At 31.9% G+C, this 142800-nt stretch overlaps 13 protein-coding genes and 1 long non-coding RNA gene across 19 annotated transcripts in view; 7 read left to right on the top strand and 7 right to left on the bottom strand.

Moving 5' to 3' along the window:
- Positions 1–1487, top strand: part of LOC118054172 (vacuolar protein sorting-associated protein 32 homolog 2) — a 2943-nt gene extending 1456 nt beyond the window's left edge. For both annotated transcript variants that reach the window (XM_035065647.2, XM_035065645.2), the window contains exons 4-8: positions 1–10; positions 120–211; positions 536–650; positions 774–960; positions 1161–1487. The exon at positions 1–10 is cut by the window's left edge and continues 76 nt beyond it. In XM_035065647.2, coding sequence (XP_034921538.1) covers positions 1–10; positions 120–211; positions 536–650; positions 774–956 — 400 coding nt within the window. In that variant the 3' untranslated portion in view covers positions 957–960; positions 1161–1487. The remainder of the gene's footprint in view (positions 11–119; positions 212–535; positions 651–773; positions 961–1160) is intronic.
- Positions 1488–3188: 1701 nt separating this feature from the next.
- On the bottom strand, positions 3189–5674 carry LOC118054171 (meiotic nuclear division protein 1 homolog). Its single transcript, XM_035065644.2, has 10 exons — positions 5472–5674; positions 5136–5216; positions 4907–5023; positions 4787–4825; positions 4586–4693; positions 4437–4499; positions 4310–4361; positions 4118–4162; positions 3910–3989; positions 3189–3440 (listed from the first exon to the last, which is right to left on the bottom strand). The coding sequence occupies exons 1-10, from the start codon at positions 5472–5474 to the stop codon at positions 3348–3350; spliced, it is 681 nt and encodes a 226-aa protein (XP_034921535.1). The 5' UTR covers positions 5475–5674; the 3' UTR covers positions 3189–3347.
- Positions 5675–11457: 5783 nt separating this feature from the next.
- On the bottom strand, positions 11458–13782 carry LOC118054170 (inositol oxygenase 2). The gene is made up of 11 exons (XM_035065643.2): positions 13600–13782; positions 13357–13474; positions 13171–13252; positions 12871–13075; positions 12721–12780; positions 12575–12627; positions 12342–12464; positions 12142–12211; positions 11951–12029; positions 11767–11848; positions 11458–11676 (listed from the first exon to the last, which is right to left on the bottom strand). Exons 1-11 carry the CDS (start codon positions 13631–13633, stop codon positions 11650–11652), a joined length of 933 nt encoding a protein of 310 aa, XP_034921534.1. The 5' UTR covers positions 13634–13782; the 3' UTR covers positions 11458–11649.
- Positions 13783–24291: 10509 nt separating this feature from the next.
- Positions 24292–27837, top strand: LOC118054169 (glutathione hydrolase 3). 3 transcript variants are annotated; one of them, XM_035065642.2, is made up of 7 exons: positions 24292–24578; positions 25081–25421; positions 25655–26173; positions 26422–26663; positions 26756–27020; positions 27180–27317; positions 27421–27837. In XM_035065642.2, exons 1-7 carry the CDS (start codon positions 24446–24448, stop codon positions 27694–27696), a joined length of 1914 nt encoding a protein of 637 aa, XP_034921533.1. In that variant the 5' UTR covers positions 24292–24445; the 3' UTR covers positions 27697–27837. The 3 variants fall into 3 exon arrangements, with proteins under 3 accessions (XP_034921533.1, XP_034921532.1, XP_073262449.1); XM_035065641.2 differs by having other exon boundaries at positions 26753–27020; XM_073406348.1 differs by lacking the exon at positions 24292–24578 and having other exon boundaries at positions 25283–25421; positions 25692–26173; positions 26753–27020.
- A 5828-nt stretch (positions 27838–33665) lies between these two features.
- LOC118054168 (ATP-dependent 6-phosphofructokinase 3) lies at positions 33666–40157 on the bottom strand. 2 transcript variants are annotated; one of them, XM_035065638.2, is made up of 14 exons: positions 39914–40157; positions 39546–39754; positions 39389–39435; positions 39211–39250; positions 38934–38996; positions 38706–38843; positions 38079–38237; positions 37925–37978; positions 37529–37597; positions 37285–37414; positions 35547–35800; positions 35336–35381; positions 35069–35223; positions 33666–34227 (listed from the first exon to the last, which is right to left on the bottom strand). In XM_035065638.2, the coding sequence occupies exons 2-14, from the start codon at positions 39645–39647 to the stop codon at positions 34015–34017; spliced, it is 1470 nt and encodes a 489-aa protein (XP_034921529.1). In that variant the 5' UTR covers positions 39648–39754; positions 39914–40157; the 3' UTR covers positions 33666–34014. The 2 variants fall into 2 exon arrangements, with proteins under 2 accessions (XP_034921529.1, XP_034921531.1); XM_035065640.2 differs by lacking the exon at positions 39914–40157 and adding an exon at positions 39878–39896.
- A 5972-nt stretch (positions 40158–46129) lies between these two features.
- LOC118054166 (nudix hydrolase 8) lies at positions 46130–48643 on the bottom strand. 2 transcript variants are annotated; one of them, XM_035065635.2, is made up of 9 exons: positions 48489–48643; positions 48097–48389; positions 47895–47960; positions 47647–47784; positions 47486–47560; positions 47327–47377; positions 47194–47228; positions 46816–46924; positions 46130–46668 (listed from the first exon to the last, which is right to left on the bottom strand). In XM_035065635.2, the coding sequence occupies exons 1-9, from the start codon at positions 48583–48585 to the stop codon at positions 46486–46488; spliced, it is 1047 nt and encodes a 348-aa protein (XP_034921526.1). In that variant the 5' UTR covers positions 48586–48643; the 3' UTR covers positions 46130–46485. The 2 variants fall into 2 exon arrangements, with proteins under 2 accessions (XP_034921526.1, XP_034921527.1); XM_035065636.2 differs by lacking the exon at positions 47327–47377.
- Positions 47022–47893, top strand: LOC118054167 (uncharacterized). The gene is made up of 2 exons (XR_004688476.1): positions 47022–47312; positions 47444–47893. It is a non-coding gene; the product is annotated as an uncharacterized lncRNA (long non-coding RNA).
- Positions 48644–71328: 22685 nt separating the features above from the next.
- On the top strand, positions 71329–75888 carry LOC118054165 (NAC domain-containing protein 75). The gene is made up of 6 exons (XM_035065634.2): positions 71329–71669; positions 71935–72112; positions 72350–72918; positions 73537–73845; positions 74496–74585; positions 75370–75888. The coding sequence occupies exons 1-6, from the start codon at positions 71544–71546 to the stop codon at positions 75457–75459; spliced, it is 1362 nt and encodes a 453-aa protein (XP_034921525.1). The 5' UTR covers positions 71329–71543; the 3' UTR covers positions 75460–75888.
- Positions 75889–90854: 14966 nt separating this feature from the next.
- Positions 90855–95406, top strand: LOC118054163 (glucan endo-1,3-beta-glucosidase 13). The gene is made up of 4 exons (XM_035065633.2): positions 90855–91147; positions 93118–94392; positions 94866–94896; positions 94980–95406. Exons 1-4 carry the CDS (start codon positions 91090–91092, stop codon positions 95113–95115), a joined length of 1500 nt encoding a protein of 499 aa, XP_034921524.1. The 5' UTR covers positions 90855–91089; the 3' UTR covers positions 95116–95406.
- Positions 95407–96429: 1023 nt separating this feature from the next.
- Positions 96430–98900, bottom strand: LOC118054162 (mitogen-activated protein kinase kinase 6). Its single transcript, XM_035065631.2, has 8 exons — positions 98698–98900; positions 98511–98604; positions 98283–98417; positions 97887–98111; positions 97594–97776; positions 97159–97382; positions 96772–96817; positions 96430–96660 (listed from the first exon to the last, which is right to left on the bottom strand). Exons 1-8 carry the CDS (start codon positions 98769–98771, stop codon positions 96568–96570), a joined length of 1074 nt encoding a protein of 357 aa, XP_034921522.1. The 5' UTR covers positions 98772–98900; the 3' UTR covers positions 96430–96567.
- A 6740-nt stretch (positions 98901–105640) lies between these two features.
- Positions 105641–111127, top strand: LOC118054161 (probable pectinesterase 53). Its single transcript, XM_035065630.2, has 5 exons — positions 105641–106244; positions 107680–107869; positions 107955–108161; positions 110447–110682; positions 110888–111127. The coding sequence occupies exons 1-5, from the start codon at positions 105880–105882 to the stop codon at positions 111033–111035; spliced, it is 1146 nt and encodes a 381-aa protein (XP_034921521.1). The 5' UTR covers positions 105641–105879; the 3' UTR covers positions 111036–111127.
- Positions 111128–114107: 2980 nt separating this feature from the next.
- LOC118054160 (protein BUNDLE SHEATH DEFECTIVE 2, chloroplastic) lies at positions 114108–116632 on the top strand. The gene is made up of 5 exons (XM_035065629.2): positions 114108–114288; positions 114387–114472; positions 115139–115205; positions 115830–115926; positions 116399–116632. The coding sequence occupies exons 1-5, from the start codon at positions 114231–114233 to the stop codon at positions 116475–116477; spliced, it is 387 nt and encodes a 128-aa protein (XP_034921520.1). The 5' UTR covers positions 114108–114230; the 3' UTR covers positions 116478–116632.
- A 4349-nt stretch (positions 116633–120981) lies between these two features.
- LOC118054159 (WD-40 repeat-containing protein MSI4) lies at positions 120982–128375 on the bottom strand. The gene is made up of 15 exons (XM_035065628.2): positions 127996–128375; positions 127689–127752; positions 126918–127004; positions 126314–126376; positions 125925–125990; positions 125726–125800; positions 125271–125346; positions 124613–124826; positions 124259–124340; positions 123709–123782; positions 123448–123559; positions 123242–123316; positions 122508–122584; positions 121469–121568; positions 120982–121249 (listed from the first exon to the last, which is right to left on the bottom strand). Exons 1-15 carry the CDS (start codon positions 128235–128237, stop codon positions 121148–121150), a joined length of 1509 nt encoding a protein of 502 aa, XP_034921519.1. The 5' UTR covers positions 128238–128375; the 3' UTR covers positions 120982–121147.
- Positions 128376–131753: 3378 nt separating this feature from the next.
- LOC118054158 (uncharacterized) lies at positions 131754–140525 on the bottom strand. The gene is given in 17 exon segments (XM_073406257.1): positions 131754–133139; positions 134046–134286; positions 134506–134895; positions 135281–135577; positions 135664–135730; positions 135732–136036; positions 136139–136246; positions 136373–136474; positions 136565–136639; positions 136745–136972; positions 137061–137189; positions 138014–138106; positions 138219–138293; positions 138490–138624; positions 138718–139032; positions 139112–139231; positions 140056–140525. Coding segments are annotated over 17 exon segments (3447 nt in total). The 5' UTR covers positions 140144–140525; the 3' UTR covers positions 131754–132460.
- Positions 140526–142800: the final 2275 nt, after the last annotated feature.

Raw genomic sequence — 142800 nt, 5'->3', positions numbered from 1 at the left:
TCATGATCAGGTCAGCTGGTGTTCTTACTATTGCTTTTGTTTTCAACTGTATCTTAATAAATCTGTTTAGGTTGAATGGTAGAGCCTTAAATTTTGTGCTCTGGATGTCAATTTTACAGATGATAATGCTAGAAGGTGCAAAAGCTACTACTGAAACTGTAGATGCATTAAGAACTGGTGCATCTGCTATGAAGGCAATGCAGAAAGCAACGTATGTACCAATTATATCAGTTAAACTTATTAGTGGAATCTTCACTCATGGTTTGCTTATTGTCTTTGGTTGCAATATTTTCACTTTCCTGGTTGCTGTGCCCAAATTGTAAATTTATAATGCTTGTTTCACCCTGAAAATATTTACGATTCTCGGTCTATTGTCCAATTTAAGTGTTTCTTTTTTAATGACTGTTAACAGGAAACACCATCTTTATTTGGCTTCAACTTGGTGTGCCATTCCATTTTATTTGCAGTTGTGATATCTGATTAATGAAGATGTACGGTACATGTGATTAATATATGTGAAAATGATGGATTATAGGAATATTGATGATGTGGACAAGACAATGGATGAGATCAATGAGCAGACAGAGAACATGAAACAGATTCAAGAAGCATTATCAACCCCCATTGGTTCTGCAGCTGATTTTGATGAGGTCAGTGTCTTACAAGGAAAATTTTAATTCTCTCAATTTTAAACCCTGTTATGAGAGCATATCTCTCCAAATTGCACACAAGTTTTCATCTGGCAGAGCATCTAAATAGTTGGACCTTTTCAGGATGAATTGGAGGCAGAACTTGAAGAACTGGAGGGAGCGGAATTGGAAGAACAGCTTCTTCAGCCAGCAACAACAGCTCCAGCAGCTCCAGTGCACGTCCCAGCTGGCAAGAAACCAGCTCCTCAAAAACGCACCGCAGAGGAAGAAGAACTTGCTGACTTGCAAGCTGAGATGGCACTCTGAGCAGGTTTACTTTTTGTTTGCTCGTAAAATGTGATTTGATCCTTCTTTTTAGACATTATACACTACCTGGTAGTTGATGGCTAAACCATAAAGAAAAAGTAGACTGCAATTGGATGCACTGAACAACACATGAATGCAGTTGAATATTGCTGCAGTGTGAGCAAGTACTTTTGTAGAGTTGATTTTCGTAGTTGGCTGTTGCAGGTACCATGTTCCAGAACAAAGAGATTATTTATAGAGTGTCCATGCTGTATTATGGAGTTTCTGCTGCTGCTACTCCCACACATCCAGTGTGCATCGAGGAGTGAATAGACAATGTATATAAAAGATTGCGTAAACTGAATCTAGTTCCCCTTAAAATTTGTATCCTGCCGTTTGAAGCTTTTTTATTGTGTTTGGGATCACTTTTACTCTTTAACATTTCTTTCTCAGCAAGGGGATTCTTTGACTAATTTTCTCTTATTATGTGTCACCAACTTGGTTACCTTTAATTATCGTTTAAAATATAGTGAATAAATGCATATTGTGTCCTTTTGGGTAGTGTTTGGTATGTTGGATAATACTGGTTGGACCGGATAGAACTGGACAAATAATTGTCTAGACCTGTGTTTGGTGTGTCTTGACATGTGTTTGGTGTGCTTTGGATTGAACTAAATAATTTATCTTATTTTTTTGTTTAGCACTAGACAAGACTTAGTTGACTTGAGGTTTGGACCGGTTCGATTTAAGAAATAATAGAGAAATAATAGAGGATGGATTGATCCGATTTAACCCAGTCAAAAACTAAAGTCAATCCGTGACTCGATCAATCTAAAGATAATACAGAGGTATAAATTTTGACAAGGCTTCTTTGATGTTTTTTTTTTTTTTTAAATTGGATCGACCTGAGTTGATTATCTTGATGCAAGACTTGGGTCTTGTTTCAAGTCGATTTCTTAGTTAAATTTTAAAATTATAATAATAATTATTTATATTTTTACGTTAATTTGGGTTAATGGTCAAACTCAATCCATTACTAGAGTCGTGCCTTGAGTTAAGTAAAGTTTTAAAAGTATAGTAACTATATTTTTATGTTGACTCAAGTCAATGGTCAACTTGGCTTTCGACCCGGGTCAACTCAAATCGAGTTTTAAAATTATAATAATAACTATTTTTATTCTTATATTAACCAGTATCAATGGTCTACTTTAATTGTGATCCAAGCCTAGCCTCGAGTTAATTTCTAAGCCGAGTTTTAAAATTATAATAATTATTATTTTTATTGTTATGTTAACCTGAGTCAATAATCAACCTGACTTGTAACGCGATTCTAATTTTAGGCTAACTTTTTAATTGAATTTAAAAATTATAATGATTATTATTTTTATTTTTATATCAATAATCAACTCAATTATTTTTACTTGTATTATTGACAACTCAACCTATAACTTGATCTTGTCTCGAGTCATGTTTTAAAATTATAAAAATGTTTTCTATCCTTAATCTTTGTGCAGCAAATTAAACAAGTTTATTCTATTATTTTTCAGTGGAACAAAAATTTATCTACTACAACAGCTTTAGATATAACAAAAATTAACTTTTATACAATCTAAAAATACATCAACAACTCCATAAAATGGAATCCATTTGGCATTGTTGAAACTCAGAAAGTAATGGTACATGCTTGAACCTGTTCAGTGTGACCACGTTCGGTGAATATCAAATAAAATAAAAAAAATTTGAATACTATTTTAATGTTTTAATATGAAAAGTAAATTTTAAAAATAAAAAAATATTATTTTAATGTATTTCAAATAAAAAATATTTTAAAAAGATATAAACTACTGTAACCAACTACAGCAAAAGTTAATTTTTTCACCAGGAGCAACGAAAGCTTAATTATTGTTAAAGGATGTGACTGGATATTTCCAGTGGATGTGGCTGGAAATTATTTGTGAAGATCTTTGAATCCCTAGATTTTTAGAGACGTAAAAAATGGAGATGCAATCCCTGGAAGAAATTAGAAAAGAAAAACTCATCGCCAAATGTTGAACTCATGATCATGCGACTGGCAGTGCTGCATTTTTATTTTTTTTTTTTTTTTTCGTGTACCTGTTAAGGTTCATTAATAAACTCTATGCCAAAGGAAAAAGAAATTAACCACAGACAAACCACTTCAAGGGAAAATAACAAGTAGCTCGAGCTTGCCTGCCTCAGACACCAGCGATCCGCAGGCCGGGGTGGCAACTGATGTGGCTTGATCAATGAGAGACTGATATGATAGCTATAAAAGCATTTTACCGTTTCATAAACTCCAGTACATAAAGAAGGAGATGGCCTATTCTCCAATTCCTTGTCCAAAAAACATCTGCAACTGAAAATCTAGGAAGAATGCATTCCGAGTAATTTCACTCAAGGGTCGCCTTCCAGCATCTGATCAGTAACGGCGCCGATTGAAATAACTGGTAGAGGCTCCAAATAGTCAAATTCATCTGTTATTCCTGCCTGTACGTAGATTTGAAAGGAAAGATCTCAGTGACACAAAACCTATAAAAGTAGAGCCTGTGGACACATGCTTCTTCAAAGTACTAAAAGAAACACAAGCTCAAAAACATGGAGACCAAGCATGTTAAAAGGGATGACCAAATCTAAGAAAACATCAGATTTTAACAGGAAATTAACACATTGATTTTAGACAAACAAATCAAAGAGCTCTCTTTATGTACAATCTGGGACAACCAGAAATTAGACAAACAAATATACAAATGAAGGGAATTGCACCGTTTAAGTTCAAAACTATGAGTGCATGACTGTCATATGATAGTGTCACGCCTAGGAGGTGTTTGGACCTAGATAAAGGAGGAGCAAATACAGTTCTTCTCATTTGTGGTATTGGAGGCAGCATCAGTTTGTGGCTCAAATGTTACAACGGGGAACAATTGTTTAAACACCAATAAAAAATTATGAAACTTACCTCCTGATACATATTTTCAAGCTGCTCTTTGGCCTGAGGGAAATTGTTTGAACACCATTGTCGCAATGTGAAAACGTTATCTGTAAGGGTTTTTTTTTTTTTTTTTTTACCATGATAGATAAGATTCATTGGAGTTAAAATTTTCATGGAAACAGATCAAAGATAAATAATATGAAAAGGAAAATAAACAATGTGTATATGGCCAAACCTGTCCATCTATTTGCTGCCGCATGGGCAACTTCAATAGCTTCCTCTGCAATATTGAAATTAGGACCATCAATATGTCTTCAGGGATGATAAACTGATCAAGGAGTTAATTACTGTTGACTGAGCTATAAAAAGATGTTTTGGGACAGAATACAAGAGTTTGGGGATCAAACAAAGATAGAGATTTCTTTACTCATTGCTTGAACGGCAGCAGGATCATTGTCTGCATACTTCTCCATCTCCTCCTGATGAAATAGAAGTGTTGGAGAATTGGTGATCTGCTCATTTTCCTAAATGTATAATAAAGGGATAGGATAAACCTTCAGTTCGTTATACTTCATTTCAATGGTTTTCAGCTCAGCCAAAGCCTCTTCTCGTTCATCCTGGTAAAAAGGTTGAGAGACAGGCTAATTCAGCCCAACAGGAGTATCATCCAATCACAATGAGGAATGGAACTTAGTAAACTCACAGATTCCTCGCGCCCTTTCCTTAATGCTTCACACTGATCAACAAGTTCTGCATGCCGCTTCTTACTGCTTTGTAAATCAGAATTAAGTTTGCGGTGCACAGTCCTCAGCTATAAAAACAAAAATTTTCATGTTAATGAACCGATTATAAAACCAAGTTTGTGAAATTCAAGCAAAGAAGTAAAACACGTAAAAAACTTCACCTGATTTCCAGCACAGCTAGGAAGACTCCAAAAATATACCTGAAATTTCAAAATTACGAAAACCATTAAGTACCTAGACACTTCACGTTTTGAAGTGGGAATCAGGAGAAGCATACTCACAGAAGTCCCGATCTTGTCTTTGGAAGCAAGGTCATCATCCACTAAACTCTGGACAACATCTTTCACGGACTGGCTAATCACACCTTTCTTGGGGCCCGATTTCTCAAGTTCCTTTAGCTGGAGTTATGAGAATGCGTAAGCAAGTTTCCAAGTCAAAGAGGGCAAGGAGGAAATTAGCACCTTGAGCATGAGATTTCAAAGTGCATGCAATTAACATCATAACACTCACGAGGAAAAAGTCTTGTGAATCATAAAAGATCTGAAGAATCTTCTCGCGCTTCTCTTCCAAAGAAAGACCTCGCTTCTTGGACTACAGCATCACAGAGCGCATTACACCGAAGAAGAAGAAATCGATTAAGTTATGAATAAATTACATTCAGCTAGACATTTCATCGAGCAACTGAAGTTTGTCACCAAACCGCAGAAGTTGATGCGAAGCAAGAAAGAAAAACAATTAAACGAAGAACAAGAAAGGATTGGTGATTCAATCATTTTATTGACAAGATCTACCACAACTACATCAAACAAAACAAATCACAGTGAGATAAAATAATTATTTAATTACCATCGGAATTAGCCTTTTGCTTTGCTGCTGATAATCGATTATTCAGCTCTACTGATTGCTAAACCTTTCTCTCTCTCGAAACACTAAACACACCACACAGCGGATTGTGGAGGACCCACGATGCCAGATACCTACTAAGGAAGGCGTCTGTTTTGGCGGGAAATCCTGCTGCCTCAAATTACTGTATTGTCCAGCTCCACTTTTTGTTATTCCTATTTCACCAGTTGCTTTTTAAATATATTTTCATACTAAAATAAATATTAATAATATTTTTTTAATTTTAAACTACTCCTTTATCTTTTTTCTTTTAGTTTTTTCAACAACTTTCACTCTATGTCGCAACATTTAAGGCTAAAATATGATAAAAATAAAGTTTATAATCAAAATGTAAATTAAAAAATTACATGGACTAAATAAATTTAAATTGAAACTTCAAAGATCAATCAAACTAAAGTTTTCTATGCACTTTTAACGGTGGGCTTTGTGGGTTTATTTTGATTCTTTTTCCTTGAAAGTTTTTTATTTGTCAATTTTAATTGTTTCTCATATAATTATTCTTTTGATTTGAGTTCTTAATTTTCAAAGACATTGTATGTACAAATGAAAATTTTCAAAGACACTTTTAAATTTTTTTACTTCAACATATTTTATTTCGTAATCTATATTGAATCAAATGAAAATATTTCCTCAAAATTAGATCAATTAGTTAAATTATATAAAAAAAAAATTACTATGACATCACTAGTAAATGTAAAATAGTTTGTAACAACTTATAATGGTTAGAATATCATTTTTTTTTTTTAATCTAAAACAATATAAAGAAGTAGTTTCCTACAAATAGACAATTTAAACCATATTAAATAAAATATTAAATCACGTGGGTTTTTCATTGAGCTCATTTATGGTGAAAAGCGTTTAGAACTATAGTGAAATTATCCTTTTATCTTTCATCCTTTAATTTTTAAAGCCTTACTTGACAAGTAGGATAGTTTTTGTATAGAATCAATTTGTCATTTTTTATTTGTTTTGGGGTAGCATTTTTTTTTAATAACAGTACAATTATTGTATTTCCCTTAGAGAATAAATAATCAGAACCTTTGGTCCAAAGACTGTATAATAATTTTAATTTTATCATGAACAGTTGAATTATGCAGGTACCCTTACTATGTAAATTTGTTAGCCTGGTTTTCAGTGGTTTGATTGTCATTTCCTAAAGTTTTTTTTGTTATTGTTATTTAGCCCTAAGAGGGTTTTTTGTTTTTTTATATAATTTTATGAATAGTTAAATTACTTCATTGCCCTTGCCATTCAATTTTCTTTAGCCTTGACTTCAAGGGCTTGATTGTAATTTTATAAAGATTTTTTTTTTATTGTTGTTTAATCATAGAGATATTTTCAGTTCTGTGCACATAAAAAAAAGTTGTCAACATGTGGTAGCCGCTTCGTTGTCTTCTAGCGGCGCGTGCATCTAACAACAATGATTAACATCAAGCTTTCACCACATCATTCTATGGTCTTGACGGCATTTTCCTCCTTGGATGATATGTGTATAATAATGAGGTGTGGTGTGACATCAATTGCCTTTTTTTTTTTCCTTTTCAGATTATGTACTGGCCATGCAAAAAATTATACAAGCCCTTTAATTTTTTTTATCTTTTGATTCAATTTTTCTTCTTTTAATTACAGTTATTTTATTTACATTAATTATTTATAATTACATTTTATTTTTAATTTCATTTTTAGTAGGTGACACGTCAACCTAACTGCTAAAACCTAATCTCTGTAAAAAACCATAGCATGATAAAAACTTGTCGACATTTTTTTTTTTTTAAATAAACATTTATGCACACATATGCATGTAAAAAAAAACATAGTTTTATAAAAATAAAACTAATATTAATGCGAATCCAATAAAAACAAAATGCAGGATGAATAGTAACTTACTAATTTTTATTGGCTGATAAGATACCAGCCTTTCCATTTTCTTTTTGAGGAATCTTTACGATTGAAACCACTTTTCCTTCTTCCCTTTTATTGACAAGGTGAAAGAGTGTTCTTCGCTGGGATTTAATCATAGAGAGCTCATTCGCCTTCGTATTATCCCATAATAAATTGAGAGCCATTGTGTATCTTAAGAGGATAAACATTGAGATATTTGGATAGTACCAGGAGAGCTTCAAGCTCCGTTACATTGTAGGAGGAGAATAATTAAAACCAAAACCCATACGACTAAAAATTCAGTGGAGAATAATTAATATTAAAATGTAGTTTAACTAATTATAATTTAGATTTATTTTTTTAAAAAATTATAAATTTATATTTTTTTAAATTTCAGCATCACTAAAATTTATATAATCATTAACTTACTGTAAAATTAATCAAAATATATATATAAAAAATTTATTTGCCTCACCATAATAATTTCAGCCCCACGTCTCTATATGCGGGAAGACCCATCAATATACAGCTTCCACGTAGATTGGTCCATTGAGGTTTTGGGTGGAAATAAAAAAAGCCCTTAAAGATGGAATACAAGAAATAAGAGAAAAGAAAACAGTTAAAAAGGAGAAAAAGAAAAAGAAGAGTAAACAAAAAAACTATAAAGAGAGAAAGTAATGATGTCAAAAAATGTGAATTGAGAAAAAAATTATAAAAGGATGGTTGATTTGATTCAGACATATGAAGAGAAAATAGAAAGAGAAACATGATATGAAGAAAATAAGAGTTGGGTGTTATAGTGAACTAGCTTTGATACCCGCGCGATGCCGCAAGTCATTTTTTTTGTATATAAAAAATATTAAAAAAAATAAAAAATTTAAAATCTTGGGTTTTTTGTGCAAAGTTATACCTAAGAATCTTGGCTTTGGCTGTCACGTCTGACCTAAGAGTAATATTTATAATATTAATAATAAAATTAAACTCGCATGATCCAAGTTTAAGTGAGACTGACTATAACACCGGACCCAAGAATATTGGATGTGGGTCTGGCTATAAGGTCGTGTTATAAAAGTGTAATAATTTAATAGATCAATTAAAAAAAACAAAGAAAAAAAATCAACAAAAAAGAAAAAACTAATGAAGAAAAAGAAAAAAGAAATTGAATTAATTGGGTTAACTCTTTAAACTAGGTTATCCCGTAAAACCTAGGATTTGTGTCATGAAAGTTTGATAACTAAATAGAAAAAAAAAATAACGGGTTTTACCCAGAATTAACCGGGTTAACCCATCAAACCAAGTTAACATGTCAAGCCTAGGATACATGTCATGAAAGTCTGATAATCAAATAGAAAGAAAATTAACTTTAACAAACTAAACTAAATGAAAAAAATAACTCGTCAAATCAGGTTAACCCATCAAACCCGAGATTTATATCATGAAAATATGATAACTAAATAAAAAAAAAAATTTAACATTAACAAACTAAATCAAACAAAAACAATTCATTAAAAAAAATTAAAAAGAAAAAACAGTCATATAATATAATACAATATAATAATAATTATAATGAAAAAAACGTGGGAAAGCTAAAGCTAAAGCTAAATTTTCAACTAACTCAATATTAAAAAAAATAAATTTAACAAAGATAATTTAAAAAAATAAACATGTGGGGGAAACACTGCAGCCAAACAAAAATCATGTAAGGGAAACACTGTAGTAATCCATAGTATTTTTTTTTTTTTAAAAGCTACAAAGCTAAGTTCTCAACCAGCTTAATATATATAAAAAACCAAGATCCGTGTAATGAAAGTATGATAACTAAATTAATTTTTTTTTTCACATTAACAAACTAAATTAAAACAAAAAAAATCATTAAAGAAAAAAAACACAGAAAAAAGCAAATAAAAAAACCCATGGGCAAAACAAAAAAAAAAGTCAAGTGTTTCACTGTGTGCATAGTGATATATTATATGTAAAAAACAGAAGAAACAAAAGCGAGGAAAAAAAAAAACAAAGCTGCTACAATGAAAAACCCATGCTTTAAAAAAAACACATGTGAAAAAAAAAAGAAAAAAAAAGGAAAAACTACTACAAAAAAAAACCAAAACAAAAAAAAATGCCACAAAAGAAAAAACAAAAAAAAAAAGCTTTAGTACAGTGAAAAGTTACGCGTTTTTAGTATATTACTTAATTATATGAAAAAAAAAAAGAAACAAAAGCGAGGAAAAAAAAAAAACTTGCTACACTGAAAAACCCACGCATTAAAAAAAAAGTAAAAAAACAAAAAGAAAAAAAAGTTGTTGTAGTGAAAAAACATTTTAAAAAACAAAAGCAAAGCAAAAAAGAAAAAAGAAAAAGAAAAAATTGCCAAAAAAAAAAAAGCTTTAGCTACAGTAAAAAAGCTACGCGTTTTTAGTATATTACTTAATTATAATATAATAATATAATTATATAATAATTATTAGAATAATAAAATTGTATATAATAATAATAAATAATTATTATTATATATAAGTATAATTAAAAGGCGTGGGAAAACTACAGTGTCCAAAAACAAAAAAAAATGCAACAGAAGAAAAAAATGCAAAAAAAAAACAATTCAGCTACAGTAAAAAAGCTACGTGTTTTAGTATATTACTTAATTATAATATAATAATATAATTATAATAATATAATAATTATTATATATAATTATAATTAAAAAAAGCGTGGGGAAGCTACAATGCCCAAAAAAAAAAAATACCATAGAAGAAAAAACTGTAAAAAAAGAAGCTTTAGCTACAGTAAAAAAGCTACGCGTTTTAGTATATTACTTAATTATAATATATAATATATAATTATAATTATTATATATAATAATAGTTATTATTATATATAAGATAATAATTAAAAGAGGTGGGGAAGCTACAGTGCTTTCCCACGTCTTTTTAGAATTCTTTAATGAAAAGAGAGTGTGAGGAAGTAATGGGGGAAAAGGGAGTGAGAGTGAAGATATATATATATAGATGAAAATTTGAGGGAAAGAAAATTTTTTTGGAAGGGAGGAAAAGTAATTTTCTGGCAAAATTTGAATTAGCCACCAAATTGACGATGAAATAATTTTTTACAGTAATTTGAAAATTTTGATTGGTCACAAAAATTGACAATGAAATAATTTTTTGAGAGGGGAATTTTGTCTAGCTTCAAATTAAAAAAAAAATGGAGGGAATTTTATTTATTGATGGAATCACTAATAAAAATAATTATTTTATCTTTTTATAAAAAAAGGATTTTTTTATTGATTTTTAAAATTAGAAATAAAATTTTAAAATATATTAGATGAAATTACAGATAAAGATTAGTTTTTAATCCTCACCTACAAGTCCACGAGTAATTACTAATTAGTGATAGAGCCATTCTTGTTGATATTAGGGAGCTTCTTTCAAGGAATTGGGAGGCATACATTTCTCATGAGCTCAGTAGTGATAGTATCCTTTCCATAGCCCATCTATCTGTAATTAGCGACAGACAATTGTCACTGCGACAAAAATTGTTTCGTCACTAATCCTTGTCAGTAAAAACTCCTTTTCTTCTAGCGCGTGGTTTCTTATAACTTTTAATATCATGGATTTGAGGATGGTAAAAAAACAATCAGAATTAATATTATTTTAAAGTATTTTTGTAGAAGCGAAAAGCGTTTGAGTGTGTAATTTATATTCAGAGAAATAAATAAGTAAAATAAAAAGATATAATTAAAAAAAAATATGATCTCATTAAAATTTGAAAAGAAAAAAAACTCAATAACAAAATTTTTATTGTAAATATCTTGAGCCGTGTTTGTTTTCAGGCGAAGCGTCTGCTTTCTAGCCGAGATATGTATTTATGATATGTTTAAAGCACGGCTGATTCACTGTCAAGTTATTCTTTGGCCTCTTGCTAAGCTAAAAAATTATATTCCACACTCGTTCAAATATAGAGGCTTAGATCTCAAAACATTAAATACATCTGTCCCCTTCACAGGCCCCACCACCATATATATATATATATATATATATAAACACTTTAAGAATAATATTTATAAATATTTCTTTATTTATTTCCATTCTCAGACAAACTTTTTTATAACAATAAATATATAAAACAAGTGTTTGCTTCAATAGTGATATTCAAATGTAAAGTGAAGAGCAAACAATCCCGATGCATTATGCCCATCAATGTCAGCCTGCCTTTTCCATGATGTACACTTAATCCACGTCATCGTTCACCATCTGAGCTTTTCCGTGAAATACTGCAACGAAATTATTTAAATATATAAGATTAACGCTACCAGCAAAGTTAAGAAATTTAGAAAACTAGCCCGAGAAGGAAAAAAACTCACCTTCTTGATCAGAGATTGATAGTATGGCTTGACTTCATCAACATCGACAAGAACTTTGCTCTTGCTGTAAAGGTCATATTTGCTGCAAATCATTCGCAACGTCCGAGAATTAAGTTAAGATTATGGTGAATCAATGAGAAATGAGAATCAATGCAAAGCGGTGAATCAAATGAAGCACATATACTTGAATATGTTGAGCCACTTCAAATCCTCCTCATCTTCCTTGTTCATCAGATGCTTATATGCTCCTGCCTTGTGTAAAGCTACATCGCGCAAGAAATCCTTACGTTAATTAATGGATTCATGGTCAGATCAGTATTAATTCACGACTGGTTGCATGAAACATAAACAGGGAAGGGAGATCATAGCACTTACGATAGAGGGAGTGATATCGGATAATGAACAATGCAGCGTGTGGTAAAGTGGTTCCATTTTCCTTGGCCACCTAATGTTTAAAGATTAGTAATTAGAAGAGAGATCAGGATTTAACGAAGGCAGCCGCCATTGTTATGGTGCTTGAAAACGTCTCATGATACTTAAGGTTTTGTAGGGGTTTGAGAGGGAAAAACAAATACCAAGTACATGTAGTCGTCATGCCCCCATGAGATCACCACATTGTCCAGCCCGCAGCCTTCCTCGTATATTCCATTCTTTGTGCTGTACGCAGGATTCTTGAAATCAGGGTTGTCCGTGAAATACTGCACCGAGAAATAAAAAAGGTGAGCAGTGTCTAACTGGATTAATGTTTACAGCTACAATTACTATATGCGCTAAGATTATTTCCGGAAATGTTGAGGAGCAGAAATACCTTGTGATGAACGTTGGATTCGTCGAATGCACAGCCAAGAGGGAATGTATCTCCTGAAACATAAAACTTGAATTGAGCATTCAAGGAAGTGTAAATTAAAAAACAAAACCGGTTGTTCATGTATATGGCCAAAACACGTTGCTCACCAACAACAGCCCATTGAGGAAGCTGTCCAAACTGTGGAAGAAGAAGAACCTTTCCAAGATCTGAGACCACACCAAGAAAGAATGATTAAAGATCTAAAACCACTTCGATTAGCACAGAGCAGGGATTTTGGGAAGGGTATATATATATACCGTGGATAAGAGCAGTCAAGTGCAACCAATCCTCATTGGGATAGTCTTTCCTGATGGCTTCAGCTGATTGCAGCAAGTGTTGAATTTGAGGTTCATCCAGGTCCGGATCGCTATCATCTACTACATCATTCAGGAGCTCACAGCATTCCCAGATGCTCATAACAGCCTTGTCAAGCTTCCCATACTCTTCTCGCATCTTCATCACCTGGATCAATTAATTCATTTGCATGACGTCAAATCCAAACCTCGTATGCTATACCTTTTACCACTAGTACGCCATGTTTTTTAAAATCTCCTTACATAATCGTATGATTGGTTAATGTGCTGTTGTCGGTAGAATTCCTCCACGGTCTTTTGCCTTTCATTCTCTGCATTATAATCCCTGCAGCATATTTGTCGTCACCATTAATTGCATACCTAATTAAGAGAGAGAGAGAGAGAGAGAACTTCATTTCTTTTAACAAGATTGAGAAAAATAGGAGAAACCTGAAGGAGTTGCCAAATGAATTGATCTCTGGCGCATCGAATGCTTCAGCTTTATTTGGAACCACAAACCCACCATCTAATACCAACTCCTTGGCATCATAATCGTCTATATGGCCCTCTGCTTGTAATCACACCACAATAATATAAATAAAAATACTTCTGAAACACTTTTATATTCATGCAACCCAACAATAAATTCAAGGAAAAGAAGAAGAAGAAGAAGAAGCAAGAATTGTTTGGTACCGCTTAGCTGAGGTTGGGGAATGAGGATAGTCATGTTGCCGGCGAATGATTAGCAAAGAACCAGAAAGAAGAAGGGAAGAGCAGAGAATAGAAGGAAGAAGGATGCCTGAACTCAAGGGATTGGAATTGAATGTGACACAGGTGATTGCTGCTGGAGGGGCTTTTATAGCAGCACCAAGTGTCCTTGCCTGAGAATTGGAAGATTTGGAGTCCTCAATTGAAAATCTACCTAACTCAGTCTTCTTAAAATCCGAGAGAAGCGGTCCAAGATAGTTCAAGCCTATCACAAAATGAATTCCACATCCCCTTCGTGCGCGTGTATTTTAACAATAACAACATCACCATGGCTTTATCAAATATATTTGTTATTAATGAGGTATTTGTAGTGATTTCTTTCTATTGTTTTGTCATTGTCTATTGTTTTGCTATAGTCTTTTATCACAACTAGAATGTTGCATAGCACTCTTAAAAAATATTTTATCGGTATTAATTAAATACTAATTTTATTAGAAAATTTATTAATATAATAATTTAATATGAGTTTTTTTTTTCTGTAATAGTAATATAAAATTACCTTATATGGTAACATAGCAAGCATAAGTTAGTTGAATTCAATTTGATGTATCAAAATGGTTATGTATTCTTGTTTGATATGAGTAAGGTATATTGGTTTATATTAGTGACTTTTTTAATTATTTTTGTTTTTATTAATGTGGGTATTTGGATTCACTTGCAAGTATCTCGACTAATTCTACGAGCTCTAAAGTTAATGACCATGTAAGTTTTCAGTACTCCTGATATTTGTAAGACTCGAACTGATGATTTTAAAGAGCAAAGCTTAAAATCTAATCAGTTGAGATACACTTCATCAGGGTTCTTTTCTATTTGTTCATGTAACTGATCAATGACCTATATTTTTTTCATCCCTCTAATTATCAAGTTTATATCTAATAATAAATCGCATGAATCTTCTTGACTTTTTTATTTTTCCTCTAATCTTCGTATATTGTTTTTAATTTTGTAAACAAAGAAACATACATGACTAGCTAACAACATAACATGATTCTTCAACAATCCATCAGTTTTTTAATGGAAAACGCAGCATTTTTACTACCACAAAAGAAAATAGCTAATTAAGACTTGTGTTCTGAGCTGTAAATATCTCTTTTGATAAATCTTCTGAATTTGGCCGTGCATGCCTCCATGTTTCCTCTCAAACTTTGCTTATTTGCATGCAAGGATAAGAGTTTGTAGTAAATACAGCGAGGGCTCGAAACCTAAAACTATATAATAATAGGGGCAATTTGGTGGCTACTCCCTGAGTCAGCTTTGCGTGGATATCATATCTTATTTCGCTATACACAGCTCGGTTTCAGGGTCCACTGACGCAGCATCTAGTCATGCCACAACGAGAGCTCTTTGACTTTAAAAAATACCCCGGTTTTTTTTATAATGATGTTGCTTGAGATCAACGGCTGACCTGCGAGCAACCCGGATCGAACCACCCCTCGACGCGCAGTAGAGGAGTGGGAGGAAGGAGCAGACGGTCCAGATTGGGCCACGTCATCAAGCCATTTGCTTGTTATGTAACGCAGCAGTAACTTTTTATTGGAATTGTCTCGTTGGCTGGAATACGCAAGTTGCTAACCGAGGGAAGCCAGCCCGGCAGATATATGTTAAAATATAGCAGTTGGATTTATTCTTGTGTTTTAAAAATATTAAAAAATATATTTTTTTGTATTTTTATAATATTTTAATATATTGATGTCAAAATTAATTTTTTAAAATTAAATAAATTTTATTTTAATATATTTTTAAATAAAAAATACTTTAAAATATAATTATTATCGCATTCTAAAAAAAAACACATAGGAAGTGATATCCACATTTTGCTTCCACTATTTATCATTTATAGCATATGAAGCACCGAATTTATTAGGAAGGACAGAAGGACATGTGCATTTGCGTCAACACGTTTTTTTTTTTTTTTTTTTTTTTCCAGTGTTCAAATCATAATAATAAATTCGAAATCGGTACAGCTTGCATGCCACCATACTGACTTTAATTCTTGAAAGTAGCCAATTAAAGGGCAAAAGGCCTTAAAAGTCAAAATCACAATTCACAAGCATGGATGATGATTGCATGCAATTGATGAGCATTATTCCCATAGGTCTGCGCACACTGCACAAAGTACCAGCACCCGCAAGCATCCAGTTGTGAAGAAGATGTAACAAATAAAAAATTAAAGCAAGAATGTAGTAGATAATTTTCTTTTTGTTGGTGGACCGTGGCCAATCAATCTCGCGGTAAGCAGAGCTAGCATTAAAATTGGTTTGTTTATTTTTGTGTTTTTAAATATTTTTTTATTTTAAATTAATATTTTTTAATTATTTTGATGTACTGATTTCAAAAATAATTTTTTAAAAAATAAATAAAAAATAATTTTAATATATTAAAAAAATATATTTTAAAAAAATAATCATTACCATAATTCTAAACATTATTTTAATAAAACAGTTTGATAAATGTTATAAGCAAAGCACCTATTAGTGCTGGTCACTATGCATGGCGTATGGTTCACTTTCCAATAGAGAATCTCGTCGAGCATTCTGCATTAACATCGTAAAAAGGTAAAAGTAACTTAATTAATTTGAATTTTAATTTATTTTTTAATTATTATACGTTAGCCATTTTAGAATTAGAAAAGATTTTTATAGTTATTAATTTTAAATTTTTCTCAAATCATTAAAGGTTTTTATAGTTATTAATTTTAAAATTCGTGAAATTAATTAAGATACATATAATAGTCCGAGTCCGAATATTCACATTATTAATAAAAAAATAAAAAAAAAAAGATATACAATTAAATTCGATTTTCGATTACATAGATGAAGGGACGGTCCATGCACAATATATACCCCTACCACATGATGTGAAGCGCATGTAGAGATATGAAGCCTCGTAGCCATGTAGATCCAGCTCGTAGAATATCTGCCGCCTATCCATTACTGAATGTTTGATACGCACACAAACGTCATGTCTTGAGTTCCATGCGTATTTGTGTTCGAGAATATACAATAATTCATTAGATTTTAATTAACCAGTGGTTTAATTTTTGAGATTGGAATGGGTTTTTAAGATAATATTGAATATTTAAAGACCAAATGAGGAATTCATATCTTATCACCCTATTTAAGTTAAACACAAGCTAATGAAATTTGTAAAAAAATAATATTGTAATTATTCAATCAACTTCACTTAATAATTTAAATTCTTAGGTTGATATTATTATTTTATAATATTTAGCAATTCCTATTGGAGTATTCAATCCAACCCAAATTAACTAAAGATCCATGTGGTTCAATGTAATAAAATTTTAATAGCTCATTTTTCTTTTATATTACCAAGTTACTTTAAAGCCTAACTATATAGACTTGCTTATATAAATAGAAACAATCCAAGAAAAATAAAATGAACAACCAATTTATAATTATATCAAATATGACATCACTTAAAAACTTTAATTAAAAATTTTATTATTGAATTTTTTTTCTTCAAGTAGTCTATATCTTTAAGAAGCTTAAAACTTCTTAAATAAATCTAAAAACCGACAAAAAAACTAAGAAATTTAAAAATACAGGAAAAACCGATAAAATTCCTAATCAAACTAGGAAATTGAAAAATAAAGATGAAAAATAACAAAACTAGCTCAAATAACACCATACAGGCCTAATTTGGAGGTCTCTCGAACTTCAGCTGGTTACAACAAGCTGACCCCCTATTAAACTAGTCTTGTAAAGTCTCCTGGCTAAATTTAAGCACCATCTAAGTTTAATTGAAAGTTATGGAAGCTTTTATTAAGCCAATCAATCTACATAACTCAGACTTTTTCTTGGGCTTAGCCCTATCCCATCAGTCCATAAATTTTCCTTCAAAGCTATCCACATAGTCCAGTTATGACATATCCATAACTAACTTAACATAACCATCTGCATCATCCTTTTGTGTTGAAAAGAACTCATTCTCGAGTTTTGGCCATCTAATTGATAATGCTATCATTATTGTTGACCATTAAAAACAGTGTTATTGCCCATTGTCCTTCATTATCTCAAACACATTAACATTAAACTGTTACAAAAATCAAATAAAATAGGTCAAGAATCAATTTTCAAAACCCTCTCAATCCTTACAGAACCATTTATAGTCACAAATGGCTTGTTCCACACCATACCCTTTTTGACATTATTTTGATCCTCCAGATGCTCCTTCTTTTCCTTCTTATAAATTAGGTTAAAAACAATAAATTATTATCCTTTCTTGGTTCAACCTTGACAACTTTCCTTTTTTTTTTTTAATGTGCTAACACCATGCGATTTCCTTTTATATTGAGGATGTACATGTTATGTTGCCTATCATGAATGATATTTATGTCATATTTCTATGCCTATTTGAGGATAAATGAGATGCATTCATATAAATCACATTACACCAAACACTATCAAAATATCTCTTGCCTATAGTAATCATAACAAGACAACTTTTATCCATGATTACTTTACTGTCTCAATCCAACCAATTTAGCTTATAGAGCCCGAGATGTTTTTCTATCTAGAGCAACAACTTCTCTGTTACCTAGTCTGACATCATGTTTTCATAGTTTTCGTTGTCAATCATCATCTTATATATCTTGTTCTTGACGTTATAAGCTGAATGAAAAAGGCTAATGTATAATCAATCCTTACCCGAATCACCCTAGAAGTAAGTAAGCTATTTTAAATGACTAAATTAGCATCATCATCACCTTGTTAAACCTTCTCATGACCGCTTGAATCATTATAAATAGGATCATCTATCTCCTTGTCAAGTTCTTTTAACAATAAACTTTTACTTTGATAACTCTTTAGCTTACAACACTTAGAAAATCGATGCCCTTACTCACCTTATCTGAACACACTAAAATTTAAAGCCAAATGTAGATATTTGACCTAAAGTCTTTTTAGCTGCTAATTTATAAATTTACAATTTTTATTTTCTAGTGCGCACCTCATAGTATTCTAGCTAGATCAAAAGCCATCTTTGTTAGTTGCCTAAGTGACCTATTATTTATTGGTAACTTGTTGCTTTATAATCAAAGCTCACTAATAGTTTTCTAAAACTATCCACAAAGACTTCAAACACATCATATCCTAAAACAATTCTTATAATTCGCTTAGATACATAAAAAACAACTTCTTTTTCATTTTTAACAAATCATTCCTAGTAACCAATTGTATAAATCATAAGCGTATTTATCAACAATCCTCCTATCTTCTCTCTATGTATGAAGTTGTTGATACAAAGTTTAAGTGTAGTCGAAAAAAAAAAAAGATTCTTCATCATCTTTCAATTACCAAGTTTCAGTATACTCCATCTTTCTCGATACCTCTGCAATTGCCCTAACCATACAAAAACTTACCCCTTTAATTTAATGGCGTTATCTTCATTCTTATTAGCTTTGGGACTTTTTTATACTAAAATAACCTATTTAATTCATTCAACCAATCAATAAACTCATTTGCATGCAAGGTTCTTGCAAACTCAAAAAGATTTATTTTAACTTAAATCTCGATGATACATATTCTAATTAAGAGATTGTCTCCTCCACTAGTGTTTCTAATATAAGTTTTAAAGATGGTTATAGATTTGTAATCACTCTCTCCATCATGTTCATCCATGTTCCTTACCCTTACTAACTAATGGGTCAATTTAGTCATTTATCTCTATATATCTTTTATCACTAGTTTATAAATGTCTATTTTTCAAGGAGAAAATTTCTCATCCCTTTTTATATAAGCATGTCTTATTTTATTATCTTTTCTAGGCATGGTTATTTAACAACAACTAAGCAATAGTAATCATTGGGCTCTGATATCAACTAATATAGATAACAACAACATAAGAAAGACAACAAAAACACTTGGATGCAATAATGTTTAAATTGGAACATTATTGATAAAGAAATAATAATTACACTAAAAAACTAGTCACTAAAATATTAAGTTAAACCATTAATGAGTTTCTTAATATTTAAGGGAATCTTGAAAAGTTGAAAGACATTGTACTTGATATTCAAATATAAATCAATCAATTATTGAATTGATAATAAATTAATTTGTTTAATTTATTTAATCTTATTTTATTTAGGATTGTGATTTATATTAAGGTCAATTTATTAAGGAACCTAATGAGTCACACATATAAGAATCATTGGTCAACAAATAAAATGAGATGATTAATTAAGTGTGACTTGATTGTAAATAAGTTTTAAAAATTAAGGACTAGAATATCATTTATATTGGGAATTATAATTATAGACCTAGAAAAAATCAAGGAGGGAATTGATTGAATAAATTTATAAAATTATCCTGAAATAATATATTATATTATTCAATAAGAAAATTGATATTTTTCTATTTATAAGGTTTCTATGTTTCCCTATAAATAGAATATCATATCTTTTATTTTATGAAAAATATAACAATAAATAGTACAGAACACCTGAAAAACAGAAAAGAAAAGAGGTAGCACTAAAAGGTATAACAGTCTTTTTCTCCTAAAAGGGTTTAAGAGATTTCTCACTGGTAATTTGAGTAGATTATCGTTAGGGGTCAAACACTTGGGTGACTTGTGGTTTGTAACAAACTAGCATTGAGCTCAAAGCATAATCTCAACTTTATAGTTAAATTTGTAAGAAGAAATAATCAGTGACACCGATAAAAATAAAACAAAAATAAGCATAAAGATTATTTTAGCAAATAACATATCAATTTTTCTAGTTATTATTATTTTAGCAAATAACATATCAATTTTGCTAGTTATTTTAATTTTAACAAATACAAAAAGCTAGTAGATTGCGAGCTTCAACATTAACCAAACACTTCCTTGAAAGCTTTTTATTTGAAAGTAAAATTAATATATTTTTTATTGCTCTTATAAACCCCAAAAATCAAATATCCCACATATCATATACAATGCATATAAAGATCATAGAGCCCTTTTGACATGTCAAGCAAGATTATGTAACTTCAACTAAATTTGTCAATTAAGAGTATTTTAATTGATTTGATTTTATAAATCACATAAATCTCATGCACATCACATCAACATAATAAGAAAACAAATCACAAGATTGATCAATGCAATTCACAAATTAAAACAAAATGATTAGGGGTTTAATTACCCAAAAAAAAAAATATAAGGACTTGGTTATAGAAAGAGATAAGGATTAAGGACCAAACAACACAAAAAGAAGTAAAAATCATTATGGATTATATAGTCTTAGTTTATTAAAGAAACCTAAAATCCTTTTTAAAAAAGTATCTCAACACATAAATCATTTAGTCTTGGTTTTTCATTATAGCATATGAGCAAGTTTATTATGTATTATAATAGTGAAATGATGATTTTAACCTTCACTCCAAAATCATTAAACCTTGTATGAAGGGTAGAATAATCTTTTTACAATGTTCAAAAAGTCATTGATGAATTAGATGGGGAAAGAAGGTCTTTACACATTTGTTTAGAATAGCTCTAGGGGTCTATAGTTTTTTTTTTTCTTTTTAAATTGTAAAATTACTAATCTAACCTTGGTTACAAGATAAAAAAAAAAGGAATAATTTTAAAAAATTAAATTACTTCATTGCCCTTTAAATTTTAAAACTTTATCCTTCAGTATAGGGGTACACTTTAGTCTTTTAAATTTAATTATTTTTTCATTCTCACGTTTCATTAGGGGTGTGAATAGCAGCCATAGGCTTTGGACAGCGCATGCGGCATCATCTGGTGGCCAAAAGCCTGCTATTGAGGAAGCGACCAAAGCGTCTCAATGACCCCTCCATGCTTAAATGGCTTGTGTCGTTTACTTGTTTATGGTTTAGTGTGTGTGGCTTTTTTTCCCTCTCTCATTGATTTTCATGTTAGTTTCCAAACTTTCAAAACAACCTTTCAATTTTATTTTCTTATTACTATTTTTTTTTTGGATGATTTATGAAATTAGAATTTTTTTCTCAATTCTACCCCCACGGTTTTTTCATATGTCAAATTTAGTCTTTATTATTTTAATTGTGATTTGTTTTATTTATGATGGTTTTTAATTTTATTTTTTTGCAATTTCATCCTTCTTGAGTTCTTTTGCCTATCAAATTTGATTCTTTTTTTGTTTTGCTATTTTTTTACATTGAAAATTTATATTTTTATGATTTCATTTTTCAATATTTATTTACTCGGGTATTTAGCTTCTTGGTTGGGCCGATTTTAAAGTTTAACAAGTTGCGAGTTTGAGAGATTAATCTGGGTTTGCAAGGTTCACCCAAGTTTTCTTGGGTTTTTCCTCTTTTTTTTCAGCGTATTGTTTTTGGTTTCATTGTCCAACATTCGTTTTCGCTTTCTATGGGATTTTTTAGTTGTTTTGAAAATAACATATTTTGCCTTTATTTTTTTCGGTCATTTTTAAATTTAGTTTTTTTAAAAGGAATTTTGTTTTTTAATTAAAATAAATTAATTGATTTCATCCTTAACACTAAATTGATCAAATGTTGAGCTTCTTATTTCAACTCCAATCTAGAATTTAATGGATTATAGGTTTGAGAGATTAGTTTGGGTTTAAGAGGTTCATCTGAGCTTGCTTTTTTATTTTATTTTTTAAGTTTTTTTTTTATTTCATCCTCCAATAATTTTTTTTTTTTATGAGATTTTTTAGTTGTTATGAAAATAACATGGGTACCTTGAGTTTATTTTTTAAACCTTTGTTGAATTTAGCTTTTTAAAAGGATTATTGTTTTTGAGTTAAATTAAATTAATTGATTAAATATAAGTATGAAATGTTCATTTCATAGTGTTTTGTTTGTTTTTGGGTCGTTTCTCTGATAGCATGCACTATCTCTTTTAATTATCTAAATTATAAATCTTTTAAATCTTTCTTACTTGTTTTAAAATATTGAAGTCGCAAGAAATTTTTTACACCTAGGCATAAAATCATATTTAATTAGATTAATTAATATTTTAAAAAAATTATTGGCTGGAATTTAATTAAAATTTTTTATTTTAAGGACCTAAACTGGAAAAAAATAACAAAAAAACTTTAAGGAATATAATTATTGCATTTGATTTTTAAAAGAAATATATAAATTGCGTCACTTGATAGTGTAATTTTCTGAAGAATGAGTTTCATTAAGGATAGAAAATATATAGATATATGTATGTATAGACACACACAATTATAAATTTTAAAAATAGTAATAGTTAGTTTTTTTGTTTTGTTTTTTTAAATTGGAAAAAGAAACCTCGGAAACTACAAATAATACTAAACCATCATTATACTTTTCAATTATTTTGCGTGCATTATTCTACTTTGAATTTGTGGAGGTCTATTTATTTGGCGTCACCTTTTACGACATTTTTTAATTGTTTTGGTACAATTATGTTCATTTTTCAAAGCAACTATCGTTTAGGATGATGTAACAAAATAATAATAATACTTGCTCTTCCGTGTGGATTTAGAATTAGCCGGTTTCTACCTTCTACTCCCAAAATGCAAAATTGACCGTTTTGTAATTCGCCTGCCGTGGCTAAATTGGAAAGCTCTTATCATCATTTAAAAAAAAAAAAAAAAAAACGTTGCTTTGATGAATTTGTTTTTGATTAATGTAGATATTCAGACCAACTTATATATACTTAATTAATTTTACAGGTTCTAAAATTAACAACTATGTAAGCTCTCTAATAGCTTTAAGGTTTGTGAGATTCGAACTGGTAACCTTTAGGTAGCAAATTTAGAGTCTGATTCAGTTGAGCTATACTCTTTATAATTTGCTTCAATGGTTTACATGCTCCGGTTAACGCTACATTCGATAAAATTTATTTTTAAAAGTATTTTTAAATTAATTTTTATATGAAAATAACATTAAATTGATTTTTTATATATATTTTTTTATAATTTTAATGTGCTAATATAAAAATAAAATAAAAATATAAAAATTATTTAGATAAATTTTTAATTAAAAAATACTTTTATAAAAATACTATGCACAGTGTTATCAAACAGGCATTAAATAGTTAATTTGTGGATAATTGTATTATTCATTTGCCAAAACTTTTTTAATTTTTAACAATCTACCGCATGAATTATCTTTTTTTTTTTTTTTTTTTTTTTTTTTATCGTCTACCAATTTTTTCAATTATCGTCAATTAAATGTGTCTTTAAAAAAATCACTTAATTTTTTTATGGAATTAATTGATCTATGCATATTATTATTTTTTTAAAATCTAAAAGTACTTGAAATTCCAAGAAAAAAACCCAAAAAACTTAATAAAACATTGAAGACTTGAAAAAAGACAAAATTAAGGATCCTAGAAAATGATAATGCAGATTCTATTCAGATTAGTCATATCATGAAAAAGTTTGAAGGAAGAAACTGAATTCCTAAGAAAATCTTATTTAATCTCGTACACATATGAATCTGCATCAAATAGCAACCCAATTCATTTCTTTTTTCTCCCTTTCTGTTCACTTTATCGTAAAAAATTAAAAAATATTTTATTAATAGTCATGAATTAGAATGTCAAAAAAAAAAAGAGAAAAAAAAAAAAAAATATAATAATATATATATATATATATATATATATATATATATATATTCACCTATCAACAAAAGATTCCTCACAGCCTAACACATGAATACAGAAAGGTCTCTTGTTCAACCAGCACGAGTACATCAAGACACCTAACCAACACTGACAGCTTATCAGGTAATAATACCTTCTCTTTCTCTTAGACTGTCTTTGTTGTTGAAGGTTGAAGGGAGGCATCATGGGGCGACAGAGCACCGTAGCTCCGCTCTTGGGCACTGATGTCTCATCAACAAATTATCATATGTATGGCAAGAAGAATTGGAGTCGCAAAGCTTTGTGCTTCTTTCTTGCCTCCGTAACCATTATTACAAGTACTAACCTCTCTCTCTCTCCCTCTCTCCCTCTCTATGTTTGGTTTTTTGTTCCTTCCATATATATATATATATATATATATGACAGTTGTTCAGAATTCCTTCCATGTTCTGTGGGGTTTCCAGGATCGTTGGAACCCACTCCGTCCAGTAATTTGTGCCAAGTCCAATCCTCCATCTAACAGCGTGTTTAATAAGATTAGCAGAGCCAAAACAAGATAGTTGTTCTGGGATTCACAGGATAAGTTATTATCCACGTTTAATTATAAAGAATCATTCATTTGGGAAAATATTGCAAGTGCTATGTTTTTGTTCTCACCATTTCCTCATCAGTTTCTGTCAAGATCTGTTAATTTTTATCTCATATTTTAATTATTTGTTGGAGCACGACTGTATGCCTTTCCTATAAGATGCAAAACGTTCAGATTATCATTTCTAGTGTTCATGAAAATGCTATAATTACCCAAGTTAATGCTACCTAAGCATACTGTTTGCACTACAGCTGTAGGCCTGCTAACTTTTGGAGCCCACTTCACTTGTTGGGTACTGAGAGGAGGAAAAAACTACAGTGAGAGGATTGAAATTAACAATGCTGAAATTGTCGAGTCAGAACAAGGTGTTGTTGCTGCTGATGATGCTCGGTGTTCTGAAATCGGTGCATCAATGCTTAGACAAGGTGGGCATGCTGTTGATGCTGCAGTGTCAACTGCTTTGTGCGTTGGTGTTGTCAATCCAGTGGGAAGTGGAATAGGAGGTGGAGCTTTCATGATTGTCAGGTCTTCATCCACTTCTAAAACTCAAGCTTATGACATGAGAGAAACTGCTCCCGGGGCAGCCTCACAGGTTCAAAGTCTTCTCTTTCACCTAAAATATCAGTACTTGCTAGCTTTTCTATATCACACTTTGTCCCAGTAAATCCGCTAGATCCTATCCATCAGGGAAAAAAAATAAAGAAAATCAACTAGAATTTTCTTCCATCTATTTTTTTTTATATTTTGTTTACCAGGATTGCACGTTCATTGCCCATTTTGAAGCTCTGCTTATTCATCTTTTATGGTGTATTTTTCCATGAATAGAATATGTATGCAAACAACTTGAATAACAAGTATTCAGGTGCCCTGTCCATGGGAGTTCCCGGTGAGATTGCTGGCCTCCATGAAGCTTGGCTGCAACATGGGCGTTTGAATTGGAGGACTCTATTCCAACCTGCCATAAAACTTGCCAGGGATGGTTTTGTTGTTGCTCCCTATCTTGCATCCTCCATTGCTAAATGTGCCGAAAAAATCATGAATGATCCTGGGTTGCAGCAAGTGTTTGCTCCGAATGGGAGGTTGTTACAAGCTGGTGATAAATGCTCTAATGTGGAGCTAGCCCAAAGCCTGGAAGCAGTCGCAGAACAAGGCCCACAAGCCTTTTATAATGGCACTGTCGGTGAGAAATTTGTGAAAGATGTCAGAGATGCTGGTGGGATTCTAACGATGGAAGATCTAAAGAATTACAGGGTGGATATAATGGATGCCTTAGCTGCTAACGTAGCGGGCTACACTATATATGGAATGCCACCACCTTCAAGTGGAACACTTGGAATGTCTCTGGTGGGTTATATTTTATCACTTATGAATGCATATTTGTGTCAATCAAGCATTTTGTTCTGTAAAATCAAGTGATCTTTTGGCTGTTCTGCTCTTGCTTTGAAGGACTGATGTCCAACAAAACTAGGGCTACTTAGCAAGCTGACTTCAGGATACGGATATTTCATTTTACTCTGACTACAATACTGTTCATGGTTGTGAAGCTTTTGAATTATGTGGATTGGATTTCTCTAAATTCTGATGCAAAACAGGTCTTAAACATCCTAAATAGTTATGGAAGTTCTAAAGCTGCAGTGGGAAATCTTGGTCTTCATCGCATGATTGAAGCGATGAAGCACATGTTTGCCGTTCGAATGAACTTGGGGGACCCTGCTTTTGTAAACACAGCCAAATATATGTCCCAAATGCTTTCCCAATCTTACGCAGATAAAATACAGAAAATGATAGTGGACAATACCACATTCCCTCCAGAATATTACATGAATATGGAAAGGTATGTCTACTTGCTACTGATTATAAATAAAGCTTTACTGGTATCATTGTCACTGTGTCATGATTCTAAAGATTCCAGACCTTAATTAGTAGGTGGAGTCAGCTTAGAGATCATGGAACCAGCCACTTTTGCGTTGTGGATGCAGAGCGAAATGCTGTATCAATGACAACAACAATAAATTATGGTTTTGGAGCTGGAGTTCTCTCGCCCTCTACTGGAATTTTGCTCAACAATGAGATGGGTGATTTCTCAGCACCCACAGAGATAACTCCTGACATGCTCCCTCCTGCTCCTGCAAATTTTATCGAACCCAACAAGAGACCTTTATCTTCCATGACTCCTATTATTGTCACCAAGGTTTGGCTTTATATATATCTATTACTCTCTATCAAGCTAGAAATTCGTGCAGCTCAACAGCAATAGTTTCGACCTCATTGGTCTTGAATCAGATGTATCGTCATCAATTTCATAAATCCTCTCTAACTTCGAGTAATCTCACTTTTGTAAACTCCACAGGACAATCAGCTAGCTGGGGTCATGGGTGGTAGTGGCGGACTTTTCATCATTCCAGCGGTGATACAAGTCTTTCTTAATCATTTTGTCTTGAGGATGGAACCTTTAACTGCAGTTGAGAGTCCAAGGGTCTATCACAAGGTAGGAAACTTGCTTCAACAGTCGATTCATGTTTATCTTCTCTCTGGGTAATATGATATGCCGTCTAATACTTGGACATTTGATGTGATCTGATTTTGAGCAGTTAATACCCAATACTGTGTTGTACGAAAACTGGACAGTAATAGATGGCAAGCACATAGAACTTGCAGGGGACAGAAAAGCTTTCTTGGAGGAAAGGGGTCATCAGTTGCTGGCTCAGGCAGGGGGAGCTATTGTCCAGCTTGTTGTTCAAACCCTCCAAAGCCCTATCGACGTGGCCAGCGAAAACTCGAGAGATTCTGTAAATGCCCAAATATTCCATGGAACACTCACAGCAGTGAGCGATCCAAGAAAAGATGGCAGGCCTGCAGCAATTTGATCTGTCAGTTTTTCTCTAATTGAAATTTCCTAGAGAAATGTAGCCAACTGGCAGGAAATACAGCCGTGAAACATTACAATTCTGTAGAAGATTAGGCAATTTATGCGTAACTCTAAAAAAAATGTATATTTTCTTAGCAAATTTGATGTTGGCTGATGATACTGCAACTTAAAAATCCTTCTTCACCTTGGGGAATTGGATGCCTCCAGAACAGAGCAAAGGACACTACAGTGCAGCCATTACACACAGAGAACTTGAGCTTAAGAGTTGAACTTGGTTAAGGTATGGAAACCAAATTGTGTTGAAGACAGCAGAGTATTTCACCGGCACAACAATAAAATCAACACAATGTTTTTCATGTATCAGGGGAAATGTCTGTGTTCAAGCTTACTTCACAATACACAACAGGATAAACTAAAATGCTAACTCATCAAGAATCCAAGAAAGAACGATAGCAGCTGACCAGTCATTTAAGGTGTTTTGTCCATCAGTTTAATTATCGGGCTCAGAATGTAGAGTTGTTTGTCTCATCAATGCAAACCATTCATGACAATCTCTTACAGCATGAAATGAGCTTTTTCTAAATGGAACAAGATTTCTAGCTCACATTGTAGATAAGAGAAACAAATTAAAACAAAGAGATAAGGTGAACTTCTATCTGAGGGTAACAAAGGAAAACCAAGAGACAACCTTGGCGACAGAGATGACAAGCCAAATATGAGTCCATCATCGATTCAACATGGGGTAAAAAGACATCATCCTTGGCATTAGAGGACTTGCCGCATTGCCAAGGTCCATGGTCTCAACTAAAAGTTGTATGAATTCAAAATTGCAAGCTCGTTCTGCAATAGCCAGAAACAAAGAACACTAAATGAAAGGAGACTTGCGTGAAGACAGTGGATTAAGTATAAATACCCCGCACGCAGGGTTTGTAATTGTGAATCACACACATCTGCAAACCTGAGAGTGTTCGTTTGTGAATCCAGTAATCCATTTCCTCCAATATTGACATTATTTTTTACCCTCCATAATCATGAAAAGGAAGAAATTCATTTCACGGCATAGAATTTAAATGTTGAGTGATTACCAGACTCAAGCACCTGAAGGTTGAGAGTAATAAGTAGCATGCTATGATCTTAAAAGAAAAGAAGCACTGTGTAGTTGAAAAGATAAAAACTTCATTATATTGTCTACTCCCACCACGAAAACAATGATGCGTAGCGACTGTATATGATTTTGCACCTGCGATGCGCTGCAAATGAACACTTTTATATCAAGGGCTTATGAAGGAAAACATGAGTCAGTCCCGTTTCAAATATTCCTGCAACAATAACATTAACTCTCAGACCTGAAGAAATCCATTCAAATATAAAATGAAATCCAATGTTTGGGGTTCTCCTTTTGGAAGAAAATAAAAACCTGTTGGGCGTTGCGAGCGAGGCATTTGCGGACATTTTCTCCTTCAAGGAAGGGCACGGCATTCTTCCAGGGTGAACCATTCGTAGTTTTAGAGACACCCCCCCCCCCCCCAAAAAAAAAAAAAAAAAAAAAACAAAATAAACTAGCTCCTATAATTTATTTTAACTTCATATTTATCCCTGTTTTTTGTTTTTAAATAAGCTACGATATCATTAAATATTTTTTAATTTCTAATCTTTCAAATTTATTATTATTATTTTTTATTTTTTATAAACTAGATCCTATTTTTTATTTTTTCACTTGAAGAATTTTTTTTTCTTTGCTTTCTTTTTCCAAAAAAAAAAAAGACTAGCTCCTATAATTTATTTTTTCTTCATATTTATCCCTTTTTTTTTTTTCATTCTGAATAAACTATGAAATCATAAATACTTTTTAATTTTACCTCATTTTAATTTTTAATCTTTTAATTTTTTTATTACTATTTTATTGTTTTTTATAAGCTATAAAATTACAATTGTTTTTTAATTTCATTTCCCTTTTATTTTTTTCATCTTTCAAATTTGATTCATATTATTTTGATTGTTTATTTTTATATGGGATCATTTTTAAGCTTTTTGTTTTTTTTAAAAAAAATTTCTTCCTCATTCTTTTTATGCTATATTTTTTTGGCAAGTTTTTCAAATTATTTTTTTTATATATAATTTCATCCTTCAAAATTAAATTAATTAGAAATTAAGCTTTTTGATTGAACCCACCTGATTCAAGGATTTCACAAATTACAAGTTTTAGAAATTAGATCAGGTTTAGAGAGTTTACCTGGATTAGTTTTTTTATTTTCTTTTTAAAACTAATGTTACACACACACACATGACCATCTTTTAGATTTGCTTTATTAATTTTTTACGGGTTTACTTTCTATGGAATTAGTTTTGGATTCTTGACCAGAGTTACTAGTTTTAAAGGTTAATACGAGTTGATTTTCTATTGGGTTATCTTCATCTTGTGCCCATGATCACGAGGTTTTTTTTTAAGTTCTTTTTTCAAATTAAATTATTTCAATTTTATCTTTCAACATTTAATTTATTTAAAATTGGTATTCCTACATTTTTTTTCTCTTTTCTTTTCTATTGGGTTATTTTGATTTTGTGCCCATGATCACGAGGTTTGCAAATTAACCCGAGTTAACTAAGATTTATTTTTTGGTTCTATAAGATTAATCTCAGTTCAAGAACAAGATCACTGATTTCAAAGGTTAATGTGGATTTATTTTTTTATACCATTTTTAATATTTAATTATTTTAATTTCATCATTTAAAATTTGATTTATTGGAAATTAACCTTTGCACTTTTTTTTTTCTATTTTTTTTCAATTGGGTTATCCCGATCATTGTTTTTTACAATTTTATCCTCCAAGGGTTTTTTTTCGTATTAAATTTGATCCTTATTTTTTTATTGTTATCTTTTTTATAGCTATTAATTGGGTTATCCAAATCATTTTATTTTACAATTTTATCCTTCTTGGGTTTCTTTTTTTAATCAAATTTGATATTCATTCTTTTTATTATTATCTTTTTTCCTTTGGCATGTTTTATAAGTTGATATTTTTTCACGATTTCATTCTTCAAAAATAAATTAGTTGGGAATTAAGCTTCTTTATTGAACTCGATTCAAGGATTTCATGATTTTCATGATCGCAGGGTTTGCGGGTTAACCCGAGTTGACTCATATTTTTTTTTTTTTTTAAAAATTAAATCTTTTATTTTTATCCTTTCAACATTAAGTTTTTTTTTTTTAATAATTGAGCTTCAAGATATTATTCAATTTGCTTTTGAATGCGTTCACCTGGGTATCGCGACTAGATCAAAAATTTTACATCTTGACCTGAGTGGGCTCGAATCGATTTTTTTAACCTTTTTAAATTATATTTTTTTTCTTAAATTTTGATCAGTCAACATTTTATTTGCTAAAGATTGAGCTTTACCTTTTTTTTTTTTTTTTTTAAGTTATCATGTTCTCATTTGATTTATTAGGAATTGATATTCAACCTTGTTTTATTGTATTTTTTATGAGATTATCGCAATTCTATGTTCATAGTTACAAAGTTTGAAAGTTAACCCGGTTTAATTGGGTTTTCTTTTGTCTTTTTTAATTTTACCTTTTATTATTGAGTTGTTTCATAATTCAGGTTGGCTCAGATTGAGTTTTTTAAACTTTTTTTTTTGTTTATTTATTATTATTATTATTATTATTTAATTATATTATTTAAATTATCAATTTGAACAAATGACTCGGTTCCAATTATTTCTCCTTAGCATTCGTTTGTACGTTGAAAAAACTTTTGCCTGGCCTGATGACAAAAGAAAAAAGGAAGGCCATAAGCACGAGCCTTCTTTTTATTGCCTTCCTTTTATTTGGCTAGTTGCACATGAATTTTGGTCATCTCTTTGGTCTACATATCTGACTCCTTTCTATGAATTTTTTTTTCATTTTTTTAATTAAAATAAACTATAAAATAAATGCTTAACATGATATTTAAATTATTATTTATTTTTACAATGGTTCCTAAATGAAATTGTAGATCTTCATGGGAATGTGAACAGCTTCTTTTTTAATTATTATGCACCTAATATTTGATGAAAATAAAATTTTTGTTTTTTAAATTTTTAATAGATTTTTACTTGATTTTAATTTTTTTTAAACATGCTTTTGAGAACATTAAAGGTTTATATTTTTAAAAAATAGTGCTTACAATTAAGCAACATGCTTGGATAGACACGTTAATAAAAAAAAAATAGAGTTTAGATTAAAGAAATTTTTAACAAAATTTTATTTTAATTATCATGGCTTTAATTCAAAAAATGTGTTCCTAACAAAACATTAAGATATTATTTTTAAGAAGATTAGGATTTTTTTTTTATGATGATGTTATCATTTTTATTATGGATAATTATGTATTAGCCTGATATGCAAAATTTTTATATAATTTTCTTACTAATATTGAATGAGAATAAAATATTATTTTTATTAATTGTAATTTTTTTTATATATATAATGTTTTTGAAATTTATTGTACTGGTTTTTTAAAGATATTTTAAGAAAGATGATCGATCCATGATTGTTTTTAATATTTTGATTAAAGCTTGCTTACATGATTATAATAAGCTTTTGCTTAAGAAGAAAAACAATGCTACTAAAAAACACATGTTTTTGTCAAAAGAAAAAAAGTACATGAATAAGAAAAAATATTTTTCTATTTAAAATGTATGCTTTAAAAAGTAACAACAAATGTCTATTTTTATAATTATTTAATTAAATAAAAATAAAATTTAAAAAGTAAGGTTCTTCAAGTGGTGATGATTTAAGTAAGAGGTTAACTCCGATCAATCCAAAACTCAATTAGTCAAGAGGCTTGGTTGATGTGTCACAATGTTCATGCTTGACAATGTTTAATAACATTGCTAAGAAGTTCCCCACGATAGCACTCGAGCACTGACTAATCATGTAACTATTATGAGAATATTTTTCCTTTATTTCTTTATTTAATTTCTTGTAATTTGTCTCAAATTTTTTATGTTGATTCTTAATTATTTTTATAAAGAAATTAATGATAGTAGATATATGATAATTTCAGGAAATAAAAAAATTATTTTTTAAATGAGTAATACCCATTTAAGTCCGCTCAACTCTTATCTTTGTCTATGAACACATTTAATAAATTGTTTGACCAATTTTGACTAAGTTTACAGTGACATGTTACAGGAAAAATAATAATCAAGGACTGGATTGTAATTATTGTGAAATATGAGGACTTGTAAAAAAAATAAAAATACATCAAGGAAACATTCCATATTCTGAGGAGGTGGCATTATTCAACGGGTTAGGGCAACAGATATAACATGAGAAAAATATAATCCACAGAGTTGAAATAAAACAAGAAATAGGAGTCTTTTAACGTCAAAGAGCACATGGATGTACAAAACTATTAAATAAAAGGCGAGGAGAAAATGACCGAGTGTTCTTTTTTTTTTTTTTAATGAATCTTTCCACAGATAGAATTCAAAGTTAGATGATGCTACAGCCTACAGGTAGTCAATATTTATTCCGTTTTATAGAACAACCATGGAACCGTCGTTTCTAGAATGCTAATAATCATAAACTTTGTTCGGAGGGCGGCAGCATACAGCCTGGCCGAGTAGACCTGGTTGCGACGATAAAAGAACGTGAAGGGGGAGACCATGACTCTTCTCTATCGGAAATTACACCTTGTCATCGGCTTAAATATCCGGTGGTCGATGTTCTTGCACTGGTTCATCACCATCACCTGCAAGTTCTAAAGCTAATCCTCTAATTTCATAACGTCAATGTTAGCAAAACCGGAGAATTTTCCCCTCTTTTTTATGCATCGAAGGTAGTGACGACCATCACAGATGTCTTTCGATTTCTTACTTTGTGGGTAGGACCATATTATCCATCACACATGCACCTAAACATTCAGCAAGGCCTTCCAGCATGATTTTGCTTCCCATTTTCAGGGGGTAGTGGGGATTGAATTTCATAAAATTCACAAGGGAATTCATATTAATGGAAATCAATGATGCTCATATCCATCCATAAAAAGAATGGAGGGCATAGACTACAGTGAATAAATGCTTAAAATACATGCCAGACATGCAATCCGCAGTTCAGCACTAGCTAACTCTTCCCGTGTCACTCACAGGTATAAATTATTTTTCTACGGGCAGAATCACTACCTTTACCTAATACACTTGCATAAAACGAGGGCAGAAATTGACCTTGGAAGACGACTAATGCAGCAGAGCTAAAAGCGTGTAGGAACACAAGGAGAGTACACAACCGTAGGCTAGGCAATAATATTGATCATTAGGGTTTTAATCGGGATCACGGAATGCTGTCGTTTACGTTCTCTGGAGCTACATCTGCACAATTTTCATCATTAGGGTTTTCAGCGTTTTTCTCTTCTCCAGATATGTGCTCCTTTCTATCTTCGATCACCTCTTTATTAGTAATAAAGCTGGGCTGATTTGTTGACGATAAGAGCCTAGCCCACATCCTATCTGTTATAACCACCTTGTGCTGTTTTTCATTGATCCGCTGCAGGCCAACACCAAACATACATTATTCCCAGTGTCATGGAACTTGCACATCTCACATAAGAAAGTAACACAATTTTAACGCTCAACGTATCGACATGTTATGTGGATTGTGAAATGAATTATATGTTATTGAGACCTGCAACCTTGTGTATCTCAACCAAAATAGATATGGTAATAAGCACAGTAAACTTGAAAAGATACCACATTACAATAGTTATTTGATGAGGGATCGCATGGAACAAATTAGATATGTTTAAAATGCTTGTTTTCTCTAGAAAAAAGTAAAAGAAAGAAAGAAGAGTACAAAGTAAAATTCCCAGCTTGTAAATGCACGTAAAAGATAACTAGAAAAGATACAGCAATAAACACATACATACAGAAGAAGAAAACGAAGCTAAAGACATAGGGAGAGGGAGCGGTCACAAAGAGCAGATGTAAAATGTGAGCACCAAAAGGACATCAGTGCCATATAAGAAAGAACTCTCAAAATTTCATAATTTTAATTTGTCAAAGAACCATCTCAACTTAAAAGTATAAGTGAAATTTTCTCGTTTGATTAGAAGAATGGAAATGGTAAGAATTAAACTAGTGACCACTTGACCATATTGGCTTTGATACTCTCTAGACAAACAAGAATGATCCCTCAATTTAAGTGTTAAAAAACCATCTCAACTAAAAAACTTAAGCCATTAGGTGTAATTTGTTTTATATTTAACTCTCTAACATAATGCCTTTGATTCTCTCTAGACAAACAAGAATGATCCTGTCAATTCAAGTGCTACTATTCTGAAGGGAAAAGAAGAAGAAGCAGTTCTATCATAAGCAAGAGAGTAACTCACATAGAAGGGTATGTATGTTTGTCTGCCATTAACAAGACCACTAGTGAAGCCTGTATAACCAGCCATCGCTCCATGCACAACACTTTGAGCCAGAAGCGTGCAGTAAACATTGTCAGATGCATTGCCTGGTACGGCACGGATCATATATGTAGGATCTGCCAGGAGAAACAAATTACAGGATTTCATTATGATAGTCAATAACAAGCCTTGTAAGCCAAAAAGCTTAATTATAAAACAAAAACATCTCTTAAAATGTGTAATTCTAACCTATATATTTGAGGTTTATAGTCATCTTCTGCTTCGAAAAATAGTCCTGCAGTAAAGAAAAGAAAGGAAATAATTTAGCAGAATACAAGTCTCTTTTGATGTTGAATATGAATTGATTGAAAAAGGGAGTTTTGAGTCCCTGTATGGTATGACATGTTCCTGGGATAATATATAATTCTCAAGGGAGAACAGTTTGAGTTAGATTCAGAACCTTGATCCCCTGTGATATCCACAGCCCAACATCTTGAAGAAGCTTATTTCCTGAAGCATCTTGTTGCATGCTTTCAGAGAGCAGCTCCTGGCCTGCACCTTCAGCTATCACAATAACCATGTGCCCATTTTCTTTCAGTTGTTTCTCTATGTATTCATAAAGTCCACCTTTCCCATCTAAATAAAAAGGGGACTCTGGAATCAAGCAACAATCCACATCTCGGCTTGCAAGAGTAGCATACATAGCAATAAACCCTGCATGTCAAATTCAATTTGATTAATAAAAGGGAAAAAAAATTTTTTTGAAAAACCATAACAGCCTTGCTTCAATGAAAGAAAGGACAAGGTAAAGTTAAAGCAGAAGCTTGAAACACAAATAATAGAATGGGAAGTCCAACAGTAGGACAAATACGCATTTCAAATGCAGCAAAGCAACAAAATGGTCATAACACTCACTAGAGGTAGTATCTAGGAGAGTACTTTAAGAGCCATGATAACCTGCATTAATGTATTGAAATAATAATAAAAAATGATGCCCTGCATTGACAAGAAAAATGCATATCCAGTACATGGGCTTAATTAATTTTTGAGTAAACTATATTTTTGCCTAATAGATTTATGAAAATTCATTTTCACCCCATAATTTTAAAATTTGCCAACATTAACCCTAATTTTTTTTTTAGTTTCAGTTTTGCCCTTTGCTCCTAGATAACTAACATAAGGCTCACTGTTTAATTTTTTTTTTCCCCCTTACTATTCTCTCATACTTTCCTCGCAATACCATGCATGTCATAGTATCTCACCAAAACAGTTAAAAACACTTCAAAATCTCAAAAATCAAATTTAAAAAATAGGCTTTTCAATGGATTGGGATAACATTGGAGCTTTTTGAAAACTAGAAGGGTAACATTAGGAAGTTAATTAAGTCCTGCAAATATAACTTTTTAGATCGTTTGCTACCCCAAATGTTTTGCAAATATATGTGCGAGGCTTAATGGGTTTTCTTTAAACACATCGAATATAGATACAAAAGAAAAATAATGAATTATTTAGCTGAAAAGAAATCATTGGATTTTACCTCAATAGACTATTTAATTTTTCCACACAATCTTTCTTGTTAACTAATCCTGAAATCATATTATTAGAGTAATAAAATAGCTATGTATATGCAAAAGATAAATTTAGATCTTCTATGGATAATTTAGGTATAAATGAAGTGTTTCTAGTAGAAAGGTGTTTCTATAATATTTTCTTCAACCTGGTGGACAGTTTGTCATAATGTTAATAATGTTTGTTATTTACACTATTAACTATTTTAGCATGTTTTCCTATTCCCGTTGGCTTTTTAAGTTTTCTTTTTTGTTTTATCACTAAAAAAAATATATCTAATTTTGTGATTTTGGTGCCTACTTACCCTTGTCGAACATTCCAAGTCAAGTAAAATATATCTATCGATTTTAATAGATCAATTTTTATGAGATAGCTACTCTATGTTTTTATGTGTCTGTTTCCTTTATTGTTTGGTTCAGATATTTAATGAGCTTAATGTTGAAAAGAATTATAAATCCAATCATAAGAGCTAGAATTTCCCCTTTTCATTTCCTGCAAGAAATTGAGTCAATAATGCAGTGTTGTAGACCTCTTTGTAATCTACTAAGTAATTCGAGATTGATTATACACATTAATTAAGACTGGAAGTAATATTAAATAAGATTTCAGGATATGATTTGAAAGCATACCACTGTAACGACCCATCAACTTCACAAGACCAATACCATTCTCGACACTTTCAGCCTCAACATGTGCTGCATTAATAGCACGTTGAGCCTCCTCAACAGCAGTGTCAAAGCCAAAGGACCTGTCAATAACCTACCTCATGTAAAACAATATTAAAATGTGTTAATGTTGAATTATAATGGGTGTTGTATTGCAGCTTTGTGGTATATGATACATCATATAAATAAGAATATCCATAAAAAGTACCGGAATGTCATTATCAATGGTTTTGGGAATTCCAGCAACTACGACTTTGAGACCCCGCCTTCTAATTTCCTGCAAGATTGAAGAGTTAAAATTTATGGAAAGAAAAGATGCGGGAATCAACTATAGTTTCAATCAAGCAATTTTAAACATGGTTGATGATAGTCCCCTACCAAATTTTCCTTATTTAGATACCATTGCATATTTTGTTTTGTTAAAATTTATCTTTTATAACTCTGCACATGCCTTTCATTCCTCTCTTTTCTCTTTTATTTCACTCCAAATTATGATCAACAAGATCCGTAAAAGAAACAAAGCTGTAGACTATAGAGCACTTTTATGCATCAATGTCCAGATGCCACTAAAGCCCAGTTCTGAATTTGTAAAAAAGCATATTACCTCAAAAATCACCGATGCCCCTTTCTGAGTTCCATCTCCTCCAATAATGTAAACCTGGTTGCCAAGAAAAATACAGATAAATATTTGCTCTTTGGAATGGTGAATAACTTCTGACTTGAGAGAAACTGGCTAGCAAGTTATATCTTCCACTCACCTGATTAATGCCCCGATCCTGAATGCTGTGGACAATTTTTGAAGTATCATGGCCACCTCGTGATGTCCCAAGGATGGTTCCACCACGTTTATGAATGTCATTCACAACCTTAGGTGTCAGAGGAATCGTGTTTCGAGCATAAAAACCCCTGTAACCACCCTGTAGATTCCATTACCTTGTCAGTTATTATCCAGTGGTTATGTAGGGAGAAAAGAGCATTTAATCAGCTTACTCACTTGATGGAACCGCAATACTGTTGTTCACAAACAATAAAGATAAAACTAAAAAAATAGAGGAAAACAAAATCCCAAAACCTTAAAATTACAATGAGATTACAACTATAGTTTAGCCAGTCTAATGAACCAGGGAAAGGCAGCATGTAGGTTCAGGTCAGACAGTATATTCTTTTCCGTTTCCAGTCAAGATATGTTCGACATTTGTTTTTTTTATCAGGGTGCATAATTAAGTTTAACATATGTTCATGTGAAATCACTAAAACTAAAATTGCAGTTTCACGAGTAAAAAACAGGAAAAAAACATTTCTAGAACGAAAAACAAGAAGAAGAGAGATAAGAAGACACGGGCAGAAAAGGAATACAGTGGAGCAGATCTTCAACAATTACTCACATCTATCCCCAGCACTCTAGTCACGCCATACATATGGTACAAGCTGTACACTATTTCTCTAATAACGGTATTGAGTCCCGGGCAGAGACCCCCACATGTGACAATGCAAGCACGAACTTCATCTGGCTCAAAATAGATCTGAGATATCCAAGAAACGTGTAAATGCAGAAGCACGTAATTTTTTTTTAACAAAAACGTTCAACAAGCTTGATGGCTATGAAAACATACCTTTTGACGGGGTCCGGCACGGCGGAAATGTATCCCTCTGGGGCTATCCTTGTGAACCACAATCTATGAGAGATGGGAAGACAGTATTAACATTACAAGTATGTTCATTAAAGTATCAAAATCGTCAACTACAGACCATACATTTAACTCGAGAAACCTTTGAATTTTTCCATTCTAACTAATGAAATCTCGTTTGGTCTTAGTCTAGACTATCTAGAATGTAATGAATATATATATATATATATATATATATATATATAAAGAGAGGATTGCTTACCTTTTGTGGAACAGAGTCATCGACGTGGACAAAATACTGCCTGTAAAATATATATATATAAAAAATCACTCAGGTGAAATTAATTATTATTGCTCAAGGCCATTAACCCCTCTATTCTAAAAGGGGAAGTTCCAGAAAGAAAAAAAGAAAAGAAAAAAGAAGAGATAAATTAAATTACTTGACAACGGCGTAAGCAGGATTGTCTTGTAGAGGATTGGAATAAGTCTGCACCACCACCCAAATAAATTTAATTTTTTTTTTATCATTTATTGCTTTTAATAGAATAATCAATCAATCAATCAATTTGACGGGGAAAAAAAAAAAAAAAAGCATACCGGGAGATCAGGAATGTAATCGGATAAGTGAGGAACGTCTTGAAGAATGTAACCAGAATCACCGGTGACGATCTTCTGCTCGGAGATACCATTTGATTCCATGGAGATGAATATCGAAAGATGGACAAGTTGATGAAGATCGAAAGATGTACAAGTTGATGAAGATCGAAAGGGAAGGGAAGCAGTAGAAACGAAGCGAAGAGAACTTCCTGGCGAATTTCAAGTGAAAGATGATGATTTAGGAGCGAGAGAATATATAGAATCCAAAAAAAGACAGAAAGCCAAGCACTAAACCAGTTAACAAATATAGAGGTTTAGGGTTCGAGAGACACCGCTGTAGCACACAGACAACGTTGACCCTTGTATACCTGAGGAAGGTGTACTCCGCACAAGGAGGACCAAGGATTTTTTTTTTTTTTTTTTGTGGACTCTTCGTGCTGCTGGTTTTTGAACCGAAACTAAAACAAACAGGTGGCAACCGACTAATTACTTTTCCACTTGCAGCAGTGGTTTTAGTCTCTCTCTCTCTCTCTCTCTCTCTCTCTCTCCCCGGACTGTTCTTCTTTTCTGGTAATAAATTATTTATATAGAAATTGGATTGGATTCACAAGAAAACCGTTTGGGTTACTTACCAGACCGTGAAGACCAGCAGAAAGCTAAGAAATTAATTTTGTGTTTTTAAGTAAAGATTATTTTTAAAAAATATATTTGACGTGCGAAGATTATTCTCAAAAGCTATAACACACACCAGGAAAGGAAGGAAAAGTCTAGTTTATTGCACTAGGTTCTAGAAAGATTCCTGCTTTATAATTACCAGAGTAATTAAGAATTTAATAATAACTATTTTTAAAAATATATTTAAAATTATATATTTTTTATTTTTTAAAAATTATTTTTAATATTAACACATTAAAATAATTTAAAATAAAAAAAAATCAAGATTTAACCAAACCTTTGTTTAAAACACAATACTACTTATTACGTTATGTTTAAAAATATAATAATAATTATTTTTTTAAATGTGTTATGCTTGAAAATATATTAAAATATTATTTTTTTATTTTTAAAAAATTAATTTTAATGTCAGTATATCATTAAATTAATTTAAAAATATTTAAACAATATTAAATTCAAGTAAAAATATATAAAAAAAAATTATAAATATTTTTGTAATATAAAGATATACATACCTTAATTAATTGATTGAAGCTCACATGCTTTCTTGACTCGGCTCCCCGGTCCGTACTAATTATGTCGTGGGAGGTGTGCCAAATGCCAAGAATTATTTGAGTTAATGACAACTCAGTACCTGTTGTCGATCAAAATCCATCAATCACTCGACAACTTTTCATGACTGTATATTTATTTCCTATATTTTTAAACTCGTTTATAATTTAACCCTGTCCTTTCCTTCCATTTCTTTTTTTTTTTTTTTTTTTTTGTGATTTTAATTTTATTTTAAGAAAGAGAAGAAACAAAAAAACAATGAGCAGGTGACATGGAAAGATCAATGAGAAAAGAACACTTTTTTTCATATAACCGTTTGGACTCCGCGTAGTATAAGGATAGATTTTGAATTTTGACCGGCTTTTGACCTGATTATTAGATTGTTTAAATTTTATTTTTAAAAAATTAAAAAAAATATTATTTTAATTAAAAAAATTAAAAATTAATAGATTGCAATCGAGTTTTTAACCGGGTCTTACAGTATCAGTCAGGTCACAACCAAATTTTTTTTTTCTTTTTTTCTTTAACCCGGCTCAATTCTAGTCTTTAATTGGCCGGATCCTGAGTTGACCTACCAAACTAAATTTTAAAACTATACTTTTTTGAAGCAAATACTACAAAATTAAGCTTGGTCAACATGGTCAAATGATTATTAATTAATTCTTAAAAATAAAAAGGCTATTTAAATTATATTATTTCAAGACTAAAAGAAACAATTTATAATTTACTCAAACTATTTTATTTCTTTTTTTAGAATTAATTAATAATCATATTATACAAAATTAAGCTTGGTCAACATGGTCAAAGGATTATTAATTAATTCTTAAAAATAACGGGGCTATTTAAATTATATTATTTCAAGACTAAAAGAAACAATTTATAATTTACTCAAACTATTTTATTTCTTTTTTTAAGAATTAATTAATAATCATGTTATACAAAATTAAGCTTGGTCAACACCTTTATTTTGCTTGACTCTTCTACAACTCTCAGCCACCAAACCAGACAAGGTTTTTTTTCTTTTTTCTTTTTTCCTATAATCATATTATACAAACAAATAAAATCATGTTTTATTGCGTTTTAATCAAATTTGTTTATTTGTATATCATTGTTTGATTTTTCCTAAACATATTCTCTTTTAAAGGATGACCAACCATTGCTGGTCTTTTATCTAATAAATTGGTCTAAAACAACAAAAGATTTAACATATAGTTTTTTTTTTTTAATAAATACTTCTTCACATCGAGAAATACGAACCAAAGGCTTCCGAAACATAAAAAATTTTTAAAGGTGTTGAATCCACCAACAAATCCTCTTCATTTGTCATTTCTAATAGCTAATGTTTTTGTTCTTTTTTTCTTTCTAATATACAATACCTCTTAATTAAAAAAAAAAAAATGGTAAATGAAGACCCATTACCTTATACAACCTTTAAAAGTAGTAGTATTACATTGAAATCAATATAATATTTGTTCGTATTTTAATAAATATTGCGATGCAACCTCATGATCACATAACCTATAATCAAGATTAAGATCTAATTTTGAAAAGACGAAAAAGATTTGATAGGAGTGTGACATAATAAAAACATGTTGCAAGACACCAACACTATTGGAATGAAGTTGAATAACGTCACAAAACTAGTTAATATTCAATAAGTCAGATTCAATTTATTTAAGAACAAAAGAATGCAAGAATCTCTTTCACATGTTAAATTGAAGAGTTCAAAAGTATTATTCATCAAATGTGTTAAACTTTAGGCTTTACATGTGTTTAAATAGTTTTGAGAAATTAACCCTAATGTATCTACCCTTATGGACTGAATTGATTCACGTACAAAAACTAACCCTAAACCTTTACTAGTAAGCTCAAACCCTAATCTAAACAAGCCTTGAATCTTAATTGAAAAAAAAGTATTAATTAAGTCTAAATAAGCATTGGGTTGTAGCTAACAAAAAAATAAATAAATAAAGCCTATAAGTCTAAGTCTTGTTCTGTCATGGAAAGAGAAGAAGGAAAAAAAAACATTATAGATCTGATACAAGACTTATTTATATCTTATAATGTTGCTCAATAATCATATGAATAAAAGAGAAGTTGTTGTCACTCCTTTGGTTTCCAAGTTAGAATAGAATTATGATATAAGGCTTGTATTTATCTTCTTCTCTTTTCAAGGAAAAAAATGTTGTCTTTAATGCTTCTCTTTACCGCCACATGTGTTTTTTATTGTGTTTTCTCCTTACATGACAAGGAAAATAAAATAAAAATAAAAAATCTGAATATTTTAAAATAATAATTAATATGCCCATATATAATTGGAAATCCAAAACTAGTTAGGAATCCGCAAAGTACATAGAAACATCACATAACGAGGCTCGCCAAAACTAATAAAAAAATTAGCAACCTTGTTATCGAAACTTCATGACCCAAATAAGGGTCGATTGGATCCCTCTTGCACATGAATTAAACGTGTTAAGGCCTCCTCTTAATGCTTTAAAGGATCCCCAAGATCAGCCTTGTCAAAAACTTGCACAACCAATCTATTCAATATTTTCTTTCAATGCCTTTGCTTTGGACCTTATAATGGGTCTTTAGTGTTCGTGGGCTGATCCACATTATTCTATCTCTTCTTAAAAGTTTTCAACCTCGAATCAAAACATGTGTCAAACAAAGTAAGATCAGCAACATTAAAAGTAGTACTAACATCATACTCATTTAGAAGATTAACTTTGTAAGCATTGTCATTAATCCTTTTCAAAACTTGGAATGGAACATCACCATGAGGTTGTAACTTTGATTTCCTACGATTAGAAAACTATTCCTTATGCATGTACATCCAACTCAATCACTTGATTGGAAAACAACCTACTTTTTTTGCTTTAAAAGCATATAACTTGTTCATTTTCTCTATTTTCATTTTATTTTACCAATCATTTTCTATTGCATCAACTTATTCACCAACAACAATTAAAGATTCTAAATAAATTAAAGAAGTCATAAGGCATAGTGTGTTATTGGAAATGCTACAACAATGATCATATGCCCCTCTATTTCGCATGGAGGAGAACATTTTTCTAACACTAAAGAGACTAATAAGACATAAAAATGGATTAATTGTGATTTGTGATAATCCAACTTTGAAAAATTGATCAATTATTAGAAGGAATTGTTTTTATATTTTTATTTTTTGTAACTTTTATATAAAATAAAGTATAGAATCACGATTCAAAAACGAGTTATGACAAACTTTAAAATGAATAATATGAACTTTTCAAGATTCATATGTATGAAATCAATTTCTATTTAAAGTCAAATGAAATGAACATTCGTATATTAAAAACCAATTAATCCAAAAATTATTTATTGAAGGAATGGAAATAATGTCACCATCTGTAATTGAAATTAGCAACAAATAACCATCATTTTCATCAAAGTCACTATTAGAAAATTGTCAAATATCAATGGAAATACCAATGAAAAAAAATATCATATGTAAATTGCGATGACATTTACCGACCAAAAATCATGTCGATATTTCTATTGGTAATAACCGATAGAAAAATCTCTATTGGTAAATACCAAAGGAATTACTAGTGGAATTCAAAGAATTAAAAAAAAAATAAGTAGGTATTTTCTTGTTAATTCCATTAGCAAATCTAACATAGTAATATTTCTGATGGAATTACTAATGATAATTTACTATTGCTAATTTTATCGGGGAATTCATTGATAATATTAAAATTATAACAGCAACACACCCCTATTTTCCCCTCCCTATTTCTTTTCTTTTTTTTCCTTTTCTATCTATAAAAAAACATCTTTCCTCCCCCTCATTTTGTCACATATCTAACACCCATCATCGCAAATCTAGCCACCCCAACATGCGGTCTGTCAAACTTGTATTTTACCGAACTTATTTTTTTTTTATTTTAACAAAAGCTAAATGGTGTGAGAAAATCACTATGGATCAAGAGATCTTTTACTGTAGATTTTAATAGTAATTTTACTTTCAATTTCTCATCTTTTCGTGAGAAAAAAAAAACGTTTCTTTGGCTTTTTTTACTTATCATTCATTGCTTCTTCTCTCTCCTATTCTTTTAAGTGCTTACAACTTAGATCATGAAGAGAATAAAAGGGAATTGGACGAGACAAAAGATACTTGGGCCTGACAAGTATTCCATGCCCAAGCACCCTGGGTCTGGCAACCACGCCAGAACCAAGTAGGAGGATTAGAGATGGGTAACAAAAAGTTTGGACAATAAATTAATGGGTGGAATATGAGAACTTTGAGTATGTTGAATCAAAATTTTATTGGAGGACAATAAGTATATCCTTGTTGTTAACAAGAGAAACTTGCAAGAGTATTTTTTTTTTCTTTATTCTTGATCAGAGTTTTTTAAAGTTACATTAGTGCGGCCATGCTTCTAAAAATTGATATCAATAAAGCAGAGCTTAGCTTATATTCTACATCTATTTATTAGAATTTAGCAATTTTTGATAGAGATATTTGTTATTTTTTTTCTTAACAATACATCAAGTTCACAAGGAATTATTAGTTAGATGTTTTAAGACCATTCAACACATTTACATGAGTATTTTGATTCTTAACAAAATTATTACTTTTACTAGGCTCACGAAAATTATGCAAATCCTAATTGTCAGACTCAAGGCAATTATACCAAGTTCAAGTGCCTATACCAGACCTAAGCAGACCCAAGCTACTTAGGTCCAGCATCTTGGGTCGGCAAGCATGCTAGACCTATATTATATGGACTTGAAAAAATTGCAATGGATAAGCTTTGATTTTTATTTTGATTCCACTTTCATTGTATTGGTTGTGTATTAAAACCTTATATCTTAAAACCATGATTAGTGTTAATTTTTTTTTTTTATATATATTATTAGCTATTAAAGTTTATGTTATCTTATATATTTAGCATAATGACATTAAAAAAACAACCATGGTGGAGCGCGGCATGTATCTAGTTGAAGATCTCAATTAAAAAAACCTTCATATAAACATAATATAATGAAATTTAAAAAATTAGTACGGAGTTGTTGGAATATTTTGTAAAGAATAATAGAAAAGAAGGTTGTCCCACGTTCAAAAAAGAAAAAGAAAGAAAGAAAGAAAAAGCACTCCTTGCAATTATTTATAAAGATGGGCTTCATCCATAGTAGTCTAATAAGGTGGTGCTGTTGCTATGATTGGTGGATCCTCTTTACGAGAGGCCACCTGATAGGTCTGATATTTACAGTATGGCGGAATATTCCTTGCCACCGGAATTAAAATTATCAATCGGACTATTTATTTTATTTATAGCATGACGGAATGTTACATGCCACCGGAATTAGAATTATCAATCGGACTATTTATTTTATTGATAGGTGTGACTGTTGGAATTAATTAAATAGAATGGACAATATTTAATTTAATTAAGAACATAATTACAATTCCATCCTGTTATTTCAAGTCTATAAATAGTATACAGAGCACTGACTTCTTTCCTCTTGTCCTTCCAGTGTTTTGTGCAGACATTTTTTTTAATATATTTTGGAATAAATAAAGCTCAAAATGGCATTCATGCATTTACTCCAAAACGCATCACGCCACCATCAGTTCGATAAATAAAACATTATTATTCCAAGAACGTGTTGCTTCTGGTCGTCAAGAATGGCTGGCGAGCCTGCCTCGTGACGCACACAGGCACGTTCAGCCGGAAGAACAGTCGTAATACAAGAGCGATGATTGGCCGTCAAGTTTCGAGGTTAGTTCATGAGCAGTGAACCCACTATAACGATCTTCATAGGCGGCAACACAGGCACCGATGACCTTCCTCGACAGATGGTCTTCCTCGTAGAATGGCTGCCCCACAAATTCATCTAGTGGCATCCACTGTTCAATCGAAAACACAGAAGGGGAAAAAACAGAGAGATGCCAGCTCAACATATTTTCTCCAGTAAAATCAATCATGTTATAATCACTATTAATGAAAAAATCAGATCATAATTAGTTTTATGTGGCTGATTATTAACCACTGACCATTGCTGCTTGGATTTCTTTCTCATCGATTGCGATCTCATAAGATAATGGCCTCAGCATGCATACAAATAGTATATCTGATTTGTCGAACGCCAGCATGTGAGCGTGCCTGCAATTATTCTTGTGGCTTAATTAATTAGCATCAGCAATCATAAAAAAACTTATTTCTGTGTTTTAAAGGTGTTATTAATATTTTTTGTGTTCTGTAGCAGTAGAGTCATAAATAACCTTAAAAGAAAAAAGAAAAGGACGGCAAGGGATGGTTCGAGGTATCTTCCTCGGTCGTTTTCACCTCGTATTAATTGAACTGAAACAAGCAACACTATGAAGAGTGCGTGTGCGTGTGCGTGTGTGCAAAATACACAGAAATCGAAGTACCTGAAAGCAACCATCTTAAGGAAACTTGTGTCGACCTGCAGACAGAGGGGAACTAGATGACAACATTAACCAGCAAGCTCAACTGATGATGTAAAACGATAAGAAAGAAAGACAACCAAGTATCTTGGCTTACTCCGGTCTCTTCTTTTACTTCTCTCATTGCTCCACAGAATATGTCCTCTGACTGAGACATTGATATTTACATATACTTATTAAGAGATTGAAAACGGACGTTGTTATTGGCTTTCAGGTGGTGAGTGTGTGTATATTCAAGTGACTAAAAACAACTCACCTTGTTAATATATCCAGTAGGCATCTTCCACACGTTAGAGCAACTGCAGGGGCATTTTTCCTTCACTGCTAGGACCTAATGACGTTAATGAGAAGCTGTGATCGAGTTGGAGGTGGAAATACTTAGAAAAACTGGGGAATCAGATTCTTGCGAGCATATACCTCCTTTTTGTCGTTAATCACAAATCCTCCGACACCGATTTGATGCGAAGGGCTGGTGGGGAGCATGCAGGGATAATCAGGAATCCAGTAGGTGAGCATAACATATCCTGGTTCGGCATGGTGGTACTGAAAACCCTCCTGCCAGGCAACCCACAGATTATCAATTCATCTACGATTTATGGGATCTTTGGGGTTCTTGTATACAATATTACAATAAAGAAATGAAAAATTCACAGTTAATTGTTTACCTTAATCGCTATGGGAACAAGATCAACTTGTTCCGACAGTATTTTGAGCCATATTCCTTTTCTCCCCTGCATTACGGTTAAATTCTGATCATTTGAGTGTCTTTTTGATCAAGCAGCTTCATAATATTATAATTACTTGACATGGCGTGTGTGTGTTCGAGTATATATACGTGTGTGCATGCATAGGTTTATGTCGTCAAACCTTGAGCTTCCATTTGGACAAAGCAGCTCGGAGGGCAGAGGCGAAAGCATTAGCACTGGAAGGTAATTTGTTTGGATCAATAATGACTCCATCGTATTCATCGTCAAATGCTTCAAGAAATCCCACTGCAAATCCCGGTGAAGGTGATGATAAATCCGGCGACACAACATGAATTCCTCCTCTATTCATGTTCCTGCTCGCATAGCCATAATCTCCAACGTATGGCAGGGCAGAGGAGTTGAGCCCTGCAGTAGCTGGAGTTTTCGAATCAAGAGTACCAACCTTTAGGAAACCTATACAGTACCATAAAATTAATCAATGAGCGATCGGTCACAGGAAATTATCATGTTCTTAATTTTAATTTGATCCCACTCGACTTCAAAATCACTCACCTCTTGATGTCAGCGAGATTTCAGGCATCCTTGCATGTTGCTTGCAATGAAATCCTGAACATTGCCAGCCATTGATTGTTGCTGTCATGCTCAGCATCCTTGTTGCAGCAAGTTATGGAGTTCATGTCGATTTCTATATGCGCATAAATATACATTTATAGCCCGTTGTCAGGTGCCAAATGGGTCGTCTCTGATCTGCAGAATATTTAGGGGAATAGCATTCTGTTCGACAAGTTGAAAGATTGATGGAGATTGCGCCATCTCCATGATCAGGTTGAGTTCACGATAGTCATTTCATCACTTTTTAAGGGTAATCTCTTCAACTCAAGTCCAACCAAAAACGATGTTAACCAATGGAGTTGACGGAGTTGCTTCTGGAGATTTGCTATCTCCAACCTTAATATTTATGAAACCTGCTGCATCTTATTAATTTGCCGCTTGTCCCGTATATTTATGTCTTGTTTATAGGCATAACGTTTCTCGAACAATCAATTTCTATATCACACAATTTGGGGATTAAAATGATTATAAATAATCAATATGCTCCCATGTAGTTGGAGCACAGAACATATTCGATGACTCATTTTCTTTAATTAAGAAAATCCAAGTTGCAGGTCAATATCAAACCATAAACACTTGATGAACAGGGAATGGAATCAATTCATGCTACCATGATATAGGGTAGGCGTAGGCTGTAGTAGGTCGATTGGACTACACACACACGATAAAATGCATGTCGAAGTGCTGTAGACTGATATAATGGTTGGTGTTACACCTGGATATTGCGGTTACAGATTAAAAATTAATCTTCAATGGAAAAAAAAAAATATTTGACATTTTGTTTTTTAGAAGAAAATATCTAGTTTAAGGAGTCGCCATCTAGTATTATAGTTACTAGAAATCCTAACTGATCAATAGAGATTATATGGTAAGAGACTGGTTACGTGAAAAGAAAGATAATATCATCCCTTAAATGTCTTATCTGAGACAAGCTGCATTGCTGATTTTGTGTTAAATTGCTAAGAGTTTGTCTTTGTTCTATTTTTAAGGTCATCCTATAATGTTCGTGATTCTAGTACTAGTGAATAAATTCATAAAATTCTGTATTAAATGAAACAAAAACTATTTTTTTTGTTTTCCCTTTTTATCATTTTTTTTTGTTTATATAGCCTGATCTTAAAACTTAAAAAAAAAAAAAGTCAAGTCGCTGGTCCAAACCAGTGACCTAGCTGGCTACTGTTGCACGCATGCGTGAAAGGAGGTAGAGTTAGGAAATGCATTACCTAAAATGGTTGAGAGCTTGAAGGCACACTCAAAAGAAGATGAGGGCTTGAAAGCGCATTCAAAAGGAGACAAGATTAGGAAACACACTACTTTAAATGGTCGAAAGCTCAAAGACGCACTTGAAAGAAGATAAAGGCTCAAAAGCACACTAAAAACAAAAGAAGATAATGTATTTTTAACCGTTGGTTTATCTATTGATAAAAGCAGGTCCATCCAAGTAGAGTGGATCATCTTGAGATTATGGGTTGAGCCTAACTATTCCAAACAAAAAAAAATTGTAATTTAATCTCTTCATTAATATCTGGAGTATATCTTATGTATAATTTCATAATACATAGCATTAAAATAAACAAATTGATTTTATTGGTGTTTTCGAAATGTGAGCCAAGTTCTCATGCATTTAATAAACTTGTTATTAAATACAAAAAACATGCCAAAATATAAGAAAACTTATTTTTATTGAATTTTAGCATTTGAAAAAAAATATTAAATCATGCCATGTATTTTTTATGCAAATATGATTTTTATTTGAGAGATTTGGCTATATGAAATTTAAGAATATTTAAATTTATTTATGAAAGAAAGATTTTTATTTTTGTTTTTTTTAAATAAAATTGGTTTTTTTAATGCTAGAAAAGTATCTTGCATGTAGGCCACAATTCCAAATATTAAATATGAGAGGCCAAAAAATAATTGCAAAATAAATCTTCAAATTTAGTTAGAATTTAATTAAGACCATGTTTGGAAAAACACTAAAACAATATAAATACAAGGCTCAAAATTTTTCTTGGGGTTTTATTGGTGTTTTTGAAATGTGAGCCAAGTTCTCGTGGATTTAATAAACTTGTTATTAAATCTAAAAAGACATGCCAAAATATAAGAAAAAATTATTTTTATTGAATTTTGGCATTTTAAAAAAAACATTAAATCATGCCATGTATTTGTTATGAAAATATGATTTTTGTTTGAGAGATTTGGCTATATGAAATTTAAGAATATTTAAATTTATTTATGAAAGAAAGATTTTTATTTTTTATTTTTTAAATAAAATTAGTTTATTTAATGCTAGAAAAGTATCTTGCATGTACGTCACAATTCAAAATATTAAATATGAGAGAGAAATAATAAATAGAGGCCAAAAAATAATTGCAAAATAAATCGTCAAATTTAATTAAGACCATGTTTGGAAAAACACTAAAAAAACATAAATACAAGACTTAAAATTTTTCTTGGGGTGTGTTTTCCAAACAAGCTTTTAGATAAGTTAGTGGTAATGCATTTTTATGTATTTGACAAATTTAGACAGTAAAAAATCTTTTGGTGCTAGGTATATTTCACCTACTTTAACTAGGTCATATAGATTAGATCCTAAATCACCTTTATTTCTTCTTCCAATTCTACCCATTTGTCATAAGCCCTATTCGCAAGATTCTTTTTTAGAGCTTATTCTTTACTTAGACCTATCACGGGAGGTAGGCTTATGGGGAAAACATATGGAGTGTATAGGAAGCTCGTGAACTGGTTTTTTGAAGATATTAAATTGGGGCTTAAATTTTGTTGTTGAAAGGGAGTTATAGTTGTTGGATGAGGGGTTATTGTTGTTTATGTAACTAGAGCTTCTATAAACTTTGTTCTTAATGCTTGCTTAAGTAGGCTGGGGAGTCTTGCAATGTTTCTTTTAATGCTCTTTATTTTATTATAATGTTCAATTTCAAAGTGTATATATTCTTCATTTTTTATTAGTTTAATTTTGGATCTTGTGTTATAAATTCACATTAAAAAGAATATTTATATTTCACTCTTGTGATATTAAAAATATGTTTACGTACAAATACCTATGCACACTTAAGAATGTACATTGGATATGGATTATCCCTTCGAGTTAATCAAATATTTGAGAGCATTCACTAATATATGAGTTATAGTCATTAGGTGTATATGAGGAGGTTTTCTAATTGGTTTCAAAAGCATCTTAGATCTGTCCGGTAACTGTCCTTGTAAGGATAATATGGAGGCGTTGTAGTACTAAAAAAAAACATAAATACAACTTGAAATTTTCATGGGCCTTAAAAGCCCGGCACAACCATGTAGATTGGGCTTATAACTCGGCCTAAAGCTAATGCAGGCCTTGTCATGCAAGCTTGAACCAAAACAAAAGAGAAAGCCCAAAGTCTTTTAAGCCTTTTAAGTTAAATGATTTTGTAGGGAGTCAAGTCCATAAACACTAACTAAAAACACATCTCACCCCTAAGACGATTAAAAAACAGGTACTGCAAAAACAAAAATCCAGAACTCTTCAAGTGTTTTAAAAACTGAAAACAACATATTCCCTTATGCTCTGTTTGTTTCAAGGAAAACGAATTCCTGGAATTCGTTTTCCTGACTTTCCCATGTTTGGGAACAAATGTTAAACAGTAAGTCAACGGAAACTTAATTCCGGTCAACGTAAAATCCTTACTTGAGAAAGGAAAGTGTTTTCCTTCGGTTAAAGAAAGGAAAACACTTTCCGCACGCCTGCCAGTGAATTTTAATTCACAACTACAGTATCATCGCATTTTAATTCACTGCTACAGTAGCAGCGAATTATAATTCAATGCTACTGTAGCATTGAATTATAATTCGCTGCTACTGTAGCAGTGAATTAAAATGCAAAGAGTTGGTTTATTTTATTTAAGTAATGGGTTTTTTTATTAAATCAAAGTTTAATTAACTCTTCAATTAAACTCTTGATTTTATTAATTAAAATAATCTAAAATTTAATTAAATCAATTCTCCAATTAAACTCTTGATTTAATTAATTAAACTAGTCAAGAGTTTAATTAAATTTTTAAACTTCCAATCATGTTGCCCTTAACCCAAATTTTAATTCATCCTTCATTTATTTTATTTTTATTTTTCATCATTTTTTTTTAAATAATAAAAATAAAAAGATCAAAATTGGGTTATGACAATTGTAAGTGATTAAATATTTTATATTAAATATTTTATATATATTAGATAAACTTGAAAAAAAAAATTAATTCATTAATAAATTATTTTCCAGTTCATTTTCCATACACACAACCAAACACTGGAAAGTGTTTTCCAGTTCATTTTCCATAACACTACCAAACATCGGAAAATACTTTCCCGGAATTCACTTTCCAGGAATTCATTTTCCCCGGAATTCACTTTCCAAAAAGAAACCACTTTCCTGCAAACAAACGGAGCCTTAGTTTCACTCTTCTTTCCAATTTAGAACCATTACTTCATAACTTTATTTGATTGCACAATATCACATGCATATCATCTTATTATCCATTGCGTATGACAAATCATGTTTGTGAACCAAACACACAGAGAGGCATGGTGAGCACTCACATAAAAGGAAACCCACAATTTTACTAAACTTTCTACCTCACAGAAGCTGGAGTATCGGTATATGCCACTGACTTCTAGGTTTCTTCCAAATACTAGCTGCTATAACTGCTGGGAGAAGTTGCTAGCGCCACCACCACTTCGCAATAGAATGGTCCATGGTCTTTTGCTTTCAAATGTGCTTCCAGACCTTCAATTCTCCTTCCTTTTCTTTTCTGTTGCTAGGATTTAAAGACGGTCTGTCAATACTGCTGGTGTTGCCCTTTTGCTACCATCGATGGAGGAGTTGAAGACATTGGAACTGGTGCTGGACTGAGAGGATAAAGCTTGTGAATGTCGGTTAGAACCTCTGCTGTTGTTCATGGTGGAACCAAAAGCTGCTGCACACGGCTGAGTTGGTTTGGAAAAGGATGTCCTGGATTTTTCTTTTGGATATTTTGATTTTGGTGTTTTCATGGTGGAGAGAAAGGAGATCACGAGTTTGTGGCCTATTTTCTGGTTATCCCTAGAGAGAGCTTGTTTGGTCTGTTTTAAAGGGGGTTTTGGGAGGGATCGAAGCAAATTATTACAGCTTTTCCTTTTCTTTTTTCGTCAAGGCCTTCCTCTCTCTCCCCTTTTCTTTCTTTTTGCTTGTTACCTTTTATTTATAGATTAGAAAGATGATCACGGAGAGAGTGAGTCTGGAGATTTTCATCTCTTGATCTACAGGGAACCAACTTCAACTCTATGATCTTGGTGAGGAGCGTCTCTGATGGTTTTTTAATGTTAGTTTTGAAAGCTAAGCTGGATTTGCTTGTTTCAACAGTTTTCAAAATGGCTTGGAAGTAAGGAAAACCAATATGGGATGTTGGATCATGAAGGAGGTAATCTTCACCATCAATCTACGCAGTTTTGGTTTGGATTCGTGAGGTGTGGAGGAGGGTATAGGATAATTTAGAGAATGGAATGGTATTGTCTTTGTCGATTTTTCAAGAACAATGCAAGGCATCTAGTGATCCAACCTTTCTTGGTCTTTTATTTCACTTAAATTGAGGGAGTTGATGAACAGTGATCGTCACGTTCTTCTACATTATTTTGCGTAGGAACAAAATAAAACGATATTGTTTTAAATCAAAATAAACGATTTTGATCAAAATACGTTGTTTTATTTAAACATAATAATGTTGTTTTGGAAAACCTTAGGTTAACTAGGGTTTTAATTTTTCTTTTTTAATTTCAACTCTTAATTTTTTGAATTTATTCAATTAAATCTGATTTTCAAGAATCATTTTAATTTCACCCTTATAATGTTTCAAATGGATCCTCTTACTTTAGCATCTTCTTCAACACAGTTCTTGGTTTCATGATTATGCAACTTGATTCTTATCAACCATCAAACTTTTAATTTGTCTCAAATTGACCCTTGACTTGATCAATTTTAGTTTCTGAATGCTCACGCTTCCTTCATCTTGGTCCTTGGTTTTATATGATTTTTCAAATTGACCTTTTTAAACTTTGAAGTTCTTTCAATTAAACCCCTGATTGCACCAATTAGGTTATCCTAAGTTTCAATTGGGTCCCTAATATTTTATTTTTTATGAATTGATCCGAATAAGGCTTCCAAACTTATTTTTTAATTGAGTCCTTAATTGAATCAACAAAAGTTTAAGTAAGTCCTTAAACTTAATTAATTCTTCCAATTTTTTCCAAATTGCCTTCAAAGTTAAATTTTGCTTCAATTAAGTCCTTAATTAAGTTAATTAAACATATTATAAGTTTAATAAAGTCCTTAAACTTAATTAATTCTTCATGTTTTGGTCAAGTTTGAATTTCAACCTCAACTTTCTTTCCATTAAGTTTTTCTTCAGCTTATTTTATCAAAATATCTTTATTTGACTATTCTTTTGATATTTTAACCAGTTGCAGGTCAAGGATTTATCTTCTCGTGTCCTAAAAATAATATTTTTTTGTATTGATTTTTTATTTTATTTTATTGTTTTTTTGGATTTTTTCAATAATATATATATATATTATTTTGGACCTAAAATAGAGTTGTGCCAATATTATTACTATGAAGTGGTCCTTATTTGATGAAATGTTTTTATTGGAAGTTGTGTTAGGCATAACTACAACTCCCACCCTTGTAGTAATGCTTGATAGGATCTATTATTTTGAAGTTCACTCCTAATGGTAACTTCACAACTAAGATAGCATATGGAATGTTGTAGATCATATATGAGATAATAAAGAAGCCTTTAACAGCTTACATGAATTAAAACTCATGGCCAATAGGAATATCCAGAACCATCATGCTATGAAAAAAAATATGCTTATGCATCTATATGTTTTTGAATTTCATTAACTCTTTCCTCACATGATTGTAATTTTCCTATGAGACCTTGTATTGAAAGAACATCCATATTTTGCAACTCCTCTATCATGACCATCATATAATAGAATTTTTTTTTTTGCAGGGAGTGTAGGATTTTCTCCACCACACGTGTCTCTTCTATCTTCTTCTCATACCTCTTTATTTGATTATATATGGTCAATATTCTTGTAAAGTATTCTGAAATGCTCTTCGATTCAAACATATATAACTTTTCAAAGTCACTACATAGCTTTTATAAATGTACCTTTATCACATTGTTAGTTTTTTAGTTTGATTATTGTAAAATTTCACATGCTTGCTTGGCGGTGGTTGTGTTTGCCACCATCTTAAAAGTGGCATTATCCAAACATTGGTGGATGATTGTGAGTGCTTGTTAATCCTTTCTTCGTGTCTTTTGCACGACCTCCCTTTGGGTTGAAGTCAACTTTGCTCTTTCTATAGGCTCCTCAAAGTCTTTCTCAACCATTTCCTATACATCTTGCAAACCTAGCCAATTTTTTACTCTAATACACCAAGTTTTGTAGTTGTCTTTTGTTAAAGAAGGACATTAAGGTGAGAAGTTTGGATTGGCCATGATAAACAATCAAAACAAGCTTTGATACCACTTGCTAGAAGAATGATAAGTGTGGTATAAGATCAAAAACAACAATGCAAAGTCAAAAAATGTTGGATTTTAACAGAATGAAAATGCAAAAAAAAAAATATATCAACTTCTTCTTAGAACTTCAAGATTTTATTGATCATACAGACTTAATGAAAAACAATGAAAAGTAAAGCTTTAAAGGCAAGTAACAACAACATTATCTCCTGCTGTTACGTAACAAAATTCAAAGGATAATGACTAGACAAAAGGATTATATCAATCCTAACAGAAATTGACAAATTCAAATAGCAAGTGTTTTATTAAAACTAAAACTCATATCAGCTTCCACATCAGCAGATTCCATATTAGTTGTTTCTTCATCAACAACTTCTAAGACATGAATTCAGCACTCCTCTTTGGCTCTGAAGCTACAGACTCCAAGTCTCTGTCTAAAAAATTCATATTAGCTTGAGGAAGTTGTTTCTTTATCAACAGCTTCTAAGACATGAATTCAGCACTCCTCTTTGGCTCTGAAGCTGCAGACTCCAAGTCTCTGTCTAAAAATTCATATTAGCTTGAGGAAACGGCTTGGTTAGAATATCAGCATTTTGATTTTCTGTTTTGCAATAGATTAGCTGCATTTCACCTTCTCTTTGAACTTCTTTTAGGAAATAGAGTTTCAGTTTGAAATGTTTCGTTTTGCCATGAAACACAGGATTTTTTGCAATTGAAATTGCAGCTTGATTGTCTATAAGTATTTGTGTGCTTTCCTTTTGCTCCATTTGCAGATCAGCCATTAACTTTCTAATCCAAATAGCCTGATTCACAGCAGCAGTTGCAACAACATACTCTGCCTCTGCTCTGGATTGAGAAATGACTTCTTGCTTTTTTGAACTCCATAAAAAAATGGCAGAACCAAAGCTAAAACAATAACTTGAAGTGCTCCTCATGTCATCAATACAGCTGGCCCAATTACTGTCAGAATAATCATGGAGTATGGAGTTTTTAACTTGACAAAACTTCAATCTATAGTCAATTGTTCCCTTAATGTATATGACAATTCTTTTTGCTACTTGAAAATGAATTTCACTTGCACAATGCATATACCTTGAAAGTGTACTTGAGCATTCATAATGTCGGGTCTTGTTGCAGTAAGATACATCAAGCATCCTATTAAGGTTCTATAGAGTGTTTCATCAATCTTTGCAGCTCCATCTTCTTTGCAAAATTTCTCCTTTTGATTCATTGATGTTGTTGATCTACACTATTCCATGTTGAACTTCTTTAAAAAAATTTTGGCATATTTTTGCTGACATATGAAGATTTCATTATGCTTTTGTTGAACTTCCATGCTGAGAAAGAATGTCATCTTCCCCAAGTCAGTCATTTCAAAGACATTCTTCATTTCTCTTTTGAACACATCAATCTACTTCATGTTACTTCCTGTCACAAGTAAGTCATCCACATAAAGAGAAACCACAAGTAATTCATCATTGATTTTCCTGAGATAGAGTGTTAATTCACTTAGACTTTTTATAAAGCCTAAGTCTAACAAATATGCATAAATCCTGCTGTACCAAGCCCTTGGTGCTTGCTTTAAACCAAAAAGAGCCTTTTTAGTAGATATACTTTCTCCTCTTCTCCTTGAATAACAAAACCTTCAAGCTGCCCCACAAATATTTCCTCCTCTAAATATCCATTTAAGAAAGCAGATTTGACATCCATTTGATGTTTAGTCTAGCCATTTTGAGCAGCAAGAGCAAACAACATTCTTATAATATCAAGCCTAGCAACCAAAGCAAAGGTTTTAGAGAAATCCACCCCAAACATCTAAGTATATCCCTTGACAACAAGTCTTGCTTTGTGTTTATTTATAGAACCGTCAGTATTGAACTTGGTTCTATAAACCCATTTGACTTTTAGGGCCTTTTTATGTGCAGGTCTATTCACAAGCATCCAAGTCTGATTCTTCTCAATCATTATAAGCTCCTCTTTCATTGCACCCATCTAATGTTGATCTGCATCAGCTTCTTCATATCCTGTAGGTTTAATTATTGCCACATTGCAACTCTGATAGATATTAGAAAGCAATCTGATTTTTGTAACAAATTCATCATCAACATCAGCATTCTCCTCTTAAAATTCAAGCTTATTTTTCTCCTAGTTCCAGCTTTCTGACTCAAATAATTGGATGTTCCTGCTAACAATCATTTTGTTATCTTATGGAAGATAAATCCTGTAGGCTTTGGAGACTAAACTGTAGCCTACAAATATTCCAGGTTTTGCCTTTTTATCAAGTTTGTCTCTTTTGACCCGCGGAATGTAAGAGAAGCAAAGACAACCAAAAGTTTTTAAATTTTGCAACATTGGTTTATAGCCCTACCATGCCTCAAATGGAGTTTTTTGTTGTAGAGCTTTTGTTGGCAATCTGTTCAAAAGAAACACTGTTGTGTTTGCAGCCTCAATCTATAAATTCTTTGGCAATCCTTTGTCATATAATAAACATCTTGTCATCTCCATGAGTGTTCTGTTTTTTCTCTCAACAACCCCATTTTACTGAGGGGTATAAGTTGCTGTCAGCTGATGTTCAATACCTTCCTTTTCATAGAACTTGTTAAATTTTTCTGAGGTATATTCCGTTCCATTGTCTGATCCGATTACCTGCATTTTGTGTGTGTGTGTGTGTTTTTTTTTTTCTACCCAAGCTTTAAACTTCCAGAAGAAGTTAGCAACTTCAGATTTATACTTCATGAAATAAATCCAGCACATTCTTGTATGATCATCATTGAAATTAATGTAATACTTACTGTCATTCAATGATGATATTTTCAGAGGTCCTCCCACATCAGTGTGACTAGCTGTAGTTTTTGTTGCTCTCCAGCTTTTATTGTGTGGAAATGGGAGTCTTGTCTGCTTCCCATATTGACAGGCTGCATACAATGGAAGTTCTTCTTCTAAATCAGGTAAGCCTTTCACAAGATTGTTCTTCTTCATAAAGAGTAGAGCTGTATGATGAAAATGCCCCAATCTTTGATGCCAAAGCATTGTACTGCTATTTTCTTCATGTACTGCAGCTTGTTCTTTTTCTATAAAATTCAAAGCAAAGCTTTTATTTTGCATCTGAATTTTAAATACTTCCTTGTTTTGTGCATCGGTAACCAAGTAAAACTTGTCTTCAAACAGCACCTTATATCCTTTTTCAAGCAACTGACCAACACTTAAAAGATTTTGATTAATTTCAAGAACATATAAGACATCAGAAATTAATTTTAAACCTGTGTTACCTTTGATTGCCACTGTTCCTTTACCCTTTACTACAAGACATGCCCCGTTTCTAATTCTCACTTTAGAAATGGCTGTTATGTCAAGCCTTTTGAAAAGCTCTTTATCATAGGTCATATGGTTGGTACAACCACTATCTGTAAGCCAGCTCTCTGTTGAGTTATTGGCAATAAAACATGATGCTACAAACAGTTGTTCTTCTTCAGGTTGTTCAACAACAATTTTGACTTCTCCTTGTTATTGTTGTTGTTGTTGAAATTTGCATACCCTTCCAACGTGTCCTAGTTGACCACACTTGTGACATTTTATATCCAGCCTCCACCAATATCTGCTCTGTGGAAGATTGGATTTTTTGCAATAAGAATATGATGAAAATGTTGTGTTGTTGCTGCTGTAATTTCTATTTCTTTGTTGCATGTTGTTCTATGATTTTGCAAGAAAAGCACCTTCCATAGAACCTGCTTGTCTCATGAGTCTTCTTTGTTCTTGAGCCTGCAATGCATTCAGTAGCTCTACCAAAGTGATGCTTGATACATCTTTGAATTTTCCAATGATTATATTGTAGCTTCAAATTTTTCAGGAACAGTAACAAGAATTTTCTGAACAATTCTAGAATCAGTGAATTTAGTAAGAAGAAGTCTTACTTTGTTTACAATGTTAAGAAGTTTGTCAGAGTAATCCTTGATGGTTTTTGATTAATTCATTATTTGCATCTCAAATTCTCTGATGAGATTTAAAACTTGCATGCCCTTCACTCGTTCATTCCCTTCATATTCCTTTTTGAGAAAGTTTCAAATCTTATTTGTTGTCTTCAGAGTCATGATTCTGGTGAAGATTGAAGACGAGATAGCTGCAAATAAGCTACCTTTTGCCTTTGATTTCTTTTGCTTACTCTCCTTGTGATTTTTCATTTGAGCTATAGTTGGATTGTCAAGTAAAAGAGGAACCTCATATGTGTTTTCAACGGCTTCCCATTGATCATTTGCATCAAGGTAAGCTTTCATTTGAACAACCCACACTTGATAGTTTATTCCATCAAATACTGGTGGTGCCATTAAATTCACGAAGGCTTTTGAACTCATTTTGTGTTGATTAGTTTTTTAGAAGGATGGTAAGTGTTTAAGGTAAGTGTTTAAGCTCTCTCAGTCTCACAGATCTCTCAAGAAAAAAATCAACTATGATACCAATTTGTTGGATTTTAACAGAATGAAAATGCAAAAGAGAACAAATATCAACTTCTTCTTAGAACTTCATTGTTTTATTAATCATACAGACTTAATGAAAAACAATGAAAAGTAAAGCTTTAAAGGCAAGTAACAACAACATTATCTCCTGCTGTTACGTAACAGAATTCAAAGGATAATGACTAAAAAAAAAAGGATTATATCAATCCTAATAGAAATTGACAAATTCAAATAAATATTAAAACTAAAACACATATTAGTTGTCGCGGGGGGTCGTGACGTCTATTTGGCGACGACGAAGGCTCTTTACCGTGCCTCCTGTGTGTGGTGTGCTGTGTGTTGGGAGTTAATTTTTAGGAGTTTCCACCTAGTATTATGATCACTAGAAACCTATGGTCTGCAAGAGTCTGAGTAAGGGACTAATTGTGCAAGGAGAAGACGCATCACCTCCAGTACACCCTACCTAAGGTAAGCTGCATTATTGTTTGATTTCTTTTTGTTGGTCTTTCTAAGGCTCAAGGTAGATCTCTCTTTATGAGAGAGTTTCTACCTTATTGGGTTAAATCTTAACTGTTCTAAAGTCTAAATTTTAGCATCGTATGTTTATACTTTGTATCTTTAATACCTGAGGGTGTACTTTATCATGTAATTTTACATCCTACAAATATTAAAGTCTACATCTAGACCCTAAAAAAGGATTGGAAAAAGATTTTTGACATGTTGGTGACACGACCAAAAGATATCTTCTCCCAAGTGTATGAGTGTCGAAGTAATAAATAACCCGGCAAGACCAGGGTCGAACCACAGAGAGGTTAATTGTATAAATTATAAATAACAATAATACAACAACAACAATAACAACAAACAATAATAATAATAATACTCAGTACGTGGCGTTGTTATACCTGAGAATGATCTAAAAGATCGGGTCACAAGTTTCCAGCCTATATACTGAGTTTATGAAAAGCTCAAAGAGATATATTATATAATATAAACAAAATAATAATAATAATAATAATAATAATAGTAATAGTAATAGTAATAGTAGTAGTAGTAGTAACAATAATAATAATAATAATAAAAGAAGAAGATGAAGAAATTAATGTGAACTTTGAGATGAAAGATTAATGTAAGGATTAAATAATGATAAAAACAAATGTCAAGGTTAGAGGATCCACTAATGGTATTTTAAAAAAAAGTATAGTATAAACTCTTATTATTCAATTTGGAAAACCACACACAAAGGAGGTTCCAATCGGATGATTTCTCATTAATAGCTCATTATAAATTATTAACATGATCATATTAATTATCTTATTTACATAACACCAAAATTTTTAAATATTGTCAGGAATTCATGATGTTAACTGATGTTAACAACAAATCAAGTTCCTTTCATAGCCCAGGTGTAGGTAATACCATACGGTTGAGCTATGAGAGTGTCAAGCATTTGTTGTACCAAGTATTATACAACAAAAATCTAGATTAACCATTTAACAAAAGGTATTAAGAATTAGTAAGATAAAAAGATAAGATATGTTAATATTAAACATTAAGGTCCATGTTGAGTTTACACCATACTTATTTTTACACCATTAGTGTTAACCTTTTCACCTTGACATAATAAACTTAGCTAAACATAATGAAAAGAGAAACATAAATAAACAAAACAAGAACATAAAGAAAATACAATAACTAAGGAAAGGAAAGGAAATGAAAAGCATAAACAAGAAATTAATGAAAACAAAACTTAAGAATTACAAAAAAATATAAAGAGAGAAATAAAGAGCATGAACTTGATCTGAACAACCAAGCTCCCAAATGCATGACAAATGCCTCCTTTTATAGGCCAAAATTTAGAATTATTGATTTGATGACTAATTGTTGAGTGGGTGGCCAACTTTTAACTTGGTGAAAATCCTTATCTTCTTGTCTGAATAAAAAAAAAATGCTACCATCCGAACTGGGTCCTCTGGAAAACATGAAAGTTATAGGAAATTGACTCAGCTTTCCTAGGGAAAAAAATGGAGGTTCATTTGGACTTTTAGAACTCCAGATATGTGCCAAACACTGAACAATAGTGTTCGGGCTGCAAGACAGATTCATACTTATCCGTTATTGCTATAATTTGGACTTGAAAACAACCTTCTTAGATCTTGATAAAAACATGAAAGTTGTAGGTCTATGTCTTACTGAATCTGTGTAAAACTTTGAGGTCATTTGGACATTTAAAACTTGAGATATGACCCAATTACCAAACAATGTTCCAGTTTGGACTGCACCAACATCTCTTTTCTAAGTTTCACCCTCTCTTTATCTTCACAAATTTCAGTAGTTGAATTCATCAATCAATCCTTTGATTTATGTGATAGGCCTGCATTTAAGATGAACATTTACCATATATTAGGGCATTTTATAGTATTAGACTTGTTATTATAAAACATGCTTTAGTTAAGAAGTTATTGATACTTTAAGTGCAAAATGATAATATAAAACCTTGATAAATATGCACTTTTAAGTACTAATCAGTTGGCCAAATCTTAATGGATAATCATAAACTAGTTACGATATCTATTTTTGGATTTTTTTTCTTAAAAATGAAAAATATGCAATTTTTGTTTTGTTTTTTTTTTTAATGAAAAATATGCTTGGAAAAATTTTAGGATTTGGTCGTATGCATGAAAATAAAACTTTTTAAGGGAAAATTAGTTTAAATATTTTTGAGATTTTTTTTTCTGAAGAAAACCGGGTATTTTAATACCGGATTTATATTTTACATTGTAAATATATAACCCGATATTATGCAAAATTGGTTGAAAATATTTGAGAAAATCACAATTTTTTTAAATGATTTTTTGAAAAATTTTTGGATTTTTTTTTCTAAAAAAGATATAGTCTACTGCATGAACAGCGGACATGAATTATAATTCACGCCATTGTTCATGCGCGGACAATATGACATGAATTATAATTCACGTCCACTGTTCACTCAATGAACATAGACGGTGAAGAAGAAGAAGGGGAAAGGGAGAGAGGGCGGACAACCTGGCGCTGCGGTGTTCTGGTCGAGGTTGATGGTGTGCTGCCGGTGGTTTCAGCGGTGGAGTTGGTGGCGAGTGGCAAAGTAGGAAGAAAGAAGAAGAAGAAAATGGGAGGAGCTGCAGAGAGAGACGTTCACGGTGGTTATTCTGCAACTGATGAGGATTTGGGTTCTTGGGGAGGCTGGGATGCCATCTGTTGGTGGAGGAGAAAGACTGTTGTGGGGTCTTTAACGGCTGAGGATGCGGTGGAGAGAGAAGGAAGAAAAGGAAATTGCAATGGGGTGAAAAAGCTGGTTTTTGGCCGACTTTGGACCCGATTTTCTCCTTTCTCAGGCCATCAAATCCGCCTCTATTTATAGGTGGTGGAAAAAGGGCAATCTGTTCTTTATTGGGGAAAATTTCAGCCTTTGATTCACTTGAGAAGGACCCCAACCGTTGGCTCAAAGTAGGCATGGTGCACTGTCAAAACTGCAGAAACGATTGCCTGAGTTGGCATGTTTAGGCAGGCGCCGTCTCACTGCCATTCAAACTGAACTGTTTCCTTGAAGTTGTAGAGAAACTGCAGGGGATGTTGGCGTGTAAGATTTGTCAACTTTAGTGGCTGGCAGGGACACTAAATACAGCTGCAAAATAAGTAACCGTATCAGTTTTTTTCAGAAAAAAGTGAAGAAGATAATGAACAGTTTTTTGGCCAAATTTCATTCCAGTCCTCCATCTATCAATTTCTTTCAATGAAACCCGTAATTGACCCTAAAATTTTGATTTAATGCAATTAGGACCTTGCAAAATTACTGTTTGATCCTCAGATTTACGTGTCTTTTGCAATATGGTCATTGGTCTCAGAATTTGTTAATTTAACCCCTAATTGATCATCAAACTTTCAATTGCTTTCAATTTGGCCCCTAATTTCAACCAATTAACTTGGTAAAAATTAAATTTGGTATCTTAAAATTTCAATCTTCTCAATTAAGCCCAAATTAGGCTCCTAAACTTATTTTTTCACCAATTAAGCCCTAAATAAAATTAATTTGACCCATTTAAAGTATAATTAAGTCATTGCACTTAATTAAATCCTTCAATGGACCCAAATTAATTTTTAAACATAATTAAAAATTCAATTTGGCCCATGATTAAATCAAATTGGCCGATTAAAAAAATTTAATTATGTCCTTAGACTTAATTTTTATGCAAATCCGTCCACTAATTATTTAATTTGACCTTGAATTTGCATTTTTTTCTCAATTCTTTGGCATAATGAGGTACAATTAGGCCTTGAATTTCCTTCAAAAATTGCAATTTAATTTTTCCCTATTTTTGTAGTCCTCCTTAATATGCTTTCTCCACATTGCTGGCATTTATTTTATTTTTTATTTTTATTTTTAAAAAAAATAAATTGAATTTTTGGGGAATAACCCATAATTGGGTTATGACATCAGCAGATTCCACATCAGCTGTTTCTTCATCAGCAGCTTCTTTATCAACAGCTTCTGATCCATGAATTTAAGAAAAAGTCAAGAACAAGAAGATATTTTTATTAAGTGCGTGCACCTCTTGTAAGAGCCTGGGACAGCCGGGGTTTTACTCACTCACCTGGACCCACAAAGTGCACTTTCTGAGAGATGGAGTTTCCTCGAATCCAAAAAAAAAAAAGTATATTTTTATTAAGTGTTTTTCTCTAAGCTCATTTTGCTATTCTCTATCTTTTGTGCTATTTAATAATGTTGAATTACAAGTCTTTTTATAGACATAAAGTCCTAAACAATCAAGATATTAAAATAATACAAAAAAATCATAATTAATCTGAACATAAGTTGTTCTGCCAACTAAAATAATAGACCGTTTCTAAACCGGTTAACAAATTTATTTAATCTAACCGGTCAACTAGTTCCCAACCAACTAGTTCTCAACCAGTGGACCATTTCTTATATTTTAAAAAAAAGCCATAAATCAAGTTTAACATTCAACATAACATACACTAATTTTGATTTTGGAACTAAAGGGTTGGATGGAAGCTATATTTTTAGTCGCTGCGGTTTCGAAAATATGAAAGATGATGCAGAAATGCTATTGGCTGCTTGAGGAGTGGCAGTGCTGGGATTGATATAAACAGAGGAACATTCTACTTTATGTTGAGGATATCCTGCATGCTACTGTTTCTCTGGGAGCCTCCAGTTGAGAATGTGTACAAGGAGCAGCAGCTGATTCGGTGGTCTCCACCTGGTCGTGGATGTATTAAGCTCAACACTGATAGTGCCTAGCACGGGAAATCCGGATTTAGCAGCCGCGTGGGGTTTTTTTAAGGAATAGTGAGGGACGATGGCTGTTTGAGTTCGATGCATATTTGGGTTTTTGTTCTTCCTCGCATGCAGAACTTTGTTTGGTGTATTACGGGTTGCATTTTGCCTGGGAAAAGGTCATCGGAGGGTGGTGGTGGAGGTGGATTTTGCAATTGTTGCGGCAGCAGCTCTTAGTTGTCGTGAGGAGCAGGAGGGTTTGGTGGATGTTATCTTTCACAAGCTACGACAACATTAATATCTCCATCAGCCATAGGAAGTTCAGACGACGGATGCTTTTCACGAAGGTGATCGATGCCCCGACTGGCTGGCTAATTTTGCTTATAAGATGGAGCTTGAAGTGCACACTCTCTCTGAACCACCAACCGGATTGTGTTCGTTGTTGCATGCTCACACATGTCATAGGTGCATTCATTTTCCAAGTCTTAATCTCTAGTTTACAAGGGAAAAAAATATATTAAATCATTTTTGAAACAAAAAAAAAAGAAAAAAAAAAGAAAAGAAGAAGAAGATGAAAAGCATGAAGACCAATTAAAGACAAGCATGCCCATCTCTCTGCTGGCCAAACATCCATATGGTCCCTCAATCATTTCTTGTTTGACTAGAGATCAAAATAACACTGTTAAACCCGTGAATGTTAACACCATCATGTATCTAATCTTCGGGGAGAACTTTAGTCCTTGAACCGCTTAAGATAATAATTCCGAATATGGGCCCACATGTTCACAACTTATAGTTGTATAAGCGCATTTTACTTTATGTTTCCTCTAAATATATGGAGTAATAATAACACTACAAGAGCTGATTATAATTTACTTTCCATTCTTTATATACAAAACAATTAGCCCCTTGTAACAAATAAGTTTTTATTTTTTTTGTTTTTTAAAAGTGATTATAAAAAAATTTATTTTTTTAATTTTTTTACTTTAAATTAATATTTTTTTGGTATTTTTAAATCATTTTGATATGTTGATGTTAAAAATAATTTTTTTAAAATTTAAAAAAAATATTATTTTAACAGATTTTTAAATAAAAAACACTTTTTAAAAAAAAATCACAACTACATTCCTAAACACAAGCTCTAAATTATTAAATAGTATATTGATCATAGCTTTTAGGTGTATACGATGAATTTACTTTATGTTTTTTCTGAATATATGAGTAAAAAAATAACTAATTAATTCCTCTATTTAATTGATTATCACAAACAATTAAATAGTTTGGCTGCTAGTGACCATGCTGCATGTATAATGAAAGGCTTGAATTAAAAAAACAGGCCCTATGCTTCAGCTTGAAGTCTCGTACAAAGTTATGTAACGTTAATTATGATTTTATACCATAGTAGTTTCTAATAAGGAGGGCTAGCTGGTGGTGGTCCATCAAGTACACTGCTCCTTCGCCTTGCATCTCAAGCAACCTCGTAATTTCTCTCCCTGTCTCTTTCTCTCTCTCTCTCTGTGCAAATTCATGGCAAAAGAATCATGATCATAATAAGCACTCTAGCCCAAAACCCATGTCAGCTCCCACCATCCTCTTTCCTTGGATCATCTCTTTCTCCATAACAGGTACCATCAATCTCTGTACAAATTTTGCTTCTCTGTAATAGTTTTTGGAATAAAAAAGTTTAATCTGTTGTACCAAAAATTGACAAAAAAATCTGAAGTAAATAAATAACTATTATCCAAAAATCTTGTTCATTACTTGATGCTGACAGCGGTAGCTAGCAGCCAGTTTCGAATTCCTGTCAAATTGCAGCTTTAATTCGTGAATAAACATTTGCAACCTTTAGCCATAGATAAATACTAATGAGTCAAATAATAACAATGATGATGTCTCAAACAAATCTAAATAGTTTGGGAGAAATGTTTATGTCTTGAATAATCACTTAATTTTTTAGTTTTGACAATTTAATTGATTAATTCTTCTTATTCAAGATAACTAGGAGCAAGTGCCTGATACTTGTAAATGATCTCATTTGAAAAATTTATAGAATCTTTAATGATTAAGTTAATAATTTTTTTAGAGAAAATATAATAATATTATAGAAAGATACTTTGAAAATAAATATATAGTCGAGATTAATCGAGATTTCAAACCTTTTGTTTAAAGGATTCATGATTTATTTATATCTCATTAGTCTTTTTATGAAGACAATGAACTAAAGTGTAATGTTACCCAAATAATATTAAAGAGAAAAAATATCAATGACATGTATTAATGTTGATGAGAAATATCATATACATATGTATTAATGAGGGGAAATATCACTAACATATATACTAATATGGATAGAAATATAGTGGGTCTTTAAAAGATTTTTACACGTTATCTCTTATACAACATTATTATCGATGGAAATATGATGACTCATTAGAGGACTTTTATATATCTAATGGGTGCAGAGAGAGTATGATTCAAAATATAGTTGAACCCCAAGAAGGTGGGTCATTTCGTTGGTTGAGCCCAAGGGAGGTTTGGAATTATAGGGGGTTTAGGCCTTTGATTTTAACTTTATCGGTAGTCCCCCAAGTTTTTGTAATATTTATATGTAAAGGCTTGTTAAAGTACCCACTACAACAAGTTTGTCGATTTTTTTTTTTTTATGAAGTGGGGTGAAAACCTTGGTTAGTATGCCAAAGTGCCTATATGTAGGGGTATGCCTCATGTTTGAAAAAAATAATTTCTAAGTATGTAGAGGTGAACCATGAAGGAACTCATACTTAGAGAATTTTCCAAAAGGATAAGCTGAAACCATAAGAATCCATACCTATAAATTTTTTTAATAGGTGGAGAAACTTAAGGAGAGTAGGCCTATTTAGAAAATTTTCTAAAAGGTTGAGACGAACCCATAAAGGGAGGAGCCCGTGCATAGAAACTTTCCAAGTGGCCGAGGAAAACCTAAGGTGGGTGAGTCTATATTTAGAAATTTTTCCAAGAGACTGAGATAAATGAATTCCTATCAATGCCCATACTTAAAAAATTCTCAATTGGTGGAGAGGACAAACCAATGTTGACGCCCATATTTAAAAAAATTTCTAGGAGGTAGGGGAATCGAAGGAGGTTAGTGTTATTATACTAAGAAGACCAAGTCAATTCTTTTCTTAGAGAGTTATTGTATTTTTTTTTTAAAGAGTTGCAGGCTTATAGCCTCTTTGGCAATGATACAAGCCGTGAGAGCCCTCTATTGAAGAGAGAGACCAAACCTAAGAATAGGACAGGGTCCTGTTACTTTGTTGAGATTGTCTATCTCAAACTGTCATGTAAGGTAGATCTATGGCACTAGGGAGAACTCCTTCCAAGGAGAGTGTGCAACACACTAGGGAGAGCTCATTGAAGGAGATTATGTAAATGTACTAAGAAAAGAAAAACCCCTTTCATGAGAGTGTGTAAGAGTACATAAGCCTCCATTGAAGATATGTAAATAAAAAGTATATGTAAGAAAGATAATTATTTTAATTTAAAAATTAAACTTACTTCCTATCATGGATAATATATCCCAAAATGATTTATTGGACTCCGGGAACTATTAGAGAGTGGTGCTATTGCATTATAGAGACCTCTGATCAATCCCTTCCGAGGATGGGTCCGCCATGAGTGCCAATACTTGCTAAGGCAACAAAGCCTGATTTTGCACTTGAGCGACAAACACAACTCGGGTGAGGGGTTCCACTTGGTTGATAAGTTGTTGAAAGTTCAAATGAGTAGAAGTGCTCGCGATAACGGGTAGATTCATCTAGCGTTCTAGCTCAGGTATGTCATGGTTGTTTGTCACGAAATGACTTGGAAATGTCATTAGAAAGAATTTGAATAATTTTTTTTATCAGTATTCCATGGATGGTGCAATCGATGATGTTTTAGAAAATTCAAGTAGTTTGGGGGCAAGACTTATATTGGATAATCAATTAATCTTTTGGTTTTAGCAATTTAATCCACTCTTCCTAGCTAAGGTGGCTGGAGGCAGATGCCTAATACTTGTAAAAGATCCCATTTGATGAATTTGGAGACTTTCTAATTATTAAGTTGGTGACTTTTTAAGAAAAAATACAATAATATTACAGAGAAATACCTTGGAAATAAATATGCAGTCGAGAATGGAGATTCTGATTTAAGTTAGTGATTATGTCTATTTATAGCCCATGAGTTTTTTTTTTTTTTATGGATATGAGATGTTAAAGTGTAATATTACACTGATAATATTAAAGAGAGAAAATATCTATAACGTATATGTTAATGTTGATGAAAAATATCCCTGTATATGTATTAATGAGAGAAAATATCTCTAATATATATATATATATATATATATATATATTATTTTGGAAGAAAATAAGGTGAGTTTTTAAAGGACTTTGATACAATATTTTTTACACAATATTGTTATTAATGAAAATATAATAGGTTCTTGAAGGATTTTTACACATTTAATAAGTATAGGGAAAGCAAGATCCAAAACATAACTAAACGTCATTCTCTTGGCTGAACTGAAGGGAGGTGGATTGTTTCTTTAGTTGAGTCCAATGAAGGTTATGTTTTTTATGGTTTTTTGGGCCATTAAATTTGAGTTTTCAAAATAAAAAATAAGAAAAATATATAGTTGTGATTTAAAAAAGAAGAAGAAGAAGAATAAGAAGAAGACAATCATGTAGTGGAGTAAACGTTTATATATATATATATATATATATATATATAACATGCTTTTGATTGTAGGGCTTAAGTAACAGCTATGAAATCTGTTTCTTTCCTTTTGCTTTAGTAGTCAAGCCCTCGAAACAAAAGGAGTATGAGAGAGAAGGTTCCTTAAGCTTTAGAAAATCCAACTGGAATGTTTTTCTCTCTCTCCCCCTCTCTCTCTCTCTCACACACACATAAACCGCTTACAGCGGGCTACTTAAATTGGCAAAGACGCTTAAAGGTGAGTGCCTAGCTAGGCTTGAGGGAACCTTTTCCTTTTTTCTCACTGACTTCGGTTAAAGTAAGAGACTAGAGAGAGCGATTTCTGGTGATTTCAATGGTTGAAGCACCTAAGAGACTAGAGAGAGCGATTTCTGGTGATTTCAATGGTTGAAGCACCAGGCTTATACCTAAATTCCTCAGCCATAGTTTCCTCTTCTCGGGCTCTTCCTCCTCCAACTTCGTTCCTGTCCCCTCTTACTACAAGTTTTCTTTTCCCATAACGAATTTAAAACATTTATACTTCTGTTTTGGAGATATTTCTCATCTGGTTTTTCTTTTTTTTTCTTTTTTCTGACTACCTTTTCGTCTGTTGGAAGTATCGAGGCTGTATAGTACTCGTATATTTCCGTTCCACACACATATATAATATATATATATAGTTGTTGAGTTAATTTTATGATTCTTGATTGAATCAACATCTGCAACTCTTTCAAGTTGTTTTTCTTTGAATCTTATCTCAAAAGAAAGCCGTTTATTAGATGCATATTTTTGTTTTCAAGACAAATATTAAAGCTTATTCTTAATTAATAGCTATAATTAATATACGTGCTTTTGTTAACATGAGTTCATAAATCAAATTCATGATCTGTGCTGTATAGATAGCTCGCAGGATATGAATAGCAAGCTGTTGTTTAAGTTTTTAAAAGTTAGGCTTGGGAGAAAGAAGATACATGTACACATAGCATCAGCTGTCTGAGAAAGAAGCATGAGTAATAGGTGTAGCATGGCTTCCATCAGCAGCTCTGATCTCATCGATGCAAAGCTTGAAGAGCATCAGCTGTGTGGATCTAAGCAGTGTCCCGGCTGTGGACACAAGCTCGAAGGAAAGCCGGTAATTGATATGGATAATTTCCTCATAAATATTCTTTCCTTCTTTTCAAATAGATTTCAACACACAAGAATATTGCAAAGCAAAAATGACTGGCATGCTTTTTCTGTTTTATTCTGGGGTTTTTCCCCTTTTAGCTTTTCTTTTTTATTGATTAATCAATGTAACTGTAAAAAAAATAAAAAATAAAAAAAAACTATAATTTTCAAATTCTTAAGTTGAGCTTTTGTTTTAACTTGGTTTTGTATAATTTGGAGTTAATTTTCAGGACTGGCTAGGTCTACCAGCAGGAGTGAAATTTGATCCAACAGACCAAGAGCTGATAGAGCACCTTGAAGCAAAGGTAGAAGCCAAAGACATGAGGTCTCACCCTTTGATAGATGAGTTCATCCCTACAATTGAAGGGGAGGATGGGATTTGTTATACCCATCCTGAGAAACTACCAGGTCTCATCTCCTTCCTCTCTCTTTATTCTTCAAAGTTGTTAGGTTTTGCCATAATATTATCATATCCCAAATTCATGAAAAAGAAGAACAAGAAACCTAGCAGATGATCATTTATTCTTGTACGGCTTGTTATAGGGTGTTCTTGTAAGTTTGCCATGACTTTGGAGGAGACTTGTATGTATCGCGTCTCGGTTTGTTGCACCTAAGTGAACCGAACCTTTTCTTCTTTTCATGCAGGAGTCACGAGAGATGGGCTCAGCAGGCATTTCTTCCACAGGCCTTCAAAAGCATACACCACTGGAACAAGAAAAAGAAGAAAAATTCAAACCGAATGTGACTTGCAAGGTGGGGAAACAAGGTGGCACAAAACAGGCAAGACAAGGCCTGTCATGGTGAATGGCAAACAAAAAGGATGCAAGAAAATCCTAGTCCTCTACACCAATTTTGGCAAAAATCGAAGACCCGAAAAGACTAATTGGGTCATGCATCAGTACCACCTTGGTCAACATGAAGAAGAGAAAGAAGGAGAGCTCGTGGTTTCTAAGATTTTCTATCAGACACAGCCAAGGCAGTGCAATTACACTGATAGAGCTGCAAGCGTTGGTGAAGGAAGCAGTGAACCTAACAGCAGAAGAGACGGTGGTGGTGGGAGTTGTTCTTCCAAGGAAATATCTCTTCATGGAGATGAAATCTCTGGAACCGGGGCAGTTGCCTCGTCACTAACAAGTTACACCGCCATGGATATTCAACAACTGAAATCTGATCATTTTTGCTTTAGTACTCCGTTCAGGAAGGGCTTCGATGAGGTATATTTATTCATTGATCACACACGCACACACGAACATACAAGTAATTCTTTCGTATATATTTATTCATCAACCACCATTTGCAAAACCAAGGATATTGCATGTATTAATTATATAGTGCCTGTAAAAAACAAGGAATTGTATTCTAAATTATAAAATTTTATATATCGAAAAGATTGTGATGACTGTAACGTCCTTGTTTCTATCATATTTCTCATGCAAGATAAATTAACGAAAGTAAAAGAAGAGGAATAATAAAAAATTAAAAAAAAAAAAGGAAGAAGAAGAAATTTCTAGCTAGGGTTACTTAATTTTCTCATTTGATTGCTTGCAAATTAAGCATGAAAAACTCTCTAGACCTCACTTGATTATCTTTGTCAGCTAAACTAAACTATCGAAGAAGAGACCGAGTAGTAAGTTACAACGTACAATATTAATGAGAATGAAACCAATATTCAAATTAAAACTGATAGATTGAGCAAAGGCATGTAAATAGAAAAGGTAAAGTAGGAACTATATAAAGCGGAAAGAAAAAAATAATAAGAAAGATCCTGAGTCGAAGAGGTCTGAAAATAGACTAACTATCAAACTTCGTCATGGGGGTTGCAACCATTTCAGGTGGGGATAGGAGAGGCTTCAGTAGCAAGGGAAGCGTCAGCATCAGGCACATGCGATGAAATTCGAGAGCACCATCAGATGCCACATCATGTGGCCCTTGATCCCCATCAACAACAGACGCAGCAGCAGCAACACCACTACCACCACCACCAAACGGCGCACCACCAGTTTGCATCTACTGCCTTTCACATCAGCACGCCTTCCCATCCCTTCTCCACCATCATCTCTCCACCTCCCCTCAATCACTCCATAATTCTTGATGAGGACCCGTATCATGTGTCCAGAATAATGCTTCAAAACGAAATCCAGGTAAGTTGATCAACCTAATTACTAATCACATGTCCTCCAGCTTCCTTTCAAATCTTATCACACACTATTAAATTGAATCACATTCTAATGTGACTAAGATTAATTAGTCTTAACGTATCTCTTATCAAGACTTAATTCCCATTTCTTTAATTTATAGCAGTGCTAGAACTTCTCCATATGGAACATGAGATTTTCGAGTAAATGTACGGCTGTTAACATAAAGTTGTTAACCACATTGTCCAGGAAACTGTTCATCAAAACACACATCTCTAGAGAATAATAATAATAATAAGACTGTGTACTTATATTAAGTTTGACCTGGTGCCGGAATGTTACAGAGGGAAGAAAGTTGGTAGCCCAGGTGATATATAGAGGAGCCAGCTACCAAGACTAAGACTCTTCCTCGTCCACCCTGGCCCTGGCCCTCCCCCTCCTCTAGTTCAATCAATAAATTATCACCCTCACAGCTTGAACCAAGTGGTGTTGGTCATTTTGTGGTATACGCGCGAGATGGGAAACTCACTAACTTGTATTGTGTACTAAATTCGGTGCAATAAACTGTCTTCTCACTTTTTAAGGCTCTTTGAAGACATGATGATTAATCTTGAGGTTTTTTTTTTTTTTGATTCATTGTGGATAAATGAATGCAGCAACAGCAGCAGCATCATAAAATGGGAGGAAGGTCTGCATCTGGTTTGGAGGAACTCATAATGGGTTGCACTTCAAATGATGTAAAAGAAGTGAGTATGAACTTTTTGACCCTGAAATCCATGAGCCATGTTCCTCGTAGGAATTAAAAAAGAACGAAGAAAGGGTGAGAAGGGATATTTTAAATAAAGAGAAAATAAATTTGATTGAAAACCATTTAATTTCGTTATTACCGGAGAAGATTACTGTTATTTTAAACTAAAGATACGGAACCGGTAACCTTTTCTCTCTCTCTTTTGTCTTTTATTTTCCTTTTCCTTTCATGTTTTGAGCTTTAAATATCATGTTTAGAGTATGTATGTACGAGTAAAGAAATCGATAGCTAGCGTAGAGAGCACCCTTTTCTTTTTTATTATTACTTCACAGGGAAGGGTGCATTACATATGTTGAAGATTTTAAAATATTTACAGCGTAAATTGAAATTAAGAACATGTATAAACTTGCAGATCTACTACGGGTTGCTTGATTCCTTGCAGCATGCAAGGACTGCACCTTTCTTTGAAATCACAAATTCTCAAGCAATTTTTTTTATTTTAAAAACTATTGCTTGGGACTTTACTCTCGCCTCATTTTGTAAAAACAAGAACTAAAGATTAAAATAAAAGGATGCGTGTGTCTAAAATAAGAAAGGTTGATGATAGCGACTTCAAAACTTTTATCATGCGTGTCCTCTCAAGGTAATGCAGTATCAGACAAGCTTATTGTGGATGAGATTAAGAGGACAAAAGACGCAGCTTCATTTATTTGTTTTTAAGTGCATTTTCTGTTCAAACCAGAACCCTAGCAATTTCTCACATGTTTTCATTTTTATTGCAGGATTCTTCCATTGCAAACCCACAAGAGGCAGAGTGGTTGAAGTACTCTTCCTTCTGGCAAGACCCTGGCAACCAGGATCATCATGGGTAGAACCGAAGGAGAAACAAAACCCAGACAGACACTATCATTATCATCGTCATCATCAGTACTTGAAGCTACCCTGATATTCCTTTCTGTAAGAGAACCAAGAGATCATCTTATGAGGTTGCTCTTTTACTATATTTTCTCTTGGGCTGGGGCCTGCGTTATTAAATCGAACCACCTAGCTATTCAACAGTCCATGTTGGTGAGAAAGAAAAGAAAAACAAAGGGCACAGAAACGAAAAAAATAAAAAAAGGAAACCAAGAAAGGCTGCCCTCTAATGACATATAGGAGAAACAAAGACCCAAAGCAAAATCTTCGTGCATGAAAATCGTCGCCATTTATGTGCCTATTCTTATTATTTTATTTTTTAACTTCTCCAGTGTAAGTTCTTTTCCTGTCATTTGAACAGAAATATATAAATACATATATATATATATATAACGAATAGGTTGTGCAAATTACAGGAAAAACGTTGTTAATTTATTTTTCTTATTTCATCTTATACTAAAATACGAATATATAGCATTTTATATAATCTCTTTTCTCAGCAATAAAATTATATTATCGGTTCCTATCCTTTTACACTTCTTTCTGTGCTTCAAGACAAGTTGAAAAGGACGTCAATTTATTTATTTAATAAAAATGGTTTTGTTTTAGAATGAAAAAAAAAAAAAAAAAACCCAGCATGAGGAGAAATTTTATAGTTTTTAAGCAGTAAATAGTAATATATTATTAATTATTTTCTGAACTACTTTGAAAAAAAAATAGATATAAATAGGAGAGGGAGATTCTAGATTGAAATATTCTTATTGCTTCCAAGGGCCATGAATTATATTCTCTCTCTTCTTCTTGTGTATGTCTCTTTTATTAAAGTGGGTTATATATAGTAATTAATAAGATATTATTAATTATTCTCTAAGTACCCTAAAATTTTCCGTAAAAAAGTGGTCATGAAAAATAACATTGATAAATTATATCTAGTAAAAAAAGTCTTTATTTTTACGTGAACCTTTGTTTTGCGAAACTATTTGTTACATCTCCTTTACATCTAAAATAAATATATACATGTAAAATATAGAGAATAGTGATTGTCCATCACAATGAAAGGGGGAAAAGCTGAAATAGATCATAAATAAGAAGAATTGGTCGAACTAGCTAGGAAAGTTATTGGTCGACTAGAAAATTTAAAAGGGCAATTGACCAAGAAACCTTAAGTCACGATTGACCAAAAAGAAGCAATCGACTAAGATAGTATGAACAAACAAATACTAAAAAGATATAATCTTATTCAAAGCAGGAGTCAACAAAATAACTAATGACAATACATATATTAGACTAGGCTTCATGTGTGTATTAATAGATGAGAAATTTAGCTTGTATTAGGATTTAATAAGTCTTTTTATCTGATACGAATATTTTTATAGGATTAACATTATCTATATAAGTAAGATTCAAACACTATAATAATACAAATAGGGTCAGATACTACTATAAATTATGATCAACCCCGTGTTTTGAAATTCTTGTAATTTTATCCTTTATTTCTTTACATGGTAATGTTTTTAGAGCAAATTACCTTATTGAGGGTTCAAGATCTATAATAAATGTTTTGTTTGATTAGAGATATAAGTAAGATTCAAACACTATAATAATACAAATAGGGTCAGATACTACTATAAATTATGATCAACCCCGTGTTTTGAAATTCTTGTAATTTTATCTTTTATTTCTTTACATGGTAGTGTTTTTAGAGCAAATTACCTTATTAAGGGTTCAAGATCTATAATAAATGTTTTGTTTGATTAGAGATAGTTATTGACTCTTCATAGGTTCAATCCTAAGTATAATTAATTAATTAGGAATGTAATAAATTGGTACATTTGAGAGGACTAAGATCCAGAATTTGTTATAAAAGTCATTAAAACAAGTCTCTAAAAAAATTCTAGTAATCTCATCTCGACTATTGTAGAAGAAAAGTTAGTGTTGTTTTAGAATTAAGGTAACAATAACATTTAAGGGTGAATTAGGTGTTTCACCAATAATAACACAATAACACCTAGGGGTGAATTAAGGTAATAATAACAAATATTGCAATTAACTTAATTAAACATAATTAACTAATGATATAATTAAAATGATTAAAGTAAAGAGTATAGGGATAGAAATTGCAAACTCGGTTTCCAACGTTGTTCGACAATCCTACATCCACACCTCAAGTATGAAACTGGTCTTGAGTATTATTTTATTTACTAATCCAAGCCAAAGATTAAAATGTCATTTATAAATCGTCACCAAGTTTTTTTTCACCACTTAAAGAGATACCCTCTTCAAGATTTTTCACCTTGGTGATATACCTCACCAATAACCAAGAGTTTTTCACTTAAACTCTTAAAGGGTTACAATTATTTAAAATGTAACAACACTCTATCAAAATGTGTGTGTGTGTGTGTGTGTATGTTTTTAGCAAAAACTAAATGTTTTATAGCTGTTATAGTTACTTTGATAACTAAAATGGCTGATCTAATTAGATTGGTCAAGTCAATTGGTCAACCAGTTCCTGCAAATTCCCAATTATTCATCCCTAATTGAAAAACGGTACATAAATAAATTTGGTATGGCCAAATAATCAACTAGTTCAACTTAAAATTCAATTTTAAGCCTGGTGAAACTTGAATTGACTAAATGCAAATCAATCCTATCACATATGTGTGGTGTTATGGTGATTGTCCTCCTGGAGCAGGATTATAAAGAATGATGTGGGTGAAAAGAATAAGAAAATTTTATCATTTATTAGTAAAAGAGGAGAACAAGAGTCGCCACCTTATATTTTGATCATAAGGAACCTTAATGGTCTATTAGAGTCTAGGTATGCAAACTAATTGTGCAGGGGGAAGATGTATTACCCCCAACTATGAAAAAATGCTTTTTTGTTTGTTTTAAGTCATGTTTATATTTGTTAGTCTATCTAATATTTGAAAAAAGTTATCCTTAATAAGAAGATCATTATCTCATCAAGTTAAAAACATGTCTAAAGTTTTTATAAAAAATACAAGAAAAAATATATAAAGTTTAAGAAAAGTCCTCATCGATAAGGAAATTCTTATCTTACCATGATAAAAACTAAACAATCTAAAACCTAAGAAAAAAATTGTTTTTTATTTTATTTGAATTTTTTTTTTCCAAGTCCTAAGGATAATTAAAAAACTTGTGATATCCATTGACTATTATTTTGTTTTGTATTTTTTAAAGTATAATGAGAAAGCAATTTTTTTTTATGTATGAAATATGCATGGAAATTTTAGAATTTGGTCATATGCACACAAAATAAAACATATATTTTTTTTGTATTTTTGAAATGGAGAAATGTTTTAGAAATTTTTGGAATTTTTTTTTAAAATTTTGGTAAAAAATAGATATTTTTAATATTGGGTCTGTATCTTACAGTATAAGTCTACAACCTTGATATTAGGTGAAATATATGAAAAAATGTTTGAGGGACCCATAAATAATTTTAAAATGGTCCTTGAAGTTTTTTAGATTTGTTTGGGGCCTATTTAGCAAAAAAATTAAAATATTTTTTCTTTAAATGTAGCTGCCACAATAGGCGTAATGACATGTTTGCCAAAGAAAACCTTTATCAAAATACTTGCCAAACCAACAAGACCTAACTTGATTGACCCGATGTGAAACTAACTATGTTGACCTAAAATCATTAGTTTGACTTTGAACAAAACCTAACACTTTGATTAAAAAAAAAACCCAAAATAAAATAAATATACAAAAAATAGATTCAACTAAAAAAACATGAAAAACATAAAATTTATTGGAAAAAACAGATCAAACATACATAAGATAAAGAATACGATGAATGTTATTCGTGAACCTAGAAAACGTTACTCTCACCATTGACCATATATTGCTAAACCAGAGGCACAAAAAGATTATAAATCATGCAAAGGTCAACAATCTAGCACTTACTCACTTTGATTATCACTAAAAAAATCATGATCTGGTTAAGAAAGGTTTCAGTTTGAAACCTAAACTCTAAGATTAAAACCATGAACAACATGTTATGGAGGCAAAAAAAAGTCTACAGAACTAGCTAGGGGTGACATACGAAGTAGATAGTGCAAAGAAATGGACCAAAACTAGTTCCAATCATGTAACCATGACAATGTTCTTGCTAAGAACATTGCACAAGAAAAAATATAGAAATGCCTAGAAAACTAAAAATGGCAGATATGCAATCAAACAAAAAAAAATGTAGTAAGAGCTTAGAAAACATACTATACTTAGCAAACGAAGCTTAAGCACACTCAAAACAACTTACTTAACCATTAAAACAACAAGAAATAGAGAATTAAAGGTAAAACAACAAGCATATTCTATGTTCTATAGCAAGACAAAAACATATTCTAACATTGTTTCATAAGTTGTTCTTCATTTTCTTAACCATCAACAACATGCATTTGGCCTAGGCAAGCTAAAAAAACAATAACAAAAGTCTAAGAACAACAAAGAAGGTACAATGAACACTCATTGTAGAAGATAACAATGGCAAGAAATTGAAAAAGAAGAGTGTGCTTCTTAAGCTACACCCCCTCATCAAAGTTGAAAGCTTACCTTATATAAAGATGTTGCCTTCTTGGTGCCTTTCATTAAGAGATGGTGTGTGTGGCCATGTAGTTGTGTGTTTGAGAGGATATAGAGAGCTTGGTAATAAAAGGTGAGGATCAGTGGTTTAAAAGGCAATTTATATTGTTTCTTTTCTTTTTCCCCCCTCTAGTATGGCCTTTTGCATGAGTTTTTAAAGGGTCAGTACTAGGATCCTTTTAGGTGCCCTGAGTTGGACCATTCTCATCCCTTGATGTAGAAGAATCAATCCAAGCCATTTATTAAGGTTGAAGGTTGGGCTTTGTAGTGTTTCAAAGTCAACAAAAAGGGTACAATAGCAAGCCTGGCTGGTTGGGGCGTGCGTTTTGGTTTCTTGTAGTAGTGCCTTTAATGTTGCAAAAAAGCTTTTATTTTTTTCGACGTAAAAGTACAACATGTAGGGTGCGAGGGGTATGCTCATTGTCCTATTTTGGAAAGAGATAAGGGTGATTTCAGGCTTGTAAGGTGGCAACAAAACCAACCTTTTCAAGATCTTTAGGGAGGAAGAAGATCTGTAGTAAACAAACAACAAGTCATCTAACATTTTTTAAAAAAAAAAAACTTTTGAACATATCAAAATGATGTTGTTTTGAACCAAAACCAAATATTTTGGCCAAAACACACTATTTTATTTAAATGAAACTGTGTCGTTTTAATAATCCTTAGTCAATTAAGGTTTTAAAATTGGGATTTAAGCAAAAGTCAAATTAGCCCTGTTTATAAGATTTTTAAAGAGGATATTTAATTGAGACTAAAGTAGATATCCCCTTTCATAACCCAATTCTGGGTTATTCCTCAAAAATCAATTCACTTTTTTTCAAAATAAAAATTAAAAATAAAATAAAGGCTGGCAACGTGGAGAAACTAGACTGAAAAATCAAGCTGCAATTTTTTAAAAAAATTCAAGGCCTAATTGTACCCTAATATATCAAAAAATAAAGAAAAAAAATGCAAATTCAAGGTCAAATTAAATTATTATTGGACGAATTTGCATAAATATTAAGTCCAATGACATAATTAAATTTTTAATAGGCCAATTTGATTTAATCATGGGCCAAATTGAAGTTTAATTATGTTTAAGAATTAATTTGGGTCCAATTGAAGGATTTAATTAGTGCAAGGATTTAATTATACTTTAAATTGGTCAAATTAATTTTATTTGAGGCTTAATTGGTGAAAAATTAAGTTTAGGAGCCTAATTTGGGTTTAATTGAGAATATTAATATTTTATAAGACCAAATTTAATTTTTACCAAGTTAAATGATTGAAATCAAGGGTAAAATTGCAAGAAAAATAAAGTTTTGGGGTCAATTAGGGGTTAAATTGAAGAAATTCACAAACAAGGACCAATCTGCAAAAGACGCCAAAATGTAGGGGCTTAATTGACAAAAACCTATGGCAAATTTGAAGAAATTGAAAGTTTAATGCCGCCACCAGCTTCAGGGAGACTACCCAGACCACCTATAACCTCACTCCAGGCCGGTGATAGCAACTACTTCCCCCCCACAAGGTTGCCTCCCGATTCACTCCACCATCTGCAACTGCAGAGTTGCATGCAGAACGTGAACTACCATTCACATTCTGCATATAATTCATTCCTCTGCTGGGTCGGGCCTGACTTGTCCCTGCCCATATGATTGGGGCCGGATTTGGCCCACCCATAAAGGAAAAGGATCTGTTGGATCGAGATCGGCCCAACCCAAAGTTCCTGGGCTTAGCCTAGTTAGATGGTTCGGCCCGGCCCACCTATTTTAATAATATTTAATTAATATATAATATAATATTATATATTTCTTTTTAAAAAAAAATTCCAAAAAATTTTAAAAATCCTTTAAAAAAAATTGTGATTCTCTCAAATATTTTCTATTCATTTTGCGTAATATCAGGTTGTATGTTTACACTGTAAAATACAAATCTGGTATTAAAATACCTGGTTTTCTTTGAAATGTTTAAAAAAAAATTCAAAAAAGTTTTTAAAAATATATTTCATTGCATACAGCCAAATCCTAAAATGTTTCCAAGCATATTTTTCAAAAAAAAAAATTGCATCTTTTTCATGTTAAAAAAAAATCCAAAAAAGAATATCATAACCGGTTTATGATTATCCATTAAGATTTGGCCGACATGTCAAAAAAAATTCCAATATTTTTTTAGGGTCTAGATGTAGACTTTAATATTTATGGGTAGTAAAATTACACGATAAAGTACAACCTCAAATATTAAAGATACAAGATTTAAATAAATACGATGTTAATATTCAAACTTTAGAACGGTTAGAATTTAACCCAATAAGGTAGACTTTCTCATAAAGAAAGATCTGCCTTAAGCCTTAGAGAAGACCAACGAATAGAAACCCGACGTAGAAAAAAACAATTAAACAACAATGCAGCTTGCCTTAGGTAGAGTGCACTAGGGTGATGCGTCTTCCCTTACACAAACCAGTCTTTACTCAGACTCTCGTAGACCACAAGTTCCTAGTGACCATAATACTAAATGGCGACTCTTTAACCTTAATCATAATTTTATAATTAAATCCAAAAAACATTCCCAACACACCACACCTCACACAGGAGGCACGACAAGTAGCCTCCGCCATCGCCAAACGACGTTGCACCCCTCACGACATCTCCCATTATGTTATCTACTAAAATCTAAACAAGAATTATGGAGGAAATATTAATGAACAAAGTCTCTTAAAATCTAGACTTCAACTGTAAACTCCGAGATAAATTAAAAATAATCAAAATTATCATATAATAAGATAAAATAAGAGAAAGAAAAGAAAACGAGGTAAAAAGATAGAAGAAGAAAGGTTTATGGCTCATTTTTCTAGTAATAAAACCAATCTAGCCATTTTGAGAAACATCTAAACCAATTTAGTAAATTGGTCAAACCATTTCTAAAATTGATTAGACTATTTTGGTTATTGTCTTCTTAAAAACTAACGGGGGCAGCCAAATGAGAGGATTTTGACAGATAAAAACACTTTCACATTAAAAATCAAATAGAGGGAAAATTGAATTAGAGAGAAAAAGTTAAGGAAAGAAGGGAAAAGAGAGAGAAGTTTTGGGAAAGTTTTGACAAATCAAACTTCAAATTTCATTTGGCAACTAGGTAAAGTGTTGAAAAACTATTTGTATCAATTTGAACAAGAATTTAGTGATTTTAAGCTAAATTGAAAAAAGAATTGAATTACGGTTCTTGAGATGAAATTGGAGGAAGTGAAAATTTCTTAGAAATTGAGTTTCTAGGACCTTTATAGGTTGTTAAAGAGTGAAATCATGAAAGAATGATGAAGAAAGGTGATAGGTAGGAAGCCTATAAAGTTCGACCATATAGAGAATTAAATGGGAAGTTATGCATTTATAATATTGACCATTAATTGTGCTATAAATGTGTGTATGAGTATGAGAATAATGTTTTTTATTGACTTGAAGTACTGAAATGATAAAATATGAAGTTGCAAAATTTTAGAGAATTGAAAATTTCATGAAATTATGTATAATTGATGATAGTTAAAGGCATTATGAAGTTGTTTGTATTTAAGTTGATTTTTTTTGTAGTAAATGATTCGAAAATATGAATGAAAAACCTAAATAGAACCATAATGAATGTTACAATGAATAAGGAGTATGTTGTTATGTGAAAATGATAATTAATGGAAAAACTTGTTAGGGTGATTCAGCATATTGATGGAGCCACACTCACAGTTAGGCTGCAAGTAGGTACTTGGTATCTTATAGAAACTCTTTTCTAAAAGCTTCATTACTTTTTTTGTGTAAATTAGTTGATAATGGCATGGTTAGTAAACAAAGATGGAAATATATACATGATGTTAGGATTAATTGGTAACCAAGATGGGTTGACCGGAATATTGGCTTCTAATTAGGAATGCAGGATTGATTGGCTACTAAGATGGGTTGATCGAATTATTAGCTTCCAAATAGAAATGCTGAAATGTTTGAAAACCAAGATGGGCTGACCAAATTGATGAGTATCCAATATGGGTTACTAGGTAATTGGTGTTCAGGAAAGAATATTGAGGTGTTGGTTTCCATATGAGGATACCATAATGACTAAGTTTGTAGTGAAGCTTAAGAGATTGTTTGGAAAATGAGTGAGTAAACAAATTAAGTAGATTATATGATTATAAGAATTGATTAAAGTAAAGTTTGGATGAAAATTATTAATTTTTTTATAATCTATAACTTAAGACTTAAATAATGTAATTAGTTTTTGTTACATTTCAAGTGATTTACAGGCTCATTAAGAATAGCTAATAGTTGATATTTTAGATTAGATTTAGGAAATATGGATTAGCATGATGTATAATCTAGCTTTTTGGGTTGTAATTATAGATATTTTATTTTGTTATGTAATTAATTTCCCGAAACTTGTAAAATGAAAGTTGTAAATATATGATATACATTATTTTGCATTTTGTGTGGAGACAATATAACTAGTTTATTTTGTATACCATTAATGTACACTTTATTATATTATAATCATCATATGTTAAATTAATAATTATTGATAATATGAGTATTAATAGTTCTTAATGGTTTTGTGGATTAATGAGATATAATGGAAGGAATGATAGATATTGAGTTTGAGATCCACGATGATTGGATCAAACATAAATGATGGGTTTTGCATGAACACATAATTTAGAAGTGTTATTTTTACTTTATTGATGTCTACACTTAGAACATCTAAAATACAAATAAAACTTTACCAAAATCTTGGTAGAAATAATGTTAATTTAAAGTAATACCCAAAGATATAAATTAATAAGGTCTTAAGAGTAAGGTCATAGTATAAACCGAATGACCATTTTATTGATAAAAAAAACATTGTACTACCTACAGATTTATTAAAAAGGTTTTGTACCCAAATGTTGGGGATGTTACATAAACCCTATTGAAATTCATGGAATTAACAAAATCTTGTCGTTCTTAAAAAATTCATGGAATCTTGCAAAGAATATTAACAAAAGACTTTAATAAGAGGAATCTTGCAGATCTTGAAATGACTTTTTTCGGCCACTTAAATAATAAAGGTTCTTTCTTATATGAGTGTTGATAAGAAGAGAATTCAATTTCATAGTGATCATCTTTATTTTGAGGAGTATAACTAGTTGCTTTGTTTGAATCAGAGTTAATTAATCTTATTAAAGAAATCATTTTTTGCACTTTCTGTGCCATTTCGGTAGGTACATGATATCTAATATAAGGTTAAAAAACTACAAACATTCATATTGGAGTGCTTGTTATCGGAGAAAATAAGTTCATAACATACCTTAACTAAGCTCATTTTGGATCTGATTGAGTTGATTTATTATAACCTTTATGGTCTTGTTGAAAACCATAATGTTATTATGATAAGTCATTAGACAAGTTTAAATTATAATTAAAGAACACTTTTTCAAGAGGAGCCATTATTAGCTTATTAGGGTTTAGTATAGTTGGTTGTGACCACCTAGTTATGTCACTAGGTTCATAAAAAAGGGATAAGCATGGGGTTATGATAGGGTAATGAAGCACCAAGATATCCAATAAAATTTGGTAGAGATAATGATGTTGGTAAAAGTTCAAAGCATAGAGACTATATGGGAGTACTAGGGTTTTATGTTGTTATGGGGAATTAGAGATGAAGAGTCATCTTAGGACATATATATTGCAAGTTGTTCCCTTGGTACATTTGTTGGTAGATTGTTATAAGATTCTTTATGGCTAAGAGAATGGCCCTTATTAGTTACACAAATCGACGAGTCATTGGTTGTTATAAAAATGTTCTTGTCTATTCGTCTTTTTAGCATGATTACTAATATATTATTGATTATACAAATTAGGTATCAACCTCGAAAATCAAATGGAGTATAGAACTCTAAACTTGACCCTAGCATGCTTAAAATAAATAAGGGATAGTGCCAAGGTTGTCAAAAACATTTTTTTGACACGACACGAAACATACTATATAAACTCGAATTGTAAAATTGTAAAATCAAAAGTAAAATTTTTTAACTAAAAATCGTAAAATCACAAGTAAAATATTTTAACTAAAATCATAAAATTGCAAAATAAACATCCAAACATCTTAAAATACATAATTCAAATACAAGTAAAATAAACAATACAAATATCCAAATATCTTAAAATACATAATTTAAATAAAAGTAAAATAAACAATACAAATATCCAAACATCTTAAAATACATAATTCATACATGTCCATAATATTTCAATAACTAAAAGTTAACACATCTTAAACAAACAGTCTGTAGGTAAACACGAAGCAACTTTCTACGTGAGATGTCACCCTATGGTATAAAATGTTCAAGCAAAAACTATTCTTAAACTGGTGAAACTAGTGATAAATTTTAGGTAAACATCAACAAAACATTGACAGATATTCATAATACAGTCAGGATTTCAACATACTTGGTCACAATACAGGAGTAGAAAATTCACCATTTCTTCCAACTGTTGCCAGCCATCTTTTATTGAAAGCATATAGTGGCAAAGAACAACACAAAATAAACTTCTAACCTCATATGTTAAAATTTTAAATTCTCAGAAGCTGTATCATAAATATGACACTTAACATGACAGAAGATTCACAATTTGTATTAAGCATAATTTGAATCAGCACTGTATTTTATCTATATTAAGCGTAAATGCATATATTGAATAAAACAACAGAGGCTGTAAGAGTCCCCCCCTCTTTTCCATTTCCAGCTTTGATGTTTTTTAACTTGATCGAAGCATAGTAAAAAAAATTAATTAAGAAAAAAGAACTGAAATAAAATAAAATAAAATTATAACTTAATATAATTTTTCTAAAGTGCTAATCAAAAAAATATAAGCAAAAAAAAAAAATTAAAGGGAGAAAAACAGAAACAAAACAAGGAAAAATGATGTAAAATATTAAGGCTCCACAATCTAAAACTCCAGATCATGACTAGGCATGACCCATCAGGAATCAACCATTTCTCCGCCTGGTATACCATAATTTCTCCCTATAGGAGATCTAATTCAATGCAAGCTTTCTTTAGATCACACCATTTCTACACACCTTTTCTTTTAAGTTTTAAAGTGTGGTTTAGTTGGTTGAAAAGTAGCCAAAATAATACTTTTTTATAATTAATTCTAAGAGTGCAGTTTGAAAAGCACAAAATCACGTAGACAAGCACCTCTTCAGTAATACAACCTAATTCCTATACGCCTCCACTCCAGTTTTGATCAGAAAAAATTTAAGGATAACCCATGATAATTGACAGAAATTAAATACCAAAAAAAAAAATTAACATGATATTTTGGAAATATACCTGATGAAATCGATCGGGTAAGAAGTCACAAAAATCAGAGTCGATGAACTGAGGAGGAAGGGCTAAGCCACTGGGGAGATGAATTTGGAGAGAGCGAAATCGATGGGATTGTAGACTGTAGGAGCTCTTTAGATCAGGACTCAGGAGAGAGAACGTTTCAACTTTCAAGAGGATTGAAGATTGGAAATTTGGAAGAAAGAGACTGTTGTGCTGAGTCTTTCAAAATTACGCATTTGTTAAAATTTTTGCTTAAATCGTGAAAACGTTACGTTTTTAACGTTTTTTACGAGTTGACCCGTTTTTGAGCGAGTTTAACCGGGTTTGACCGATTTTACTGGTTTTCGAGTTTAAACCCCGATTTTACACGTTTTATGTATTTTAACTCGTAAAATCATCCGATTTTACGAGTTAAAACGCATTTTTAACAACCATGGATAGTGTCGAAGCTATAAACTAGAGAATAACATTAAAAAAGAAAAAAAGAAAAAGGAAAGCAATAAAAAGGAAGCCTGTAAATAAAAGTTGTAAAGAATAAATTGCAATAAGCAATATATAGTTGAAAGTTGTGAATAAATTGAGTATATGGTGATAGCCATCATTTCCAACTACTAGATGGCCTATTTATAATATTATAAAGATAGAATTTAACACAAACATAAAATCATAATCCTATACAAACTATATATAGAATAGATAATTATTACGTAATCTTGATTCTAATAATAGTATCCTCCTTTATTTTTTAACATACTCCTAGCAGTCATATTTGTTCAAAATAATCTATAAAATCCACTTGTTATCCTACTAAAGACTCATTGTTCTGTATAGAAGTTGATTAATTAATTCTTAATACGAATTATAATCTTCTAGTTAATGGTTGATTTCACCCTTTTTTATTATCTTGCTTGAAAACTAACACTGAAGAGAGAATGGAGAACTAAGAGAGAGGTAAGAATTATAGGATTTGATTTAATAGATTTATGGAAAAAAGTGGTGGTTTTTTTGTTGTAGTAGCGATGTTAGTAAGAGATGTGGTAGAGAAAGTTAGAGGAGAAGAAATAGGATATATTTTTAGGATTTTTATTGTGTTCTTATTGCTCGTGCTAGAGAGAGGGATAGGTTTAATTTAATAGATTTATGAAAAAGAGTGTTGGCTTTTTTGTAGTAGTTGCGGTGCTAGTAAGAGATGTAGTAAAGAAGGTGAAAGGAGAGGCAAGAGGATATATTTTTGGGATATTTTTGTTGTGTTCTTATTGCTCATGTTAAAGAGAAGGCAAGGTTTTATTTTTATTTTTTTTGTATGCTAAAGATAAAATGAAATTTTAAATTTATTTTTTATATTAAATACAAAGAATTATAAATAAAAATTGCTCAGTAATATGATAAATCATGTTATTTTTGTTCATTATAAATGACATTGCTTTTATTATGGTGAGAGCATGTATTTTTTTTTTTTTTATCATTTTCATATGTTAAGGGTATAGTTGTAAAACCTGATTTAAGATCAATTCAAGGCAAGACCTAAGTCCTAATTGAAAGGGTCGGCCTAAAAAAATTAAAAATAAAAAGAATTATTTTGAAAAAAAAAATCAATAAGTTAAGAGTTGGGTTTTTACCGATTCATATCCAAGTTGATCAGGTCAATGAATCAATTTGAGTTTTTGACTAAATCAACTAATTTTTTTCTTGTTCTATTTTTTTCTTAAACCAAACTAATCTAGGCTCCGGGCCATCTTAGTCTTGAGTAATCTATTGGGAGGCAAGACCTAGCTCCTAATTGAGAGGGTCGAACTAAAAAAATTAAAAACAAAACATCATTATTTTGAAAAAAAAAAATCAACAAGTTAGAGGTTAGGTTTTGACTTATTCATATGCAAGTTGATCAGGTCAATGAATCAATTCGAAATTTTAACTAGATCAACTGATTTTTTTTCTTTTTCTATTTTTTTCTCAAACTAGTCTAGGCTCTAGGTCATCCTACTCTTGAGTAATTTATTGGGTCAATTCAACTTTTATAGCTATGATAAATGTCTTAGATAACTAAATAGTAAGGATATTAAAATAATCTAATTAATTATAATATAATAATTCAACTATTAAAATCTAGTGTGTGTGTTTATTATTATAGTAGTTTTTATAATTGCCGTTTAAAAAAGTATAAATTATAACTTTTTGAAGGATATATATAAATTGTAAAGTATAAATTAATCAAATATTTTTAACATTATAGTAGTAACAAAACGTAGTTTCAACCTCCTAGCAAAGGGACTGTAAAGCAAAATTAACAGAAAAACAATAGAGACAAATTGGACAATTAATATACAAAATCAACACAATTAGTGAATTAACATAGTAGCAAAAAGTTTTGACGAAATAGCACACTTTTGGATATTATAGTTCTAAACAATGACATTAATTAAATGTCATGATTGAGAACCACGATAAGAATTTAATTGATGTCGCAGTTTACAACCACAACTTCAATTAAATCTTAAAGTAATTGGTTGACCAGTTTATAATGGTTAATAAAATTAGTCAACATATTCTAAAAATAATAAGGAAAATCTCAAAACTGCCAAAATCAAAAGGCCTTGACAAGATTTTTGGTATCTAAAAATACAATGGTTCGTATAGCGACATAGTCACTACTATATGGAAAACAATCTCTAGAAACTCCTGCAAGAATTTGAGTGCGATTCAATGATTAAATTAAAAGTTATGGCTTTATTGAGCTGTTATTCTAGACAACGCAACCAGACTTTCTATTAGACCTAGACCTATCTCATTGGTCCATAAATGCATTTGTTAGGGCATCTACATAATCTATTTAGGGCAGATCTTTATTTAATTATGGTAGACCTATATCTGACTGTTTGAATTACTTATTATCGCAAGTCTTACTACATCATTAACATTGAAAAAATAAAGAACAATTATTATTTAAACAATAACTTTTAAAGATTTTAATTGGAGTCAATTTTCCAGTCTTCAAAGTTGAAAAAATAAGTATATTTTGACTCATAAAATATATTTTTTAAAAAATCATAAAATTATAGTTTTTATGTGAAATGATAACTAGATCATACAATTAAATCAACTAATTGACTGATTAAACTGAATTATTTGAGTTTCATCTTTTTACACTTCAAAATCCTGAAATTTATTAAATATCATTATTCTAAAATATAAAAAATATTTTTTTATGCTTGGAAATAAAATCATTTAGTAAATATTATATTTTTAAATAGCTAAAAGGTTTATTTCATTGGATCTTTCTTAAATAATATTACTCTACTAAAACTCTTAAAAAACTGTTCTAATTTTTTAAAAAATAAAATATCCAAAAAATAGTGGGGGACAGATATGCCATTTAGCGGAATCGAGGCACTTCTTAGCTATATTTTACAGTTTATTTCTGAAATCCGGTCCTGTAGTTCTACTGTCTGTCCGACACGAAATTCGACCAAAGCGTCCACGCCAACGAAAGCTTAGTTGCTCTCTCTCTGTTCACGATCTCAGAGAGAGAGAGTCTCTTGATTCCTGTAGCGTTCCATGACCGTTGCAATCACTGACAAAAAGAGTAAAGTAGAAAACAAAAGAATCTCTTAAAAGCATTTTATCTAAACGAAAACAAAGTTAGTTCACTTGCAGGGCAATGGCGAGAGGAGTCGAGCAGCTTATCTTCTTAATATCACTGTTACTTACTCTTCTGGGTATGTCTTCTTCTTCTTCTTCATTTCTTTGTACTAATCATTTTACCCTCTGTTTCTTTCAGTGTCTGTACTGAAAATCCTACCTTTCAATGTCTGTACTGAAAATTCTACCTTTTTCTGGTTTTGAAGAGCCAATGTGTATGAAGTCTCTTTTTTTTATAATGTGGACTTGTTCATTTTTCTTACTGAAAACGGTTTATATATATATATGCTTTTATTTAAAAAAGAACAAAAAAAAAAAATTGGGTGGGTGTCTGTTTGTTCAAGTAATGCCTATCAAAACTAGTGTTTATTTATTACCAGGAGCTGTATTTGCAACATTTTCAGCCTAGAAGACTAAATATTTTAGTGTGAATGTATTATTGATTCATTACTATTAGGCACTAGATATGATTACAGTCAATCCAATTTATTTATATCGTGAGATAGATTAGCTAACCATGTGAATGTGTAATTGACTAAATGAATTAGCTCAACGTTATGTGACTGACCATGTTTTAGTGTGTTAAAGCTCTCATCTTTGGGGTTCTTGTGTTATGTATAAACTTGATTTCTCCATAAACTAAAAATGATCAACTCCTTAAATAAGCTACTGTTCTTCGTTCTTTTCTACAAATTAACTTTCTTTTAAGTGAAATGGACCAAGTTATAATGGAAGAATTTCAAAATCTTTGTAGGTTCACCTTTGTAGCATAGTATCCATTCAAGAGTAAATGGAGCTTGCTGAAGAATTGGTTCTAACAATGAGATGCCACTTTCTATCATTACATTTATTTCACCAGTCTACCTGCATTTAATAGAAAGCTATAATCGCTAACCAGATGTTGTACTTTGCTTTCATGCATCGAAGAAGAAGAATCATTTGGAGATTTATTATTTAAGGTTTTTCCTTTTGTCCATCAGTATCAAGATGGAGTTTTTTAAATTCCATTATCTATTTTATGTAGGATTCTATAGTATTAAATTCAGTATTACCTTCTTATAACCTATATTAAGGAACAATTTTTGTGATTGAGGATAGAGAATTAAAATTTTAAAGTTACCGTTGTTGTTGTTCTTGAGCATTTTGAGGTGGATCCTAATGCTCTTTTGTTTAAGAAGTGGATTCCTCTTGTTGATCTCTCATTAGTCTTTCTTCTATTCTCTTCCAACTCATTCTACATTATATAGTCAAGTTGTAGTCATAATGGAGGCTTTGTCTATATCAAGTTCATTAAAGATTTTGTTAACCTGAATCACATCAAAGATTTTTTATGAAAACCACTAGTGATAGGATTCCCGATGCTAACAAGTTTGTGATGAATATATATGTTAGGGCAATATGTGAAAATATTACGTTAGCATTTTTATTTAAACAGTAGTTGATTCTTAAATTATTTTCCAAATTGATGTTGGAGATAACATGAGGACAGTGTGTCTTCAGTGCATTTAGTTTAATTTCATATTGGTGAGTATCGATTAAAAATATGCAACCCCTACAGGACTACCCATTCTAGCAATGATGGGAACCAAAGCCTTAAGCATATTTAGATGCCTGTCCCCATGAAGTAATAAGCATATTTTCCTGTCTTCCGCTCTTTTTTCCATCTCCAATTTCCCTACATTAAAGCCCCAGCATCTAGTCATTGTAGTGTTATGTTGATGAGAAGTGTAATCCATCACAGGGTAAAAGTAGTTTCATCAATCACCTACAAGATGAAATCAACACAAGCAATTCTTTGCATTTGGCTATGTGTTTGAGACTGTTTCAGTAATTGCACTGACTCCTTAAAGCTCCCATTGATAGTTACAATAAATGATGTATGGTTGATTGTTTCAGTAGTCGTGAACATTGATAGTTACAATACTGTTGCCGACAATTTTGCTTTTATTTACAAGTACGAGAAGTTTCCAGCTTTGCTGTTCTAGCTTGCTGGTTGTACTTTCATTTCAAACACCTCCACAAACAAAAAATTCATTTTATTTTGCAGTTTTGTGCCGAGGAAGCACAATTGGAGTTTGCTATGGAAGAAATGCTGATGACCTCCCAACTCCTGATAAGGTTGCTCAGTTGGTTCAACAACATAAAATTAAATACTTGAGGATTTATGACTCTAATATCCAGGTTCTCAAGGCTTTTGCAAACACTGGAGTTGAACTTATGATTGGAATTACAAACTCCGACCTACTACCATTCTCTCAATTCCAATCCAATGTAGATACATGGTTGAAAAACAGTATCCTTCCTTACTACCCGGCTGCAAGGATCACATGCATAACTGTTGGTGCTGAAGTAACAGAAAGCCCTGGTAATGCCTCTGCCCTAGTTGTACCTGCCATGCACAATGTCCTCATGGCCCTAAAAAAAGTTGGTCTGCATAAAAAGATCAAAGTTTCAAGCACCCATTCTCTTGGGGTTTTGTCCCGTTCTTTCCCACCATCTGCAGGGGCTTTTAATAGCAGCCATGCATTCTTTCTGAAACCCATGCTGGAATTCCTCGCCGAAAACCAATCTCCTTTCATGATTGATATTTATCCTTACTATGCTTATAGAGATTCCCCAAATAATGTGTCTTTGGATTATGCTCTATTTGAGTCGTCTTCAGAAGTGATCGATCCAAACACGGGTTTGCTTTATACAAACATGTTTGATGCTCAGATTGATGCCATTTATTTTGCCCTGATGGCTTTGAATTTCAGAACAATTAAAGTAATGGTCACTGAGACAGGCTGGCCATCCAAAGGGTCATCAAAGGAGAAAGCTGCAACTCCTGATAATGCCCAGATTTACAACACCAATTTAATTCGACATGTCATCAATAACTCTGGTACTCCTGCAAAGCTTGGGGAGGAACTAGATGTTTATATTTTCTCATTGTTCAATGAGAACAGGAAGCCTGGTATGGAATCTGAGAGGAACTGGGGATTATTTTATCCAGATCAAACAAGTGTCTATAATCTGGATTTCTCTGGAAAAGGTGTCCTTGATGTGCCTGCAAACAAAAGTTTGACCAGTTTTAATGGCACAACTTGGTGCATTGCTTCAAATAATGCTTCCCAACTTGACTTGCAGAATGCCTTAGATTGGGCATGTGGCTCTGGCGATGTGGATTGCTCTGCTATTCAGCCTAGTCAACCATGTTTTGAGCCGGACACTCTTGTCTCCCATGCATCGTATGCGTTCAACAGTTACTACCAGCAAAATGGGGCTTCTGATGTTGCTTGCAGTTTTGGAGGTACAGGAGTTAAAGTCAACAAGGATCCAAGTAAGTATCTAACATTCTCCATTTTGGTTCAAATTTCACTCCTTAGTTGGTTTTTCTTGTTTCACGTGCAGGAGTGCTATCCCTGTTTGCTTGGAAGTACTAGTGTTTCCCAGTTTGAAAGAGTATGAATTGGCACTGTCAAGTTACCCTCCCTTTTGCAGGGATTTGATTTAGCAGGAGCATTAAAAAGCTTCTTAACAGTGCTCCAATATGGCTGTCTTATTTATTTTTTGTTAGCCCAGTAAACCTCTACGTTTAACTCATAACTGCCTTTGGTTTGCAGAACTTATTAGCAAATTACATACCTGTGATTTATGTTTGACGGGTTGATATTTTCCCCCGATCGTAAAACTTTTCTGCATCTGTGCCTTTGTTGGATGTCTGATTAGACTTCGATGTTTGTTTTATCATCTTTTAGTCAAGAGTCTGGATGAACCTTGAAACACTCACTTGAAAAACTGTCTATTTTGCAGGCTATGATAATTGCATGTATATGATCACTGGGTAAGTTTGACAACCATCGTTTTGATTTCAACATCACTCCTGTTGTTATAACGTGCCAAAAATATTTTGAATTCATCACTCAGGACCAACAAAACAGCGGCAAGCAACACAACAGCCATTGCCTCAACTTCCTCCTCCGCCCAGAATGAAGCCTGTGCATGGATTTCTAGTTTTCTTCTTATGACCTGCGTTGTGTATTTTTTATCTTTTGAACATTAGTAATGGACATGGAAGCAGGATCATGTTGGCGCAGTGAAGTCAACCGAAAAACAACGGACCGTTTGGTGAGGCAAGAGGCATCGGATCATGTAGGTGCAGTGAAGTCGACCAGAAAACAACGGACCGTTTGGTGAGGCAAGAGGAATCGTTTTGAATTTTATTTTTTTTTGTTTTTTGGCTTGTGTATATCCTGAGAAAAAACGCATCTGTCAAGGAGCTATCCGCCATCCTAGTTTTGTATGATTTAGTGCTTGTTTAGAGGAATGCAAGACTCATCCATCTTAACCCTCAGTTGTATGGTTTGTTCTCTTTATATCTTGCAAGTTTGGATCAGTCGTCTTTTAGTTCTGCTGGTGCTGGTCAGGTGCCAGCTATGGAATCACAGAATCTCGCAGAAGAAGCTCAAATGACGATAAAAGAACATGCAATTGATTTCTTTGTTTATCCCAATTCCCATGGCTACAGGAGTTCCATCCATTTCTTATCGACCCTTTTCCTGGTTGGTAGAAATATGTGGTTTGGTTCAATGAACTTTCATACGTTTGGACATGGACCTGATATTTGGTCGAAAACAAGCTTGAAGCTCCATGAAAGCTGGCGAAAAACTCATCAAAATAGCATCGATACATGATCAACTCCACATATCAGTAAGGATGATTAAATTCCGTAAATCTTAAAGGAATTGGGGTGTCAAGCAATATGCATGTGTGCGCTTGCACTCGGCTGGCATTATTGGCATCATACAGACAGTTATTCTTACACTCTGCTGGCATTAACGGCATCAAACCAACAATTATTCGTACAAACTAATAATCGAGCACCATTTTCACTCATGATGATAATTTAATTCAAAGAAAAAATGGATGTTTGTTTTTTTTTTGAATAATTAGTATAGTGTAAATATTATCAAACACAACCTGAAACAAATACAAATTTAACTTAATATTTATTTATATTATATAGATATATTTGTAAATCATTTAAATTTTTTATATATATATATATATATATATATATATATATATAAACACATGTATATATATATCATTTATCATTTGATATGCATATACATCGAATATTACATTAACTATTTTAATTTTTATTAAATAATAAATATTTATATAGATATTCAAAATCTGATAAATAATTTATAAATATTTAAATTTTTTATTTGGTGTGTATATATATATATATATATATATATATAACCCAGCCACGGTACAGCATTGTCTTCCTTAAACCCAGGCTCTTGGTAAGAGAATAAGTGATGTCCAATAACAACAAGATCACGTCGACATGCAAGAGAGATGTATATAAATGTTAATTTCTATAGGTAATTGATGAAATCTTGGGTGTGGCTCGCTGATTCATGAATTAAAACATTCAATATATTCCAAGACAGAATAACTTGGTACAACATATGACATTACACGAGAAATATCTTCAGAGTAACTATCTTGGGTAATTCACAGGAGGTTCCAAGCTACCAACCAAAATTCCCAGATCAATGTCTTTGTCTTCGAACTTTTTGATGAAAGGGTGACTCTGGAAGCATAAAAGGAGCAACAATCAAGATTCTGCTTCTTTTCCTCTTTGGTGAAAAGTTCTAAAACATGAATTTCCAAAATAGAGGAAACAATATACTAAGTTACTAACCAATAGGTCCAAAGATGACAACCTTCCCTGAGGATCCTTTTGTATACTGCAAATACCATGGAAAACAAGATGAGGAACATTAATAGTGAGTGCACTTCGAGATTTACAAATTAAAGACTTTGCGAAAAAGAAAATGTTAAATGTTCTTATGTATGTGAAGCCAATTGATACGGTCTATTTTAGCCATTGGAACCGTGATATCTATTAGTTCAACCACATGAGCCATCCACAGTCTATGTAAAATAATGAACTTCAAAAGCAGAATTATAGAAGCAGATATAATCCAGAAGACACATAAAAGGAACAATAGATAAAATATATAAGACTGAGTCACGGCATGCTCTTATAGATTATTAAACTGTGAAATGAATTTATACAAGCTGTTACCAGGCTGATACAAATGAACAGAACTCAGGGGAGAACTGATCTGCTGGGGCAGATGGCGGTGGGCTGTGCACAATGGCTTCCAAAAGCTCGTAAAAGCTTGGCCAGCCTTGTTGATCTTCAGATTGCATGTAAGGAAAATGTCCAATTGCACACTCAAGTACTACCAAGCCTAAACTCCAAATATCACTGCTATAGTCATAGGCCCTCCCGCTAATTCTCTCAGGCTATCAAACAACAAAAGAAGAGGAAAGACTAGTGATATATATACGAATTACATCTCGAATCAGTGGTGTGCAGAAAAAATATGAAAGATATAGAAACCAATACAGGTGATTAAATGAAAATAACAATAAGATAGTATACTGATCAACATAACCACCAAAAAAGAAACTTAGTGATATGAAGCAAGAACAGAAAATTAAAACCTATACATACCGACATGTAATTATAAGTACCAACAAAAGTATCCCTTTGGCCCATAGAGCTAGCTAGCATTGCACTCACACCAAAATCAGTTATCTTCACTTCCCCCTTTTGGTTTACCAACAGATTGGATGGTTTAATGTCTCTGTGTATGACATGCCGCTCATGGTGCAGGTAAACAAGACCCTGCAAAACCTGAAATGCATGCATAAATGTTGAGCCAGGGGAAAAAGAAAACATGAAACAAGCGCAAGGACTTTTATTTCGTGGTCAAATCTCTAAATTCCAAGAAAGAAGAATCAAACCTGCTTACAAACGACAGCCAGATAAGGTTCAAGGATTGTTTTAACTTGTCTGATCACATCTGCCAGCGACCCACGATCCATGTATTCTAATACAAGAGAAATGGCCCCATTGTGATAGAAGGAGTGGTAGCAAACAACAACATGTGAACACTGTGAAGCTTGGTTTATCTTAAGCTCCTGAACAATTTGTTTACGAATATCTTCTTGTATATTCATCTGGATAACCTGTGAAGACAGATATGAGCTGTCGTTGATTTACTTTTTAAAAAAAAAAAAAAAAGAAGAGAGCTGTGAAGACACAGAGATTTATGTGAAATGAAAAAATTGAACACCCAAGATTTCAAATGTGGAGAAAAGGTAAAAAAAAATAAAAAAGATTGTTGTGGGGACAATGACCTTCAAGGCAAATAGTGAGCCAGCCCATTTATGGCGAACCAGTTGCACAACACCTCCACTCCCTTTACCAATTACTTTGATGGTCTCAAGGTCTTCCAATGAGAAATCAAAATCAACTTCTTTGCTGTCGATAGGCTGCACAAATAGATGATTAATTTAAAAAAAAAATAAGAAAAGATTAAATGATAGATCAAATCAACTGGAGTAAACAATTAATTACAAACTTACAACACGGGATTCCTTTATGTTTTCTTCAGAGATGAGACGCAAACCTTTCTGATTTAATAGCAAATCTCCGTCATGAAATGTACCACTTGCGGTCCTGATATTTTTAATTTAATTTAAAAATATCGAAATTAATACTATATTTATCATCAACAGCAAAAAGAAAAAGAACGTTGAAATTGATACTTACAAGAAGGAAGCGATTGATGTTTCTTGAGCTGGTACGGTCAGCTTGAGTTGCTGCAGTGGCTTCTTGCTCTTCATCTTCGAACTTAGGGTTTTCTTTCTTAGTTTTTTTATTTTCAAAAGACAAGAGCGCTCCTCACCCTAATTGTGTAGTTGTTAGGAGACTACACAATAGCAGGAGGAGTATGTATCTATCAAATTCAAACAAACGGAAGACCGCGCACTGAAATTCGAAATTAGCTTCAAATACGTGGCTATCGCTGGAAATTTATTATTATTATCATTAACTTTTCAAACTCTTAAATTTTACAATTCAATTTCTTCTTTTAATATTTTACTAATTTTAAAATTAATTATCATTATTTATTTTAATTTTTTTATAAAATTATCATAATATAAAACAAATAATATTTAATTTTTACAAGTATATATTTTTTTATATCATATCATTAAATAAAAATTAGTTAAAAAAATAAAGTTTTTAAACTCAGTAGAGTCCATAATCTTAGGTTACTAATTTTACAAGTTCAGCCGCAAAACTCAAGTTAATTAAATATCTTTTTATCTTAATATTAAAAAAAAAAAAATTGTCATTTTGAAAAGAAAAAAAAATCGAATTAGGTTTTTACTAGCCATTTAAGTTACCTTTGAACCTGTCAAAATCAACTAGATCATGTAAAATCAACTCTCACACGAGTTAATTCTAAATCCAGGTTAGGCAAGAAGTTGGGTCTAGAGGTTTGAAGGTGTCACCGGTTTAATAACCATATCAAATAGTTTTTTTTTTTTTAAATCCTTCTTCCAAATTTTTTTTTTCTTTTGATTGAATTCTTTTTGTTTTTTTATCAATTTTATCTTTTAATATTTGATTAATTTTGAATTGGTCTTCATAATTTATTTTAGTTTGTTTTCTTAAGGTTATCGCAATCTTAAATAAATATCCTGATATTTGATTGGTGTTTAATCATGTAAGTGCCTATTTTTGTTATCATATTATTAAGTCAAAAATAGTTTCTTAAAAAAAAAAAGTTGTTAAATTTAATGAGTTCATGATCCCAATCGCGGGCTTGATGGGTTGCGATCTAATATGTTATCATCTTAATAATAATAATGATAAAAGATTTCTTCTTGAATTTTTTTAAAGTTAAACCACACTTTTTATTGGTCATCCGTGTTGTTTTTGGACCCGTCGAATTAACTGGATCACGTCAAGATGACTCTCACAATGTTAATTATAAACCAAGATTAGGCAATGAGTTATGTGAAAAGAATTGAAGGTTGAAACACTATATCAAACTTACTAACAATGACAAATAGTTTCTTAAGGCCTACGCATCTTTTTAAGGTTCAAATTTTTTTTATCAACCCACAACATTGTGTGGGCCAAGAAACAAGTTGAACTCTAAATGAGTTAAAACTTAACTTGATTTATAAATTGGAGTTGAGCTTAAGATTAAATAAACTTTAACTCATTAAGGTTTATGAGTCAATATAATTAAGAATGTTATTTTGTTGTAAATTAATCATAATTAATATTAAACCTACGATGAAGCACTAGCAACCCCATTCCTCTACAAACTTGTGAGCCCTCAACAGCACCAGTCATGACCCTTTATTAGTAGCTCTTGATCATCACCAGCAGTAGCACAACAACTTCCCTTTGCTTTTTCTCTTTCTTGTGGCAGCACCACCAACCTCCCTCCACCCACAACAATCCTTGTTTACAAAAAATAGAAAGGAGAAGATCTAATGATATAAAAAAAAAAAAAAAGAGTTATAATAGAGAAAGAAAGAGGTAGATTTGAGAAAAAAAAAATAAAAGCAAGTGTTAATGGGTTTTTCTTTGTTTTGTAGGTGGCAATACCCCTTACCGCTGAGAAGAATATGAGATCTACTTGATCCACCCATTGTTTTTCCTTCCTAATGATGGTGCATAAACCCAAGCGTCGCTGGTGCTAATGGTGCAAAAACCCATATGTTGTCACTATTCCAGCGATCCCAGAATCTTCTAATATCCTTCTTAAGTTTCCATCAATCTCTTCAACCTGTTTGCAATTTTTGAAAAGATCATTTTGCAAGTTTTTGAATTTTTATTGTGTGTTTAAATTATTGTTAAATTTTGATTTTTTGTGGTTAATAAACATGCACTTTTGGAGTGTGTGAGTAAAATATACTAAAAAGAGAATGTGTGTGCGTGTGTGTGTTGCATTTTATTTTTATTTTGCATTAAATAGATGGTAAAAAAAAAAAAGGAAAGAGATAAAAAGTTTTAATTAACCCAAATATTTTAATTGCATACAGCCAAATTTTAAAACAATTTCATACATACTTTCTAAAAAAAAAAATGCATTTTTATCATGTTTTAAAAAAAAAATACAAAAATAGATATTATAACCAGTTTATGATCATCTATTAGGATTTGATCAAAATTTTAAAAATATCACAAAAATTAGTTTGTTTAATTAATATTTGGGTATCAATTTTGCAATGTTATGTATACTCGCAATATTAAATTAAATATATTAATAGTAATAAATGTTAGGAATTGGTTGTATCTAGCAAATAATTGTGATGCTAAATTTTGAGTTTTGAAACAATTATGAGTTAACCTGATAAGGTAAAAAATTCCTTACGAATGGAGATCTGCTTTGAACCATTAGATGAAACCAATAAATAGAAATATGTCTTAGATTAGTGATCAATTAATGATGCAAATTATCATAGATAAAATGCACTGGGGTTGATGCATCTTTCTCTTGCATAACTAATCTCCTTACCCAGGCTCTCGTAAACCATTAAGTTTTCTAGTGACTCTAATATTAGATGGTAACTCCCTCAAATCATAATTTTATAATTAAACCCAAAACCTTATTCAGTTTCAGGAGGCAGCTCCATCATTTGACGTCGTGCACGTCACGACAATGGCTATAATGCACGAGATTAGACCTTAAAGTAAAGGGATGGATGGTTAGGTCGGTGTCTCTTTTATCTAAGGTCAAATCGTCTTGTCATTCCTAATTTCTTTTGGGATAATAGCCTATTATGGTACTTTTATCTCATAAATGATTAGTGAATTGACTTATCTTTAGTCTAGCTATATAAGATATGTTATCTCCAATTGATGCTTAATTAATGCTCGAGTCTAGCCATATAAGATATGTTATCTCCAATTGATGCTTTAGTAATGATCTTTTAAGCAACAAGGCATACATATGTGGGCTAATGTTGATTCAACCCTAAACCTAAAAGGGATGTTGCTGAAAACTTGTTTATGAAATCAAGATTCCAGGATAACGACTAGTAATAATTCATTTATCCTCGATGAAAGATCATACGTATTTTGTTAAGTGATTTTTAGTACCTTAGTTCTAAGTATCAAAATAGTGACTATTGACGGTTCATCTACTTGAAAGTATGATCTAGAGGTACCTAACAAAATAGACACTTTTATTGGACCAAAATGCATACACTATCAAGATAATGACCTATTAGAGTTCATTTATCCTAAAACATATTAGTGTATTTACATACTTATTATTTATTTCTTTTAGCTTATAGTCTCCAATAAAACATGTATATAACAATATTCGAAGACTCATTAATCTACATGTATGATTGATGGACAATCTTGAAGACCAAAGTATTTATGATTATAATTAGTATCATTATTTATATCATAAGTAAAACTTGACAACTCATGCATTCTTATTTTGAAAAAAAAAATGTTTCATTTTTTGAAAACCAAAGTATTTTCATGAAAAAAAAAAACCGTTATCCCTAACTGATACCTAAAAGTAATGACCTATTACGGTTCATTTACTTTAGGCATTATCTGTGGATAATAAAATAAAAAATCATATATTTTTTTTTTAAAGAAAGGGAAGCTTGAAAATTGGAAATTTTATGAAAGAAATTGGAATTTTTTTCTTTGCTAAGTAAGGCGTTTTATTACCGGCCAAACCTTATGATGTATCCCATAACTAAAGTTATAACATACATCACAGGATGCACATACATGCAATAAAATTAATCTATTTTTTCTTGGACTATTTAAAATAGTGAAAAGTGTCATACATGTTAAGATTATAAAAGGAAACCCAAGATGTTTATGTATGAGAGTATGCTAAAATACCAAATATGATTAAAAAAAACAAAACCAAAACTTAAAAGGAAACTACAAGTCGTCCACTTGTCCGGCCTCTAATGATAATTCACACAAATCACCAATAAAAAATCTCTTAAATTTCTATTTAGAAGAGAGGGGTTTGCTAAGTTTAGAGTGCTAACTCTAATTTTGTGTTTACGTAGTTTTTTTGTAAAAATTATCTGACATAACTTTTTTTTTTTTCTGTACCAAAATAATAGGCCTAGCTTTATATTTATAAGGAATTCTAAAAACCCTATAAATGATAAAATATCAACTTTCCTCTTAAATAATATCCATATATTATTTAAGGATAATTTTAAAAATTTAATCATTCAAGTCCCTACTTGATTATTCCAGAACTAGATTTATAATCCATGAATTAAATCCATTTAGTCCTTAATTTCTAAAATTATTTTCAATCAAGTCACACTTGATCAATTATCTTAGTTTAATTTCTGACTAATGGTTCTTAATGTGTGTGACCCATTAGGTTTTAATATGTTGGACCAAATATAAATTATACTTCTAAATAAATAGAATTACATAAAGTAAACAATTTAGTTTATTATCAATTCAATAATTGATTAATTTATATTTGAAGTGCATCGTCTAGTAATGTGTCACGATCCTCTAAGTATTAGAAAATTTATAATTCGTTTGACTTAACTTTTCAATAATCGGTTTCTCAGTGTGATTATTATCCATTCATCAATAATATTCTAATTTAAATATTTTAGCATGGGGTGTGTGTGCCATGTCAAATCATATTTTTTCACAACATTATAGTCATTGATCTTTTGAATAAGATTTGAAACTCTTTTCAAATCTCATTCCGCCTTACGCAAGGATTTAACTATCAATACTATTTAAGAACATATGAAATATTTTCCCTGATTCTCAATGTGATTATTATTCATTCATCAATAATGTTATAATTTAAATATTTTAGCATGGAATGTGTCTGCCATGTCAAATCATATTTGTTCACAATAGTCATTAATCATTTGAATAAGATTTGAAATATTTTTCAAATCTCATTCCACTTTGCACAAGGATTTAACAATCAATACTATTTGAGAACATGTGGAACATTTTTCTTGATTCACCTAGAGTGATGAATCATTTATTGATCACTCAAATACTTTTATATAGTTTATATTATATCTAATGTCTGGCCATTTATTACCTTTACCAAGATAGCGTGTAATGAGATCAAAAAATAACACTCTTTATATATAAGATAATCTAGTGATCTCAAGTCTAAAGATCACTTACACAATTGTCACATTAGTCTTTCCATAGACACAAATGATATATTCATATGGAATTCTCATGCGGGTTAGCTTAGTGCATATGTCATCTAACAAACGCCTACATATTAGTTCTAGGTATCCCCTATACCTCAGCTTATGAGATCAACTGATTTATTTCATATAGGAAAGAACATAATATGTACTTGTCTCAACAACTCTAATAAATATTCATTATTAAGAGATAATTGACCAGGAACATTAGAAACAACACTTTTGATGCAATAGAAAGATAATTATAACATCTTTATAATTTCATTTGCAAAGTGTTTTTGTTTTATGAACTTTATCTTTACTCTAGATTCATTTATCAAACATTAAATTCATAAATTAAATATAAATGAATATTAAAGATAAATAATATCTTTATTTAATAAAACTAAATTTGTTCTACATGAATAAAATAGTACCACATGTAACCAACTGATTAGCTACAGGATATATAAACTAACAATAATATTATGTTAGTTTTGATAACAAGTTTAATATAACATTCCTCACATATGCTTTTTTTTTTGGTCTCAGGATTAAGTTTGCAGAGCCAACTTTAATTCTAGGACTCTTATTTGAAAGAGTTCTGATAAGTTTATGACTCTCCATCAATATAAGTATAAAATGGTTAATAGAAAATGGACTCTCTATTATTTTTTATGTCAGTTAGTTAGAAAAAAAAAAACTTTCTCACACAATATCTTTGTTTGTTCTCTCTAGAACAACATTAAAATTTAAAAACTTATATCATATTATTTATTTAAGTGACTCTGTTAGCCATCTAAAAAACAAGATTGGTTCATAAATATTTTACTTTAAAAAAGTTTTATGAAATTTACTTTTCATTGTACTAAAAAACTACATCTTTTTTATTGGAAAAATTAAGATCACTTTATTTTATTGAACTCTTAGAAATCATCTTTCTTTCTTTTTTTTTTTCGTTTTTTTTTTTTTCATAGAAGAGGAAGTGGCCTATCTCTTTACCAAAAACCCAATGTGCTTGCAATTTAAAAAAGTCATCTTGGAACCGACTGTCGGAACGCCTCTCCACGCTTCAATCAAATATTACTTTTCTACGGGCAGCCGGATTGATCTGAACCATACAAAGTGCTCAAATTACGATAAAATGCTTAATTATCCTAACCTTTTTAGTCCCATTAACTAGGTTTTATTCGTGGCCAATGTCATGACTCATGATACAAAGAGAGGCACCCAAGAGCCCCAGAAGAGGGTATGCAGGGAAACAAAGCCCATCATTCCAAAGGAATATTCACCTCCACACGCAAACAGAAGCAGAGGTTCACGAGCACAAAAACAAGAAGAAAAAGAATACGGGCTGTTTGAAATCGTATCTGTCCATTTTTTTAAGACAAAAAGTGCTACCATTTGTGGCCTAGATTGTTCGCTCCTCTCTGTCTCCTAGCGGAAGCACCGCCCGTGACCTCTTCTTCCCTCATGTGTATGATTGTGGACACCCCTTTCCACGTAAAGTAAAACTAGTGGTTTGGTTCGGTGGTGAAAGAGCTTCGATTCAAGTTATGGCACCATGTTATTGGCTGCTAGTAGTTCTAGTTCTAGGTATTATGTTTTCAAATGCAGAGATACCTAAATGGCGTCGAATAGGCTGCCCTCCTAAAAAACAAATTAGTTATATAAACCACACAGAAGCACCACACAGCCACAGCCAGCATTAATATTCTTTCCATTGTTCACAGCTCACACTTTCTCACATGCAACAATGTCAAACAGTCGATACAGCTCTGTCCACCTCTTCGTTCTTGCTATCCTCCTCCTCAATTCCGGCCAAACACTGTGCCACACCAAAGGGTTAAGAACAAGAAATCCTCGGGGAGTGCCACCGATGATGAATGCGAGCAGAGTTCAATTCTCGGAGCAGCAATTCATGAAGTGGGTCACGTTCGTTGGTAGCCTTAAACACTCTGTTTTCAAAGCAGCAAAGAATAAGATTTTCCCTTCTTACACCCTTATTGTCGCCAAGAATCCCTCCGCCGGCGACTTCACAACAATTCAAGAGGCAATTGATTCTCTTCCGTTCATCAATCTTGTGAGGGTGATCATAAAAATCCGTGCAGGAGTTTACAAGTGAGTTTTATCTCCATCTTTTCCTCGTTGCGTGCTCTGCATTAGCCTTTACAAACTGGTCTGATTCTGCAGAAACATCTCTGGAGTTTGCCTGTGTATGTTCTTTTGTGTTGTTTTACCTTTTGAAGCGATAGGAAATCAATCCATATGCATTGAATTGAATTGAATTGATGGTTCCTCCACAGCTGAATTTCTAAACACAACGGCTGTTCAAAGAATCGCTCCCTCAATCCACTAATTCAAACTTTTATCAGGCTTCAGTTTTATATTTCTATAGAAAAATGATTTTGAAAGGGATCTTCTTCTTATTACAAACTAATATAAAACCTTTTTTATAATATTATTTAAAAGCTTAAGTATTTTTTTATGTTGAGATAATTATATTATTTAGTATTTAAGTGCTCATGACTTTAAATCTTATATCTTTATTTTATTTTTATCAAATTAATAAAATTAAACAGGTTTTTGAAGATTTTCATTCAAAAATTTATATTAAAAAGTAATATAAAACTATTCATCAAATCTAATCCAATAAAAATTAAATTTTAGTGATATGTCTTTAATTGAGTTTTATTTATGTAGGAATTTGACGAGGAATTTAAACAAATTTACTATTTCATCCTAAGATTTAGAGTTCTAAAATCCAAAAAATAAATTTTACTTTATTAATTCATAGCTATAAAGCGAGATAGTAAATTCATCAACAAATTATATATATATATATATATATATATATATATATATATAATCTTGAATTTCATAAAGTCATTAAATACATATTGTTGTTCGAATAAATTATAAGCCGACAACAAATGTATTATTTTCAGTAAAAATAAGTATATGTTATTTTCCACTTAGAATTAAAATAAGAGCAAAAAAAGAACTAACAATGTCAGCTACCAGGAAAAGTGAGATTCTCCTAATTTTAGATGGAATATTGTTAAATTCTCTGTGATTTTAAAGCTAGTGCCAATCTCGATGATTGGAATAAGGCCACGTGGCATGGGCCCCCACTCTATATTAAAAAATAGCTATATAAATGTTTTTAATGATGGAATATTGTATGAATTTGTTTTTATAATGTTTGAAGTTTTATCTTGAATTATTATTATTTTTTACGCCTAAAGAATTTTTTAAACTTTATGATTTTCCTTAATCAATATTATTTTTTAAAATTCATGCCTAAAAATATTGCATTGAATAGGAAACTTCCATATATTTTTTTTTACTTTAATTTTCTAGAAAATTATGTGGTTAACAGCTCTTAAGCAACTATGAACTACCAGCTTAGATATACAGTCTTCTTTTTTCTCAAAACTGTCGGTGTGGATGCTGTTGGATCAACCAGGCACTGTAGCTTGTTTTAGCTGACAAAACTCCCCTTCAAAATCAATGAAAATTGATCAAGGATACATGTTCTTGCATGCTTTTACAGAGAAAAGGTGAATATACCTCCATTAAAATCCTTCATAACCATGGAAGGAGCAGGAGCAGATAATACAATCGTTCAATGGGGAGACACCGCTCAAACACCAGGAGCTAGAGGACAACCTATGGGAACCTACAGTTCGGCTACTTTTGCTGTGAATTCCCCGTTTTTTGTTGCCAAGAACATCACGTTCAAGGTAACATATATTTTGCTCTGAACCTACAAAATATATATTATATTTGCTCTGAGTGCTTCATGTTGTAAGGGCAATTGCGGTGCAGAACACGGCGCCGCTGCCGGCGCCGGGAGCCATGGGACAGCAAGCAGTAGCATTGAGAATATCGGCAGATACAGCAGCTTTCCTGGGGTGCAAATTCTTGGGAGCGCAGGACACACTATATGATCATGTGGGCAGGCATTATTACAAGGATTGCTACATTGAAGGATCCGTGGATTTCATTTTTGGTAACGGGTTGTCCTTATTTGAGGTTAGATTACTAATTAATTGCTTTTAATTGTGATTTATTATTGTTATTATCATTATTATTATTATTTTCTGAGGAAGGAAAATAGCTATTTAATTACAAATAAATCTATATTATTATTATATCATAAATCAATGAAGAAACGAGTCTTATACTTCATTGATGGATGATTCAAAACTATTGAATGTTAATTTGCTTCATAAAATATTAAATAATATTCAATCCTTTATTAAAAAGAGAAAAATCATGATGACCAGCTGAGGCAAAAAAAAAATATCATATAAACAATAAGATAAATCTAAACACAAGAGATCTAAATCTTTAGACACAAAAGACAGAACTAATATGATCTAAACTACAAAGAAATAAAGGTGTTGTTGGAGAGAAATACAAGAGAAAGCTACTGAACTGTTTTATAGAAGGGTGGTGTTTTTTAGGGTTTTTTGTTTGAGAAAAAGAGAAATGGTTGAGAACTATAGTAATTAAGTTACTTGTGCACTACCTTAGAAAGTTTTTAGTTGGGTTGTTTAATTAATATTGATGTACAAGTCAACTCATTCACCTGCTAATCCAACCTTTAGACTTGTCTATCTTTTAAATTAAATTGGGTTAGAGTTGATATAATGTAATTTGATTGACTAGATATATAAAATTACTCGCCATTTGAGTCACTCAATCAACATTTTTTAAAAATTTTATCAAAATGACATCTTTGCAAATTTTTTTATTTTTTTTTTTAAAAAAAAATATTAGAACAATGATGGTTTTTATAGATCTGAATCAAATCAGGTTAATTCACTTAACTCGTGACCTGATTCATGGTTAAATTAGATTAAAAGACTTTGTTTTTTTTAAATAAGTTTTTTAAATAATTATCTAAAAATAAAAATAAAAATAAAAATTTGCATGCAAGATATATAACAAATAAGATTATAGAAGATAAATATATTTTTTATTAGAAAAAATCATTGCTTTTAATTCATGTAATTTTTATTTTGATGAAAAAATGTCTTTTTTTTATTTGCATCATAATTTTTTGGATAAAAATTAATGGCAATCATAAAAAGATATTAAAAAAAACTATAACAGTATGAACTAAAAAGGAAATATTTTTAATTAAAATCCTCATTTCTCTTTCATGCATTTATTTTATGTTTAGATGGATATTTTTTTTATTAAAAGAATTGTTTTTTAAGTAAAGAATTATTATAATAGTGAAGACAAGTTTTATTTATAAAAATAAAAAAAATCAATGAATCAATTATTTTTACGCACCAATATAAAAAAAATTGAGAATAATAAAATTGAAAAAATTATATAAAAAATATACAACAATTTTTTTTAATAGATATTTTATTATTTTTCAATATTAATAAAAAAATATATTTTAAAAATCATATATATAGGAGATCAATCCACAACACCATCATTATAAGGCCTAATATTCTGAAAAATAATGGCATAATTGTACAACCATTTAAATATTAATTTAATAAATTGATTCAAAAGATATTTATATATATATATAAAAAAATATCTAAGAAAAAGTTTAGGAATGAAACACCATCATTATTAACTAATTCACTTTTTGACCATCTCATATGACAGAAAAGTTAGGATCCAAGTTTGGATTCTTAAAATATTATTTTCAACTTGCACAAAACATTATTGGAATTTCAATAAACTCATTTCAAACCTTCAAAAAGCCTAAATAACTTGGAAAAAACAACCAAAATCCAATTGAATAAAAAAGTAACTTTTCAAATTCATATCTACTTTTTAAGATAGTTTCAAAGTGAAATATCATTTTTATCAAACTCTCCTCTTTAACATGAAGTCATTGACTCTAAAATTGTCCTTTATGATAGTTAAAATACGATTAACCGACCACTTTTTCTTGCTCTTTTATTTTTTGATGATTTTTTAATTCATGCATTTATTTTATGTATTGAAAGTTGAATAAAGAAGAAAAAAAAAAACCATTACAACCTCTTGAATGAAGGAAGTGTTTGTTTTTGCGTTTGTAACTGTGTTTTGGCAAATTTTAAATTTTTTTTTTTTGCTAAAATTGAGTTACGGTTGTACTTTTTGGATCGTTTTGATGTGCTGATGTCAAAAATAATTTTTAAAAAATAAAAAAACATCATTTGCATGTATTTCGGCACAAAAAGCTATTTGAAAAGCAACCACTACCACACTGTCGAAGTCGACCGAAATGAAGGATGCAAGGAGTTGTGTCCTAAATAGCAGAATTAAATAATTAACGATATGATATGGTGTGAATGAAGGGGTGTCACGTGCATGCAATAGCTCAATTCACTGGGGCCCTAACGGCACAAGGCAGGAGCAGTCTTCTAGAAGACACGGGCTTCTCATTTGTGAACTGTAAGGTCACGGGGTCAGGTGCTCTTTACCTTGGGAGGGCGTGGGGCCCCTTTTCTCGGGTCGTCTTTGCTTACACTTACATGGACAACATCATCATTCCCAAGGGCTGGTATAATTGGGGAGATCCTAACCGTGAATTGTAAATCTCTCTCTCTCTCTCTCTCTCTGCATTTCCAACTATAATTCAGTATGCATGCCATATATTTATTTACCCTTAATCATTTAATTAAAAACGTTAATAAGTGTATATTATTGAGATATTACTATTTCTAGAAAATAATATAAATTATATTGCTAATGACGTTAATTATTCGGGTTCCTTGCTATGATTTGTTTCTTGGCAGGACGGTGTTCTATGGGCAATACAAATGCACGGGGCCTGGAGCAAGCTTCGCAGGGAGAGTGTCATGGTCGAGAGAACTCACTGACTCGGAAGCTAAGCCCTTTACCTCACTTACCTTCATCGATGGTTCTGAATGGATCAAAATGTAATTATCAATATTATATACCCTTTTCCAAAAAATGTTACACGCGATTTTTAGGAGAAATTAATCCCAATGTTTTCTCCCATATTCATTATTCAACTCCCCTCCTCCCTGAAGTAGGCTTTACTCGAGCATTAATCAAAAGCAACTTTGCTGTTGAGTTATAATTCAACCGTCATCAATATACTCCTTTACTTCAAAATTATTTCTTATAGCAAAAAAAAAATATATTTCTTATTTCTATGTATGAAAGTTATCACAGCAAGGAATTTATTTAGGCTTAACTATCATAACTATAAATTTCTTAAATCTTAAAAATACCCTTTAATTTTTATCACAATAATGTGGAGACTCTTTAGCGTACACTGATTCTAAGCTTTCGAGACAAAAGCTACCCAATAATAAGGATTTTGCAAGGGAAAGATTATTTATATTTATGAAAGGATTTATATTGTAGTTGTGTATATGATCATTAAATTTGATATCAACAACTTATTTTACATGAGGATCACTATGTTTTGGCGTTTATCATGTGTTGTCTTAATCAAGATTAACATATTGATATATATATATTAGGTATAATAGAAAGCTATATAAAAATAATTAAAAGATTAAGAAATGATTCACTTGTTAATGAATATGTCATCTAGTCAATTGGTTGGTTATACGTAACAATAATTTTATTCATGTAAAATATATTTATTAGTAATAAAGGATTTTTTTATCTTTAATATTCATTTACATTTTATTAATAAATCTAGAGTAAAGATGAAGTTCATGAGATAAAATGATTTTCAAAGAAAATCATAAAGTTGTTACTACTATGAGATTCATATTGTATTAAAGTATTGTTTCTAATTTTTTTGGTCAATGTGTTCTATTAAGATTGAATATTAATTAGAGCTATTGAGACTAATTAATATTATATTTCTTTCTTGATGTAAGAAAGCAGTTGTTCTAAAAAACTAAGGTATGAAAGATACTTAAAACTACTATGTAGGTGTTTATCAAATGATATATACATTGAACTAACCCCGCATAATAGCTTTATATGAAAATATCATTTTATGTCTATGAAAATATTCATATAACAGTTATGCAAATAATCATTAGACTTGAAATCATTAAGTTATTTTATATAGAGAGTGTTATGCTTTGATCTTAATTGCACGTTGTCCTAATAAAGGGTAAAAAATAAGAAGATATTGAGTTTAATATAAATTATCTGAATATATTTGAGTAATCAATAAAAGATTCTTCACCTTAGGTAAATTAGAGAAAATATTTCAAATGTTCTCAAATAGTATTGATTGTGAGATTCTTGATCAAGGTAAAATGAGATTTAAAAATAGTTTCAAATCTTATTCAAAGAGTTAATTACTATAGTGTTGAGAACAAAAATAATTTAACAAAGCGGACATGCTCCATGCTATAATGTCTAAATCAAAACATTCTTGGTCAAAAGATAATAATTACATTAAAAAAATAGTAACTAAAATGTCAAATCAAACCACTTATAATTTTTCTAATATTTGAGGGATCATAATAAGTTGTTAAACATTGTACTTGATCTTTAAATATAAATCAGTCAATTACTAAATTGATAATAAATTAAATTATTTAATTTATTTAATCTTATTTTATTTAGGATCATAATTTATATTTGGGATAACTTATTAAAGAACCTAATGAGTCATACACATAAGAATCATTTGTCAAAAATTAAAATAAGATGATTAATCAAGAGTGACTTGATTGTAAATAAGTTTTAGAAGTTGAAAACTATAATGTAATTAATATAGGGGATTACAATTCTAGACCTAAAAAATTTTAAGTAGGGACTTAATTGAATAAATTTAAATTTTCCTGAAATAATATATTTAATATTATTTAAGAGGCAAATTGATACTTTGTCATTTATGGGATTTTTAGGTTTGTTTATAAACAAAATGTCATACCTCTTATTTTTTATATACTACACTCAACAAAGAAAACCTATGTTAGTTATATAAACACTTGAAATAATAATAATAATAATAATAATAATAATAAAACATAGCTAGCACTCAATGATTTAAGAATAAATATAGTATAAACTCAACATTGAGTTTAATGTTTACATTAAAAATTTTTTTGTTATTAATATGTGTTATAATTGTTATCTTAATCAATTTTAATACATTTCTTGTTAAAGTGCTTAGTCTTGATTGGTAGTGTACAATTCTTGCCACAACAAACATTTTATTCTTTTATAGCCTACTATACAAAGAACCAACATTTGTGCTATAAAAAAAATCTTAATTTATTATTAACATAAGTTAACATCATGAATATTTAAAAATATTTACAAGTATTGGTGTTATTTAAATAAAATAATTAAAAATTATTACAATAATCATGTTAACAAATGTTATTGGTCGACAAACATGCTTGTGGGGATCAATAACAATTCATGTTTTGAAAAAAAAATTGATTTTTTTAATATTAAATTAATTTTTTTTTTGTATTTTTTAATTGTTTTATAGTATTGATGTCAAAATATATTTTTTTTTAAAAATCCTCTACTGTAATTTTAAATATTTTCTGGTCTATAATGAATGGCAAAGCTTAAAACTGCTTGGCAGGCACTAAATTTTATTTTTGGTAGTGTGGTAGTGGTTGCTTTTCAAATAGCTTTTCGTGCTGAAATACATGCCAATGATTTTTTTCATTTTTTAAAAATTATTTTTGACATCAGCACATCAAAATGATCCAAAAAGTACAAATCACACTCAATTTTAGCAAAAAAAAAAAAATTCAAAATTTAACGAAACACGGGATGAAACGCACAGCCAAACACTACCTAAAAACTACAAAATGGGTGAAAAAAATACAAAGTCAGATTCATTTGTTAAAATATTCAATCAATAAAAAAATGGGTGAAAAAACTACAAAGCAGATTTTGGCTAGTGGATTGAAAACTCAAACGACACATGTTTCAATCTTGTAAACGACGCCTTTGGTTTTCAGGGTTTTTTTATTATTATTTTTTTGTTGGGCCAATGAAATTGCCATAGAAATTAGCAAGGAAGGGAGCCTTATCTGATGAGTCCCTTCCCCACCTTTCCTTGTTCTTTTACCAAAAAAATAAATATTTGAAAATTGAAACGCACTTTCGCAAGAACTCTTCCATCTCATCCTCCTCGATAGCAATCTCTTCAGAATGGCAACCGTTGTGAATTCAACACCTCTTTGCCCCTCTGTTTCTCTCAAACGTCCAGGCAACTCTCTCTCTCTCTCTCTCTCTCTCTCTCTCTCTCTCCTCCTCTCTCTTTCAAATAAACGTTGACAGTATTTGGGTTTCTATTATGCTAAGCAGCAATCATTGGGAATTCGGTTGGTGGGAAGTTTCTTCGGGCGAAGCCAGTGTTCCATACCGGTAGATTTCCATCCTTGGAGGTCAAGGTGAGTGTGCTTATCATAATTATGCCTTCTTTTAAAGATTCCTGTGTTTTATTTTTCTAATTTTTCATCGAGTGCTCTGAAGGGTAATTGCTATGTTAGAGCCTTGAAAGAGTTGTTATTGATCAAACTTCATACATCAAAGTAATAATCCCAAGTCTGATATAACTTTGCGAGTGTAGTTGGAGTTAAATCATCATTTTTGCTATTGCAATACTTTAACTTGCTGTCAGAACGGCAACAAGTGCTTGTTGGCTCTTAATGTATATTAATGGAGAAACATGAGAAACCTTTTTTCGAAAAAAGAAAAGGAAGAGAGGCTTCAACCTGACCTTTTGAGGGGACGGGGTACATGGCTGCCAACACGTGGGCTTATAAAGATTCAAATTCCTGAAAGAATATGCAAAGCTAAAAATTCAAACACTCGAAACTTAAAATACTAACACCAAACTGATATGGAGTTGAATGACTAACACCATGTTGAAATATATTTAGATTTAAGACATTTGTTGTAATATTTCCATGACCAGCTGCCAATGTTAAATGCGTCTGGTTCACATAATACTTTTCATGGTGACAATGTGTGAAGCTTGATTGTCTTCTCCTACTCTTTTCTTTTCTATTTTGAGATACTCTTTTCCGGAAAGTCACTTCATATTTGTTTGACAGGCTACAGATGGTAGCAACAAAAGCACCAAAACAAATAGCATAGTCTGTGCTGATTGTGATGGAAATGGTTAGTTGTAATTTACTCCCTATATCTACTTTGTGCTTTCTTTTTTCATTTCTCCTTTATTGGATTCTTATATTTTCAGTGGCATGTCTGCTTGTCAGTTTGACAGCTCAGCAGCAAGTTTCTTGCAATTGTACTTGCTGTATGTGGCCCTGTAGAAGTAGAGCTTCAATCTATGCATGCTTTTCTTATGATTGGCTGTTCTTAGAATTTCATTCTGTTTTAGCATCGCTTTCCTTTCCATTCCTGGTATTCATGCTGATGCTGATTTCCATACAAATTGGATGGAGCTTTCTTGGTCTTGATGTCTGCAATAAACCATTACTGATTGTTTAATGTGATTACAGATGTAAATTATCTATTGGATTTCCTGCTGGCATAATTAATCCTTCACAAAGTTTTTGCTCAATGAAATTACAAACAGAACTTTCCCATTGATCCAGACGGTTCCATAGTTCATTTAGAATATTGTGCATTGGGATCTTGTCTTCCCTTTGATACCCTGCATGAGTGTTCTGTGTGGTGTCATCTTCATTAACTTGAGTCCAAAGCTTGTAATCGCTTGTTAATACTATCCTAAGAAAGTTTTAGCTCGTGTAACTTTATACCTTTCTATCACATTACCAGGTGCAATATCGTGTACTCAATGCAAAGGTTCGGGAGTTAACTCTATGGACCACTTCAATGGACAGTTTAAAGCTGGTGGATTATGTTGGCTCTGCAGGTAAAGGAAGCAAGTTGTCCTCTCACAATTATCTGCTAGCTACATAGTGATAAACCAGTAAAAGCACTACTAACAATAATTGCTGTATCATTCCGTCAAGCTTGACCACCTTAATGTGATTCTTTCAAAATATCTACCATTTTCAAAAACTGTGTAGGCTGTAGAGTTCAAAACATTTGCTTTCACTGAGAAAGAACCTTGAGGTATTTCACTTGCTGGGTTCATAAACACCTGCCTTTTTTTCTTGCTAAACTAAATATAGGTGCCGATAATTGGTTTAGATAAGGAAATGTATCATCTGATGCACCCTTCTCCCTGGGTGGATATGATCCAACCTGTATTTAACAAGATTTAATACATTGTAGTCTTAGCTAGCTATTTGTCAAATTTCTGTTTTGACCAATCCATAAACAGATGAGCTTCCTCCATGGCTCTTAGCAAGCTGATCTCTTAAACGTGTATTTCCTTGCAGAGGTAAAAGGGAGATTTTGTGTGGAAGTTGTAACGGAGCTGGCTTTATCGGTGGATTCATGAGCACATTTGATGAGTAAAGTCTTGTGGGAATCGGATGTTGAATCATGCTGTGTCCTTTCCTTGATTTGTTTGGGTTTAATCCTGCACTCCTTAAAGTTTTGACTGAGTCTGTGTTTCGTTTTAACCGAATTCATGTATTTATTCCACGTTTATAACTTGGCCCTCTGTCCAAGATGACTGTCACGAAATATTTGAAAAAATTTCAAAAAAAAAAAAAAAAAAAAAAACTAACAAACAAAAAAATTGGGGTTATTTTTTTGGTCCTTGAATTATATATTTTTTTTAAAAAAAAAACAAATTAACAAAAAAATTGAACAACAATAGTACTTCAAAAAACATAAAAAAAAACTATATTGATTTTTGTTTTCTTCATATTTTCAAATTATTTTCATATTTACAATGTTATAATGAATGCATCTATGTAAGTTATCATTTGGGTCATTTTTGTTGACTACTGTGCAACCTAGATCATTACAATTACAGAGAAAACTATTTTCCTAAAAGAGGTGACGATTTCATTGCATTATGTTTCTCTTCACAGTTCATGTGAATTATATTGCAGTTATTTTTTTGGTCCTCGAATTATACTTTTTAATTGTATCCTTGCATGTACTGATTGTGATGTTTTTAGTTTATGGTCCGATCTATTTGCATATTCTTGAGAGTTAAATATTTTGATTATATTTTTGAACTTGATTAGGGATAAGAGCTTATGTTTGTCCACATATTATTTCTCGACTCCTTTTGTCTTTTTAATTTTTGTATTTTATGTTTTGATTAAAAAATTTTATTTTCTTTATGTTTTTATTCTTGAGTTTGAGAGAAGAGAGAAAATTTCTAAAAAATAAGAGAGGAGAGTGAAAGTTGTAATTGTCTATATTCTCACAGTAAAGAAGATCAATTTTGGTGTCAGTAAGTTTCATGATTAGTTAACTTGAGTTTTTTTTTTTTTTCCTAATTGATTTTCTTTTTTTAATTTTTATTTTTCAATACTAGATTGATTGAGAATTAAGTTTCATGATTTATTTTCTTTTGCTTTATATGAGGTTATTTCTATCTGTTGAATTGGGTTATTAGTTTAGCTGGTTAATTGGAGTTAACTGGAGTTGTTTTTTTTGTGTTTTTTCTTAATCAATTTTTTTTAATTTTAATTACATCTTTTAACATTATGTTTATTAAGGATTGAGTTTTATACTTTTTTTTTTTATTTTTTTTTCTATTGGGTTATCTCAGTCTCATGACCTAGGTCGTGAGTTTGACAAGTTAACTCGAGTTGATTTGATTTATTATTTTGTTTTTTTTAAATTGATTTTGTTTTTTAATTTTACCCTTCAACATTGAATTTACTGAAAATTGAGTTTTATAATTTGTTTTGATTTTTTTTATGAGGTTCTTGTGGTCATATGACCGGTATATGGATTGATAAGTTACCATAGGTTATCCCGAATGAATTTAATAAGTTACCATCTTAATATTTATAAAATAAAATATCATCTTGAATATTTTTTTTAGCTAAATTATGTTTTTACTAGCCATCCGTGTTATCTTTGAACCTATTAAGTTGACCGGGTCACATTCGAATCAATTCCCACATGATTTAAATTTGATAGGTTACCTAAGTTGACTTGAGTAATTTTTTTAAATTGATTTTGTTTTTCAAGTTCATCTTTCAACATTAAGTTTATTAGAAATTGAGTTTCATAATTTATTTTGATTCTTTTATTATGAAGTTATCATGGTCTCATGAACCTGTAAATGGATTGACATGTTAATTTAGGTTATCCCGAATTGATCTAATATGTTACTGTCTTAATATTTATATAAAAAACATCATTTTAAATATTTATTTTAAGTCCAATTATATTTTTACTAGTCATCTATGTTGTTTTTAAACCTATTAAATTGACCAGATCACATTGAATTAATTCCATGAAATTTAAATTTTATTTTCCATTAGAAAAATCTAAATATTTTTTTATTAAAAAAATAATCCAATCCCTAACATAACACAAGTTAATGATTTAGTTGAATGCTATTAAGCTTCCGCATTGAATAGATTGAAGTCGATAAGAGTTATATAGGAGTATTGTGACTAGTGGTGGCAATTGTAGTTGATTGTAACAAGTGGAAAGTTTTCAAAGCTAAATGGGGTATTGGCCCATCTTCTTTAATTTTGTAATTACTATTTGAAAGGAATTATTAAAGAATGCTAAATAATAAAAAAAAATACACTATATATTAGGGATACATATAGTTATTCAATGTGATATAAATATTAAGGGAAAATTACCTTTAGCATTTTATAGTTGATTTGAAATTGTATTTGCTTACCAAATCTTAAAAATTTATAATTCAGTTTCTTGCACCGAATCATGTTTCAACATGATTGTTTGTATTGGGTGGTGGAATCTCCCCACCTGATAACACACACACACACAACTTACATGTAAAACTATCTTTTTAATATTAAGAATACATCTTACATATAAGTTTGTAATCTTATATGCTAAAAAAAACAAAATATTTTTTTTGGTATTTTTAAAATATAGATCTAGTTCTCATGGCTTTAATAAATTAGTTATTAAAACCGAAAATGCAGGCTAACACATTATTTTTTCAATTTTTTTTTTGTATGAAAATACAATATAAGATATTTTTATATATATTTTGAGAAACTTGGTCATATGCAAGAAAATAAGACATTTTGTTTTGTTTTTTCATATATTTTTTTGCAACATTTCAAAGAAACCAAGTATTTTAATATCGGATTTGTATTTTTATAGTATAAAAATACAAATCAGTATTAATCAAAATTGGTAGAAAAATATACGAGAAAACCAAAAAAAATTTAAAAGGATTTTGAATTGAATTTTTGTTGTTATATATATATATTGGGATGGGCCCAGTCCATTCCTAGTTGGACCTAAAATCAACCTAGAAGAAAGTGGGTCAAGGTTGGCCCAAAAGAACCGGGCCAATATTGGCCCAAGACAGTGGTTGGGCTGAAGTCTGCTCGATAATGTTTTTTTTCCATGGGACTGGGCCGAACATGGCCCAATCATTTTGAAGAAGACTCTTCACTGTTCACATGCTATATGAACAATGAAGAATGAATTATAATTCACTCTCCATTGTTCCCTAGCAGAACACTAGAGAAGGAATAAAAAGAAGAAGAAGAAGAAGAAGAGGGGAGGCTAACCTAGCGGCGGCGTTAATGGTGGTGTTGGTGGTGACCAGACAAAATAATGAAAACGGTGTTTCAAACGACAGTGAGAGAGAAAGGTTATTGTTTTTCTTCTATTCTCTTATGTTCTCTTCTTTCTCTTATCTTTTGTGCTTCCTTTTCTTTTCTTTCTTATTCCCCCCTGGCTCCTTTGTTTTTTTCTTTATGTTTTGTTCCTTTTCTCCCTGTTTTTCTCCTTTTTTTTTCACTCTTTGTTTTCCTTTTTTCTTTTCTGTTTTTTTTTTTCCTGTCTCCTTTCTTCATCTCTCGTCTTCTCATCCCCCTGTTTTCTTTCTGTGTTTTCCTCTCTTTTTTATCTCCCTCTTGCCGTCTAGTAAGGGGGTTTTTTTATAAGGGATAGTGAGAGATAGAGCTACCCTACCTTCCGATTGGAACATTCTTTGTTTGTGGTTTTTAATTAAGTAATAAAAAGAGTTTATATTATACTTATATGAAATACCATTAGTGGATCCTCTGACCTTGATAACTGTTTTTATCATTGTTTAATCTTCACATTAATTTTATATCTCAAAGTTATCACCATCACCATCATCATTATATAGTTGACCTCCATATGGTTCGATCCCGGTCTTGTCGATTATTTATTACTTCGATACTTTTGCACTTGGAAGAAGACATCAACTTTTTAATTGTGTCACTTTACAAAAACTTGACAAACATAACAAGCGGACTATAATGATTAAAAGTAAAATTAAAAGTATGGAATGACTTTAAACTCAATGCAGACCTAATCAACTTATAAACTGATTGGTATTGTAGTTGAATCGTTGTTTCGCTATTTTTTTAAAAATCTTTAAATTAAATTTTTTTCTATCATTTTGATGTGGTGTAAAAAATAAATATTATAAAATAAAAAATATGTTATTTTAATTTATTTAATATGAAATACGAAAACCGAGTTTTAACCCTTCATAAATCTAAATTTCAGTTCGACTTCAATGATGAAAGGAAAAATAAACAATAACAGTTCCAACTGATGAATGGTTCTCCACAGGGTCAAAATCTTTTATCTGATGGCCAGAATATTCTCAGATGGACCGCTTCACGGGTTCATCCAATTAATTGGACATGCATGCTGTCTACACTACACACGAATTAGACTGAGATGAACAAGAGACGACAGCAACAATAAAAACCCCTGCAAAGTTGCAGGCTGCTCGAGTCCCTTTTTCCTTTCACATTATCCACGCCAAATTCTTGACCAATGCAAATTTTAAAGGGTTTAAATGCAGAAAACATCCGAATTTAATCTGGAAAGGGCAGAAGAGGAGCACAAATATTCAACTAAAAGTCATCTCTTAAAAAATCCACCTGCATAGGCATCCGTCCTCTCTAATTGCTATCGGTCCAAGGCAAGAAAACAGAATACAAGCTAAAAATCCATACGATAAACTAGTAGTGTTAATTCCCATAATCATACAGGGTCTTGTTCCAAGTCCATGTTCAAGGCTTCGAAGCACAGGAAACCACATGTGACTTGAACTTCTCAAGCTCTGCCAAAACCTCATCTTCTGGCCTGTAGATCAAATCACTCATGCGCCATATCTGCACACATTTTATCAATCAAATTTAAGCATTACCCCAGTGACTCAAATTAGAAACATCTTTAAAAGTATTCTAAGAGAGAAAGAAAAAGTAATGATATCTCTAGAAGTTTAGATTAGTGATACAAAATTTTGAAACTCCATTCCCATCCTTCATACACTGTATGTACTTATCCATACACTTGCACAATACGACATTTCCATGGAAAGCAACTATTACCTGCAGTGTCCCTCCCCCACCAGTGGTATCACAGTCATCAGAGACACTAACCACCGTCCAAGGATCAGATGCATTCCAATGGAAATCAACAACTTTATCCCTAAATGACAGTAAAAGAAAATATATGATTACTTATCAGCCCATAAAGAAATACGTGAGAATTTCAAAAAAGAATCAAGGATTCAAATATTGAAGATGCGCTTTGCTATCAATCAAACATATAAAGTAGATTAAATATGACTAGGAAAAACACAATAAACATGTGAAGACCAAAGCAAAAGACGAGACAAATGCTTATTTACAGTGAATTTAGAGCTGTTAGTTGATTTCAATAAACCATGAGAATCTTTAAACCAAGGTAGATAAGACATTAACGAACACTTAAACACAAAAAGTTGAGGCCATTTGAGCTTTCCTTAATTTGACAGGCATGTGTTTTAACATTGTATGTAATCTTAAATCACAAACATTTGTCAGGTTAAGAGTATGAATATGGTTGGTCAGAGCTTTCACCATTCATGCTTCAGCCAGCCACACCTAATAGTGCATTAGCAGTCTAAGAAAGAAGAACCTTCAGAAAGCTAGCAAGATAGAGAGATCAGGCTCAACACATCTCATAAAAATATTTCTTGCAACAAAGAGATGTGCCAATGATTCCTAAAAGCCAAATTCAGAAAGTAGAAGAAAATAGTGTTTTTCACATATAGATATGGTAGGCATTCAAGGCAAAGAGACAATCAGGTGAGATGGCTGCATCCAACAAAGACCAGTCAGCAGCTAGAGAAATTGAGGTTCATGTAGCTGCATGGAGAAGAAAAATGATAAAGAAACCATATAAAATGACAAATGCTAATGCACCATATTGAATGATGAGAATTTCCTTTTTTCAATCACCAGTGATAGATGCTGGTTTGAGAAACATATATTCAAGGTATTCAAAAAGGAATCCTTAAGACAAAGGAGAAAGCAATTACAAACCATTGAGAATTGCTAGCAATTAAGGAACTGTTTTCAAGGAGAAAAACTATCAGGTACAAACCTGTGCCCAGCATGCTGGAAAAACAATCCTGCAGGAGAACTTGGAGCTCTAGTCGGACGCTCTGTCTTTTTGCCAACCTGTAAGAACAGAAAAACATTAAGAACGCATGCTAGTAAAACATCACCCAAGTTCCAATCAAACAGCAAAGCAAGCAACAATGCAACCAAACAATCAAAGCATCTTTAATTAGAACTTTTGAAATCTGAGGCAGAAATGGAGGAAAAGCAACACCAAAATGAGGTGTAGCTCAAAAGCACCATAAAGAAAGCTGGGCTATGCTCAAGAACAATTGGGATAAGAATCCCCCACCCATGCAGCTAACAAATGATGGGAAGCATCCCCGTACACACTAAAAATTTCTTTTATCTAAGTGTGAAGATCCAGAAACCAAATAGGACTTCTAAAAGACAGGTTAAATATGTATTCAGAACTATGTGTTCTTGCAGAGGAGTCCAAAGCGACTATATATCCTGAGTACATGCAATGAAAAATAGATGAACAGTTTGGTCCTTTCTTCAGCTTCTTGGAAAATAATTAGTTGAATATTTCTTAAGAGCATTTCAAATAAGAAAAAGGTGTATGCAATCCTTTTCCCCTTCTCTTGAGGATTCTTTAACTTTCACAATGATTTGTCAAACAGACCTACATTGCAAGAGATCTATTTTGCATTCAATTAGATGGGTTGATGCATGCACAGGCAATCCAGCTCATGTATGGAGATTGGACATACAAACCTTCTCATAATCCCAAATATTCAAGAGACCATCCTCCGCAGAACTCCCAAAAACAGATGCCTTATCTGGAGACCACTGAAAAAGAAATGGAGATTAATAAAGTAAACATTTACAGCTAGCTTCCAGGGCCAATGAATGACTTCCAACTAAAATTTTGAAGAGAAAGGCTTGGGGTATGAGAGGAACAAAAGGAGGTTGATGAGTACCTGTACACAGAGAACAGCAGCTTTGTGACCCTCAAATTTATAGACTGGCAAACCAACTCCATTAGAAGTGAGATTCCTTCGATCAAACATGCAAACAGAAGTATCTGCAGACCTGAAGAAAAATCAAGCAGAGCTTAAAAAAATCTTTGGCATTTATTTTTTTTCCTTACAAGCACAAAACATCAACCAAACTAAAAATGTTTATCTTGTCCACACCTGGACAGCACAGCATAACGAAGGAAGCATAAAATTGAAACATACCCAGTTAAAATGAGATTATCATCTTGAGGATTCCAATCAACACAGTGAAGATCAGCATTATGTGCCCTTTCAACCTGTTGACCAGAAACCAAAATTAGTGGAGAACAGGAAAACATAGATAGTCAGAGCTGAACTTTTACATGAATGATATTTTAAAACTGAATAAGCACAATCTACAGAATACCACTGAATGGTGACCAGATAAAAAGGCATACAAAACATGAATGATACTTTGGTTCAATGAAGTAGATAATAAAAAGAAATAATTAAGAAAAAAAGTTATAACTCAGTTTCTAGATCAAAACTCTACACCCAATCAATGTGAACAGATTATGGTTAAAAAAATAAATAAATAAAAATGTCAATAAAGTCAGGTGCAGAGAGTAAGGAATAGTACACTAGTATTAACATCATTCAGAACAATGAGATCAGGTTTTCACTTCATCAATACTGGGAATGCCTTACAAGATTTGTCAACCATAATCCAAGAAAAATTTACAAAGACAGATGCTAATAATAAGACCAAGAATATAAAGCAGAGGCAAATAACCTTTATAGCTGGGCTAGTACCAGCTCTAGCATCCCATAATATAAGGCAAGAATCATCTCCTACACTACAAAACTCCTGCGCACTTCAGAAGACATAAACTCAATCAGAAATAAAAACCCATATCATAAATGCTTTTACAATGTTATAATTAAAGAAAAGTATAAGAGCATATTAACGAGATTAATTTTACAGCCACATTTTCAATTATTTGCATAATACACTGAATATAATAACATATTATAAATGATGACTAAAAAAATCATAATTTCATGACAGATGGATATTATACATTGAATACTAAGACAATAAACAATGAAATGACTACACGCATTTAACCAGGGCCATGTGAGATACCTGGATGGACAGAATGCCACGTCTTCAACTGTATCCTCATGCCCTTGGTAGATACCTCGTGGTCCAACAGAAGGGCCATCAGTGGCTTTATCACTGCCATCCCCAGTCTTTTTAATGATTGATCCACCAGATCCTGGAGACTTAGTTGCTGAATCAGAGGCAGATGATGTTATATGGTCCTGGATACTCCACAAAACTACCAACTTGTCCTTCCCTGCAATTAACAATCCATGCTTGAAGAAAATCTTTGTCAAGATAAATCAAGTTTGTCCTAGTCCCCATCCAAGCAATCTAGATGTGCCTATAAGAATCATGAACATCCAACCAAACTACAGAGACACAGCATAAAGTACACACCACGATACATATTTCAACCAGAAGGAAACAAATATGTGATCAGACAAATATGCTGTTTGGTGCAAGTAAAACTCTAGTCCTAACTTTTAAGAAAGTCATTTATTAGCTAGTAAACACCATAATATGTATCCAAAAGAAGAAAAAAAAAATTGATAACAAAAGGAGAAACACAGAGTAACACAAATAAGCTGCTGGACAAATTTCATATTCTAACCAAGCACAAGTAGCAATCCACCCCAAATTCATTCATCACAAGGAAAAAGAAAGAAAAGAAAAAAGAACTTAAAAATAGATTTTCAACCTCCAGAAAGCACATAGGGGTCAGTCGGGCACATTGCAAGGGCAAACTCAGCATTGTCTTGATGTCCAGTCAAAATCTGTAGGAAAAAGTTCCAAGTTGACATGGTTTAGCACGCGACACAAAAAATGGGTCATTTTAATAGAAAATTATGAATCCCTAGAAATATAAAAAGGGTGTGCAAATGCATGATGATATGCCTGGAATGCAATAGTACAAGAAAATGCTTTATGGAGAGGATCATGTAAACATGATAGCGTTTGCATATGATTGTCCACAATTTACAACACTCTTTTTTATCTAAAGGCAAACATCTAAACGACCCTACTTTCCATTGTAGCGAAACTAACAAAAAAACAAAAAACTACTAAGAGTGCTGATTATAAATATAAAAAGAGAGCCTTGATAAATAAGTAAATAAACCGAATGCTGCATCCTTCATTTCAAAATCAAATTACCAAATCTGGACGAGAATTTGTAGCTCCAAGAACAGCATGGCGGTTAGGCTGTGCTTCAACATCCCATATAAGAACCTGAAGTTTTACAAGTACAATGCTGGCAAAATTAAATTATGGGAACTAACAAAACCGTAAAAAAATCAAAAACAGCATAGGTTCAGCCTAAATAAAGAAACCATTAGGATCCTAAGACACTCACATCAGGGCTGTCAGTATGAGTAGCCACTATCTTACTATTCTGGGGGAGTTCTCTGATTCTGTTTACCTGAAAAAGTATATCAAAAAAATCGATGAAGAACAAGTTCAAATGGGATTTCCTGCCTTTTAAAAGCAGAGCAAAACTTTAAGATCAGGATGGACGAGTAAAGAGCCAATGCAGCAAATGTCTAAGTCCATGCTCCTTTTTCTAACAGGAAATGTGGCATTAAAATTTTACAACAAACTTAATAGAGAGATCAAGTAGATACCTATTTTATACAAAACAAAATGTCAAAAGTTTATAATCAGCTGATGTATCTGCATCACTGCATGCAACTGTAATAACTACATATATTATGGCTGTGTACATTCTGTATGTGAGATCTATACCTCTCCAGGATGTATGATGGTCTTGTACTTCTTAACAAATGGAGAGCGTGCTTCTTCATTAAACTGAAAAGATAAAGCAAATGGTATTAAGTAAATAAATTAGATGTTAAACCCATAAACTAAGTTGTAGAAACAATTGAGGAACTTGACAAAGTAATTGGAGGATAGATATGAGGGAAAAGAATTCAGGGGAAAGGAATGTGACGGGGGAGAGTTACTTAAATCTGTTTGGGCAAGAGAGAAAATGAGGGGAAGAGATGAAAGTGGAGTGAAAATTTTCCTTGGGCTCACCAAAAATCAAATTCCAATTTAGAGAGAAAATGGAAAGATAATGGGAAAAGGTTACTCATTCACCCTTATAATAAATTTTCTATTCCACAAAAATGAAAGGTAAAAAGGATTTTATAAACTTTCTCTACACGTTAATTCTCCTCCAAATTCCTTCCACCAAAACAACAAGAGAGGAAATTACTTCTCCCCTGTAACTTCCTTTCCCTTCATTTTCAATGATTTCAGTTTCCTTTCCCTCATATTCGGCTCCCAAACATCAAATAAAAGTTAAGAGCAGGTAGAAGAAAAAACACAACAGAAAATAATTAATCACCTGAGATATGTGTTCCGCAGCAGCAACTCTAGACTTGACAACATCACAATTTGCAATGACCAAAGTATTTGGAACACTACCATCAGTCTGGCCACACAAAAGAAGTTGGATAAAGAAAAATAACCAGAAAAAGGAAAAACATTTGTTATGAGAACAGTTCTGAAGAAAAGTGACCAAATAAAGTCTAAATTATTTTGGAAGGTAATATTTATTGGCAAGGTTAACATTGGAATGGACACAAAAACAGTAATCACGACATTATAGAAACTGTCTTACAGGAAAGATATTAAGAAAGTAAACACAGCACCACGAGTCATAATCCATCAACGGAGTAACAAAATCTCTAAAGCACCAAAAATCTCACATTGCATCAGCTAGAAAGAGATGTCACAGGGTAAATTAAAATGCCCTTTCCAAGCTAAAAGAATGACCAATTGCACACCAAACCCATAGGCTCCAATTATTACCATTAAAACCTTGAAGTTTCAATGTTGTTTCAGTGTAAGGATGCAATTAATTGTCTATTAATTGGGATGGGACAGAATCACAAAAATTCAATGTGCATGGCACAATGCTTATTTCTTCAGCCTTCAAGACTCATTTGAGCAGTAAGATTTTAGCCATCTTGCTCAGATTAAGCAGATGAATAGTTCTCTTCCGTAATTTATCTATTGCTGAAAAATAATTTAGAGCATTTCGTTCATTACCATTACAGAAGTTTCAGATGTTTGACCAGACAGACGCTCACATAGTATAAGCAAAAAAACTTGCCTGCTCGGAGAGATAGAGGCGCTGGCGATTCTTGTAAGTAGCTTGCTCAAGCTGTGGGCCCCACCTAATCACAGCATCATCGATCGATTAAAAAAGAAAACATACTGAGCTTTAATCGTGGTAGAGCCATGGAAATGGAGCAAAGTAACCAAATTGAAAAACCCTAACTTTGGTTCACTCAAAACCAAAGTTAAAATAAAGCCCTAGACAAGAAAGAACGTTAAAAAATACAGAGCAAAGGGGAGAAAGCATCTGACAATCAAGAAATGCAAGGAAAACCTAGTAAAAAGAGAGAGAGAAACAATACCGGCAAGAGAGAGATGGCCAGACGAGGTTGTGATTGGCTAGCCAGTCATAAAGAACAGGAACCAAAGACTTCCACTGAGTGTACTTGTCATCAATAGAGGGTTGCTGTGCCTTCCTTCCCTCTTTCATTCGGGCACCAGCACTTTGCTGCTGCTGCTGCTGCTGCTGCTGCTGATCTTCTTTGGGCTTCGGTTTTCGGCCTCTCTTCTTTGGCACTTGAGCGGTAGTGGCCGCAGGTTCCATTTCAAAGACACAGTAATTCTCTTCTGTTATGGGTGAGAACTCAAACCCTGAGAAGATGGACGGTCTGCCCCTGTCTAATAGTAAAGACTTGATAGCTGTCTAGTGATATGTCGCCGGCGGGTCAATTTTTTTACTGGTGATGGCAGTGTTTTGTTTTTCTAAAAACAAAATTATATCCAGTTAAATTTAATAATATAATTAAAAATAAATAAATGACAATAAAAAAATTATATAATATAAGAAAATATATTTTAAATATTCTAAAAATATCTCAATAATCTTATTAAATAAAAAAACAAAAATTAAATACGAATGAGATAATCTTGTAAAGATAAAAATAAAAACATCTAAAGTTTAATTACTAATAAATCAAATATTGAAAGATAAACTAAAAAAATAATCATAAAAAAAAAACTTTGACTAATCAACATGTCAATTCATGATCCTATCATGAGACAAGATAATTTTTCATCCAAAAAAATTAAAATAAAATAATAGAGGTCAACTTTTAAGCAAATAAAATGATGACAAACAAAATTATATATATATAAAAAAAACTCGAGTTAACCTATATTAACTTAATTAACTTGTGACTCAAGATATAAAATGAATATGACCTCATTGAAAAGAAAGCAGAAACATCATGAAACTCAAGGTCCAATAATCTTATGTCGAAGAATAAAATTAGAAAAAAAAATCAGTTTTTTTTTTTTAAAAAAAAAACAAGTCAACATGAGTTAATTTAACTAACTCACGATTCGGGAATATGAGATTGTGATAAGCCCAAAAAAAAGTAGAAAAAATCATGAATCTCAAAGTCTAATAACCTAATGTCAAATAATGAAATTGAAAAAAAAATTAATTTTTTTTTAAAAAAAAAATGTAAAAAAAAAAACACACAAGTCAACCTAAGTTAACTATTAACTTGACTAATATGTGATCCAAGATATGAGTTCGAGATAAATTCATAGAAGCAAAAGCAGAAAAAAAAAAATCATGAAACTCAATGCTTAATATTTTAAGGTTGAAGGTTGAAGGTTGAAGCTAAAAAAACAAAATCGATGTTTTTTAGAAAGGACCTAAAAGAAACAAAATTTAAATCAGGCTAATTTTCAAAACTAGAGATCCAAGTCAAGAGACCGGGATTATCCCATAGAAGAAAAATATGAAAAAAAACACGAAGCAAAATTCTTAATCATAAAAAAAAAAAATAAAATAATGAGGATCAATTCTAGTATGAAAAATAAATGAAAGAAAATAATAAAGGACTAAATTAAAAAATAAAATAAATCAAGAAAATGGGAACAGAAAACAACAATAAAAAGAATAAGGACGAAGTTGGATGAAAAAATTAAATATTGATGGATGAAATTGAAAAAAAAAATAGTAATCAAAAGAATAAGGACTAAATTGGATTAAAAATTAAATGAAATAAAATGCATAAAGACGAAACTAAAAAACAAAAATCAACTTCAAAAAGTATTAAAAGCAAAACAAATAGCAATAAAAAGAACAAGAACTAGAATTTAATATAAATACAAACTGAAAGGCACATTTAATTTTTGAAATGGTTGGTGTGAAATTCAAAATGAGAATATAGAAATGGAGTATAAGGAAAAAAGCCTCACGGAACCCAATTGTTGCTCTATTGTGCTCACGCGCTGACCATTGTGAAGAGCATAGCGCGACACTTCCAACACCATCATGAAAGGTAGCATTTAATCACTTAGATGCATTGCACGTGCTACCTAAAAAGCATGGGAACCTTCGGGCCAACCTTTTTTTTTTTTTTAATTATTTTTTATATATGTGAAAAGACTAGTTTGCCACCATAGGATCCAATCGTTGCTCTATTGTGTGCATACGTTGACTACCATGAAAAGGATGACGTGACACTTCCACAACCATCATGAAAGGCAGTGTTTGACCGTCTAGAGGCGCCGCATGTGCCATCCAAAAAGCTTGGGTGCTTTCACGCCAACCCATTTTTGTTTTTTATTTTTTTTATATATGTGAAAAGATTAATTTGCCCTTCATTTGCTTATAACTAAAAACTCATGATGAAATTCTTAAGAAGCCTCTAAACCTCTATTTTTATGTTTTTTCTTTTAAGGATAATGTAGTTATTTCATTGTACTAGCAAAACACCCCTAAACAACAATTTTAAAAATTTTATTTTTAAGATTAATAAAGTCATTTTACTATGTTAAAAAATATGTATAAATTAGTTTATTCTCGATCAATTTAGTAATTAGCTTTGTTATTTTTTTTTTCATGACAAAATTGTCATTAAATTGTTCCAGTCTATAGTATAATAAGTCTAGGGTCATAGTGTTTTACTGATGACTTTTAGTTTTTTTTTTTTTTTTTTGTAACTAACTAGTACCCATGTTAGGCTGCAAATAAGATTTAAAACTAATTTTTTAATACACGAAAAAAAAATAAGTTGATGTTGTAAAAGCCTTTTATGACTCCATTAAAAATTTTAACTAAAAATTTAAAATTTCATATTAACTGAAAATATATGAATAAAAAATTATAAAAATAATTGTTAACCCTAATTACTAGGGTTGTTTGTTTTGTGTAAAATATTTTGTAGTTAGAAAATATTTTACATTTAAAATATTTTTCAAGTGTTTAACTTAAAAAATATTTTCTCTTGAAATATTTTATTCTCAGTAAAGGTGGTGGAAGAGGAGGTGGTAGTGTGATAATCCTGATGATGGTAAAAAATGAGCTAGTGGTAAAGGGATTGTCGTGGTGGTAGTGATATTGAGATGATGGTTAAAATAGTTGGATGATATTATAAGTGAATTACTATTCGAAAAATATTTTACAAAACATTATGAGCTAAAAATGTTTTCTAGCAAATGAGCTAAGTTTGAAAGTTAACTATGGTGTTTTATAAATATAAAGTATTATTTTTATATCCATTAGAATATATAAAGTTGAATAACTTATTGGAAGTTCATTTATAAAGTTTATTTACAAACAAGGTATTTATGTTAAAAAATAGTGTATTGTGATACATACAAGTAAGTATTTTTATTACAAAGTATAACTAGTATGATTTATATATTGTATTCTTGATCTGAGTGTAAGTGTTTCTACTCACTAGCTTTTCTGGGTTTTTATAAGCAATTGTTACTTTTCAAGTAGTGTTATATGAGCCAAAAAGTAGAATGTAAGAAATATCAAGAAAGTCATATGATAAGTTATGTCTTTAAATTAATACCATATATATTTTTAATAATTTCAAAATTAAATAAAAATAAGTTTACAAAATAATCAGGCATCTTCGCACGGAAAAAAAAAAAAAACAAAAAAAACAAAACTATTTTTAACTAGTAGAATTTTGTTAACAATGAAATATTAGTGGTAGAAAAGGTTAGAGGCCTACCGGGCTTTTAATAAAATCGAAGATTTTAAAAGATGTAACATTGTATCCTGGAAGTGCTGCCTTTCAATGGCAGTGATGTAATTCAACCAGGAGCTTCAACAAGTTGAAATATTACTTTGTGTATCAGAACGGGATTTGATACGAACATAGGACATTGCTTGTTTCTAAAAAATTACAGATTAAAGGAGCACAATGAAGTTCAAGAGTAAATTTCATGAGCCTCCAGACCATTAATCCAAGAAGATGTCTCCAACGTTGCTGGAAAACTGGAAAGAAACTTATTAAACTACTATATGCACATCCCAATTTATTTTTATTTTTTGAAAAAGAAGCTGAATATTTCTACAGTGAAAGTGAGAAAAGCTACCATGTATTTTAACTTTGATTTGATGAAAAAATCTTACAGGCGGGAAGGAAGGATATATCCTGCTGCTGATGCCTGGCAGACTTGAAGTATTAAATATGTTGATACACCATTGAATTCAGATATCTCCACATCATCGTGTTCCTGTCGCAATTCCGCCAGTGCAATGGAGCAAAGACAACGAAAGCCTTGTATGGGATCACGTCCTGTTACCTTCGAACCTTACTTAAAATTTAGTTCATTTGGAGTGAGATCAAAACACATGCTGCAACTGTCCTGAAGTGACGGATTTTGGCATTCTGCATTCCATAATAATAGCTTACTTCGTTGTCCAGGCTCCTGCCAGGCTGCAACCAAATTCTTGTTCTTATGGAGGACTGAATGCCTGCTTGCAGTAAAGGATTTTATGATTGAAAAACGGGAAGTCAATATTCACAAAAAAGAGGGACGATCTAGCTCTTAATGTGAACCTGGCCACATTTTGAAGATGGTTCCACGTTCACTCTCACTTTCCCCTGTCAATCTCATTCTCTGAAACAACTCTCTGCCCCTTCCTGTTTTCAATGGACCTGACGAGCATCTCCTCAATGATCCAGAGCCCTGCCTCCCACACCCGTCTGATGCACTGAAAAAATATGAATCCACGAGTCCCCTTTCTATATCCGGCTCGGAATCATAATTATGTACTAGGGCCTGACTTCCTAAAGAATCCCGCAGCTGTCCTGAGACACTGACCTCAGCATCCATGTAAATAGATAAATCTTGGCTGGAACTCCTGGAATCCAGTTCCTTTGCCTCATCACACTCATTAGATACTAGTTTTAAGGCCTGAACAACCTCACTCATAAAAGGACGGTGTGATACCTCTGGTTGAACACACATTGATGCAATAGCTGCTACTTTGGCCACACTATCAAAAGGTACATCAGGTGCTAGAGTCGGATCTATAATTACTTCAAGCCCTTCTTTAGTTGTTAGAAATGGACGAGCCCATGTAACTAGATTCTCTTGACCAGGTGGCTGGGACATATCCACTGGTTTTCGTCCTGTTAGGAGCTCAAGAAGGACTACACCATAACTGTAAACATCACTCTTCACAAGAAGATGGCCAGTCATCGCATACTCTGGAGCGACATACCTGGATTAAATATTCATCAGGCAAATAGATACATCAAATTCAATAAACTCTAATACAATTCAAATGAAGGAACTTAAAGCAAGCCTATATCAGCTTGAAGGTTGCCTAAATGTTAAAAAGGTGTTTTGTGTGTCCTCGCTATCCTTTTTCTAGAAAAAAAAACAAATAATATTGAACTGGTCCAACAATTCTTTATCCCCAAAAAGGAGGAGCAACTACATATTTATGATTTTATGCAGGTCCATATTAGCACTGCCAACCAAGAAGTCTAGGTTGAAGAATATCGAAATTCAAAAGTTCACCTTGGCATCATTTCAATGAGCTTTAATTTCATTTGCAACCGATACATATAATTGAAGTTATGGACTTCCAAATTTATATTGCCATAAACATATTTTAATTTTATTCTGAATTACAAATGGATGTTTGTATGCATGTGGTTTAGGATGAGCATTGAGTCATTAGACAAGCTTAAGAGAAGATTCTGCACAACAGAGATCTGGACAATGAGCTATGATTCATGGATGTTCCTTAACAGTCTAATTAGAAAACAATGTGGTGGCAGCTATTTTACTTTCTAGAACAAGGAGCAGAAGCTAACTCGGTTGGTGCCTTCTAAAACATCATATGGTCATATAAAAAAACTTCAGTCTGTGTAACCTAAATCTTGGACACTCAGCAACATCCAGAATGCTGAGCAATTATGCAGGTACTTGGATCTACTACACAGTGAGCATGCCACCTCCATCTATTGTTCTCCCAGAGATATTTAGCGCTTAATACATGATTATGGTATGACAAGCAAACAAACATGGGCATTTCCTTGTAAGGAGTTGGTGTTAGGTGGGGAATCATATAACAAGTGATACAATAAGACTTCATGAAGCCTGAAAGACGAATTCTTACCCAAAAGTTCCCATGACCTGCGTTGATATGTGCCTATTTTCCTCATCCAAGGCAGTCCTAGCCAAACCAAAGTCTGAGACTTTTGGTGTGAAATCATGTTCCAACAAAATGTTGCTTGACTTGAAGTCCCTGTGTATCACACGAGGGCTTGAATCCTCATGTAGATAAGCTAGACCTCGAGCTGCACCAAGTGCTATCTTGATCCGAGCATCCCAATTAAGAGCAGATTCTTTATCAACCCCTGGTAAGTAAACAACATACAGACAAACATATTCATGTTATTGAACATTGACTCCTTATCTAAGAGATAACTTTCTAGATCCAAACAGATTCTTTATCAACCCTTGGTAAGTAAACAGCATACAGACAAGCATATTCATGTTATAGAACATTGACTCCTTATCTAAGAGATAACTTTCTTGATCCAAATATGAAAACTCAGAAAGAGCAAGGCTACTACCATGTAGATGAGATTCGACACTGCCATTTGCTATGAGCTCGTAGACCAAGCTGCGTGAACTTTCCTCTGTGCATATTCCAATCAACTTGACTAAATTTCTGTGATGAAGGCGGCTAAGCATCTCAACTTCTGCCAAGAATTCTCGACCACCTTGCTGATCATTTCTCTTAAGAACTTTTACAGCAACTTTGGTCCCGTCTTCTAAAACACCACTGTAAACAAGCCCAAAGCCACCCTCCCCGAGTATTCTTGAAGCATCAAAGCTACTAGTGGCCAGCTCTATGTCACTTTTGCTGAAGGTCTTAGCAGATCCTGTATACGCTGGAATACTAGATGCAAAGGACAATGAGGCAGAACTAAGACCACTTCCAATCAATGACCCAGCAATACCTGCAAATTAGTTTTCCTTTTTCATCGCAAAACTAAGCAAGACTTTTGAATTGTTCAAATTGCCAGATATTACTAAATCAAACATATTAGAATAGAAAGAAAATGGTTATCCAACAAGGCATGTTAAATACAGAAGGGCAACATGGAAATACAAAATTAAGACAATGTTAAGTCTAATATATACATGTCATATTTGTACAACCTTAGTATTTCACAACATTCCACAGTTTCTTTTTCTTTCTATTTTACCTTGCCAAGTTAAATCACTGTGCTAGCTAATAAGTCCAATTCTGTATGTTCTATATAAGCTTAGTGTTTTACACTGTAAAATCATTGATCCATCAAGCAGATAGGCTAAACTGCACAAGGCTTTAAATACTATTACCTGATGGTTTCACAACTGAAGGTGGCAAAGGCTGCAGGACTGATGCCGGTTGACTAGCATGATCTCTATGTTTAAACAGCAATGCCAAAGCAACAGCAGACAATAAAACTAGTGCTACAGAACCAGACACAGCAATAATAGCAATGATGCCACCAGCAAGCCCATCTTTACGCTTCCTTTTATGGACATCAACCCCTAGGGGTTTTATCATCCCTGCATTGTTGTCATTGCCAGAATATGGCCCATCATCGATTATTGCAATTCCAAAAGGTGCCATAGGTGGAGGTGGAGGTAAACCTATAAATGTAGCACTTCTATAAATATCCAGGAAAAGAATAAAAAGAAAGGAAAAAAAAAATTCTTCACATTTAGAAATTGTTTACCTAGATAACGCACATATAATACTTCATAGTCACCAAAAAAAGAAGGGTTTATAACAACTTGTTTTTTTCCAAAATCTTTGATAAGTCAAAAAGGCAGTTGAATTGTCAAATCTTTCTCCAAGGGGAACCAAGTCAATAAGGACGATTGTCTTCTCTAGCTGCTGGCTGGGGGCATTGGCCCCTATAATGCGAACTTGACTTTGTTTCATAAAAACACCAGCAGCAATTTCCTGAGCAAGCTCTGAAACTAAAGGGAAAAAGGTATACAGTGCAACACTAACGCCCAGTCCTACTTGCATGGGCAAGACACAGCGACATGGTGACCCAGGAGGAGTATTTGTGTATGGCTCTGTGCACACAGTCGTTGAACAATCTGCAGATTCGATGAGCCTATGCATTACATTTAGGAAGACAAAGAACGTCGAAGGGAAAACATAAACAAACTTCAAAGCAAGAGAAGCATGGATCTGTGTACCTTCATTAGGAGGTGGAGGTGGCAATGTGTGGAGTGGTGGCAGGGGGGGCATCTTGGGAGTTCTTGAAGAAAACCCAGAAGGAGAAGCTTTAGGGGAAAGAGCTGGCACTTGGAAATGCAACAATAATCAAAAGGTAAGCTATTAAGTATGTAATGAATGAAATAAGTAAATGTAATGCATAATCAACTTGGAAAAAGGGGAAACGAAATGTAAGGAATATGAGCTTTCCTTACTTTTTGTCCATCCAGATGCTGCAGTTTGAGTGGGTGAAGGAGTGGGTGAGACAATGATCACTGGTTTAGGATAGCGGTAGTGTGATGCATTATTTGAAGAATCTACCATAGAGGAACTGCATTAGAAACTGAAAAGACCTTCAAGATAAATGCTCCAAATATGAACCACTAAAACAGTCACTATTATGATACCTGGAGTACCAAGGGGTGAGAAAGCATATTGTTTATGCCTGCTTGTTGGAAGAAATGATGGAGGCATGACTGGACCTGTAAAGAGCATCAAAATAAAACAAAATCATATATATGAATGTTAAGTGCATAGCAAACCAAATGGTTATCGATTGGGGAACTTCTCAAGCACAAAAGAAGGACCTTGCTGTTTTGAAGAGGGCGGAAATGCTGGATTTGAGGATGCAGGAGCAGAGTCACTGATTCTGCTGCTTTCATGGTTCTGTTTATGAAATGGGATAGAAGGTGAAGGCGCAGAAGAGTGATGCTGTTTATCCAGAGGAGTTTTCGGCAATGATGAAGGAGAAATGGGAGAGTCATTAGAGTGCCTCATAGCATTGTGTGTGGAAGGAGCTACACCAGAAAAAGAACCTGAAAATTTTATTGTTAAATTCCAAGTCTTCATACTAGTGCTTCATATAATTGATCTTCGTGAAATTTTCAGTTTAATAATGCATACCTTTAGCTGGAAAATGGCTCATGGGAGATAAAGGTGTGGGTGTTTCATTTGGCGGTGCAGAAACTGGAATTTCATCTTTCTTATCATCAATGCTTGGGGTAGGAGCAGATGGATGGGGGACATTTGGACCTGCAATGTCATATGAGAGCCAATAAAATGTAGCATTACCTAAGTGTAAAGAGTTTGCATATATGAAAATAGTGCCAGGAAAACAATATGGAAATACCACCTAGTAATGTCCATGCCATGGTCATCAAATCATACATTGCCACACCCACACAAAAAATAGTCATTCAAATGAAAAAATGAATAAAATAAATGAAGGAAAAAAGGAAATCAAGTTTTCATGATGCTGAAAACTGGCCTTGTTTAAGTGAATGTTTAAAAGAAAAAAGAAGATAATCTAGTGGCTTTTTCCAAGTATGCACCAAACGTTATTCAAGACCATGGTTATTAAATCATAGAATGCAACACCAACTGAAATAATTAGTTGCTTAATTGGGAAGAACAATTAAAAGAAAACACATAAGAAAAATAAGAAAATGAAATTTTCATAATACTCAAAGTGACCTTTTTGAATGTAAGTTGAAAAGACCAAGGAAGACATATGTAGTGGCTTTTTTCTAAATACAGATCATGGAATGAAGCTGCATTCCAACAATTTTGTGGTTTGTAATGGAAATTTTCAGAAAATATTTATAGCATCATTATTGTTTCAATCACTTTGTCCATGTTTTATAACAGGCCTTAGTGAGGCATCCCTATAAATTAAGTAAAAGAAGGTTACAGAAAGGAAACTTTTGTTCATTTCTTCAGCCATGGACTATCTATTGACACATCCATTATATGACAAAGTTTAGCAGATATTGAAAATGAAGATGTGGAATGGTTCGATGCTAAAGGAACAGCTTCATAACCAACATGAATTTGAAGTGTTTTCTCTCGAGTAAAACCTGATAATATAGCAGGGGATTCTCCAGGCATGACTGGGTGGGTTGCTGATGAATTTTGTGGCATGGCTCCCATTGGTGATACAACCGGAACTGCTGTTATCAAAATAAAAAAGATCCAACATGATTATTTAGTTTGAACTTTTGGAAGGAAAAAATAAAAGAAAGAAAGGGATTATCCACATATATAGAACATATCAATGCACACCAGATGGCATCGTTTCTGGTGCAATAGAGGGGGCTGCTGGTTGATTTTCTTTTGAATTCCTTGATGGAGATGCAGCTGATATTGTATTTTGTAAAATAAAAATGCAGGAAAACAAGAAAAAGAATTAGGAACCTGTTGAAATAGAATCTATCAGAAGAGTCACAAAAGAATAGAACACTAATTCTATACCAAAACAAGAAAATGAATTAGAAACCTGTTGAATTAGAATCCACCAGAAGAGTCAGAGAACAATAGAACACTAATTCTATACCTGGAGAAACTGCATTTGGGACAGGAGCCCCACTGAAGGATACATCTTTTTTATGAGTACTTAGTGATGAAGCTTCAGGTGCATTTGATTGGCTGACTGGTGAATTTTCTGGTGACTGTCTCGAAGGTGCTGCAGCTAGAACCAAACATTGTAACAAAGGCACTTGTTATAGAACAAAAAGTCAACTTGAAAATTACTAAAAAAAACAAGCATTAGTAAGTTATGCACCTGGCGCACTTGATGCAGAGACAGGAGTCTGTCTAACTGCTGCCTCTCTTCGATGAGCATTTGGTGGCTTAGCTGGCTCATGCCCTTGATTAAGTGTGGGTGGAGGAGCTGTATTATACGTTGGAGATATAGCTGAAAAACTTGGTGACAAGGATGGTACATGTCCTTGAGAAATCAAGGGAGGAGGAGCTCTATTGTGTGGTTTTGTTACTATCAGAGGACTAGGAGAATATGATGGTACATGCCCTGTGATTGTTTGGGGCACTGGGGCAGAGGTGAGTGGTGGCAATGCAAGTGGAGGGTGCAAGTTTGACCCTGTATTTTTAAACCAGAATCATATTAAAACGATCTCAAGATTAGGAAACAATCTGCAGTAACAGTTTATGCAAGTTACCAGTTGACAGAGACTCTGAGGCTGGCACACTGCTTCTGAATGGCTGGAGTTGGGGACCAGGCGTTCCTTCTATTGGAGGAATATCAGAAAAAATTGCTGGAGTAAGGGAAATATTGTCAGCTGAAAATTAGATATAATACCAGATTTAAAACCACATATAAATGCAACTTGGTATCTATAATAAGTTTCAAACTAAAATATATCAATCAGAACAGACGTAAGGGCTGTGTCTTTACAAAATTAGCATTTATGATTTGCTTCTGCCTATATAAGTGGTGGAGAATTGTCTTTCTCTTATGGGGTTTAGTATCCATGTTTTCTAGTCTATGTACAGGAAGAGTTCAAAGACAACCCATTAGATCTGCTCTCTGTTGAATTTAAAACTCCATAATGAAATATCTTTAGCAAATCAGACTGTAGACAATGGAATCAGAGCAAGATGAGATATCAATGCAGTGGCAGAAATGCAGCTGGATTGTATGAAGTTCTAAAGAAACATAGAATTATATAAGCAGCTAAAGATACTTGTAATGCATTTCCATAGTTGAGCGTAACTAACAATGTTAACTAGCCGCCCGTCCTCTAAGAGAGGGAGAAAGATTTGGCATAACTATTAGCTCCCTTCACTGTCTCAATTACTTGAGCTTTTTAACAACAAGCTCTGATCTGTGGTTACATAATTGAGGGGGAAACACTTTTTTAGTTTCTGGTTCACTATTAGTAAACAATCCCAGGTCAACAAAGACACCACAGTCCAATTTGGTTTTATCAACTCGTACATGTATTGTCAGCTTCTTCACATTAGCATTGGCAACATGAAGTTAGATAGGCCCAGATAGCAAAATGATTGATTAATAAATAAATAAATAAAAACCCTTAAACAACATAAATTTCTCCTAATTCAATCCAATCCTAACAAAGAAGAGCTAGCATCATAAATTTACCAGTAGATCCTTGAACTGTGAAAAAAAAGCCAATGGCAGAGAGTTTCCCCAGCAGCTGAAGAATGGGTGGCACCATCACCAGCCCCATGACATCAAGCACCAAACTTTCAAAAACCTTTGGAAGACCCTCCTCGATACTAATGAAGAAACCACAAAACAATTACAATACTACTATATAGCAAAGAAAGAAGAGGTTTTTCATATATTTTTTTTTTCCTTCCGTTTTCTTTTAAATAACTTGAATCAATAACAAAAAGGAGGTTAAATTGGATTAGCACCCGCACACACAAACAGACACAAAAACTGTGTAGAAAAAGCAAAGACAAGGTGATTCTTATTGAGAAAAACCCATAGAACCCAGTTTTATGAAGTTAACTAACATGTAAATTGCCAATGAAACTGTTTTCACTGACATGATTCCAACAAAATTAAAAAAACCATAAATTAATAAATAAAAAACCCACAGAACAGAACAGGCTACTAACAGCGACTATGCTGTGTAACAGAAGGCATAAAAAGGTATGGACAGTTAGGTGGGGCAGAGAGAAAGAGAGGGTGGTGGTTAGAGTATAAAATATAAATTAATGGGAAAGATTAGATTTAAGTGGTGTGTTAATGGAAATAACTTGGTGGGGTTGAATTTACCCTGGGATTGTTTTCTGGGGTTGCTCGACTCCATTTTCTAGGCTGCTGATTTTCCTGTTGATCCTTTGAGAATAAGGTGCTGCATGAGTCACTAAATATTAAAGAATGTTGACACTTCACTTGTGCTGTCTGGAAAATTTTTTACTTTCTTTCTTAGCAAAAGATGGACGGATGAATCAACAAGATAAGTTAAAAGTAATTAAGGAATAAAGTGTTGTTCTAATGGTTAGGTAAACTTAACATTTAAGGCGGGTGAATTACGTCTGTATCACTATCCTCTGCGGATAATCCAAATTACTTTAAATAAATATAATAATTAACTATATAATTAAAATATTTAAAGTAAAAAATAAAAAAAATAAAAGTTATTATTAATGTGGTTTAGCAAATCTACTTCCATACCTTAAATACAAAATCATATTTGAGTATTGAATTCTTTCATTGTCCAAGTTCAAAAATATAATAATTTCTTAATAAATCCACTTATAAGATATAAAAATATTTAATTGTAATGAAGAATAAAATTAAATATTATTATACTAAAATATAAAGGTTTAATAGCATAAATTATAGTATGATTAAGGATTGAATTTTATAGTTGTTTTCCTTTTAGATTACAACTTGTATATGATATATGTTCAGATTCTTTTTTTTCAAAAACTATATATATGCTTTTTTTTATAAAAAAAACAATCGTTATAATTCCAATTGACAGTTCAAATGGTTGATTGGTTTCAGATTTGGTCAAGCCAATCAGTTGATAGGCTCCTTGCAAAATTCTTAGGTATTTATCACTGATGTATAAGGTCGACCAATTAATTTAGCCATATCAAACAGTGACTGGTTCGTGCAAACCAGATTTATCAGTTTAACTTAATGAATTCTTAGAACGTCTATCTTAGATTTTATTATCAATCCATTTAATACATGCAGAGTTAAGTATATAAGTTTATTTCAATTGTGTTATAATGTAAGATATAAAGGTTTACATGAGCACTAAAATGAACACTTAATCTAAACCTTTATTTTTTTTTCTTAAATTTCTTGATTGATTTTTTCATAAAAATTGTCATGCTTGTTGATATGTTCTTCATATAAAAATCTATTTAAAATATTTCAACGATTTTAGCATATATATATAATTTATTTTTAATACCTTTCCTAGTAGGCAAGTACTAGTGCATCAACTATCACAAAGCAAGTCTTGTATGAATTGACACCCTCAAGTGCTGTTAAAAATATTTTGAGTTAATGAGTCATGGAAAATTTTGGATATTCATTTTAATCAAGTTCTAAAAATCTCTTAAAAATTTTGAACATGAGTTTCATTTTACCTTACTAGTTTTTTTAGAGTAATTTAACTATTACAAATGTTTTTTTATTTTCTTTTTTAAGCATGTATAATATAATTCTTTTGTCATTACAAGATTTGTAATTGAGAATCTATTTTTAGGATGCAAATGAATTGTTGTAAAAAAAACTTATTTAATCGTCCTCTAGAACATAACAAACATAACATAATAATAATAAGACAAGAATATATATATTTTCCAATTAAGTTCATTTCTATCTTTTTTTTTTCTATCCTATCTTATTCAAGACACCAAATGCTTCCTTGGAAATTAAATATTCTAGACTTGGTGGTGAACGATGTGATCCTCTTTCATTGTGGGGTGGAGGAGAAGTCCAAATTTACTTCCTATATTGATGTGTGATGTGTGATTTGTAAGTAGTGTGTATTTAGAAACATGATTAAAATTATATTTTTTATTTAAATTTATTTTTATAATATTTTAGATTGTTTTGATATTTAATATAAAAATAATTTTAATATATTTTTAAATAAAAAATAATTTAAAAACCAAGTTCTCCTTTACCCTTACCCTAAATCAGCCTAATAGTCAATGGCGTAAGTGTTTTCTAACCGGTCATTATTTGCCTTCTTTAGTGCATTTATTCCTAATGTAATCAATCAAATCGTTGAATCTCCCCACAAAAAAGGTAATGAAAACAAGGATAATTACTAGAAAACCAGGAAAATAGCCAAATCAATGCATCATCCAAAGAGAACCAGCTAGAAAGAGGGAAAACGAATTAGAT

This window comes from Populus alba, chromosome 18, assembly GCF_005239225.2.
Source record: "Populus alba chromosome 18, ASM523922v2, whole genome shotgun sequence".
Classification (NCBI taxonomy): Eukaryota; Viridiplantae; Streptophyta; class Magnoliopsida; order Malpighiales; family Salicaceae; genus Populus; species Populus alba.
The sequence above is the reverse complement of the archived record's forward strand: the minus strand, read 5'-3'. Positions and strand labels throughout refer to the sequence as shown.

Coding starts and splice junctions, on each gene's coding strand:
- LOC118054169 (XM_035065641.2), top strand. CDS start 24,446: ATGGGGCGACAGAGCACCGTAGCTCCGCTCTTGGGCACTGATGTCTCA. Junction 26,174..26,421: donor GAACACTTGGAATGTCTCTG/GTGGGTTATATT, acceptor GATGCAAAACAG/GTCTTAAACATCCTAAATAG. Junction 27,318..27,420: donor GTCCAAGGGTCTATCACAAG/GTAGGAAACTTG, acceptor GATTTTGAGCAG/TTAATACCCAATACTGTGTT.
- LOC118054159 (XM_035065628.2), bottom strand. CDS start 128,237: ATGGAACCTGCGGCCACTACCGCTCAAGTGCCAAAGAAGAGAGGCCGA. Junction 124,341..124,612: donor GTGGCATTCTGTCCATCCAG/GTATCTCACATG, acceptor TGTCTTCTGAAG/TGCGCAGGAGTTTTGTAGTG. Junction 123,317..123,447: donor CTGCTGTTCTCTGTGTACAG/GTACTCATCAAC, acceptor TTTCTTTTTCAG/TGGTCTCCAGATAAGGCATC.
- LOC118054162 (XM_035065631.2), bottom strand. CDS start 98,771: ATGAAGAGCAAGAAGCCACTGCAGCAACTCAAGCTGACCGTACCAGCT. Junction 98,418..98,510: donor ACATAAAGGAATCCCGTGTT/GTAAGTTTGTAA, acceptor CTATTTGTGCAG/CCTATCGACAGCAAAGAAGT. Junction 96,661..96,771: donor TGTCATCTTTGGACCTATTG/GTTAGTAACTTA, acceptor TTATGCTTCCAG/AGTCACCCTTTCATCAAAAA.
- LOC118054163 (XM_035065633.2), top strand. CDS start 91,090: ATGGCGAGAGGAGTCGAGCAGCTTATCTTCTTAATATCACTGTTACTT. Junction 91,148..93,117: donor ACTGTTACTTACTCTTCTGG/GTATGTCTTCTT, acceptor TTTATTTTGCAG/TTTTGTGCCGAGGAAGCACA. Junction 94,393..94,865: donor TAAAGTCAACAAGGATCCAA/GTAAGTATCTAA, acceptor TCTATTTTGCAG/GCTATGATAATTGCATGTAT.
- LOC118054166 (XM_035065635.2), bottom strand. CDS start 48,585: ATGCTGAGCATGACAGCAACAATCAATGGCTGGCAATGTTCAGGATTT. Junction 48,390..48,488: donor AATCTCGCTGACATCAAGAG/GTGAGTGATTTT, acceptor GGTACTGTATAG/GTTTCCTAAAGGTTGGTACT. Junction 47,961..48,096: donor TGTCCAAATGGAAGCTCAAG/GTTTGACGACAT, acceptor ACCGTAATGCAG/GGGAGAAAAGGAATATGGCT.
- LOC118054161 (XM_035065630.2), top strand. CDS start 105,880: ATGTCAAACAGTCGATACAGCTCTGTCCACCTCTTCGTTCTTGCTATC. Junction 108,162..110,446: donor ACGGGTTGTCCTTATTTGAG/GTTAGATTACTA, acceptor GTGTGAATGAAG/GGGTGTCACGTGCATGCAAT. Junction 110,683..110,887: donor GGAGATCCTAACCGTGAATT/GTAAATCTCTCT, acceptor GTTTCTTGGCAG/GACGGTGTTCTATGGGCAAT.
- LOC118054171 (XM_035065644.2), bottom strand. Junction 4,362..4,436: donor TGAAGTATAACGAACTGAAG/GTTTATCCTATC, acceptor CTATTTCATCAG/GAGGAGATGGAGAAGTATGC. Junction 3,441..3,909: donor TTGAAAATATGTATCAGGAG/GTAAGTTTCATA, acceptor ATCTACGTACAG/GCAGGAATAACAGATGAATT.
- LOC118054170 (XM_035065643.2), bottom strand. CDS start 13,633: ATGACTATCCTCATTCCCCAACCTCAGCTAAGCG. Junction 12,465..12,574: donor AATCCAACGTTCATCACAAG/GTATTTCTGCTC, acceptor TTCTCGGTGCAG/TATTTCACGGACAACCCTGA. Junction 12,212..12,341: donor ATGACGACTACATGTACTTG/GTATTTGTTTTT, acceptor TTTAAACATTAG/GTGGCCAAGGAAAATGGAAC.
- LOC118054160 (XM_035065629.2), top strand. CDS start 114,231: ATGGCAACCGTTGTGAATTCAACACCTCTTTGCCCCTCTGTTTCTCTC. Junction 114,289..114,386: donor TGTTTCTCTCAAACGTCCAG/GCAACTCTCTCT, acceptor TATGCTAAGCAG/CAATCATTGGGAATTCGGTT. Junction 115,206..115,829: donor TGCTGATTGTGATGGAAATG/GTTAGTTGTAAT, acceptor TCACATTACCAG/GTGCAATATCGTGTACTCAA.
- LOC118054168 (XM_035065638.2), bottom strand. CDS start 39,647: ATGGAATCAAATGGTATCTCCGAGCAGAAGATCGTCACCGGTGATTCT. Junction 38,844..38,933: donor GTGCCGGACCCCGTCAAAAG/GTATGTTTTCAT, acceptor TGGATATCTCAG/ATCTATTTTGAGCCAGATGA. Junction 37,979..38,078: donor AGGATCGGGGCATTAATCAG/GTGAGTGGAAGA, acceptor CTTGGCAACCAG/GTTTACATTATTGGAGGAGA.
- LOC118054165 (XM_035065634.2), top strand. CDS start 71,544: ATGAGTAATAGGTGTAGCATGGCTTCCATCAGCAGCTCTGATCTCATC. Junction 72,113..72,349: donor CCATCCTGAGAAACTACCAG/GTCTCATCTCCT, acceptor CTTTTCATGCAG/GAGTCACGAGAGATGGGCTC. Junction 72,919..73,536: donor TCAGGAAGGGCTTCGATGAG/GTATATTTATTC, acceptor CAACCATTTCAG/GTGGGGATAGGAGAGGCTTC.